The 142,626-nt window shown below is 36.5% G+C and overlaps 15 protein-coding genes and 1 non-coding gene across 19 annotated transcripts in view; 5 read left to right on the forward strand and 11 right to left on the reverse strand.

The window, feature by feature from the left end:
- The first annotated feature begins 16,475 nt into the window (after positions 1-16,475).
- On the forward strand, positions 16,476-16,576 carry LOC125208731 (U6 spliceosomal RNA). Its single transcript, XR_007174211.1, has one exon. It is a non-coding gene; the product is annotated as a U6 spliceosomal RNA (small nuclear RNA).
- A 973-nt stretch (positions 16,577-17,549) lies between these two features.
- Positions 17,550-19,970, reverse strand: LOC125203619 (IRK-interacting protein-like). Its single transcript, XM_048102006.2, has 2 exons — positions 19,538-19,970; positions 17,550-19,061 (listed from the first exon to the last, which is right to left on the reverse strand). Exons 1-2 carry the CDS (start codon positions 19,727-19,729, stop codon positions 17,676-17,678), a joined length of 1,578 nt encoding a protein of 525 aa, XP_047957963.2. The 5' UTR covers positions 19,730-19,970; the 3' UTR covers positions 17,550-17,675.
- A 4,036-nt stretch (positions 19,971-24,006) lies between these two features.
- On the reverse strand, positions 24,007-27,361 carry LOC125203887 (prefoldin subunit 4-like). The gene is made up of 4 exons (XM_048102396.2): positions 27,206-27,361; positions 25,971-26,030; positions 25,718-25,834; positions 24,007-24,505 (listed from the first exon to the last, which is right to left on the reverse strand). Exons 2-4 carry the CDS (start codon positions 25,977-25,979, stop codon positions 24,245-24,247), a joined length of 387 nt encoding a protein of 128 aa, XP_047958353.1. The 5' UTR covers positions 25,980-26,030; positions 27,206-27,361; the 3' UTR covers positions 24,007-24,244.
- Positions 27,362-35,309: 7,948 nt separating this feature from the next.
- LOC125207894 (LOB domain-containing protein 4-like) lies at positions 35,310-37,069 on the forward strand. Its single transcript, XM_048107402.2, has 2 exons — positions 35,310-35,640; positions 36,756-37,069. Exons 1-2 carry the CDS (start codon positions 35,461-35,463, stop codon positions 36,987-36,989), a joined length of 414 nt encoding a protein of 137 aa, XP_047963359.1. The 5' UTR covers positions 35,310-35,460; the 3' UTR covers positions 36,990-37,069.
- A 316-nt stretch (positions 37,070-37,385) lies between these two features.
- Positions 37,386-39,872, reverse strand: LOC125203778 (protein NETWORKED 4A-like). Its single transcript, XM_048102220.2, has 3 exons — positions 39,717-39,872; positions 39,094-39,174; positions 37,386-39,016 (listed from the first exon to the last, which is right to left on the reverse strand). The coding sequence occupies exons 2-3, from the start codon at positions 39,164-39,166 to the stop codon at positions 37,584-37,586; spliced, it is 1,506 nt and encodes a 501-aa protein (XP_047958177.1). The 5' UTR covers positions 39,167-39,174; positions 39,717-39,872; the 3' UTR covers positions 37,386-37,583.
- A 4,763-nt stretch (positions 39,873-44,635) lies between these two features.
- MES17 (methyl esterase 17) lies at positions 44,636-47,813 on the reverse strand. Its single transcript, XM_048104936.2, has 4 exons — positions 47,479-47,813; positions 47,271-47,414; positions 45,329-45,472; positions 44,636-45,133 (listed from the first exon to the last, which is right to left on the reverse strand). Exons 1-4 carry the CDS (start codon positions 47,731-47,733, stop codon positions 44,855-44,857), a joined length of 822 nt encoding a protein of 273 aa, XP_047960893.1. The 5' UTR covers positions 47,734-47,813; the 3' UTR covers positions 44,636-44,854.
- Positions 47,814-53,169: 5,356 nt separating this feature from the next.
- On the reverse strand, positions 53,170-55,101 carry LOC125205802 (plant intracellular Ras-group-related LRR protein 3-like). The gene is made up of 3 exons (XM_048104934.2): positions 54,816-55,101; positions 54,002-54,168; positions 53,170-53,916 (listed from the first exon to the last, which is right to left on the reverse strand). Exons 1-3 carry the CDS (start codon positions 55,050-55,052, stop codon positions 53,301-53,303), a joined length of 1,020 nt encoding a protein of 339 aa, XP_047960891.2. The 5' UTR covers positions 55,053-55,101; the 3' UTR covers positions 53,170-53,300.
- Positions 55,102-57,100: 1,999 nt separating this feature from the next.
- On the reverse strand, positions 57,101-59,584 carry LOC125207729 (uncharacterized). Its single transcript, XM_048107195.2, has 3 exons — positions 58,902-59,584; positions 57,804-58,085; positions 57,101-57,516 (listed from the first exon to the last, which is right to left on the reverse strand). The coding sequence occupies exons 1-3, from the start codon at positions 59,517-59,519 to the stop codon at positions 57,307-57,309; spliced, it is 1,110 nt and encodes a 369-aa protein (XP_047963152.1). The 5' UTR covers positions 59,520-59,584; the 3' UTR covers positions 57,101-57,306.
- A 1,060-nt stretch (positions 59,585-60,644) lies between these two features.
- LOC125207252 (E3 ubiquitin protein ligase RIN2-like) lies at positions 60,645-67,579 on the reverse strand. Of its 2 annotated transcripts, none has more exons than XM_048106516.2 (13): positions 67,457-67,579; positions 66,098-66,522; positions 65,500-65,577; positions 65,124-65,210; positions 64,921-65,042; positions 64,331-64,427; positions 64,141-64,246; positions 62,773-62,930; positions 62,511-62,648; positions 62,360-62,427; positions 62,046-62,273; positions 61,289-61,631; positions 60,645-61,045 (listed from the first exon to the last, which is right to left on the reverse strand). In XM_048106516.2, exons 2-13 carry the CDS (start codon positions 66,338-66,340, stop codon positions 60,989-60,991), a joined length of 1,725 nt encoding a protein of 574 aa, XP_047962473.2. In that variant the 5' UTR covers positions 66,341-66,522; positions 67,457-67,579; the 3' UTR covers positions 60,645-60,988. The 2 variants fall into 2 exon arrangements, with proteins under 2 accessions (XP_047962473.2, XP_047962472.2); XM_048106515.2 differs by lacking the exon at positions 67,457-67,579 and adding an exon at positions 67,292-67,433.
- Positions 67,580-68,721: 1,142 nt separating this feature from the next.
- PXY (Leucine-rich repeat protein kinase family protein) lies at positions 68,722-72,935 on the reverse strand. Its single transcript, XM_048105068.2, has 2 exons — positions 70,150-72,935; positions 68,722-69,265 (listed from the first exon to the last, which is right to left on the reverse strand). Exons 1-2 carry the CDS (start codon positions 72,779-72,781, stop codon positions 68,880-68,882), a joined length of 3,018 nt encoding a protein of 1,005 aa, XP_047961025.2. The 5' UTR covers positions 72,782-72,935; the 3' UTR covers positions 68,722-68,879.
- Positions 72,936-81,763: 8,828 nt separating this feature from the next.
- On the reverse strand, positions 81,764-86,143 carry LOC125203787 (N-terminal nucleophile aminohydrolases (Ntn hydrolases) superfamily protein). The gene is made up of 7 exons (XM_048102233.2): positions 85,955-86,143; positions 85,195-85,363; positions 83,595-83,659; positions 83,095-83,487; positions 82,968-83,026; positions 82,447-82,551; positions 81,764-82,187 (listed from the first exon to the last, which is right to left on the reverse strand). The coding sequence occupies exons 1-7, from the start codon at positions 86,015-86,017 to the stop codon at positions 81,953-81,955; spliced, it is 1,089 nt and encodes a 362-aa protein (XP_047958190.1). The 5' UTR covers positions 86,018-86,143; the 3' UTR covers positions 81,764-81,952.
- Positions 86,144-86,326: 183 nt separating this feature from the next.
- LOC125203353 (splicing factor-like protein 1) lies at positions 86,327-89,942 on the forward strand. Its single transcript, XM_048101678.2, has 2 exons — positions 86,327-88,787; positions 89,630-89,942. The coding sequence occupies exon 1, from the start codon at positions 86,473-86,475 to the stop codon at positions 88,750-88,752; it is 2,280 nt and encodes a 759-aa protein (XP_047957635.2). The 5' UTR covers positions 86,327-86,472; the 3' UTR covers positions 88,753-88,787; positions 89,630-89,942.
- A 2,638-nt stretch (positions 89,943-92,580) lies between these two features.
- Positions 92,581-94,518, forward strand: LOC125204560 (HAD superfamily, subfamily IIIB acid phosphatase). Its single transcript, XM_048103249.2, has 3 exons — positions 92,581-93,063; positions 93,142-93,351; positions 94,205-94,518. Exons 1-3 carry the CDS (start codon positions 92,681-92,683, stop codon positions 94,380-94,382), a joined length of 771 nt encoding a protein of 256 aa, XP_047959206.2. The 5' UTR covers positions 92,581-92,680; the 3' UTR covers positions 94,383-94,518.
- A 24,966-nt stretch (positions 94,519-119,484) lies between these two features.
- Positions 119,485-120,265, reverse strand: LOC125204558 (ethylene-responsive transcription factor ERF106-like). Its single transcript, XM_048103247.2, has one exon. It carries the CDS (start codon positions 120,136-120,138, stop codon positions 119,656-119,658), a length of 483 nt encoding a protein of 160 aa, XP_047959204.1. The 5' UTR covers positions 120,139-120,265; the 3' UTR covers positions 119,485-119,655.
- Positions 120,266-123,273: 3,008 nt separating this feature from the next.
- On the reverse strand, positions 123,274-127,006 carry LOC125208568 (polyadenylate-binding protein 1-like). The gene is made up of 7 exons (XM_048108206.2): positions 126,865-127,006; positions 126,588-126,785; positions 126,403-126,505; positions 125,052-125,122; positions 124,229-124,420; positions 124,037-124,155; positions 123,274-123,687 (listed from the first exon to the last, which is right to left on the reverse strand). Exons 2-7 carry the CDS (start codon positions 126,717-126,719, stop codon positions 123,642-123,644), a joined length of 663 nt encoding a protein of 220 aa, XP_047964163.1. The 5' UTR covers positions 126,720-126,785; positions 126,865-127,006; the 3' UTR covers positions 123,274-123,641.
- Positions 127,007-130,561: 3,555 nt separating this feature from the next.
- SRS2 (P-loop containing nucleoside triphosphate hydrolases superfamily protein) overlaps positions 130,562-142,626 on the forward strand; it is a 13,048-nt gene continuing 983 nt past the window's right edge. Inside the window, exons 1-26 of one of the 3 annotated variants that reach the window (XM_089060021.1) lie at positions 130,562-130,615; positions 130,723-130,897; positions 131,077-131,881; positions 131,957-131,998; positions 132,120-132,283; positions 133,509-133,704; positions 134,026-134,082; positions 134,173-134,278; positions 134,361-134,494; positions 134,593-134,667; positions 134,790-134,915; positions 134,987-135,118; positions 135,226-135,309; positions 136,099-136,212; positions 136,334-136,434; positions 137,371-137,437; positions 137,546-137,596; positions 138,001-138,078; positions 139,539-139,748; positions 139,868-139,906; positions 140,040-140,111; positions 140,456-140,542; positions 140,622-140,678; positions 141,778-141,953; positions 142,029-142,122; positions 142,476-142,532. In XM_089060021.1, coding sequence (XP_088916147.1) covers positions 130,731-130,897; positions 131,077-131,881; positions 131,957-131,998; positions 132,120-132,283; positions 133,509-133,704; positions 134,026-134,082; positions 134,173-134,278; positions 134,361-134,494; positions 134,593-134,667; positions 134,790-134,915; positions 134,987-135,118; positions 135,226-135,309; positions 136,099-136,212; positions 136,334-136,434; positions 137,371-137,437; positions 137,546-137,596; positions 138,001-138,078; positions 139,539-139,748; positions 139,868-139,906; positions 140,040-140,111; positions 140,456-140,542; positions 140,622-140,678; positions 141,778-141,953; positions 142,029-142,122; positions 142,476-142,532 — 3,291 coding nt within the window. In that variant the 5' untranslated portion in view covers positions 130,562-130,615; positions 130,723-130,730. The other 2 variants (XM_048102537.2, XM_048102538.2) reach the window with 2 other exon arrangements.

Raw genomic sequence — 142,626 nt, forward strand, 5'->3', positions numbered from 1 at the left:
TGGATGTGATATCAAAATTACCATACCCTACGAATCAAAAAGAGGTGAGAGGTTTCCTAGGCCATGCATGGTTCTATAGGAGGTTCATAAAGGATTTTGCAAAAATCGCTCAACCACTCACTCGGTTGCTACAAAATGATGTTGAATTCGTATTTGACGAAGGATGCGAGAGGGCGTTCCAGCTGCTTAAGGACAGGTTAGTATCAGCACCAATAATCAGGGCACCAGACTGGAACCATCCTTTCGAGATAATGTGTGATGCAAGTGATTTCGTTGTGGGAGCTGTCTTAGGACAAAAAATTGATGGAAGAAGCTATGTGATCTTCTATGCTTCCAAAACACTAAATCAAGCTCAGAAGAATTATGACACCACGGAGAAGGAAATGTTAGCCATCGTGTATTCCTTTGAAAAATTCCGACCCTACCTTCTTGGGTCAAAGGTTATAGTCTTCACGGATCACGCAGCAATAAAGTACTTACTGGCTAAGAAGGAGTCGAAGCCAAGGTTAATCCGTTGGGTGTTACTTTTACAAGAGTTTGATTGGGAAGTACGAGATAAAAGAGGAACGGAGAATAGGGTAGCAGATCATTTGAGCAGAATCTTCCAAGGAGAAACAGAAGAGGCCATACTCGATGCCTTTCCCGAGGAACATTTGTACCTTTTGGAGAAATTTCCTAGGCCACCTGACTGGGAAGCAGTTTTGGCCTTGACCGGTCTAGGGGAATCGTATAAAGGGAAGCGCACGCTGAATGCTGAACCGTGGTTTGCTGATCTAGCCAACTACTTGGTCACGGGAGAGATGCCAATTTCAGAAGAAGTTTCCCGGGCCCAGAGGATGAAGATTAGAAGCGAATCCAAATTTTATTTTTGGGATGATCCTTACCTGTGGAAAATGTGCTCAGATCAAGTGATTAGGCGCTGCATTCCCGAATGGGAACAAAGAGATGTGTTAAATCATTGCCACGCGTTATCATGTGGAGGCCACTTTGGGCCAAGGAAAACAGCGAGGAAGGTTCTAGACAGCGGATTTTATTGGCCAACATTGAATAAGGATGCTTTCGAGTTTTGCCAGTATTGTGAGAGATGCCGGCAGACAGGGGGAATTTCAAGGAGAGATGAGATGCCTCTGATCCCAGTAATTGTGTGCGAAATTTTTGATGTGTGGGGAATGGACTTTATGGGACCGTTTTCGTCATCCTGTGGGAATACCTACATATTGGTTGCAGTGGATTATGTATCTAAGTGGATAGAAGCTAAGGCCACCACAACTTGCGAATCGAAGGAGGTGGCGAAATTTCTCAAGGATAATATTTTCAATAGGTACGGAGTTCCTAGAGCCATCATCTCAGACCAAGGAACACATTTCTGTAATCGCACCATCGAGGCTTTGATGAAGAAATATGATGTACACCATCGAGTGTCAACTCCTTACCATCCTCAGTCTAACGGCCAGGCAGAGATTTCTAATCGCGAGGTCAAGGCGATATTGGAGAAAACAGTTAATCCGTCAAGGAAGGACTGGAGAAAAAGACTCGGGGACGCATTGTGGGCCTACAGAACTGCTTTTAAAACACCTATTGGAATGTCACCTTACAGACTTGTGTTTGGTAAGATGTGTCACTTACCTGTAGGTATTGAACACAAGGCGTACTGGGCAGTGAAAGAAATGAACATGAAGCCAATAGCTTGCGAAGAAGAGAGAAAGTTGCAGTTGCAAGAGTTGGAGGAACTTCGGCTAGAGTCGTTTGAGTCTGCCATGTGGTACAAAGAAAGAACGAAGTTATGACATGATAAAAACCTCCGGGTCAAGGAACTTCATGTGGGACAGAAGGTGCTCCTTTTTCAGTCTCGGCTTAAGCTCATGCCAGAGAAACTGAAGTCTAAATGGATTGGCCCATACACCATCGTTGACATCCGAGCAAATGGAGCAGTGGAGATCCAGGGAAGTGCTCCAAACTCTGTTCCTTTCCTTGTAAACGGTCATAGAGTGAAAATTTTTAGGGATAATTCCACTACACACACTCCCTATTATTGCCTAAAAGGACAGGGGTAATTTCCGATGAATTCCTGGGTCAAGGGGTAAGTTGATAATTTTGAAAATTCACAACTGAACCAGGGAATCTCGGAAATACAACATGTAAATAGTTAATTGTTCTCTAAAAAAAAAAAAAATTATGTATATATATTTTCGAAGCACCAGACTCCAAGGGGAACCCATATTTTATGCCCTAACCTCGACCCAGGGGTCTGGAACCTTCAATTTTTATTTTGTAGGGCATGGTCGAGGGAATTATCCAGGAGGAGAGTCTGAAGGGAAGGAGTCGAGGAGGGAAAAGATATTTTGAATTTCAAATTCTGGCCGATAATTATGGGAGACGTACGGTTGCTTACATCACGCCTGCAACCGCACCATCCTTTCACCAGAAAAAGCAACCGTCGTCCTTCTCTCTCCATCATTCCTAATTAGACAAAAATTTGTGTTTGCTCTTCCTTCTCTCTTCTTTCACTCTCTCTCTAAAAACGGACGAAACCCTAACAAAAAAATCGCCCAGTTCTTTTCGTTTTTTTTTTTTTTTTTTTCAGATCTACACCGATGGATTCTACCAAAGGCACTGAGTATGACCCAACCTTGTTGGCCGAGTTGACGCAGAAGGTGGGAAGTATAGAGAAAGCAAAGGAGGTGTATGCCCTATTCGCCGCCAGTCTGATGCCGTCTGCGCCGACTATACCGTCACTGAAAATTCTGGCGGATTCGGCTGCGAAACCGGCGAGTCTCTCTGAAGAAGGATCGCGAGTCGCTGAACCACCGCATGCAGAGGCCGTTTCGCAGGAGGCGGAGGAAGAGGAAGCATTACACAAACAGTCGGAAGATGGTGAACCGTCACATGACGAAACCTTGGTGGAGACAGAAGCGAATGAAACGGAGAACCCTAATCTTGAGGGTAGGGAAATGTGTGAGGGGGAAACCCCTATTGCTATTGAAGTTCGTGAGGGGGAAACCCCGATTTCTGTTGAAGTTCGTGAGTGGGAAACCCATGTTTCTGTTGAAATTGCTGAGGGGGAGACCCCTGTGTTTGAGAAGGTTGCTGAGGGGGAAACCCCTAATTTGGAGAGAATCGCTGAGGGGGAAACCCCTATTCTAGGAGATGTCAGGGGGGAGAACCCCATTTATATCGAGGGGGCAACCCCAATGTTGGTTGAAGAGGGGAAAACCCCAGAAAAGCTTTTGGCGGAGTCAGATCTACATTCAACGGTAGTACCGGAGCCCGAGGAAGGGCTGAAACTGATCGTGGACCTGGTTGATGACCAGGAAGAAAGTGCGCCCAAGGTTGATGAGAGGGCAGAAAGGAGGCGCACTAGGAGAAGCCTCCTTGACGAAGTCGACGACTTTATACCTGACGCGACAGAGACAGAGGCGTGCTTGGCCAAGGAGAAGGCAAGAAAAGGAAAGGCGCTGGCGACTACATCTATCCGGTCAAGGAAAGCTCCCTCCGTCCAGGAGGTCGAGGAGACCCTTTCCCCTGTGACCGAGGAACCCTCTGTCGAGGAGCACGACGAGCCCATCCCTGAGCCCAGCTATAACTCTGAGGAGGTTGAAGAAGAGCCGATTCCCGGACGCCCGATAATTTGGCTGACTAAAAGCTTGTTGGAGGAGATGAGACAGTTTGACGACCAGAAGAGGATCGCGGTATACAAGGAGAGATGTAGCGCAGGGAAGATGGCCAAGTCAGGAAAACAGTATAGCTAGAGGGAGCTCAAGATGATTGCATGTGATAAAGAATTCCGCGCCTATATCCAAGCAATAGGGTTTGAGTGGCTGTTGCAGCACAGCCAAGAGAGGGTACCAGTGGATCTAGCAAGGGAGTTTTTTTCCACTTTTCGTTTGAAGAATACCACTGACCTGGACGCGGATTCTATCACATTCAGGCTTTTCAATCAGGAGCACGAGTTGAGCATTAGGGAGTGGTCCCTACGGATGGGGTTGTTCACCAAAGAAGAAGATGAAGAGGGGGCATGGAACGACAGGATGGTGGGGATGCCAAGGAACACGCCTGGTTTCAAAGTACAGACAGCATGGGAACTGGTCACGCACTCTAAATCAGGGGCGTTTAAATCCAGCTACTCCAAAGCTTCCCACATCGAAGACCGGATCCTCCGTTTTGCTCAAACATTTATCAGCTACAATTTGATGGGCAGTGCGAATTCAGCTCTCACTACTACCGATTTGTACTTCACATGGTGCATGGCGGAGGGTGTTAAGGTGCACCTCGGATATTGGATGGCGCAGGCGTGCCATCAGATGACGAGCAACCCGGGGCGTCATATGTACACCTGCCACCTCATCGGCGCTTACCTCCAGAGGAATATAGAAATGAGAATTGCTAAGGCCGCTCCGCTAGTAGTCATGTGCGACCCCCCGGAGGTGTTTAGTGTTGATTATTTCTTCAACAAGGGGTTGCTGCAGACTCAAGGCACCAAAACTCTCTTCTATTCATTGGGAGACAAGGTGAAGGCAGAGCCGGAGGAAGCCGATGAAGCCATGCCAAGTGAAGAGGTTGAGGAGCTGCGCAAGGAAGTCTAGGACGTGAAAAAAGAGATGCAGATGATGAGGAGAGATATGATAAAGGAACTCGGTGGGATAAGGAACGAATTGATGGGAAGTCGGGAGGCAGTGCAGACCCTGAGGGGTAATATTGCTGATTTGGCGGTGAAATGTGCCAAACAGAATGATAGGATGACGGAAGCGGTGGAGCTTTCAATGAAGATGTTGAAGTGGATGCAGCAGACGCTCCCCTTGACTCAGTTGAGGACAACTCCTGGGTCCAGCAGTGAAGTCAGGCAGCCCACTCAGAGCAGTCCCTCCGTCAAGCGACCACAGCAGTCGCTTCAGTTGATCCCCCCGACCATTCCCGTGCAAGTTCCAGCCCCACCAAAATCAAAGTCTATCGTGAGAAAGTCAGTACCTGAAATCCCAGAGCAGAAGGAGGAAGAGCTGGAGCAGCCAGCTAAGAAGAAGGTGAAAGTGACCCGACCCGGAATCCCACCCCAGTCTGGCTCTCGGGGGAGCCAGCCCCAGAAATGATCAATCATCTCTTGACCAAGTAACTTTTATTTGTCGTTCTTTTCATTTTTTTTTTTTTTTTTTATTGTTTACATGTTATATATGTGTTTAACATTTGTTATATCTTCTCCCACTTAGCCCACTACGTGGTCTAAGTGTGAGAAGTTTGTGTTTTCTGTTGTTTTATTTGTTTTCCTATGTTTTCTGTGTTCTTTCTCCCACTTAGCCTATTGCTTGGTCTAAGTGTGAGAAGTTTTATTATTTTGTTTTGCATTGATCTCTCTGTTCCCCCCTTCACGACGATGGCTTAGGGACAAGCTTGATTGAAGTGGGAGGGGGAGAGGAGTCAATGCATTACCCGTGTTACATATTAAGAGTCTGTTAGTCTTAAGTGTTGTCACATGAGCCAGTGGATATAATACGGCATGATTCCCTTAGTGAAAGTAATTGAAGATAGAAGGCATTTCAACTTAGAAGCTTTTTCCTTAAATAAGCCTAGTTAATTTGAATGAAGCGAGGACGACGGAGAATGCCTCTACTTACTTAGTTGTGAAGCCCTACTATATAGTGAGTTATAAACCTCAGATAACTTTGAGCTAACACATGTTTAAGGGCCACCACTGAATGCTTAGGGAAGAAGAGCTATGAAGGAGAAAAAATTGGGAATTGGGTTATGAAGGTATAAGCTGGACGAAGTCCAGGGAAAGGCGTTATAAGCTGGACGAAGTCCAGAAGAAAGGAAAAAATGGAGGAATGAGCTGGACAAAGTCCAGAGAAAAAAAAAAAAAAAAGAGAGAGAAAAAAAAAGAGGAGGAATAAGCTGGACGAAGTCCAGAGGGGGAATGGTCTAAAAACAGGAATGATAATAGCCTAACCCAGGAAGAAGAAACTCTCATAACCCAACGCTTCAGTGGTGTAGCATTAACTTAAGAGAGAGTCGATCCTAACATCCCCGGTGAGGAATGAGTGATCGAGTGAATCTAACAATTGGGTAAGTAGAAAGCTATCTTGACAAGCTGACAGATTGGCTAGGTAAAGGAAGGGAAAGGGCCTATTTGGAGGAGTACAAACTATTGGAATGACCTTAATCTTGTGGGGACAGATGCCTAAAATTGAAACTAGCTCATGTATATGTGTTTTACGTTTTTGTATGATTTTCTTATATTTTCTTAGTTTTTCTTGTGTCTAGGTCTAGGAGTTGGTCAAGAGATAACCTTGCTTGAAATTTGCCTTATTCTTTTTCTTTTCTTGTCTTTATACTTGAGGACAAGTATGGTTTAAGTGTGAGCAGTTTGATAAGGCTAATTTCATGCATCGGTAATGTGCAAAAAAATGTTATAATTTGCTGGGTCTAACACGTTTCCTAAGCCAGGTGTGTGAAGAAAATCGCTACATCAAGGAAGTAATAAAGGAGATGGTCTAGCGAGAGAATGGAACGAAATGAGCAGGATTTACGAGGAAATTGGCGTGATAAAGGAGTCTACAGCTGAGGGCAACAAAGTCATTATCTATACCTCGCTGGGCCCACTAAAACGCCTATAAATAGAGAAGAACATGCAACGCAAGAGACACACAGTTTTTCAGTCTTCTTAGCTCATACATTTTACACACACTTGGGAATGGTTCTGGGGTAATTGTGATCGGGAGGGTACTTTCTGAAAGATTTCGTGTTTGGCGACACCGTCCTAGTGAGGGCGAAGATACAATTACTTTTAATTTCAGTTGTTTTTGCTAATTTCCACCGTCGAACTTCACTTTTGGGAGTCAACCTTGATGTTGATGATGTTTAACTGTTTACCGTTCATGGATCTGCGTTTAGCTGTTTAATTTCAAGTCATTTTGCATAGATCTCTCTGCTGTTAGCTTTCGATCTCTGTTTATTTTGTTGTTAAGGTGTTTGATGTGGAATTTGGTGACAGATCTGTGGTTGTTTAAGTATTCGGAGTCCTTACTTTTTAAATCTGACGTGATGGAGAGTTTCTTCTGTTTGGAGTTCAAGTCGGACGCTTGGATCCGGAGTGGATTTAGCGTCTGAGGTTGGATTTGGCGTGTTGAAAGACAGTAGTTCGATAGATTTGTTCTATATCTTCTTGGTTCATATTTTACTTCGTCTAGGGTATGCAGATCTGTTAAGTTCTTCGGTTATTATGCATAAATTTGATTTCAAATCGGTAGCTCTGTTTCTTTTGCTTGTTCATGCTGTTTTACTTAAAAAGTTTTACGCAATTTGGTTGTAAAAGACGATGTCATTGTCAGTTAGTACGAGAGTTAGTTATTCTGCCAACTTTTCAGTCGTACCTTGCTTTTATTTAGACATGGTCCCCACCGTAGATTTATTTCCTAGGTCTAGCTGTTAGTTAAGATTTTTTTAAAGGTTCCCAAGTCAAGTTAATTTTTATTTTCCTCAACCCAAGAAAATGCGTGGCAGCAGCCAACACCAAAAACACTCCCAAATCCTTGAACATGAGTATTACGCATCCTTCTCTGTGGGATCGATCCCTACTTCCCTATACTAGGTTTAGTGAAGTGGTTGAGGGATTTTGAAAGGAAAAGTGCTTTGTGTGTCCGACGACCGGGATTCCTCGCGACCCACGAGTTCCTAGACTGAGTGATCTAGTGGACTTGCTGGATCTAGGGAACCTGTTATTTTCCTATTTGAACACACAGCATGCATTTAAAGGCTTTTCACGATCCAACTAATGACCGATATAAAGTAGGATCCTCAAATGGCTGGCCGTCTGTTGAAAGTTGGCAACCTGCAACCAAGGGTGTAGAGACAGGTTTTGACTCTTCAAGAGATGCTCGTTGAAGGATATCACGAGCATATTTAGCCTGATTCAAAAAAATACCAGAAGAAGTATAAGTGACTTCAAGACCCAAAAAATAACCAAGTTTTCCAAGGTCAGTGATGGCAAATTCTTGATGAAGGCGAGAGATGAAAGATTTCAAGTCATCATAAGAATTTCCTGTCAGAATTATATCATCAACATAAACCAAGAGATATATTGTGGATGAGCCACGATTATAGATGAACAGTGAGGGATCAGAACGACTACAGAAAAATCCAACATGTACAAGAAAATCACTGAGTCGTTGATACCACGCAAGAGGAGCTTGCTTTAGACCATATATCGCCTTTTTAAGACGACATACATGATTTGGAAATTGAGGATCTATAAAGCCAGGGGGCTGTTCCATATATACTGGCTTGGATAGAACGCCGTTCAGGAAGGCATTTTGGACATCCAATTGATGTAGAGGCCAATTATTGGAAACAGCAATGGATAACACGACTCAATTGTAGAAGCACGAACAACTGGACTGAAAGTATGACAATAATCAAAGCCCGGAAGTTGTGTGAAGCCTTGTGCAACAAGACGAGCTTTATAGCGATCAAGTGAGCCATCCGCCTTTAATTTCGTTTGAAAAACTCATTTGGATCCCACAACATTTACATCTTTTGGACGAGGAATAAGATCCCAACTGTCCTTGAGAGCCATGGCAGAAAGTTCCTGCTTTAGAGCTTCAACCCATTCTTGTCTTTTTAAGGCAGACTTGATTCCACGAGGTGTAATCACCGTCATGAGAGCCTGAAATAAACGAGTACATGCATAATTTGGCACATACTTTGGCTTGATGATACCTGCCCGTGCTCGAGTTTGCATATGATGAGTAGAGGATACTCTTGGTGGAGGAACAGGTGGATTCATCTCAATTGGAGGACCGGGCTCAATGATAGGATCGAGAGCTGACTCATTAACATGTTGATCGTTGATATCGGGCTCTTCTTGGTTGGGCTGTGACTGTGTCTCGTGTGGAATAGCAGGCAACTCATGAGTGTTGATAGTAGGCTCTTCTTGGTTGGTGTGTGACTCTAATCTAGAAAGTAGAGTCGGCTCATCACATAGATTGCAAGAACTTGGTTGAGGAGCCAAATCAGGATTTACATTTGGGAGCTGCAATTTCAATGGACCATCCAATCGCATTGGTTCAGTAAATTCTGAGATAGGAAGAGAGTGAGAGCTGTACTTGTCAGGGGACTTAGAGAATGGAAAAGATGACTCATCAAATTTAGCATGACGAGATATATAGATGCGGAAAGTAGAAGGATCGTAGCACCGAAACCCTTTGTGCGAGCTACTGTAACCCAAAAAAATACAAGCTCTACTCCGTGGCTCTAAAATTTGTTTGTAGTGTAGTCCCTCAGACACGGATAAACCCTACAGCCAAACGGATGAAAGTGTGCAAAGTTTGGAACAGTAGAGAAATAATAACTCAAAAGGTGATTTTCCATCTAACACCTTAGAGGGCAAACGATTTATAACATATACAGCAGTACTAAAGGCTTCCATCCAAAATTTCACAGGAGTAAAGGAATGAAATAACATTGTAAGACCTGTTTCAGTAACGTGCCTATGTTTACGTTCCACTCGTCCATTCTGTGCAGGCGTATATGGAGATGAAAATATATGGTGTATGCCTGACTCCCGGAATAACATCTGCACCTTTTTATTGGTAAACTCTGTGCCCCCATCACTGTGAAAAGTTTTAATATGACTAGACAACTGATTTTCAACAAAAATCTTAAACTGAAGCAGCACGTCATAGAAATCAGATTTTTGTCTCAATGGATATAGCCATGTAAATCTGGAATAATCATCCACAAAAATAACATAATAGCGAAAACCAGATTCAGAGTTAACCGGCGCAGGGCCCCATAAATCACAATGCACAATGTCTAAAATAGAAGACGATCGTTTTTCATCACGAACAAAAGGTAATCGATGACTTTTAGCTTTCTCACAAGCGTCGCAAATCATTGGTTTGGGTAACAAAGCACTAACAGATATGCTCCCAATATTATGTAAAAAAGAAATTACATCAAATGCAACATGACCAAGCCGAGAGTGCCACAGTTCAAAAGATGCTTTAGGCGTATGAGCTGCAACCAGAGCTGACTTTGTGTCATCTAACACGTACAAACCATCCCTACGACTGCCTTGAGCCAGAATGTGTTGATTTTCCCGATGCTGAATTTTGAAGCAATTATCAGTAAAAACCACATCAATAGGTAAATCTGTAGTTAATTTGCTCACTGAAAGCAAGTTTTTAGTGAGTCCGGGAACAACTAACACCTCAGACAGATGAATAAAATTATTCAAATAACAAGTGCGAATATGAGAGATAGGTAATAAGGCACCATTACCGACTACAACTGAATCTGAACCTGTGTATGATGTAGATGAGTGGAGTTGTGCCGGAGTAGGAGTCATGTGCGCTGATGCACCCGTGTCTAAGTACCAATCAGAGATAGGAGGATCAAAGGCAATACTCGATGCGGAGAAAGCCTCAGCAATGTTGGCCACAGGTGTGGCAGTAGCAATCTCACGATTGAATCGATCGGGACAAACGTTGGCATAATGGCCGGTTGTCCTGCATATTTGACAGTGAGCCTGGCACTTTTGGCTAAAACCACCACGACCACTCTTTTTCGGACCTGAACCGCGACCATGAGACATTTGGTTATTAGAATACCGAGAGTATGTGTGTGCGGTGAAAGCAGCTGGGGTCGATATGTTTGGTTCAAGTGTTTGTTGAAACATGTCCCAAGCTTCAGTATTGTTGAGAAGATCAGAAAATGATGGTAATGGGGACATAGCCATTTGAGTTGCTGAGAAGCTAGAGAAGTCAGAGCCAAGTCCTTTCATAAATAGATGGATTTTGTCTGTTTCATCAACGGATCGCCCAATTGCAGATAATTGATCGCAAACGAGTTTGAAATCTCGTCCAAATTCAGAGACCGAGCGACCTCCTTTCTTGATGGACTGAAGTTGTCCTTTTAGACGGAGTTCTCGAGCCTTAGATTGATGACTAAAGGTGTGCTCTAGTGCGAGCCAAACAGCGCGAGCGGTGGTGCAGCCGATCACCACGGACATTGCTTCCTCAGGCAAGGAAGAGAATATGAGACTGACAAGTCTCTGATCATCAACACGCCAAGATTGGTATGCTGGATTTGGTGTTGAGTTTCCGTCAGCGACCACGTCAGTCGGTGGTGCTGGACGTGATCCATCAATAAGGCTAATAAGCCCTTGACCAATGAGAAGTGGGTAGATTTTGGCTTCTCCACAACAAGTAGTTTGTTGATGATAATTTAATAGTGAGCATATGGATCAAAGTACCATATGGCAATGTATCAGAAGAGGGGTTTGAAGAAGTAGCCATGGCTTAAGGCGTATGAACTGAGGGAGAGCAGCAGAGAAGGTAGAGCGAGAAGAGATTTGGATTTTAGTATCCTAGGCTGATACCATGTGAATGTAAATATTGTATTTTGCATTGAGAATATTCATCACACACTTCACAATATATACAAGGATTTCTAAACTAAACTAGGAAGGAGATAAATCAAGGATTGATACAATCCCTTGATAGAAGGCTATTAATAATACAATCAGAGACTTAAATCATTGCATTATTTTATGCTATCAGGTTCTATGACATAGAATCTATAACAAGCAGAATTTTCAGAATAGCCAAGAAACACACAATCTATACCTCTTTGACCTATGGTTTTCATTTTAGGGCCAGTTAGTCTTACCACAGCTCGACAACCCCAAGCTCTGAGATAACTCAGTTTTGGTGGTTTCTTATGCCAAAGTTCATAAGGGGTTATTTTGTTCCTTTTATTAGGAACTCTATTCAACAAATAACAGGCTGTTAACATAGCCTCACCCCAAAATCCTTCACTTAAGCCAGAATAGCACAACATTGAATTAATAATTTCTTTCAACGTTCTATTCTTTCTTTCAGCTATACCATTTTGTTGTGGTGTATATGGAGCAGTCGTCTGATGTATTATACCAGTAGATTCAAAATATGCTGGATCATAATACTCACCTCCCCTATCAGTGCGAAGAACTTTAATCTTCACACCATGATGAAGCTCTACACTTTCTTTAAAGATTTTAAATTTATCAAGAGCTGCATCTTTTGAATGCCATAAATAGACACAGCAAAATCTAGTAGCATCATCAATAAAAGTAACTACATACTTTTTATTACCAAGTGATGGAGTCGAATGAAAATCACACAAATCACTGTGTATAAGTTCTAATACCTTAGTAACTTTATTGACATTCTTATTGAAAGGTTGTCTAGTTATTTTAGTTAACATGCAAGTTTTACACTTTTCATTGTTCAACTCAAATGCTGGTATTAAACTCATTTTCGACATCTCTTTCAATCTTTTGTAATGTACATGTCCAAGTCTAGCATGCCACAATTCTGATTTACTAGCATGATTACTAAAACTAGTAGAAGTCATGCAAACAAAATTATTAACAAAAGAAACATCTAGATTCAACTTAAACATACCACATAGATAACCGAAACCAATAAAATTACCATGCCTTGACAGAATGTATTTGTCACTTTCTAACACTTGTTTATAACCACAATTATTCAACATAATACCAGAAACTAAGTTCTTACGAATACCAGGTACATATACAACGTTATCTAACACTAAGGAATTTCCAAAAGTAAAAACTAGGCTAACATATCCTATTCCTTTGATTGGTTCAGTTGCAACATTGCACATCTTCAAAGAAGATCCATCTTCAATTGGTTTAAAATCCTTGAACTATTGACGATCCTTGCATACATGACATGTTGCACCCGAATCAATCCACAATGAAAGATCATCATCCTGCACATAAAATGCTTCAGAGATTATTGATGCATAATAATTCTGAACAGAATGATCATTAGGTACAGAAAACAACCTGATTGCTTTTCAGGATCCTTGGATCCACTTGAACCAGCCTCGTTTTTCCCTTTTCCTCCACCCTTTCCAGACTTACAATCCTTCTTGAAGTGCCCAGATTTGCCACACTTCCAGCAAGTCAGTTTAGGCTTCTTATTCCCATCCTTACTGTTATTCCCTTGAAACTTCCGTTTTCCTTGAAACTTTCGTTTCTCTTTACCAGCCTTTGAGGATTCACCCTCTTCCACCATGTTCACAGAAGAACCAACCATGTTTCTAGCATTACCAACAGAACCCTTTTACATATCACGTATGGACTGTTCAATTTGGAAATCACTTCCAAGTTCGACCAAGTTCAACTCCTCCTTCTTGTGTTTCAGATTATTTTTAAAATCCTTCCAAAAAGGTGGCAGTTTATCAATAATACTAGAGACAGAAATGGATTCATCCATTTTCATATCATATTGGGAAAACTGTCTCAATATCCTCAATAATTCGTTGTATTGTTCCATGACAGGCCTCGTATCAACCATTTTATAGTTAATAAAGTTACCAACAAGAAATTTTTTGCTAGAGGCATCTTCTGCCATATATTTGGCTTCGAGGGAATCCCACAATTCCTTAGCAGACTCAACATTTTGATACACATCAAATAGAGAATCAGACATACAGTTTAAGATGTGACCACGACATATGTAGTCATCGTTCTCCCACTTCATCCGCCTCCTCGTCTGTTCCAGAGTTTCATTTTCAACAGCCTCGGGCATGGGAGTACTCAGAACGTACACGACCTTGAGATTCGTCAACATGAAATGCATCTTCTTTTGCCAGCGTCTGAAATCCTGTCCAGCAAATTTATCCAACTTCGCGAAACCTTTCGTTCCTTCCTTCACCGTTTCCTTGTTCGACATTTTCAGATTAATTTGATATTTTTAGGGATATTTAGAATATTGAACAAAAAACAAATAATCTGAAAGTCGTGATAAATCACTTTCAGGTCAAATCAATTTCGGTAGTTCTACCAAAATATTTGATCGGATACAATTCAGAGAAATCAGAACTTCTATATGTTGATATTCGAGAAGTGTCTAGAACCAAAAAAATCGATCAGATTTTGAAGAAGATGAACCAGTGCATCTGTAGATGAACCAGTGCATCTGTTGGAGGGAAAAAACTGAAAATAACTAATTTTCAAAAGGTTTCTGAAATTGCAAATTAGTCCTTTGACTTTTAGAAATTACATTTTCGGATGAATTCCTTACACAGCTCGACCCCAGCCAGGGGCTCTGCCCCTTGGACCTCGCTACCCGGGGGCGCTGCCCCCGGACCCCCGTCCATCATAATGAATTCAAATAAGTGTGCACGTTGCACTTCCATACGTATATGTTGTATCATTATAATAATACTGATCAATCAAGTTAACCCAATTACACTAAAATATCCAACAATTATTGGATTGCTTATTTGGCGTAAAAAAGCTTAAATATCCGATCTGTTCACTAAAATCCGACAATGCTTATGGTTTATAGTTTAGGGGTGGCGAAACGGGTTGCGAAACGGGTTATCTGCGGGTACCCGCATCCGATTTTAGCCAAATTTGTTGTTCCAATACCCACCCCGTGATATACCGGGATTATCCGATACCCATGTCGGGTATCCCGTATCCGACCCGAAAAATCCTAATAAAAAATTTGAAAATTATAATAATATTCAATTTTCTCTAATTTATTTTGTTAATATCGATGGTAAACGCTGAATATAAAAATATTCTATAGCTAGTTCCGATGAATTTTCAATTGTATGTTCGTTGGAATATAAAAATATTTTTAAAAAAAATTTAGATTATATTAAGTACTTCCACTGTTCTGCCTTGATAGATGCATTTCATTTTCTTCACTCATTTTAGAAGTATAATAATATAAATACTATTCTCTACATTTATCTCTCTTATTTATTTATTTTTAATTTTTCAAAATGAGTGCGTACATGGCTATTATTATTTAACTATAAACTTTTTTTTCTCCACTTTAACTATTTGAAACACCTCTATTTGAAACACTTTAAATATGCAAGTCAGTGTAGGTGTGTGCAGAGTAGGTCTGCAGGTTGCTGGTACTTTGACCCAAATGCCCTTCAAGGCATTTGGGTATTTTGGTCCGAAAATTGGCTAAAAAAACAAGATACGTGATTATGTTTAAGGTTAAAGACTTTCAGAGATATTTTTTTTTCTGAGGGACCTGCAGTGTCACAACCGGAAAGGTCAGGGACTTTTGATGTAGTTCACTCTAAATCTTAACATGAAGTTCACGTGTGTGTCATGCTTTCGTATCACAATTAGTGGTAATCTAATATATACTCCCTAGAACCATGGAATGATACAACTTTGTATATATATCCAATCCTTTAAATTTTAGAAATGAAGGATTTCAACAAATCTCATTAATCTTAACTAAAGGCAATAAACGATTTTACATCCTAAATATAAATTATTAAACAATAAAATGTAATATAAAATCACTATTTATTCAATCCTATATAACAATGAATACAACCCAATAATATAGATGGAGCGCGGGGTTAGAAGAAATGATAGATGAGCGGCTACTTCTTCTCCAAATCCCTCTTCCTCCAGCATCTTTCTTCCACTCTCTTCTTACTTAATACCTTCTCAGAGCTGCACATTATCTTCATTCTCCACCGACATATCCCCGTCGTGCATGCTGCGGAGGCGGCAAAGGCTCCTGTGGTGGCGCCGACGCCTTCCTCCTCAGTCCTCAGCCATGTGGGTCCCGGTGAGATGGAAAACTAAGAATGCTCTGCAGAGATTTCCGATGCGACAGAGCTCGAATGGAAGAGAGCAAAAAGCAACGTATATTGCTCATCTAAGCAAGCTCACCGATTACGGTAGCGATCACAATCACATTGGAAATTATAAAAGATTTCAAACCTGTTGCTATTCCATGAGAAAGACAAGTGTAGTAGGAAACTCTTCATTTATAGGGTTTGTTTGGTTTGTCATTAGTGTGCCATAATAGTGGGGTGGTAATTACAAGCTAATAAAGTGGGAAGCGGTTATTTAGGTAGTGGAGGAGTATTTATGTAGTGGAGATTTATTTTTATTTTATCAGTTAGATCCACTTAATCACACGTTTAGACTTTAAATTATACAATATATATTTATTTTTTTAAAAAAATTAAATTAAATGGAAATCTTGTAAATTTCTCCAAAACTCCCCTTTTATATATTGTATAGATTAACTAAATCTAAATCTGATAATGTTGTTTAGTTCATTTATTGACTTTGTGACAATTTTTCTCATGTTCTTTATTCTATTTAAAAGTAAGTGTATAACTAAAGTAATAACAAATATTGTTAGTTTTGTTTTGTTAGTAGATGATGATATATGGGTTGATGTTGTATTTTTAAAGCTACAAGTATATGAACTAACTAACAAATTTAACGAATACTATAATATCATCATATATTAAGGTTTGAATACTTAATATTTTTAAAGTTAAACTTCATAATCATCTTTTTTACATCTTTGATAAAAAATATTATAAAAACAAAATTAGATGTAATCAAGATTGAATGGTTCATTCATGATTTATTTGGAAATTTATGTTGATATTAAACTATTACTGTTCGAGTCCATTCGGAGACATCCAAAATATTAGAATGATATAGACAAAATTAACATGTCTCGTGCACAAGATGACATGCATAAATAGAGAAATATATTATTATTATTAGTGATTAATCACCTAATTATATTTAAAAAAACACTAATTATAGAAAGTGAGCCTCTGATGGGTCCGGGCCTAGGCCTGGGCTGGGCTTCGGGTGGTCCTAGGCCTGGGTTTACAAAATGGCCCAATTGGAGCCCATCTCAACTAATGAGCCCAGCCCAGGCCCGCTTCGTTTCACTGGCCCGACCCAATTGACAACTCTAGCCACCCAGTGCATAGGCAAAGGCACTTAATTGTGCGGGAATAATGACAACAACCTTCATTCGTAGAGAGAGAATGTGGTACAATATGTTGTGTCTTACTTCTATTAATATAGTATAAATAGTCATAACGAAAATTGTTGGGAGTTCCAAGGACCCCTATGTCTCCACTTAGGTCCGCCCTTGATTCCATAGATATAAAAATAGATGAGGATAAAGTGGAAGAAGAAGTGGCAATTAAAAATGCCATGTAATCGATTTGGTTCCAATTTTGACCCGCCCGTGGAAAAAAACAACTTCATAAAGTTTATGATTTTTTATACCACTGTTATAATTTATGGGAAATATCAAATTTTGTAAAAAGTTGATGATTTTAGGAATCAAAATCTCTATAAAAATATGCATGACCATTTCAATTATTTTCATTAAACCCGATTAACCCGTTTAAACTCGAAGGCTTAGGGTTAGGTTGCAAGTTTTTAACCCGAAAAAGTTTAAGCCTAATTAACCCACAACTCGAATAAGACTAGCCCGAAATCTGTCGAACTAGCCCGATTGACATCCAAATTGATAAAGTCACTTTATGTTACCCCATATTTTCATCTCACACAAGAAAAATGTTAAAGAAAATAGAAATGGGCGGCTGCGTTTAATTAACTGTGGTTTTCTATAAAAAGGTGAATAATTTGGGGGTCATTAGTCCAAACATAGTTTCCGAGTTAAGTTCTGGTAGAACCATTTCCATTTTACCTTAGTGTTTGAGAAAAACACACATACACAATGAATTCGGTGCTAACATTGCACCTTATATATCCAATCAATACAACAAAAGGGTTAAAAAAAATAGAATGGGAAATGAGTAGTAGCTAAGACACAGATTCATATAAAAATGACAAGAGATTAGGACACAGATTTATATCTGCAGAGAACCTTGCACCTAAGCACTTGATCAAGCACATAAAATCCAGGCATCACCATGATTTTGACTCTACTAGTGCTATTACTAATCCCAGTCCCACCTTGTGATGATCTCTGCCTATCTCCAAATATATCCTCCATATATGCTCCATCAAACCCCATATTCTCCTCCACTCTCAGAATCCTCAAAGGCTGCTCGAACGAAAGCGCCACCAAATGCAGCAACCATATGCATTTCGCAGCCACGAAGAACCCCTGCAACAGCTGCTCCGGCCACGGCCTCGTGCACCCCAGCGTCGCAACAATGCCACTCATCTTATGATCACAGAACCTGCTCAACTCCTCACTATAATACTTGGTCCCCTTCCTCAGCACCTCGTTCCAATCGAGGTCTCTCAACGCAACGAACGACTGAAACTGCGCCTGCCGGTGCTGCTGAGGGTCCAAGTGCTTCGTTGCCCCGTTCCTCCTGAAAACACAGTTCTCAAAGTCCTGGTAGAGACACTGGTTTATGATGGCCTCCAAATGGTACACCACTGCCTTGGAGTGTCTTGAGGCGAGCGACAGCTTGTACGGCTGGAGAAGCGCGTTCAAGCCGACGATCAGAGCCTCATCACTCTCCGCAACCTGCCACAACAGAGCCTTGCAGAACTGCCTCACTGACGACCTGGCTTCAGAAACCATCTGCAAGAATCCCTCCACCATTGCTTCCTCACTCACATTTTCATACATGGACAATCTCTTAGTTTGTCTAAGAGCTTTCCTCAGCTCCTCACAGTACCCCTCCAAATGCTCAAGCTTGCCCTTGAGCTCGCCCAGCGATGACCTCATCTCCGCGGCCTGACACAGCGCTGCATCCCGGCTCTCATTCGCCTCCGCCAGCTCCCTCCTCAGCCTCTCCACCCCAACTCCATCGCTCTTCTTCTTCAGCCTCAGCCACGAGAGCAGGGCGAGCCCTCTGGTCCGCGGCTGTGGGCCGAGGGAGGAGTGTGAGTCGGTCAAGGGGACAATGATGTTCGACTTCCCCCCTCTTCGGGATAGGCCTTGCTCGGGCTCGCTGCTTATAACTGCTGGCTTGCATTTGTTGCAAGAGGAGGAGATCGATGCGATGTCGCCCATGCTGTTTCTCCTTGACTTGGAGTGATGGTGTGGGGATGATCTAACTAGATTTGTTGATGACAAGTGGTGGTGATCGGCAGGGCAGACATGCGTGTTTGCGAGGCCTTTTCTTGAAGATTCATTCGCGCTTGTGTAGTCGGATATGAAGGATTCCTCTGCGTTTCCAACTCCGTCGCACCAGCTCCCGGCGTAGCTTCGACTGTCCATCATGATTTGCTGGTAGCCTGGCAATGGATCATCATCATAACTCTGTCCACATTTTCACCACAGAGTCAATCCCAATGTTTTCTAAATCACTATTTGCATAACTTGCTTCATTTTAAACCATATATATAACTCAGTTTGGTAGCCATATTTCCCGAAATCTATTCTACCAAACAGAAAAATGAAATTATCTGTTCTAAACACCAGCTTAATCATCCAAAACTATTCCGGGTACTAATAATTTAACATAATTTTTAGCTAATAAAGACTAAAATTCTTTATAAATACTATAGGTTGAAATAACTTCATTGATTCACATCTAATTTAGGAGTAGGATTGGAGAAGTTGTAAGTACTACTCCTACTTGTTTATTCAAACTAGAAGGAGAAGGATAATTTGGTAACATTAAACTTGTCCAAGCTTAGAAGAACACAATAATATCAAATATACTAATCCACAAGATAAGATAAATAAAACATTAATGTGAAGGAAAAGAAAAAAGAGGGAAACACAATACATACAGGTGTGAAAACAGGGTAATCTTGAGCAGATAAATGCGAAGCATGGCGCGAAATGGGGGAAGCAGAGGGAATAGCGGCGGCGGCGGGGCTGTGCTGCTGCATTAGAGCAGCATGAAGAGCTCTGAGCTCCGCGGCTTTCGCCATCGCGGCTTTAATACCACTGCCGCTCTCTTCTCTATACACATCCGCCATTAATAACACTCTATCGTCTCATATTATTTGGATTTTATTCACAGGCAACAGGCCAAAACGGAATGAATGCAATCCAACGGCTGGATTTCGTTTGTACACACGATTATTGAGGTATGTCGACGATTTTATCTGTCTGCTCTGAAGCAATAGAGAGAAAAGAAATGAAAACTGAGTGCATGTGAACCCCAATATGCAACAACAGGCCTATTGCTTTTCACTATTTTATCACTGCCCCCCCATAGATTTCTTCTTACTGTGTTTCTTTATCCTTTTTCTCTTTTAAATCCAACAATAATATCTATTTTTATCTTTTTATGTGCACTGGCTAAATCTGTTGTAACATCAATATTTCATTCCTTCTTCAAGGAACTATTTAAAGATGTGGTGTGTTGGTGCACTCTATAATAATTTCTGATAATAATTTATCACCATTATCAAAATAGGTGATCTATTGACTCTCTATTATCGGTATAGTGTTATCTATGCAATGTGTATTATAGTCCTATAAAAAATTATTTAACCGGGATAAGTTTATTTCATTATTTATTAAAGCGGTTGTTGTGATTAGTCCTAGTTTATTAACTTATTCAGATCTATACTAACAATGTGATGGAGGCATAACATGACTAGTCTCTACTTTGATGATTAATTCAGGACATGATTAACATCACAAATGGAATGGACTCTTCTTTTCTTACTATAAAGTGATTATGATATCATATTGTCGATTGGGATTATCATAATTGTTTCCTAAAAATAAGCCATTTTACTTTCTACGATTAATCATGTTTCACACTATGGATTCACTTACTAATTTTTTTTCTGTCATTATGTAATGTCTTGCGATGATATTACAATGATGTATGAATTTGAACTTGGTGAATGCTAACAATCTATCGGAATTGCAAAAAAAAGAAGATAAAATAATTATATTTTGATAAGTAGACACATTTATGAATTAAACCTATGATCTAAGTATGTTGCATATAAATTTCAAGTTTGACTTATCTTTCCCTATGCTATGATATTGCACCGAGGCAGAAATGTACCCATTGCAAAGGGACTATAGTTTCTAATCGATTTGATATACTCCATAAAATAAAGGTCTGGTTTTGGAGGGTAACTTACTCCATATGCTAAAAAATTAAATTAATTACTCTATATGCAAAGTTAGGTAAAAAGAGGGGAGGGTGGAGGGGACAGAAAAGTCCAATTGATTTCGTAATTTCATTTTCCTTCCTGCGCTTCACAACATGGAATTTTTGTTCTCTTTAAATATGGACCCAACCATGGATTCCAATAAATTCTGTATTTATCTGTTGGAAGTATTCGATCCAATAAAATCCCAACTAGTTTTTTATAATTCTTCCGTCCCATATAATTGTTCATTTTGATTCCAATGCGAAATTTAAGAAATATATTAAGAAAAATGGATTTAAAAAGTCAGTGGAATAAGAGTTCCTCTATTATATCATTAGTTTCGTACTAATAAGAGGAATAAGTTAATAGAATATGAAACCTACTTATATTTATAGTAAAAAGTGAAAATAGATAATTAAATGGAGGATGAACGAACATAACATAAGTGAATTGGGGGACAGAGGGAGTAATATTTTATGCGACTATAGGCCTATAACTAAGAAATGAAGCAATCCCGATAATGTTGTAACGAAGAAATAATTCCTTTTAACCTTTATTTGATGCACTCAGACGCATGACTTTTTTCGTGGCATAATAGAGTATGATTTTGAGGTAACATAGACATATGTAAACTTTAAATTAGATGACAATACATAGTATTCATTTGCTAATAAATAGGAGTAAAATTTAGAGAGTGATATATATATTCGTTTTGAGGTAAACTTTAAGGAATGCGCATTATTTATTATCTTTAAGAATGAAATTATATTTATATAGTATTCCGGATAGGATCATAGAGCTTTTGAAGTCATCTATTCAAAAGTTCTTGTTTTATAAAATAAATAAATTATTAATTCAACCACTCCATCTCAAATAAAGCAAACAAAGTTTGTCAACCTCCACATGCAAAAAGTGGTATACCGCTAGCAATTATCTCCTCGAAAAGAATTTTTTATGTAATAATTTATATCATTATGCATTTATGCTAAACTCTCTTTCCCACTTAATATGATATGATTTTGTTTCCATTAATTATAACATATACTCCACTCGGTCCGTAAATAGGAGTCCCGTTTTTCAATTAAAGTCCGTCCGTGAATAGGAATACCGGTTCATTTTTAACATAAATAGTAATATGGTCTCACATTCCATTAACAAATTCCACTTATTGTATCATTTAAAACTAATATATACAAGTGAAACCCATATTTCACTAACTTTTTTTCACTCACTTTTTTTCAACATTTCATAAAACTCGTTCCGCCAAGAAATGAGACTCCTAATGGCGGTCGAATGGAGTATATATGTTTATTACTCCTACTTAGGTGTGGGTCGGTACGGTACAATACCGTGCCGAGAACTTCATACCACATACCTTACTGAAAACTGCAGTATGACAAAATATCATACCGATATCTTACCGAAACCGAATTTTCGGTATACCGCAATCCAGTATACTACGAATTCGGTATGGTTAATTTTTGATACCGTTACCTTACGGTTATTGCGGTATACCGAAGTACGGTACAGTATATCATTATGAAAAAAAAAATCTATTTTATATACAAAATATTTAAAAGTAGGATTTTCAGAGACTTTTTCTTTTTAATTCTATTTTATATATAAATATTAAATATTATACTACTAGTAGTATTTATATAATATTTCAACATATATCAATTTTTCGGTAGGCAGCAGGATTCGGTATACAATAGTGTACTATGGTATAGGAAAATTGATATTTTCGGTATGACAAGTGCGGTATTTCGATATTTTTCTTCACCCCTACTTCTACTTTCGTCCCTCCATTTTTGAAATGACTATACTAAATAGTACTCCCCTTTGTTACTTTTTATTAATGAAGTTCTGTTATTTTTAATAAATGAATTGTACATTTTATTAACTTATTTTGCTCGATTTTATTATAAAACTCGTAAGATATCTATTCATTTATTCATGAGCGTAGAGAACACTAGTAGTATATTAGTTGAAACTTGAAAGTGAGGTTTTGCTACGATGAACTATTTTATTCACTATTTACGGAGTAATGAAAAAAGAACGTTATTTGAAAGTGCAGAAAACTTTTTTAACTTGAAAAGGAACTGCATTGACATTCCACTCCACTTTTATGATAATCGCCTTTTCTTTCACTTTTTTTAAGATGATTTTGACTATATTTCAGCACTTTATAAGGCACTCTTTTTTACCTGTCCCAATATTGTAATCCCTCCGTCCCCCATTAAGAGTCACACTTTTCCATTTCGGTTCGTCCCTAATTAAGAGTCACATTTCATTTTTACCATAAATAGTAAGTAGGTCCCACATTTCACTAGCTCAATTCACTCACATTTTATTATAAAACCAATATAAAAAATGGGTCTCACATTCCACTAACTTTTTCAACAAACTTCTTTACATTTCTTAAAACTCGTGCCCGGTTAAAGAGTGACTCCTAATAGGGGACGGAGAGAGTAATGATTTGGAAACAATAGTAGTAGTAATGTTTATTTCAACTGTAAAAGTCAATAGTGCTATGGTAGTGGTTGGGATTAGGGAACACGAGTTAAGCAAATTAAGGAGCAATTGATAGCTATTGTAGCTCGATATTGGATCCAATAATTCAGTTTTTCTCATTGCCTACTTTTTTTTATCGGCTTACGCCAATTAATTGTTCACGAAACCCTAGTTAGATCAACAAAGAATGTTTACCTAGTACCTTTTCATTAATAAATACTAGATATTATATGCAATATATGTCTCATTTGGCAGTATCGAAAATCATGATAATTAAGATGCTCTGTAATGAGAATAATTCTACCTTTGTTCGTTCTTGAATGTTTGCTTTCACCAACTCCTTTTACAATACACTTGTATGCATTCAGCCGTTGAAAAAATCTTTGTATTTTATTTTGTCCTAATTATCGGATCCAAAACAACTCTATGGACACATTTGGTTTGATTAAATTTAATTTTTTTTATCAATCAAAATTTATTATATGAAACCGAACAGTGCGTACATTAATAAAAATTATGCTATTTCTATAATTATTGGAAGAGAACTCTACGCAATTAGCTGGATTAGATATGAGCAATGACATTTTGTAAACATTTGAATTTAAAAAAAGGACGGTAATATCTAATGTAAATAATAGTAATACCTTTTGTTTGTTCTTGAATGTTAGCTGGATTAGCGACGGCAATGACACTTCATTTCAATTGAAAGTTTGAAACCACTAAACAGTCACTAATGTGAACATCTAATTTCTAACTTATGAGAATGCCGCGAAATTCGAAAAACCAAATGCATAAAAGGAGAGAATTTCAGAGGGACGGGCGAAGTACAAATCACAAGTGCAAGTTCTAGTAGCTTTTGATCTAATCCTCCTCCAGGTTGATAGAATCCTTGAATTTTCCATATAAGATTTTCTTCAACGCAGCCATCTGAGCAATTATTGATTCTTTCTCCTCCTCTAGTTTTACCAAGTTATTGCTAGTCTTCTCTGTCATCTCCTCGATCCTGCTTTCAACTTCCTCTTTTGGCACATGAGCAAATACCTCGCCTATTTGGAACCGAACTATCTCTTCATCTGTGAGGATCAGCTCATTGCCTGCATCCTCGAGGCTTTCGTTTGTTTCCTGCCCATTAGCTTTTTGGTTATAAACACAGAAACAAGTAAAGTGATGTGTAGAGTCGATTACTACTATATTAGATAGAAAAAGATAACAGCAGCTTGCATATACAACAAAGGCAATAACATTCCAACACCACTCATTAAGAATAACAGCTAAGAAGATGATACAAGAAATGAAAAAGAAACCGTGAAAAGAAAACCAGATAAATAGTCCAACAGAGTGACCATTGAACTGCACTTGGTTTGTTGGCATTGAATGGATAGAGGCTGGTCTTAAGCTCATAACGATGAAATGATAAATAGTCTAGCTCTAGCGATGAAATGATGAATGTCTGAGAGCATGTTCTGCTTAAGGTAACCAGATAAACTTTCACTATTTTAGGTTAGCTATAATGCAGTGCTCGAGTATCACAGTTAAAACCAGAGATAGACCTTTTTTAAGTCAAGTAGAAAGAGATATAGGTGATTCCTTTTAGAGCTCAGATCAATTCCTCTTCCAATGGCCAAAAGTTGGGAGTACAACACAAGGACAAATCAAGTACATGGTGAAACCATAACATCTACGAATCAATAATTCTCTAGATATTATTAATCAGGAGTGTGCATGGAGCTTTTGGCTACTAATATCCCATGACTAATCATTTAACCAGCTAGCACAAATCCATGTCCACATAAGCTCAGTTTTAACCTCAATATGATAGTCAAACTACATCACATGGCCCAAATCCATCAATGCTACATTATAACAATGATGCTCCTCTAAAATAGAATCCAAATGCCCTTTATTTTAGCTCCCCTCCCACATGCCATTTCTAAGCAAATAGTGGAAGCAAACAGCACATAAATTCATATTTGCTGCAATGAAGACTAGAGAAATGTAATGTTCTCCTAGAGTACTAAACAAAAATTCGGAAGCCATTTTGCCACCATTCTTTATATTCGGCAAAGGATCTAAAAACGAGTAACTTGCAAAAGGATGCTCATGTGTTTCCCGACAGGCTGAGAACAAATATGTTACATACCCGCTCACTAAAGAGATACGTGGTTCCTTTATCCGAAATTCTAGTAATAAACTGATTCTCTCACTAGCAAACCCTCGAACTCCCGAGCACTCATTATAAATTACTGAATAACTCATAGTTTAAAAAAACGATCAAACTAATTTAAATTCCTAATGCAAAAAATCTGATTGCAAAAGATCAGAACAGTCAAATACCTTAGCAATTTTGACTTCATCTTCCACTTCATGAAGGCGGTTGTTCAATCTCCCAAACTTATTGATATTCTGTTGATCTTCCCACGTCACCTCAGTATCCGACGCCGATGATCCCGCCTTGCTCATAAGAAAAAAAGACAGGATTTAATATACAAATTAGAAATGAAAAAAACAAAAAATAGTAAAATTACTTCTGACAGTAAAAAATTGGATGCAGCATACTTGTATGTTAGTGTGTGCAATTCTTACTCACCTGTTGCATTGTAGGAATAGATGAAGGTTGAGTGCGCAGAAGAAGGCTTTACTGCCCGCGCTGAAGAGAAAGGGAAATAACAAGAATCTACACTTAGATACGAAATGGAGTATTTGGGTAGGGGTGGGAAGGTACAGTTAGTTGTATGCTGAAAATTTGCATACAGTACCATAAATATCGTCTGAATTATGCTTAGATAAGTTAGAGCAACTCCAAGAAAAAGATGAATGAAAAGATAAAAGGCTTTACAAAGATAGAATGCCGATAAAATTTCTCAGTTCATAAACATGTAGGATTAAAGTAGTTTTGAAAAAGATGGTACTGTCCTGCTAATATTCATATATATCCAGTTTTAAATTAGCATCTAAATCAATAAAACTCGAACACAAGTTCACAACTAAGTAAATATCGTTCACATTTCAATAATCACTCTCTAATACAAAAATAATAGAAAAAAAATACAATCATAACCACATAAAACACAATACTCAACATCTCACATCAAGTTTTGCTATGAGTAATGGTATGCTTCTAAGGTACTTAGAATCTGCTCTCTCCCAGAAGGTTTCCATCTTACATCAAGTAATGTAAATCTCATACTATAAAAAAGAAATGTAAATCACATAAGTATAAAAAAGTTATGCAAAAAAGCAAAATTTGATCAACAATATGTGAAAAATTCTCAGTTCATAAACATGTAGAATTAAAGTAGTAGTATTGAACAAGATTTTACTGTTCTGCTAATATTTATATATATACAGTGATTCCAGTTTAAGAAAAGATGTCTTTTCTTAACAAGTTTCTTATGTGAATGAAAGCTCAAAATATAGTCAAAAAATGCAACAATCTCTTAACTTGTCATATCATATCAAACAAACTAAACAAGCAGCTAATATATGGAGTAAGATTTGTGTCAATAGATGAATATAATAGATTGGTGTTCCAAATTTTCAGCTATAGCAGACACATGTAGTTTACAAAATTTGAAGGCAACTTTTAACATTACGAAGAAAAATAAAAGGGAAGAAGGTAATCAAAATATCTACCCTAGAAACAGAAAATCTAAACCAAAAATCAAAGTGTTACATCCAACAATGAGAATAAAGGCATAACTTAGCATTTCAACAAATGCGTAATAAGAATTTCAGTTGAAGCAACAAAAAATCAGTAATTAAATCACTAAAAAAGAAGACAGGAACGGCGGTGAACGGAGGATGTCAAAAATAAAGGTTTACCTGAAGAGGTGAACGGGCGTGAGAGTTGGCTAGCGGCACAAAAGATGGCCGGAGGAGACAGACAGACAGACGAGATGAAGAGGAGGAATTGAGGTAACGGCGTGATTTTCTTCAATAAAACCGATTTACTAGTGTTTTCCTGAATTCTAATATTCGGGTACATCTCCACCTTATACAAATTGAAATTATGAATTCTGATGAGGGATGCCAATAGGGCCGGTCCGTCGGGTTTCGGGTCAATCCTACTCGGGTTGTGGTTCAATCGGGTGCGGGCTAATCGGGTTGCGATTTCTTTTGTTTATAAAAATTCAACCCTAAACCTAAAAGGTCGGGTTTCGGGCTAGCCCATCGGGTTATTCGGGTTGCTACCGACAATATTAACATGCGATCAATCCAATAAATAATGATTAAAATTACTAATATTCATACAATGTAAAACATTTAATTATGATATATTTGAGATACTATATGCTTAAACTCAATCATAAACATTATCAAATACTAATATTTGAGATATTTCGTGGAATTTTAATGCATGTTTTAGAAATTTAAATATTTTCTTAGTGAATTTGAAGTTTTTAATTTATTTATCAATTATTATATTAATAAAAATTCAATATATAATTTTAGAGTAGTGATATAGGACAAGCATCCCTTAAATATATAACTAGAGAATAAATCTCAGCCACACGATCAAGAAAATTAAGGGCTGATATTCAACATATGCTTTTTGAAATTGTCCCAGATTTTACTTCATTATAAGAATGAATTAGTTCACTATAATAAAGCGGGGGCAAAATAGTCATTTACAAAAGTTAGGGTTAAAATCAATTACACTCATTTTGAAAAATGCATCGTTTCGCCATAACCCGCTGCGCTTCTTGTTCTCTACTCTCTTCGCTCAATGGAAACCTAGGTTCCGCCGTTTCCTCTCTCTTCGTTGCTCATTTCAGCCGCTTCTCTCACTTCTTGCTAAGCTTCAACATCTAGTCATCGTTTACGCCAGCGTCGAGGTAGGGATGGGCCATGGGATGTTTGCGGCGAAGGGTCTCGCCGGAGTGGCGTTGGGAGAGAGATCGGTGGGGTGTAGTCATCGTTGTTTTCGGTTGGGATCGTATAACCATTAGCAGTCACTGTCAGCTCTCTCTCTCTCTCTATACTTACTACACTAATTAGATAAAAGTATATATGTTTATGTCTCTATTGCAATTGTGCTTCTAACTATATCTGTATTTGTACTAAAATTGTGAATTACAGGAGTGGAAAAAAATACACATTTACACACACTAATCTTATTCTTATGCATAGTCTTTCTAGAGAGAGATCTGGAGGGATGAAAAGAATCACTATTGGAACTTGATGAAATATATTATGCTTACAATGAAGTATACTGTGTTTATAGTGAATTAGTATTGTGTTATTAGTGAACTAGTATATTGGCATGTGAGTTGACATCTGAGTTATGTATATTGTGTTTATAGTGAAGTATATTGACATGTGAGTATACTATTTTGACATTTGAGTAATTGTGCTTGTATTGAAGTATGTTGTTTTTATAGTGAACTATATTGGCATGTGAGTGTACGGTTTTGCATTTAAGTGATGTATAGTATGCTTATAGTGCATTACATTTTGTTTACAGTGAACTACTCTCTCTGTCCCATTAGAAATGAAACGTTTTCCTTTTTAGGTTGTCCCAATAAAAATGAAACGTTTCCTAAAATGAAAACAACACTCTCTCTACTTTTTCTTCTCTTACTTTACTCTCTTTTCATTTACTCACAAAACACCCCAGCATAAAATCTTGTGCCGGAAACTAAATGTTGCATATTTATTGGGACGGAGGGAGTAGTATAATAACATGTGAGTGTACTGTTTTTTTCCATTTGAGTGAAGTATATTATGATCACAATGAAGTATATTGTGTTTATAGTGAAGTATATACTGATTACAGTGAATTATTTTGGCTTTATATTGAATGTTGATATTAATCTTTTTTTACTTTCTTTAAATGATATGACTTTCTGTTAATCTTTCGAAAGCTACAGATATACATAAAGAAAGACGAAGAGAAGGGTATAGAGCAACTGAAGCAAAGGCTAAGATCAAAGTATTGCAGCGCATTAATGTTGTTGAAGATGAACCATGAGTCATTGACTAACACCATGGCAACATCAATGCATTATGAAGATTGTAGCAAACACATGGACATAGATGTGAAAAATGATTGCAAACTTTATAGAAAGTGATATAGTTAATAACATGTGTCGTTTAGTTCACTCTAAACATATTCGATTCATTCAAATTCAATAGTCAGTTCATAATTTATACTCCCTCCGTCCCAAGGAAGATGATCCATTTCTTGGGCGGCACATGATTTTATGCAAATTTATTTTGTGTGTTGAGAGGAGAGAGTAAAGTAGGAGAGAGGGAATAAAGTAGAGATAAAGGTGTTTCCATTTTAAGTAATGGGTCATTTTAGTTGGGACAAACTAAAAAGGAAAGTGGGTCATCTTCAATGGGACGGATGGAGTATTAATATTCTGTTAAATTCTTTTTTATTTATTTAGTTCATAGCTATGTAGTTTCAGGTGATTTTTACTAGCTTTTTTTTTTAATAATTGAATACGTGTACTGTGAATATGCTTTATAGTGATGTTTCAATACCTTATAGTGATGTTTGAATGCCTTATAGCGTACATACATGTTGATCACAAACACTTCACTCTAACCATGGAATACTTCACTCTAAGCACGTTTTACTTCACTGAAATGAAAAAATAGTGCACTATAAGCATGAATCACAAACACTTCACTCCAAGCATGAAATACTTCACTTTAAGCACGTTTTACTTCACTGAACTGAAAAAATAGTGCACTATAAGCAATGATCACAACACTTCACTCTAAGCATGAAATACTTCACTTTAAGCATGTTTTACTCCACTGAACTGAAAAAGCTGTGCACTATAAGCAAGGATCACAAACACTTCACTCTAAGCATGACATACTTCACTCTAATCACATTTTACTTCACTGAGATGAAAAAATAGTGCACTATAAGCACAGATCACAAACACTTCACTTTAACCATAGAATACTTCACTCTAAGCACGTTTTACTTCACTGAACTCAAAATCAGTGCACTCAAAGCATGAAATACTTCACTTTAAGCATGTTTTACTTCACTGAACTGAAAAAACAATGCACTATAAGCAAGGATCCCAACACTTCACTCAAAGCATGAAATACTTCACTTTAAGCACGTTTTACTTCACTGAACTGAAAAAACAATGCACTATAAGCAAGGATCCCAACACTTCACTCTAAGCATGAAACACTTCACTTTAAGCACGTTTTACTTCACTCAACTGAAAAAACAGTGCACTATAAGCAAGGATAACAAACACTTCACTCTAAGCATGGAATACTTCACTCTAACCATATAATACTTCACTTTATGCACAATTTACGTCACTGAGATGAAACAATAGTGCACCATAAGCACGGATCACAAACACTTCACTCTAACCATGAAATACTTCACTCTAAGCACGTTTTACTTCACTGAAATGAAAAAAATAGTGCACTATAAGCATGGATCACAAACACTTCACTCTAAACATGGAATACTTCACTTTAAGCACGTTTTACTTCACTGAACTGAAAAAACAGTGCACTATAAGCAAGGATCACAACACTTCACTCTAAGTATGAAATACTTCACTTTAAGCACGTTTTACTTCACTGAACTGATAAAACAATGCACTATAAGCAAGGATCCCAACACTTCACTCTAAGTATGAAATACTTCACTTTAAACACATTTTACTTCACTGAACTGAAAAAACAGTGCACTATAAGCAAGGATCACAAACACTTCACTCTAACAATGGAATACTTCACTCTAAGCATGTTTTATTTCACTGAACTGAAAAATCAGTGCACTATAAGCAAGGATCACAAACACTTCACTCTAAGGACATTTTACTTCACTGAGATGAAAAAATATTGCACTATAAGCACCGATCACCAACACTTCACTCTAACTATGGAATATTTCACTTTAAGCCCGTTTTACTTCACTGAAATGAAAAAATAGTGCACTATAAGCATGGATCACAAACACTTCACTCTAAACATGAAATACTTCACTTTAAGCACGTTTTACTTCACTGGACTGAAAAAACAATACACTATAAGCAAGGATCACAAACACTTCACTCTAAACACATTTTACTTCACTGAGATGAAAAAACAGATCACTATAAGCATGCATCACAAACACTTCACTCTAACCATAAAATACTTCACTCTATGCACATTTTACTTCACTAAGATGAAAAAAATGTGCACTATAAGCACGGATCACAAACACTCCACTCTAACCATGGAATACTTCACTTTAAGTATGGAATACTTCACTCTAATCAGTATATTATAATATTCTGATTGGTCCGGACTGGTGGTAAATCCCAAGAAATCGATTCTATTTTACCTCACGGATTTGGCAGTGTCTAGTACGTAGCAATTCCAGCTTCCTCAATGTGATCTAACTATGTTTTAATGCGAACTATCTACGATCATCTTAAAATTATCTTCAGCTTCAGGCTCCGCATCTTCCCAAACGATAATGCCTCAGATCAAAGTAATTTTTTTATGTTTTTGCTATAAAGTCCATTACAGACATAATCGACGAGTGAAAATACAGAATAAGTGTTGGATTGATCGAATGTGATCCTTGATTTCGCGATTGAATTTCCAATTTTTAGTTTCAAACAATTTCCACAATCGACAAGCAAGACGACGCCATACACACGCAGATCTCAAATTGACAACCGAAATATGAAAACTAGGTTAGGTGATTTCAGCCTCGCCTTAAGGTGCATTGACGATTACAAGCTGCGATCGACGCCGCTAGTTGGGCGGAATATTATTTGGAAGCCTACTACGTCACGCCGGAGATGAAGATGAAGCGGTAGGAGGTTGAAGGGGAGCAGGAAGAGATGAGGGCACAGCCGGTGGGCCACATAGATGAGATGACAGGGGGGATGCAGCTGCAAGAGGAGGGCGTTGCCGGAGAGGAGGTTGATTCGTGTTCCTCCATCTCCTTCGTGTAGAGAGAGAGAGAGTATGCATGAATGTGATGTGTATGTCAGAATATGAACAAAGTTGATTTCCCAAATTACCCCCATGCAATTTTTATTCACAGAAAATGAATACTTAATTTAGTCATTAGATTAAGATAATGAGTGGCTGAGATTTATTCTCTAATTATACACTTAAAATTAATTAGACCTTGATCACTACTCTATAATTTTATATATTTAATATAAAATTGAAAGTTATTTTTTCAGTTAAAATTAATCAATAAAGTGTTGAATTAGGAGTAAAAAATATATAGAATAATAAAAATTTTATCGGGTTTTTGGGTCTGGCCCTAATGTGTTGCAGGTTAATCGGGTGCGGGCTAATTGGATTTTGATTTTATCGGATTAAAAATTTCCAATCCTAACCCTATAAATTTAACGGGCTATTCGGACCAGCCCACTGATTATGGGGTACATTGACACCCCTAATTCTAAGAGAACCTCCAATGGCTTTAGGCCAGCCACAGGCTAGCCGCAATAAAAATAATTCAAAAACAACTACATTTACGCAATTAAATTTACGATAGATTACGGAATTAAATTTACGAGACATATACGGAAAAATGCATTCATTTCATTTAAATAAAAAAAAGATACATAGATAACAAAAATACATAATAAAAAAACCGGGCTTCCACACACGAGCCCCGCCTTTCTCTACTCCTCATCGCCGTCGCCGTCGTCGCCGTCCTCACCGCCGTTGCCGCTACCACCCGGGACCTCCACATCGGTGGCATTTGAGCCCGCGTCTGAGCCCCCCATTAGTGCCCTCGTGGCATCCAAATCCATTTGCTTGCTCTCGAGCATCGAGTGAAGAAACCTCTTCTCCGTGGGTTAGTTGCGGCACTCCACTCTTGGAAGACGTTGTACTTCTGTTCCCGCGTTTTTTGACGCGAGAATAAGGTGTACGCGCGTGGGGGGGGTGCCGAGAGGTCCTCCTGGGGCGATAGGGGGAAAGATCCCCTCGCTGCCCGTTGCGCCCGCTTTTGGCCAACCGGGTGAGGGCGACGAGAAAAGGATGGAGGGGTCGAAAACTCCGCAGCATCCGGGGGGAGGTCGTGGGATCCGCCACTGCTGCCGCTGTAATCGCTGGAATAGTTCAGCTTCTGCTTCTTCGGCCACCCAGCTTCGACCCCCGCCCGAAACTTCTCGAAGTTCTTCAGCACCGGATAGCATTCCCAGAAGGTGAACTCCTTATAAATCCCCGGCACGGAGAACTGACTCTCCGCTATCCTCCGGACGTCCTCCTCAGTCTGCCCACTAGTCATCATGTGGAGGGCGTTGGTGTACAACCCCGAAAATTGGCCGACCGCGGCCCTGATGCGTTCCCTCCCCTTCCAGCACCCCTCCCCGCTGTAGTCCTTTCTGTGAGGGTAGTCGTCGCAAACCGACAACCATGCCTTGGCCTGGGCGACGTACTCATCCTCCGTCCACTTCCTCCGCATGGGGTGTCGTCAACAGCCGGCTGCGACGACTCGCCGACCACCTTGCTCTTCCCCTTGGTCTTCTTCTTCTTCGGTGCGGCCCGACCCGCTGGAACGGCAGTGTCCACCTCCCCGATATCGATCCCCAGCTCATGCAATGAGAAACGGTCATCCCCAGTGAACTGCGTCTCCACTGGGGTCGACGTATGAGACGAAGCCGTCTAAAAATCAAGAGAGGGACGATAGACCGTGCCCCCCCCGGTGACCCCTGCATTCCGGGAAGCATACCGGGCTGCATCCCTCTCTGCCATACCAGCATCATCCCCATCATCTGTTGCAGCATCTGCTGTGGCATCTGGGGCATACCTCCCCACCCCGGCGTTGCCTGCCCGCCGCTGGCCTGCCCCCTGCCCGGCATCCCCCCTTGCGCTCCCGCCGTCATCCCCATCAACTGTTGCCAAGGGATGTTAAACCCTTGGCCCATCTGCCCGCCCATCTGCCCGCCTATCTGGCCCCATCCAGACCCCACGGGTACCGTGAGAGTCTGAGTTCCGCTCGTCGCCGGACTGGACTCGTTGTTGTTGTCCATCGCTCGATGTTGCTCATGTACATAAATTTAGAGAGAGAGAAAACTCATTAAAACAAGTGGTGCAAATGAAAATGAAATTAAAATCGTGTATATATAGTTTTTCAAAAAAATTCAAAAAATAAAAAACAAAAAATAGCGCTGGCCGATCGCTCGCCGATCGGCACGCCACAATGGCGGCCAGCGCATCGGTCAGCGCCCACAAATCGGCGTGCGCTCGCCTATTCTCTCGCCGAAAACGCGTTGGTCGATTCCAATGGTTCAGCTAGCCGACCGGCTAGCGACGCGAATCGGCTAGCCGCTATTGGAGATGCTCTAATAAGTACGTGATTAGTAGAGTTCAGATGCCCAAAATAAAATTCGGAAGTTCTCTACAAAATGAACAGAAAGATGCAGCACCACAACCCCCAATATGCAATTTGTTAATACTGTATAAGATTTTCTCTATTAGTTAGTTGAAAATGGGCCCTATAAATTTTTGCTTTTATATATCTTATGGTGAATTATTCGGTCTAGGAATAAATCCATTTGTGATTTAGTGGGGCCCCATTTACTAACAAAGCCAATCTAATACTATCAATTAGCATTAAACTTTAAATTTGGGTTCCAATCGAGAGTCTTGGTCGAGAATTAGACGCCATGGAAAGCAAAAAACATCAACTAGTTCCATCAATAAAATTATGAATTAAATCAAATTGAACTAGTTTGGCTTAACAATCTCCGACCAAACCTTTAATTTTATCGATTTATTAACTGTAGGTGTCCCATGAAAATCCAAACCTGTGTAGTGGTAGGACCAAAGGTAAGATTTCCTACATCTTCTATGAATTAATTAGTCTCCTAAATAAGTCTTCCAATCGCAACCTTTAAATTTCTTCACATCAAATCTTTTTCACACACTTCCTGTTTTCTTCAACGAATGACATATTTGAGGTACGAAAAAGGGGATCAAAAGAAGAAAAACAAATCCCAGCATGTTGAAATAAGTATGAGCCCCAACCGAAATAAAAAGAAATATATTCACTACATATGTTTATAAATATATAAATGTAGGTAGTGAGTTGAACGCGCGCACACACAGACTTAGAGAGAGGAATGAAGGATAGTAGTAAAAGGAGAGGAAGTGCGGCGTCTCCGTGCGCTGCGTGCAAGCTCCTTCGGCGAAGATGTGCCCAAGATTGCGTTTTTGCGCCTTATTTTCCGGCCGACGAGCCACACAAGTTCGCCTGCGTGCATAAGGTCTTTGGTGCTAGCAATATCAACAAAACACTCCAGGTCTCTCTCTCTACTCTCTCCATACATTCTTCTTCTTCTTTTTTATTTTACAAATGCTACTTTGATAGAATGTCATCCAGAGAAAACTATGCTACGTACATCACAACTATTTGATAAATCTATACCTATATAAAAAGTTAAGGAATCTTGTATTAAGAAATATGGTTTACCTATTATAGTACTTCTGTTATAAATTTATTTTAAGAGTAACAGTATAAGATGATATATGGAGTATGTTTTATCTATTACTATTATAAAAGTGTTTATTCTCATAATTTTTATTATAATATTGTACAATATGATCATTTTTACTACATACCTTATGTGAGCTCCTTTTGTAAAAACATTATTGATATTCTATATAACTCGACTAATTAGGATATTGATGTAGTACAAGATAGATTTCATATATATGCATTTGATATGGTAGATGCCATTTACAATATATATCATACTCCCTCCGTTCAATAATACAAATCTTATTTTAAATATCATGTACTTATTTTAATTACGGAGTATATTTTATTACTCCGTATAACACTAAAATGTGGAGTACTACAATATTAGGAGTATGATTTATTACATGAGAGAAATTCTAGCGACGGATGAAGTATTATCTTGAGTCTTGACTAGTGGAGGAGTAGGGTGTAATATTGGTTGTCGACTGATATGAACATATCAAATAACTTTAATTAATGTAGTAAGATATTTCAGTGGGAATATTGATTTTCCTCGTTTTTTTTCCTTTTGATTTTTTTGTGCTAAGTGCCACCTTTACATTATAATTTGATTGGTACAGGGGGAAAAAAGTATATGGTGGAGCATTCCGTTAATGACTTGCACAAATTCACTAAGCCGACACTAACTATATCAACACAGCCCTTCCATACCAATAATTATTAAGTACTAGTACTCAAATATTTATCTAAAATGTACTATACCCCAACACCAATCCATCCTCTGTTCTAAATCAATCCCAAAACAACTTAGGTAATTTACAACAATCAATAATCAATAATAAAACAGCATTACTTAATAGTAGCATACATTAGTATTTAGTACTAATACTGTTTAGATTTGGTTATGTTAAAGTAAAAGAAAAAAGTGAAATGTAGGAATTGGAGGAGCATGAAAGAGGCGACGCAGTGAGGTCGATGGTGTACGAAGCAAAGGCGAGGGTGAGGGATCCTGTATATGGATGCGTGGGGGCAATTTCGTCTTTACAGCAACAGATCGACGACCTGCAGGCTCAGCTGGCCCTTACGCAGGCACAGCTTGTGCACATGCGGATGCACTCACACAATAACCACACTCACCCATTAGCATTCAATGATTCAACTAACTTATAGGTTTATATATACAACATCTCAGTTGACCAAGGGATGCATGATTACCACTATTCACCATATTGTAAATGCTTTATATAATTATCAAGTATAGTTAGTATAACTCTATCTATGTGCTTTTTGAGGTGATTGTCTTTTTTTAGTTAAAACAATGGTAAACACTAGTATTATCTGTTTGATTATTCTAGATGTGGCTTCAAGAGCCAAACACTAAAGTCACAAAATCATAACACCCTTGTTTGATGTCAACTAACATGACAACACTAAACACAAACTAGTTTCTGAAGCTCAAACTCTCTGGTTGTTCAGGTGACTGCAGCTGAGCTGACATCCTATTGTTTTATCTCATTGGGGATGGACTAAGTATATAAAACCAGAAAAGTGAGAAGGCATCAGAAATCGAATAAAATCATAGATGTGCATAAATAAGCTTAACAAACAGAAAAATGCATCAGCTATTTTACACAAGATTATAGTTTCTACTTCACTCTCGACATTGATTCAGAAACATGCTGCAACATAACATGAAAAAGCAATAAGCATATTGCACCACCGGCTCATATAACTATCGGAAAGAACACCCCAAGGAAACAAGAACTACAGCGCCATAGCTGCAGGCTGCCTGCGAATTGCATATTCCTCACACACTTCTTCATATGCGCTTCTGAAATGATCGATTGAAAAGCACAGCTGCCTTATAGCCTCTCTTTTTCCCTCAGCCGTTTCAGAGATCAGTACTGTCTGCATTCCAATCTCCTTCTCTAACTCAACAATTCTTGACTTCTGTTCAGATATTCGCTTGTTAGCAGTATCAGCCTCTGCACGTAGATGCTCTTCTTTGCATTTCAATTCAGCCAGAATGCAGTCCAAACGCTGGATTTGATCATCGCGGGCACTTATATCAGTGTTGAGTTTCTGCAACTTTGCATCGACTCCATCTTTCTCCGCCATCAGAATGCCATAATTTAGGTTCAGCTCATCAAGATTCTTACTCAAAGTGTCCACCACTGAGTTTTTCTTGGTTAGCTCTATCTTCACTGACTCAAGATTATCTTGCAAGCTCTTTTGCAGAGCTTCATGCTTTTCTACAATCTCAATTCTCTCAGCTTCAAGTGATTCACATTGCTTCTGCAGCTCATTGGATCTTCCCTCATGGAAAGTCAGACGTTCAGATAACTCAGAAACGGAGGATTCGAGCTGCCATTTCTCCAGAGCAAAAATCCCTGAAGCATCCTGGAGGTCAGAATTGAGCTTCTGTATCACAAGATCACAATCAGACAGCTTTGCTGTGTGCTTTTTCACACTCTCCTGCAGCTCCTCAACTTGTCCTTTCTCCAACTCAAGTTTGGTTTCCAAATCAACAATCTGGTTTTGGAGCATCAGAGACCTTTTGTTCTCCTTGTCCAAATCAGCCTCCTGCAACTTAAGCTGATTCTCTGCTGACGCAAGTTGAGCTTCCATGCTGCCCATTTTAGCAATGTATGCTTCATTTTTCAGCAACTCGCTCCTCAGTTTGGCAATTTCTCCTTCTGCAGAAAAAAGTTTTTCTTTCGAAGCCTTCAGTTCTTTCTCACAGTCAGAAAGCCTCATCACCATTCCTCCCATTTCTGAAATCTCAGTTCCCCCATTCACAAATTCATGTTTCAGCATTTTGGCAACAGGAGACGAGTTATATGATTCGGAATCAGAATCTGATGACAGCAGTGAAGAATCAGAGCCTTCAACTGGAGTTGTGTCCGAAATTCCACCGCCGGAACTCAAAGATGAATCTGAACCAACAACTTGGGATGCGATGTTTTGCATGCCCAGTTTCTTGTCTGGTGTTAAAAAAGGATGGTTTAATCGGCTACTTATCTTGTAATTCATCATTTCATTGTAGTGGTGAGCAAGCACGTGGTGCCTGTGGGAGATGTCCTTGACACAAGCAATTAATTCAGGCTGCAAGAGCTGATCATCTCCAAGCTTGACCTCAGAAAAATTCGCATGGTTCTCAACCAAAAGTTGCATTTCGTTGACAGCCTGATCCAAACCTAGTATGATATTCAAGGATTCCATTATGTTTAGGAACATGATGAGCATAGATCTGCATACAGAGTTTAGATCTTACCCTTAATATTCTCAGCTAGCCATTCATGATTCTCCACACGAATTGATGATGGTGACTTCACTTCATTCTCCATTTTTTATCCTGCTTTTAAAAACATAAACAGTTGGTAACTGAAAAGCAACAGTTCTAAGAGCACTATCTTCTCTAAATTCATGAATACCAAGAAATTTTAGGAAGCAAGATACTAATAACAATAAGTTTATGAAAAAAAGGTAGCCTATCCATTGAGGATTCAAAAACACATCCGAAGGGGGATAGTATAATAACAACAATAGCTCAGAATATCCTCTCCCACCATTACTCAGCTATTTCAGCCTTCAAACTCAATCATCTTCAGCTAATTCAAATTGCAAAACTCATACACTGTTCAATAACTTCACGATTCATACAACTTTAGTAAATTGAAGTTTACATTAACTCTATTGAATTATGGCATAGATAATTCTTTCTACGAATTACTAATCTAGTTAATAGAACACCACAGCAACAAGATCCTAACACAATATGAAGAAATTCCGAATCAAATGAACAAAATAATTCACAATCGCACAGCAAGTAAGTGCCGTAAGTTGTGCAAAAGGCAGAATTTCACAAACATTCATGAATAGGGTTGAGTCAATTACCGAGGAAACACAGTTGAGTGAAGAAAAGCAGGAGAAAATGGTGTGGCGTCGAAACTCACTTGTAAAATGAATGGAGAAAACCTGAGATTTGAGTAGAATTTTAGGGGGAGGTAAAGGAGGGAAAGAGTTGGAAGTTGAATTGAAGCAAAACAAAAACAAGGAGAAAATGATGAGAGGTAAAATATGAATGGGACACAGCTCACATGGCATCACAAAGTGACAATGACTCCATCCCCCAACGGGCCCATGTTTCCCGCCTTTAACGTTATGGATTTAAAATTTAAAAGCTATCGACAAAAAGTTGTACACCATTCCATTTTTACTTATATCGTCTCTTCTTCTTGTATTTCAATTTGGACAAATGGCCCTCTATTTTCTGAAATTTAGGTATAAAGGACACAATACCATACATCTTCACATATGAAAGATTTGAAACTCTAAAATTAGATTGAATATGACATGACAACAATCCAAAAACTAAGAAACACATGAAAATACCCAAATGTGAACTAATAATTCATTTCCGCAAAGAGAAGTCCATAATTATCCACTAGAATGAAGTCATAAAACTATCACAATTATCAGCTCCTAGCCTCCTACCATGGGCTAAGGGCGGAGCTAGGATTATAAATGAAAGGGGGTAAAATTATATGTGCAAAAAATTTAAGTATTAGAGAATAGACAAATATAAGGAACTTTAAATTTTTTTCAAAATTGGACAATAGAATAGTACTCCCTCCATTCCATAGTAATGGAAGCGTTTCTTTTCGGCACGGAAATTAAGAAAAATTGTGTTAAATGAGTTAAGTAAAGTGAGAATAAAGTGGAAAATGAAAAAGGTAGAGAGATGAAGAGAGAGAAAAGTAAGAGAGTGTAAGAGCATCCTCATCTGTGCTCTTAGACGAAAGTGGACCCGGACCCACTTTTACTCTTTGTCCTTAGCTAAGAGCACAACACCCACATTCGTACTCTTAGCTAAGGAAAAGCTCAAGGATCCCACCATTCTATTATTCAATTTAAATAAAAACATTTCAACAATATTAAAATGCATTAAAATTTTAAAATTATATAATTAAAATCCTAAAAAAATAAAAATTACATAATTAAAATCTTAAAAAATAAAAATACATAATTAAAATCCTAGAAAATAAAAAAACACATAATTAAAATCCTACAAATTAAAAATTACACACGTGGAAGACTAGTCATCTATCCCCAATTGCCTCTTGAGACTCTGGATCATTTGCTCATGTGTTGCAAGTTGATCCGGAGTCGTCTTAGACGTATCATTCAAATAGAGTTGACCCAAGAGGGTCCACAACGTGTTGTTCGGGGGTGGAGGAGGCACAAAGGGAGCGGGGGCGGGGGCGGGGCAGATGGAGTCGAGACGCGACAAGCTGGGTAGCCACATCATCGGAGGCGCCGTCGGATAGGGCTACCGACCTCGACCATTTGCTGGAGGAGCTGGAGGAGGATGCTACTACGCCGCCCTTATACTTCAGATGTAGGCGCCCCTCCTGCCAACAATCGAGGTACTTGAACGCTTTGAACTCCATGCGTTGGTAGGTCGCCAAGGCGGCAGTGATGATGTCGAGCTCGCTCGTGCCGCTCCCCGCCGACCGCTCTTCCTGGAGGTAATACCCCTGGAACTTACCGATTGTCTCGTTGCATCTGAAGAGGCAATTGCGCACCATACTATCATTGCGATAGATGGTTCCCCCCGGCCGGGTTTCATTGTAAAGACGAGTAATGCGCTACCAATACGTTTCTCCGGTTTGGTTCGTGTCAGTCTCCGGATCATCGGACTGCCAAGTAGGCTTTGAACATCGCCATCATCTCACCCGGAGTGTACGGGGTGCAGGTGCCACGAACAGGATGAGTAGGAGTAGGAATAGAAGTAGGAGTATGAGTAGAGCTGCTGCTCCCCCGATCCGGGTTCGGGTGCCCACCCGAATCCGGAGGCATTTTGGTCGTGCACCGGGTAAGGACGGTAGCCACCCGGAGCTTGTGAACCTTGGGTTTGAGGAGGGGCCGTAAATTGCATTTTCGGACTAGGGAATGAGTCGGAGTCGAACCAATCGTGGTTCCAACCGCGATTGCTGAAGGGATGATCGCTGGAGCCGGACATTGTGTAGTGTGGTGGGAATTTAGATGAGAGAATATGAGAAAAAAGATGAGAGAATGTAGATGATAGAATAGATGAGAATGTGATTTTTTTTTTTGTGTTGAAGTGGGGGTATTTATAGATGAAAATGTGAATTTTGGGGAAAAAAATTGAAAAATAAATTAAAAGTGGATAAAAAACGGATATAATTTTTGGGGAAGTGGGAAAATATTTTTTTTTATTTAAAAATATTTTTTAAAATAAATTTCAAATTTAAAAAAAAAAAATTGAATATGCCAACGGCTATGCCGTTGGCCAATAAGAAGACGCCAAGTAGGGCTGGCACGGACGTGCTCTTAGCTAAGAGCAGCGTCGTGCCGCAGGCACGGACGGACAACTCACAGCGGCGGACGAGGTCGTCCTTGCCGCTGGCACGAACGGACGGACAGCGTTTTGAGCACCGTTGCGGATGCTCTAAAGTAGGTGTGGAAAAATGTGTTGACTTTAACTAAAAAGGGAAATGACTTTATTACTACGGAACATACCAAAATGGCAAAATGACTCTATTACTATGGCACGGAGGGAGTACTATAGTTTAAAATATTTGAGGAGGGGCATTTGTCTCACCCTCTTAGAGCATCTCCAATGGCTTTAGGTCAGCCATAGGCCAGCCATAGCCTAGCCAAAAACTCCTCCTGCCACATCATTAGGACAAGAAACCCCTCCTGCCACATCATCAGGACAAGAAATAGGTCAGTCATAGGCCAGCCAAATTATAAAAAATAATAAATTACAATCACGCAAATTACGGAATTAAATTTACGACACATGTACGGGAAAATGCGATAATTTTATTTAAAATTAAAAAAATTACTAAAAAAAATACATAATTTAAAAAAAAATCTATCACCGTGCATAAAATTACATTCACGCAAATACGGTTTACAACACAAATACGGAAAAATGCAATCATTTTATGTAAATTAAAAAAAAAGTACTACGTCCTAAAAAAATTACATAATTAATTAAAATACAAAAAAATTACATAATTAATTAAAATACAAAAAAAATTACGTAATTAATTAAAAGACAAAAAAAATTACATAATTAATTAAAAATCTAAAAAAAAATATTAAAAAAATATAAAAAAACCGCTAGCTGATTTAGAGGCTACAATAGAGGCTAGCCGATTGGCTAGCCGGTCGTGTGAATCGGCGTGTGTTAGCCAATCGGCTAGCCGAAATCGCGCTGGCCGGTCCCAGTGGAGGCTAGCGGATAGGCTAGCCGATCCGCTAGCCGCCATTGGAGATACTCTTATAAGCAGGCTCAGCTCCTGCCATGGATAATATCACCAAAGTTATGGTAAGAGACGGGGATTAGAGTTGCATGACGACGACAACAACAACAACGGGCATGCTGCTTACATGTGACCCAGCCAACCGTGCTAGCATGGGCGGACACACATGTGATTAGGGAGGGGCTTAAGCCCTTCCCAAGTTAATTTTTTTATAATTTTAGTTATTTAACATTATGATTTTATTGGTATTTTATGTAAAATGAAGTGCAAAAGTCCCTATCAAAACAATAAAATATAGGAAATATATTATCTCATACAAAATTAGAATATATAGGCCTTACTATAATAATTTTCTGCGACCGCCCTTGCGTGCTAGGCGCGTGTCTCGACCTTTTTAGGCAAAATTTTATTTGTTTATTTGATAAAAATTTTAATTGTCATTTTTTTCGGACTAGAATTTTTGTGAACGCTAATATAGCCGATTGTACAAAATGTGACAAACCGCAAGACAAAGAAAAAATGCATTAACCACACAAGCAGTGCAACAGATAATGGAAAAACAATGAGAACACTTTGTAAATTTGTACTACACTAAAAAATGTCAAGCACCAACAATCTATGCAAGGTCTCGAGCATCTTTCAAGTTGTTTTTTAGAATTATAGTAGTTTTTCTTTGTTTCAATTATGTAATTTCAACTATTTTAATAAAATAGTATGTATTTTTAAAATTTTCACATATTAATATAATTAGGATTAGGATATATGAATAAATACCACAATTATTATCAAATTAGCATGAAGTCATAAAATTTGAAGACTTATGAATAATGATAAAGGAAATTAAATATAAGGGCGTGATGAAGAAAAAAAAGTTTGTGACTCATAAATAAATGGGTGAAAATCCTCTGCTGCATCTTTGGACCGTAGCCTCTGGTGTTCCTCACAAGAATATAAAATAATTAAATAAATTTAATAAAATAAATCAAATAAATATGTAATTTTATAGGTTCGTGAGTAACAGCAGGGACTGCTGTGCAAAAATGCATAGCTGAGGATCCCCACCCTAAATAAATAGTGTAAACGAAAGAGAATGTGATAAGGAAGGACATCTTGCTGTGGACTTGCTCGTAAGCCAACATTAGTTACATTATATTACTACATTTTTGTCCTTAAATTATATACACTCTTCAAAGTGAAACATTTTTTTTTGCCAGAAGATTGTATGCAAGCTTAATGTGTTAAGTGGTGAGATAATAAAATGGAGATAGTGGTGTTTTCATTTTAAAAATACTATGTAATTTTGAATAGGACATCCCGAAAAAAGAAAAATGTGACATTTTGAGTGGGACGGAAAGCGTATTAGGAGTATATCACTAATGCAAATTGTCTTAAAAAATGGTTAGTTGGTAAGACGTTTCACCTCCAATTAGTAGGGCGAGAGTTTGAATCATCTAATGTGCATAAATGTGAAGATGTTTGAGTTGTAACTCAAAGAAAAAAAAAACATAAACATAAACATCCATAAATAGATAGATAACATTTCACACAAGACTGTTTATTCACACAAGACTGTTTATTCATGTTCAATTAAAACTATCCACAGATTCCAATTGTGCATGGATTTGTTCCCTCCAATTGAACTATTAAAGCATCTCTAGACTTCACATTTTAATAGATATACTAAAAAATAAATATTGTGGTTGTGATGAACATATGGAGTAGTTGTGGTTGCATGAATCAATATCCAAAGGAAACAGCAGCCTTGACTAAGAGGCCAAACAACAAGAAGGGAGCAGAGAAGAAAGGGCTGTGATCACTCTCCAAAACATACACATGTTGAGGCGGCCATTTGCTGATCATGGCCTCTTGTTGCTCTGCTTTTATTACATTATCCTGCGTCGTTTTGATGTAGATTCTCGGCACCTCATCTTCATCCTTCTCAGCTAATGGAAATTTAGCCGTTACTAAGGCCTGAACCGGCCCCGGCCTTAGCAGCATCTCTGCTAAAGTCGCATCCTGAATCCAAATAAATTGAAATAAAACATACTCTTCTTTCATAATGAAAAAGTACTAGTAGTAGTATATTAGAAGCATTTACTTTTTTTAATAATTAAATAAAAAAATTTAAAGGTCGTGTCACTATGGACTCGAATCCAACTTTAGCATTTGGCCTCAAAATTAATCACTCTACCATTAGGCCAACACACATACCTCGTGAGGGGATAGGTTGTAAATGATCTTGCGCTGGAATTCCCTTTTAATAAGTGTTGTCGTTGGAGGATTATCTGCTCCTAATCCAAACCCAATATCATATACTTCATTCAATTCTCCAAATCCTGATAAGTCTGGCACTCCCTGTTATTTATGCACAGCATAAAAATAAAGATTATGCTAATGTGACCATTCCTAATTTCCAAATAAAACATCAATCAACTTTAACAAATTTTAGTACTCCTATAATGCAACTGTGTCTTACATTTTTAATAATCACGCTTATGTTGCCCCATATATTAGTCGATCCTTAAACTTAAAAGTTTAAATTATTCACGTGTCCATTCTTGAAAAGTCCTAAATTATTAAGATTTGGGGGAAAAATTGCAAGCCTACTTTATTTTAGTGAGTCTTTTTCACTATCAACATGACTCAACGATTCTTTGCTTTCCCACTTTTCACAATTCTCAAATTTAGTGGAAATCAATCAACCATTCATCTTTTGATGCTTCCCTGCAATCTTAGAAATTATTACTAGAATTAAATGAAAATAATTATCAAAACAATATGCCCCTGACTTGACATCTGTTTTCATCCAAAGTGGTCCATCAATAAATATAGGAAATAAGTATCCCGAGCTTTGGAGCATTTTTAAAGATTGATATGATCGAAAATTCAGTATAGAAAAAAATACAGTATGAATTAATTAGCTTGGTAATGAGAACCCTTGTTTGAGATAATAAAACTCGTTCCTATCTCATGTATTTTATTGTCTATTCCATGTTAGAATTTGGTGACATTATGTCGAATTCTCGATCATATGCAAAAAATTAAAAAATTCCAAGAAATAAGGATGTAGGATGAGGGCTAAAGGAATAAAGCATTTATGTAATCACATTTATATGATATGAAGGTCGGTCCCATTGAGATTGCTAAAGTTACACAACATGTGCAATGGTTCGAAAGATATGCGATGGATGGATTGGACTCAGACAAAGACCTGAATTTTGTGACAGTTGTCATATCTTTTGAACCATCCAATTTAAACCCAACTTTGAAATAATTTGGTATTCCTTTTCAACTTAATAAAATTGATATGGTAATATCAATCACAACCAAACTTTGACAATAATTCCGATACCAAATTAATAAGCCCAAACTCGGTATGCATCAAAATAGTTTTTTATCCTTTAAAATATGATTGAACGTCGGAAATGTTTCTGAAAAATAATAGTATGATGTTTTACATATAGTATATGTATTTCATACTTACCGGTTCATCTTTAAATAGACAAAAGGATAAAAGTAAAAGAATAGGATAATCCACTTAATCTATTGCGTCTCACAGTAACAAGATTAACTGGAATTGAATTTGTTATTACTACCACTTTGTTCAATTCTCATTTAGTATCATTATTAGTGCCCTTTAAGATCTTACAGAGGAAATAGTAGCATTGAGGAGAAATTAATTTTATTTTCAACAACCCTATCAATTAGTCTATCGAAATGCTAATTAAATACTCTTTACTAAAAAAAAGATACTAGCATAGACTACTAGTACTCCAGATCTATTGAGGCAATAAAATAGTCGAACAATGAAAACTGCATTTCCATGTTATGACGTTGAAGACATTTTTTTAAAACCAACAATCAAGACAATTATATAAGTAAACTTCGTTCTAATATTCATTTCATCCATAGTTAAATATATCATCTTATAAAAAACTAGTACTAGTATCTTCATTCATTTTTAATAAATGAATGATATAGTAATATATAAATGAGAATTACTACTCCATATACTCACTTTTACTTTTATTGGGATATTATATGGTGTAGAGATGGTGGTTTTTTGGCGAGTACTAAAATGCTAGTAGCTGCCAAGCATGCATACATATGGAAATTAAAAGGAGTAAATAAAAAAAATAGTAGGAGTAGTTACGTGTTTAAGATCTTGGTTGGTGAGATAGCCTGATTTCAACATGGTAGCAGCAATGAAAATAGCAAGCCTGATCTTCTTCTTTCCATACCTATGAATAGCATCACTCAAACTCAGCCCCCCTGCACTATGCCCCACCAAAATCACCTGCACCATCAAACATGATCCATGATTGATTTATATGATGACACGTGTGTCAATTGACAAACACCTGTTGGTGGTCGTGCAAGGAGGAGAGGAAATCAAGGAGTGGCTGATTGTAGTCTTCAAACGAAACGACGGCGTTTGGGTCAGTTTGGTCCATGCCGGCGCCTTTCAGGTCAAGGCATGTCACCTTGTATCCACAATTCTCCATAAGGCACTTCATTTTGTACCAACACCACGCGCCGCCGCCGATCCCATGTATCAGCACAAAGTGAGCCGCCGGAGCACCATTACCATTCAACTTCCCCTCCTCTTTCATCATCACTACTTCTCTCTCTCTCTCTCTCTAAAAAATTCACTGTATTAGTATTGTTATTTTTTTGGTTACTATAGTGTGTGTAGACTTGTTGGTACATTTTCATTTATATTGAGTAGTCAGACATGTAATTCTGTATGCATCCTAATTTAACCCATAAAATAAAACCGGCATCCAAAAAATAATATCCACTATTCCCAAATAAACCATTTAGATTCTGTTATTTAGGAATGTGATTATTTTTCAATCTATTTATAATTTATTGTTGTTTCAACTGTTCCAGGATTTCAGCCAGGTCTTCTTGTTTGATGAAAAAATATTTAAAATGGAGTATGATTGATAGTGGCCTCTACCAAACATGACGACCTCAGAGTGCTCCATTAGGGACTCGTTCAATTCTTCAATAAAAGCATTTTTTAGTGTGGCACCAAACATTCATGGTTCAAAATCAATAGACACAAAGTTTAAAATTAATTCGACAGTAGCACGAGAGGTCTGACAACAAAATCAAGATAGAGCGTTAGATAATTACTGTTTTGACATTCAATAATTTTGTCTGACAATTATCTCCTTATCACAATGCTAGAATTATCTGAGTGACCAATATCTAGATGCACGGTCCACAAACATGTTTTTTTATGGGTAGTAAAAAAATAAAAGGTAGATTTTTCTTTTTCCATTAGCCAGCGCAGCAGTGATGCTGGTTGGCCAGCTGTTTTACTCTCTTTCTGAATGCGTTACAGTTACTGCCTACTAAATATATATTGCCCAAATACTTTGAATTTATCATAAATAACAAAAACTTGCCGAATTGTTAGTCTGATGTTTACATATTGTCATATTCTAATGGATCCTGTAATTCAACTATTTTAAGTTATCGACTTAGATTTTTTTAGATCCGCAACTCATGAAAAACAGTGAAACAATAAAAGAAGAAGAAATAGGGGTGATAATTGATAAAGTCATGAGCTGGGCTTTTTTACCATTGCACATTCAAGTTCCAACATAAATTTTCAAATGTGATCAAATTATATCTCCAGATTATCCTAATTTCTCCTTCCAATGCATTTTATTGTATGCGTGTGTGTGCCCCAAAAGTGAACACGTACATTTTATGGTTTCATGTAATCGTTCATGTACTACATCATCGTGAACGCCAATAATCATTCTCTAGTTTTTTATTACTCCTATCAACTATACATGGGTAATTAAGATAAGTTCTACTTTAGTCTGTTATACTATAGTTGGTGGTTCTTTTACATGAAATTTAAAATGATAGTAATAAATTAAGTAAAATAAATAAATAGTTAGAAAAGAATAAAGTAGAAGCATGAATAACGTCAAATGGATTAAACGCATTACATTTCACCAAAAAAAAAAAGAGAAATAATTCAAGAAGGGTAAAAAGGAAATATATGACTCAATTACAGTGGTGAAAGAGAAATGCTAGTAGTAGTATAATTTTGCATTTGTAACAACCTTACTCTTATGCTAGATCGTACTCCTATTCGATTTTATTTTTGAAAATTCCCAATTTTTTAGGCCGGTTCGTTCTTTATCTAAAAGTGCAATATCAAAATTTGAGGAAATTTCAGTTTCGTTCGTCTTTCTACTCTACTCTCCTATTTTGGTAAGTTGATAACTACTTTTGCTAGTTTAGAGAAAAAGGGCATAGCAATTTGAGTGATGCTAAATGGCCATAATGTGGCTAGCCATAAAATTAAAATATTAATAAAAATCTGTACATTTAATGCTGATTTACTTGAAATCAGTTCATCTTAAAAGTACTAATTTTTTTAAGACTAGTATACCCTTGTGCATAAATAGGGAATAGAGTACAATCAATACTAAATACTTTTGAAAATATTAATCATGTATGTGTAACGTTTCTTTTGTGTAATATTTCTTTCCGGTTTTTCTTTTTACTTTTATTTATGTTTTATAGTACAGTATTATTATTAATTTTTAATATATAATTATTTTTAAATTAGAATATAAATATCTTCATGATATTAAAATTCATTATGTATTTATATTCACTTACAAATGAAATAATTTAAACTATATTATATTTAACATTAATAATTAAATAACTTATAAATAAAATAAATGTAGACATTATACTATAAAATTATTTTATACTAAAATTAATTCAAATTTTTTTGAGGAAAGATTGTTCCAATATTAAAAGTATATACTATAAAATTGATGGTTGGAGATTAAATGAAATCTTTAAAATAAATTGGTGAAATTAAATTCGTATTTTAAGTGTAATAAGGGAACACTTAATAAGGAAATACATAATTAACTTTTATTAAAATAAAAATAGTGCAAGTAGTTTGAGACAAGCCAAGAAAAATACTAATAGCATTAGACGGATGTAGTAGTAACTACTCCCTCCGTCCCGCTTAAGATGACACGTTTTCCTTTTTAGTTTGTCCCAACTAAGATGACACATTTCCTTTTTTGGTAACTTTCTCTCTCCAATTAATACACTCAACCACTTTTTCTCACACCTATTAAAATATCCATCTATCTTCATCTCTCTACTTTAATACCTACACCCACCTTCTCTCTCTCTAATTAAACACTTTAACCAATAACTCCTAAAATCCCGTGCCGGCTAAGCAATGTGTCATCTTAGCCGGGACGGAGGGAGTAGTAAATTATACCAAGTGAATTGTCTGGTACAAGTGATACAATAAGCTCTTACAAAGCAATGAATCTTAATTGTTATAAACAAACTCAATAATAAAATATTATATACAACTAAATCTATAATATACTATTGAATATTTACAATTACAAAAATTGAATCAAAGATAAATGGTATTTCCACATGAAAATTAATTAAAGTACTTCCTCTGTTCCAGCTCATGTGATTGATTTTTTTTGTTGTTGTTATTTTGGAAAAATGATAACAAATAGTTAAAGTATAGAGAAAGTAAAGTAAGAAGGAGAATAATGTAGAAGAGGACTTTCCCCTATATTATTCTCTTTCTTACTTTACTTTCTAAAACACGTGCCGAAAATAAGTCAATTACTTAAGCTGGGACGAAGGGAATATAATTTTTAAATTTTTGTTGAATCGATGGCTAGTCTTTGATTGATCTTTAATTCAATTGGAGATCTCAATTAATCTTCCATGCGATTATAACTTTTATATGATCTTGAATTTATTCCTAATTTTTATCTTAGCTTTTAGGTGTGGATTATTGCATATTATTCCATAGTATATTATTGAATTCTAAGGATTGATGATTGAATATTACTACTTGATTTTGGTTATTTTGAAAACTGATAAATTAGTGTAAGAACTGATTAAGATTCAATTTTAGCTTTGATAATAGGGAGCGGAAAAATCTATAATCGTTAACTGGAATCGATAGAATAAGCATAGCTCATTACAATATAACACAATGATGCAAATAGAAAATATGTGCAAATATCTCTATTTATAATACATTGAGACATAGTACAGTTTATAACTCAAGTGGTTTTAAAAATATAATGATCGTTATAATAATTTGAAAACCTAAGTTGTATCATTCACATGATTGTAATAATATTATTAGACTATTCAACTCATTTGGGGGTTCAATTGATACTGATTCAAATGTAAATTTTCAATTTCAATTATTCTTGAATTTAAGAGCAATTTTTTATTAATATCTAAGTCATTTATATAAATAAAAATTTAAAATATATTAAAATATTAAATAATAATAATATACTCTACTAGACTATAATTTTCATACTACTAATTACTAATATACAGACTTAAACACCGTAAACACCTATATAAATACTTAGTAGTAGTATATTAATCCATTAAGATACTATATTTAAATAACAATTGATAAATGATAAAATACGGAATTACACTATTAATATTATACTAAATTAATTTAGAAATTATTTTTATTTTAAATGGTAGTAGTACAATAGAAGTGCCTAAAAATAAATAAAGTTAAGTAAAAGATTAAATTAACTTTATGACTTCCAACTCCAGCCATTCGCCTAAGGCCCATTCCCCCACACGTGAATTCCTAACTCAATAAATTTTGTAAAGTAAAGGGTAATTTTGTAAAAACACATAAACATTAAAGAGACTTATTAATTTATTATTTGTTTCTAATGTATAATGACCAAAATATCCTATTATGGCCAGCCATAATGTGGCCATATAGCTTTATCCTAGCAATGAGTTTTCCTAAATTGATTTCTATTGTGTAAGATATTGGAAACTTTATTGAGGCAATTATTGAGAAAATGGCTATGTTTCAAAAAGTAAGTTCAATTGGAAATGATTGAATTTCCTCGGTAATTGAGCTTTTAAATAATCTATATTTGTTTTTTTATTAAAGATTACCAAAATAAAGAAAATAGGAGGCCAGTGAATATATTCTCAAGGGGTGGGGTTAAATTAGTTTGTGGATGGTGATGGGCGATATGTGCATGTACTATTTCAATGCATTGGAGAAGCAACTTAGGTGATGTGTAGCTATCACATTTCCCTTTTTCAGGAATCCATTACCTCTTGCTCAAACATTGCCGCCTAATTTTATATTTATTTTCTTTGGCCGGCATACGCACCGGTTGAAACATTGAATAATTCACAATCTTTGTTTTTGTCTGCAGCCGGACAATCTTGTTTATCGTTTTGACTTTATACAAAATTTGCAAATAAAGAAGTATGAGGTGGGCTATTAGATGGCCACTCAATTCATCTGCTATACATTATGACTTGTAAAGCATACACTACTAAAAATAAATAACACAGGAATTATTCGGTTAGTAAGTTTATATCTCATGAGAAAATATATACTAATATTTGATTTATGAGATTAAATCACACATCTTAATTGGATAATCATATGATAATGAGTCATAGTCATCCTCTTGCAACTAAAATATCTCACAACTTATCTTAAATAGATAATCATACAATAATGAGTCATGCAACCGAACGACACCTAATATATTCTTAACAAAATAAATAGAGTATAATTTCTGTTTGAAAAGTAATACTAATACTGTAGATGGGTTTTCTTTTGCTGTCTATTGACAACTCAATCTAGAATGACAAATACATGTCAAGAAACAATATTCTGGCTAGTTATTACAAATTCATAATGTCTGTTAAGAAGGTTTTGAAACCCAAATTACAAGCTATCAAAAAATAATCTTCTGTTCAATACAACTTCATAAAGTCTGTTAAGAAGGTTTCAAAACTCAAATACTACAAGCTATGAAAAGACAGTATTCAGTTTATTACAAATTCATAAATTCTGTTATGACTTAAGAAAGTTTAGAAACTGAAATACAAGCTATCAAAAAACAATATTTTGGTTATTACAAATTCATAGATGCTGTTACAAATTCATAATTTGAATGGTGGGACTCTCATATATCAGCTAAAGACCACAAATTTAACAAGAGTTGCATACAATAGGTTACTTATTCAGCATTATTTATCCAACAACTGAGAGAATATACTCATAGTCAATACAAACTTTAACTTCGCATAACCACAAAAAAAGAACCATACATGTATGAAATAATGATGCCACTTACAACTGCTGATCCAAAAATGGATCAGTTCGAGTATTTCCCCCGGAATAAACGTTTTGGAGCATGGATGAGCCCCATTCCATCCATCCCATCTCAGAAGACGCCTCATTTTTTGCAGACAAACTTTGTTCTTTCTCAGCTTCCAAAATATCAAGGCGTCTCTGCACCATGTATTCCTTGATAGCTTGAAGTCCTTTGTTCATTACATCTATTGGAGGAATTACAAGTGGATTTTGATCTAAGTTAAGCTTAGTTAGATATTCAAGCTGATAAATAGTGTCGGGAATGACACGAATTTGGTTGTTGCTAACATCAAGTTCTCTAAGATTCAATAGATCACCAACTGAATCAGGTACCTCAACTAAATCAGTAAAATTGCTGCTCACATTCAAGACCTCAAGTTCTGTCAGTTTACCAATTGCATGAGGTAGACTATGAAGTGAATTGAAATGAGCATCTAAACTTTTCAATGATTTCATTTCACAGAGAGAATTTGGAAAAGCTTTTAGCTTGTTCAAATGGACAGAGAGTTTTTCAAGATTCACCAATCCATAACCGATGTTTTTTGGCAAAAACATCAAGTCATTAAAGCCTGCATCCAGCTCAATCAAAGACCTGTTAATCAAGAAGAAAAAATATCCTAAGATACAATGATGCATTTGAGTGGTATATCTATAATTCATCAGCATTAAATGGTTACCTGCAACCAGCGAGGCTTTCAGGGAGTTTCTTTAATTTATTGCTAGAAACATTCAAAACCTTTAGATTCACCAAGAGTCCAATGGCATCCGGCAAGGTTTCCAAAATATTTGATGACACATTGAGCTCTTCCAATTTTTGTAGTCCTGAAATTGAGTCGGGAATCATCTGAAACAAAGTCATGCATCAGAACTTGAAACACATACAATTCTATCCAGTAAAGGACCTTGAAACCGTTTACAAAACCTATATGCACGAGCTTCATCCACATCAATGACTAATCACTATTTATTTCAAAAATATCATGGAAATAGCATCTCCAAGTGCAATACAAAGAAGCACATTTGTAGACACATTAATACACCATACCATTACCACTCCTCGAGGTTTAAATCATATAGGAGTAATAAAAATAGAGCGTTTGATAGCTAATTTTATACTTAGGTCGAGACAGTAACAGAGGACGAGAGATCTCATAAGAATGATGTCAAAAGTAAAGCAGAGTTGCAATTGATTAATTCATCAAATCCTGCAGGTGAACTTGTTTATACGAGCTACTGACTGTAGGAAGGTAACAATACAACTCATGATCGTAAACCAAGAGAATATAATTTCAAACATAGCACCGATATATATATTTTTAGATTGAAACAAACGTTAATCATAGAAAATCATCAGAATTAGTGAGTCACAGTGAGTAACAAGTTGAGCAGTAGAAATAAAATGGTTGGTTGAAACTTGAAGGTGAGTTCCAATGAATGTGATGAGAAGTGGAATAAGTAATCCGATTGAGATCCGAAGAAAAGGAAAAAAACCTTGAGTTGATTGTGGGAGAGATCGAGAATGAGGAGGGCATGAATCTTGCCAAAGAGCTCAGGGAGAAATTTGAGGTGGCGACCGGAGAGGTCAACTCTTTCGACCACCCTACCAACGTGGAGGGCTTCTCGTAAAACCCTAATAACCTCATCATCCACACTTTCTCCTCCTTCATCTTCACCTTCCACCTGCCCCTTTTCTGCCTCATCAATCAGCTGTATATCCACAAAATCCATCTCAATTCTCGATCAACTCTACTTCTGATTACATTTCATTCTAATTGGGGATTTTACCTTCTTTGTTTCTTATTTTTATATGATTTATTATTATTTAAATTTTGATTAATTCAAAATTGAAATATAAAATTTTAGTACTTTTTCATAATTATCTATACAGTGGAGTCCTCATCACCCTTTAATCGCTAACTACTACTCCTATAATTTAAGAATTAAGATATCTAGTAGTCTATAATTTATTATATGTAATTTAATTTTTTATATTTTAATATTAAAAAGATAAGATTAACTATTTCTCCACATTTAGTATATTAAAAATATCAAAGTAAGTATATTAAAAATATTAACAAAATATACTGAATATATCAACACAATATAATATTAACATTGCAGTATTATATTGACATATTATGTTATCTATATTGATATTAGACTAATTGTTAAAAAATTGAAATTTTCTGATTTATTTTTTAAAATTTTAACATAGGAACATATACACGTAAGATTTCATTGGAATCCTTATAAAATTATCTTCAATTTGATATATATTGCGTGAAAAAATAATTTAAATTGAGATAGTTGTAATCATTCAAAATTTTGAGATTGATACTTATGATTATATGAACTTGTGCCATTAAATGATCTAACTCCTATCATTTAATTGAAATTAGCAATTTAGTAGTGAGTTAATAATATCACATACCTATCTATATATTAGTGAAGATCAAAGTTAATTACAAAACAATTAAATATAATACTATGATAAAATATTAGTACTCCTTCCATATTACTCCTATAAAAAAAAATTCTTAGTCAATTTCTTAAAAAATTGAAACTTTACTAGTAGTATCTTTTGATTTACTATATTTGCATTAAAACTCGTATCGTTCAAAAGTTTTTATTTTTAAGAACCAAAGGAGGTATTATTTTGGAAAAGACTATGTCATTCAATTTTGAGTTTCTTATAAATAATGTCAATTTATTAAATACAATGTGATATTTCAGTGACATGCGTTTCGTTTTTGACCATTGTGGCATAATTGCAAAAACTTGAAAAATGAAAATAATTAGATTAACGAGAAAACAACGAAAAATTATGATAAAATCAAATAAATGTCAAATATCCCTTTTTTATATTGATACTTAGGGGTGAGAATACGGATATCGGGTATTGGATTTACCCATACCCGACCCGATATCCGCCGAATTTGGATACTCAATATCCAATTTTATGGGATTGAGTATTGAAATATAAGATAAATCGGGTATTGGATAAACCGAATGGGTATCGAGTATTACCTAAATATCCAATTTATTATTTAAAGCATATTTTAAATTAGGTTTAGCCATTTTGCATTAAATATAATCTTATACTTTAAAATAAAAGTGATCCATTTTTTTTAGTTTTATACTAGTACAAAATAAATGAAACATTAAAGATATTAGTCGATTTAGATATTTCTATATTTCTATTAATATATAAAATTTAATTTTTTAATTAATTATTAACACATGTAAAGAGTCGGATATTTGGATACCTGATACGTCGGATGTGGATACCCGGGGTGGGTATTGGAGTACCCGAAAATATATCGGGGCGGTTTTGGATAGACATTTTGATGATTTTCGGGTTTGGATACCCGATTTTTTTGGGTCGAGTATCCGTGGATACCCGTATTCCCATATACTGATAATGATACCTTCAATCTTCTAAGGTTAAAAGTCATCGGAACCATATTCGGAAGTAACAATACTATTTTCATTTATACCAAAAATCTACCAATAAAATATCATTATAAAACATCACTTAAAAAATGAAACAATTCGATTTTATAATGACCTCGTTTTCTAGCGCTAAAAAAGATACTTATTCTAATTTCCAGGAAACCATAACATAAACTGGAGTCTGGAGACTGGAGGTGTGTCGTGAAATGCAAAAGGTTGTAATTGCTCAAAACAAAGGGAACATTTTTCATTTGGTAAACAAACCAAAATGAAAAAATAAGACAGCATGCATGTGAATGTGAAGTGTGTATAGGCGATGAACATAAACAGACTTAGTTTGATTCTTTCAATAGATGAAGAAACTCTCATGTTCGAAACACGAAAATAAGTGCTGAAGAACAGGGAAACTGCCTAGCTGAAAGAGCTAGGTGATAGATAGATGGTAGTATTACAGATACAAAGTTACAACATCCGGTCAAAGCTGAACACCAAATTATTACTCCAGATATTTGGAATTGATGCATGATATTCACGAAGCAGTGGACTCCTCCTCATCAAGCATTTCAACCACCTTTGCAACCCCTGCAGCAAGTTCCTTGTTGATCACACTGTCAGGCATATCAAAAGTTCTCCTCACAAACGACGATTTTCCTCCAGGTTGAGGGTCCACAACATCCAGCATTGCTTCCAGCTCGTCCACCATTGATTTTTTTGCACTTCGAACCATCAAATCTGCACCCTGCAAAGAGGATAGACAACAAACATGGAGTATAAAAGATTGCTCCAACAATGAGCTGGATAGAGAACATAGTCACTTCTACGATAAATCCTCAAACACCAGAAATTCAACCAGGTTTGTATTTCATGTGTTGTTATTTCTTATGACTCCCATTGGTTGGCAAAACTATAAGCAAATGAGTGGATATTTTTTCTATTGAGACAACAGGTAACAGTCCATGATTATAAAAGAAAGATAAACTCGGAATTCGACAAGGAAGAATAACAAATATGACAATCTTTTGCTACCTCAATGGCATCGACAGTGAGAAGCAGAACAATGATCTTCTCAGAGAACCTTTGACACTCTTCTGGAGCACGGGAAAGAAGGCGACGATATGAGAAATTGTTGAACAGACCCCTGAGCTCCTTCAACTTGTTCTTAGCAATTGCCAGCTCCCGAAGTGCACGCAGAGCCTGAGACCTACGGATAAGATAAGCTCGGAAACTCATCTGAATTAATGCAGCTGCGTCTAGTGGGGATAACTCTTTAGTCTTTCCCTTTTTCTTCTGTGGCCTCTTAGTGAAAGCCTATTACCATTAGTTAAGAAAACATCAAGACAAATATAAGCTGATTGTCAGTAATACATATAGAAAGATAGCTCAAAAGGAATTCACCAAATGCAATACTGATATCCAAAATCACAAGTACTTCATACTATCAGAACAACCTCCCATAAAGACTAGCATCTCAAGTTAAAATAAACGGACACAATGTGCGGAAATTACAACTAACAAACACATTTCCCTCTGAACCACATTTACATTCTCCTTCTTGGGATGTCTATTATCCTAAAGCACCAATGGGAGACCACTAACTCCTAACCCGCATTTCTGAGAGAGCAACGCACTCACCCTTTCGATGAATCACTTCAAAACAAACTTGTCAAACCACAGCTACAATATTAGGACAGGGTTACACAAACCCACATAATAATCCCCTTTTTCCCTCAAAATCACAACTAGAGCTAAATGCTCACATTGCAATATCCAGGCAAGAGCAGTTTCACTCAGCATGAAGAACTCTAATGGTCAATTTGTTATCTAACACTAACATCTAAGGGTATACACATTTTCTTCAAACCGCATCAGTAAATATTCATAAGATTTTAGCAGTCCCAAGCTTCAGTTCAAAATGCTTCAAGAACGTTTTCATATCATTAATCACATTGAATCCAATGCTTTAGATAACTGTTAGCAATGAACCAAAGTCAAACAAATGGAGTATTTGATATCCAGCTTAATGGTAATCCTAAAAGCAAAAACCTACAATTATACTAACAAAGGCGTTCTATAAACTTGTATAATTTTTGAAATTGATTTAGTAATCATAAAACAAAACAGGACCTGTCTCAAGACAATGGCGCCATGATCAGAGGGCTCTTCAATCTGAATAGGACGAGGATCTGATTTAGCATTCTCCTTCTTCACTTTGTTTTTCTTCGGCTTGCCGCTGGAGACCTCAACGGTGTAAGTCCGCTCGACAGGGCTGCCCTCTCCTTTAATCTGAGCCGTCCATTTGTAGGTTTTCTTCTCATCTTCGCCGCCCTTGATCTCGGTACTCCATTTGTACTTCCTGTGCTTCTCCGCAGTCCCTATCTCAGCCGTCCAAGAGTACTTCTCCTCCAACTCCTTCTTCTTCTTCTTCTCCCTCTGTAGCCGCTCGAATCCCAACTCCAAATCGGAGACGCGGTCGAATAGCGCCTGCAGCTGCAGCTCGCCGAGCCCGACCCGGCGGAAGGGAGCTGTTTCGATCTGGATCAATTCAGTGACGGCGTCGAATTCATCGAAGAAAAAGGGGGGAGAAGTGTGAAATGGAAGCACGTCTTCGGGAATGGGAAATGCAGGGAAGCAAGGAGAAGGAGAGTCGAGGAAGAGAGTCTTTGGAGGGGAAAAGATGGTTTGTTCGATCAAGTAGGAAGGTCTGCGGCGGCCCACGATGTCGAATCGCCGGAATCTGCTCATTTTTCGAGATGGCCGAATACAGCTAGTAAAAAATTCGTACGTCAGAGATGAGCATCAATCATCCTACACTCTATATATGTATATACATAGAAATTAGAAACGGTAAAAAATTTCTTTAACAGCTGTTTCAGTGCAATGTTGCATGAATTGGGTAAATTAGTTGCAAAAAAAGAAATTCCCAATTTATAATGGCTTCTCTAATTTTAGTACAGACGTACGCTATAATGGCTTCCCTAATTTTAGTACACACGTCCCAATTACGCACGCCGTTAATCAAATTTAACAATATTTATGTATGCCTGAAAACAGAAGTTGGGACAAATATAAGAGATTAAAAATTATTTTTACTTTAGTCAATCTTTCAAAATTATGCACCTTTTATTTTAGAAAATTTGGTTAAAGGCAACTCATTCTCTACTAACAATATTTCTTTCTATTTTTCTTATATTACTAATTGTGCAATAAAATTGATATCCTTTCAAAAGTTTTTAGTACTATGAGTATTTTTTACAGATGAATGAAATATTATAAAGGGTCATTCTATATTCACAATACTCTCCATTATTTATTACAGTATTAAAATTTGTGTCACTTCCAAGCAAAACTCATGCTTACTGGATATCATAGTTTCAATGAGTAATCTAAAGCCCAAATAAGCAATTTGAAGCAATTACGACAGAAAAATAACCAGTGTTTATCATTTATCAACCTATCAAACCGTGGCAAAACTCCCATAACATAATAAGGTAATCAAATAATTGATCTACTACACTTTTCTGGCGAGACGTTATTGCACATTTATATGGGTAAACTTAGTACAACTCCCTCCGTCCCAAGACAAGTGAAATGTTTCTTTTAAGCATATGATTGATTAATATTTAAATAGTTAAAGTGGAGAGAGAAAAGTAGATGAGTGAAGAGAGAATAAAATAGTTAGAGAATAAAGTAAGAGAGAAGATTTTTTACCGAAAAGGAAAATGACTCACTTATAGCGAGACATCCAAAAAAGTAATATGTCTCACTTATCTTGGGATGGAGAGAGTACATATAGTTGGAAAGAAAATATAGGCAAGAGTGAACGGAGATATGCTCGGAGATTAAAGAAATGGAGTAACTTTTAAGATATAGACGGAGAAGTTGCACATTTCATGAAATTAACATCAAAGAGGTATATAGTAGAAAGACAACAACATTCCGCAAAAGAAGTAAAATTAACAAAAAATCACAACTACAAAGAGATACACACAGCCCTTTCCTTCTTTCATCCATTCAGTTAGACTGAAATTGGATTTATTCTCCTAACAAAATTAATTATTTGCACGTTTCTCAAGGATGTTTAAGTGTGTTGCTGCTGTACAAAAGGGGGGAGCTTCTACTGCACAAACCTTATAATCATGTGCATTCCGAGCTTCAACCCGCTTCAGCCTGCACTGTTAAAAAATCACTGGAGAAGAGTATCGCCACTTCCATCACATTTGCAAAAGATTATTCACAGTGGTCATCGCAGAATTTGTCAGCTGCAAATCCTGCATGTTTCAGTGGCTAAATCAGATACGTTCCCATAAGAAATACTCCGAGATTCCAGCAGTTTAAGTCGTCTTTAGACTCTTTACAATGCGATAGGAAGGGGAAGTAAAAAAGAGAGAAAAGGATTTAGTGATGATCAGATCTGCAAGCTAGCTAAAGGACTTAATATATATCTAGATAAACAGATAATGGGTTTCTATAATTGTTACAAATAAGCAGAGCATCATTCAGTGTAACTGTACCTGAAAGATTACATCGTCTGGAACATGTGGCAGCACTTCTCTAACTGCTTCGGCCATTGTAATTATGTTTTCTAGGTTGGTGTTGGCAGCAGTAGATGTTGACCTAATATGCAAACCACTAGTGCCTCCAGGATATCTTGTTGAGGCAGCAGGAGGGATAGCTGATCTGGAGGTACTGGTCTGAGATGGGTTTGGAGGAAACAGACTCCACGCAGCATCTTGAAGCGTACTCTGTGCGTATGTTTCTCCAACATCAAGTTGCCTCATTAACATCTGAACACGATTTAATCCAGATGGGCCAGCTCCATCTAACCCCAACCAACTTAAATTAACACCAGTCCTCCTACAAGGGAAAAATGAAAAGAAAAGAATTGCATCATTGCTTCTGAAATTCAGGAAATAAAGAAAGCTAGAAGAATAGCTAAGCACTGGAAGAGAGTAGAGCCCAGAACAAGTAGGTCATATTTTAACAATCAAACAAGAAAGAAGAAAAGAAAAGAGTGCAATCAGACCAAATACATCAATCACTAGTAAAGTCTCATCACCAGTGAACCTTTCACAATCTTGAAGTAAGATGTAACTTAGAAAATTCAGTTCTCACATATAAACATGGGACGGTAAGAGAATTCATCCTAATCAGCAATCACCATAATTATAACCAAGATGCCACTACAAAGAGGTTTCTTTTTTTACTTATATGAAAGAAAGCCCTATCCAAATATCCGTGATCTATTAGAAATCAAGAAGGGATTAAGACCTCCAATCACTCATTTCTACATTCTGTGCCTGGTTGGGAAAGACTCCACGGTGCATGTTATGACCGGGAAGATCTGGCCCATTGAGTGCAGTACTAATCTGATGAGCAAGTTGCTCATCCCTAGACAAATCTGCAGCATTTGGATTCACACTACTTTCAGATCTGCTTGTAAAGAGTGGCTTCCGACAAGTGGGGCATGAGTAGCTCTCATTTAAACATTGATCCAACCTGCGCTGACACATCAATCAAATGATACTTCTCACAGCTACAACAACTGCAAGAAGGTGTCTTCAGAAATTACATATCAAACTTACCAAGATCTCAAACATGCAAGATGGAATAAATGATTACATGACAGCCTCTTAGCTTTTGCCATCGGTTCCTGTGATTATTGGAATACTCGCAGGTTTATATACACTGTGAAACAATTGAAATTTGTAGCCAGAAAATATAAGTGAGCATTACCCTACAAATTGCGCACTCATCATCATATGCTTTGAGCTCTTCAGATGTAGCATCAGGAAGTGCCCCATGAAGGGTTCCCAAAGCCATTCGCAGTTTGACGAACCCTTTTAAACGCTTCACAATAGCACTTAAAAGGGCCTGTAAAGTATGATCAATATTCAAAATAAGTACAAACCAGCAAGGGGAAACCAGAGTTACACATACAATATGACAACATCATAAATGCACTTTAAGACCATAAAAGGGAGACTAGAGAACTTGCACGAATATTTAGGAAAAGGACCACATCTATAAGATGAAATGCCATGCCATGAAGCCACCAAATATATAGGTAGTGAGCAAGAGCCGTTAGCAACGTCATCATGTCAAGGAAAAATCCCAAATTCCGGATAAGCATGCCCTTCCATTCCCCCAATGAACCTAAGAAATCAATAATACCCAAAGAAATACTTCAATAAACCTCGAGGGCTCAAATTATTTCAACTCATTATTAAATATTCATAGTAATGCTAAATGAAAAATACAATTATGGAACTTGGAGTAGCTTTACAGAAAATGTTACGCACTTGATTCATGGACTGGGCATATAGTTTTTTTTTTCTTAGTTGAGTTAGTTATTTCAGTCATGGACTGTGAGCCTGTGAGTCACTGACCAATGCACCTGTCAGCACTGAAACTTATGTTCTTTTACTTTGATGGTATTTTGATGTATAGCAGGTATTGAGTGGCAGCAGAACATGGCTGGTTAGGGATAGTTATGTCCCTTTTGCAGGCACACTCTTGTGTTGTTAGTCTACAGAAATGTTTATAGGAGCAGAGTGTTGAGTATGGAGCGTGAAAGGAAGTGAACTAATCCCCGACGGCGGCAAAAAATTGAGCTGCGGTAGAATTATATTTTAGGCCCATTCCTATCTTGACCAGGATTAGCCAGCGTTCATTATTTTTGCCTTTACAATCTGCTCTTCCATTGTATCTTGTATCCGAAAATTGTATAGTGAAAATTCCTGGATTGTCATCGCCCCCTCACGTAGATACACATCATATCGAACTGGGTAAACAATTTCTTGTGTTTCGTCTTTTATATTCGTTATATGATTTGTGTTTATTTCCCAACACAGACAGTGGTGGAATACTTGTTTCTATCAAAGGTTTGCAGATAGATCTATCCAAGGTGTTGCTATTCTACGTTTGCCAATTCCTACTTCAGTCAAAGGAGTGAGGGGTTTTTTGGGCTCAACTTAGGCATATAAAGTCAGCTCATCTAGAATTTCTATAACTTTGGAGAATGGCGCCTATTGCACTTGGGAAGTAGAGTTATCTCTTCTGAATCCGATTGTATTTTATCATTCATGTTTAGTAATCATTCCTATCTGATTAGTAATAATCAGCTTCATTATCATTTACTATAACAGAAAAACAAAATCACACATTTTCCATCTAAGAGCACCCAATGAATCTCAAACCTGCTAGATTATATTTGATTTTTCTATTTCAGCACATCTATCTGATCTGAATACGATAACAAATAAATATATCACACCGGCCATAATTTCTACTAGATGGAGGTCATTCAAATATGATCACACTTATCCTATCCTGTTTTACAAAAACAAAATTATTAGCAGAATACCTGCTGAAAACATATTGAATATTTCAGATAATCGGAAATTTGATGCATCTCCTGCTGAGTGATGCATCCATATATCAAGCAACTGAAACCCATGGACCACAATGGCCTGTAGAAGGAATTGCCAAACTGTCAGACCCAATTGGTTCACCATATTATGCTTGTTTTAGTCCAACATAAAAGGTAACAATACCTGTAGTGTCTCAAAAGCTATGCTAGAAGGCTCAAAAAATAACAACAAAAATATTGATGAAGTCATTGTACTGTATATTCTCAGACATAGCAATATCCTGCAAAAATAGACCGATGCAAACATTTCAGGTAAAAACATCACAGAAACCGTAAAGTAGCGTAAACATGAAGTTCAAAGGTTTTTAAATATACAGTAACAAAAAATAATCTCAGAAGTCTTCTCCCAATTGTTTAGAATTCAGAATTCCATACAAGCCATGTGGGCAAACAAAATCAGGTATCCTTCACATTGCTATAGCCCTTCACTTAGGTACCGAATGTAGCAAACAACTCATACTGTTTATTTCTTACACATGGGCGAAAGAAATACACAGGATGATAAATGTCTTGGCAAATCTGAGTGGATCATGTGGATTTATTGGAGAGTTTTCAGTATCTGACAGTCATCTATATCTAGAAAAAAAATCACTGAGCAATTATTTTTATGTACTTCAACTCAATATAAAATTCAAAATAATCAACTAGTGCTTGCAAAGAGAGGGAAACCACAGCATATATGATATAATCACACATAAGGTGTGTAGGAAGTACCAGAGCAAGTCAACTGAGAAAACAAGCAACAAAGCAGAATATACACGGAAGTATGTCCACGACGTGACAGAAGGAGAAGCATTCAAGCGTTCAAGTCGATCCCTAGCTAAAGCTTGAAACATCTGCATAATTAGTAAATATTAGATCAGCTGTGCATATGCCATCATGTTAGGCTAATTATCTCGTTTTCTTGTAATGCGTACCTTTAAGAAGCAAAGCATGGCTAGCCAAGTTGACCATAGACCTAATTGAAATATTGTTGGTGGGACTACCAACGGAAGAAAAGTCCCCTGTCAAAAGCTGAATAATCACAACTCTTTTAACAAAACAAGCAAAGCAAATCTTGATGCATGCATCACTAGATCCTCATTGGATAAGTATTTTGCTCATCAGTTCAACAACTTACACACGTGCTTATATAACCCCTTTCCATGAAAATAATAGTAAAAATTGCACCACTTCCCCAACAAAAAGATTGATGATATAACCTCAGGCACTTTATAATCAGATATTTCAAGTTGCATTATATGCATCTATTGCTGCAAGTATACAATGTCATAATTTGAATAAAGATTAAACCTTGTAGATGATGTAATTCACAAGCTTTTCAAGCATTTTTCGGATTTCAGATGTATACAGCTCCGAAAAGAATATTGTCTGCATTAAAAGAAAAAGGAAAGATTATAACTTTTGAGAAGTAAGTCAAGTTTTGCTTGCCAAACAGATATCGTCATGATTGAAACCATCAATCTGAGCAGAGAGATTATGGCCTTCCAAGAAACCCAGATCAATATGCATTAAGTTGGGATAATGTGGCAAGACTACTCAAGTATTCTGTAGAAACATGCTAATAAAACACCACAATATTGATCGTTAACTAAATAATTTGGCAGCTATTCCAATCTAAGCTTAATTTAAGTCACCACGACTGTTACCTTGCACTGAGTCAGAACATACTTAAGAAGTGATAACTACATATCAGTGAATGTTAGCATAATATAATATGAGTAAAAGTAACTAAAATTCTCAGGAGTCAACCCTTTGTCAAATAGATTAATAATGTTAATGATACTACTGCAGAACATCTTCCACAATTTTGGCATAACAAAGAGTAAGATGTTTCCACACAGGAAGCTTAAACATATCAAAGTGAGTTCATAAAGAAGAAGAAACTTACTTTTAGGCCTAAGATTACCAAGATGGTGACATTAAATGCCAAACTGGAAACCAACATAAGGGTCGTGTATGAACCAAATAGATGCTCAAGAGTATGGGTTGCATTTTCTGAATTAATAAGATCATTTGCAATCAAAACATCTGATTGATTCTTTGCAAGTGAGATTTCTGTCCAATACTGAATGCCAACTACGCTCAGAATGGTACAGACAGCAGAAACGAATAAGAAGTTGACACCCATCATAAATATGAGAAGTTGTTCCACCAAATCCAGTATCCAAAATTTTCATGAGAGCAATCTTAGCATTGTCCTTTGCCCGCAAAAACAATCCTGAAATTTCACTGGAGAGAAACAGATACAGCTTTAACTAGTTTCAGAAACACTCCTCAAAATTATCAGGGTTTATACGGCTCCAAAAGTACGTCCTGGAAAAAAAGAAATACCATAAGACAGGATCAGATAAAAATTAAAAAAACATCAGGAAGGCCTACAAAAGTCAAGAATACACAAATGATTTTATTAAAAATCTGTTAATGACAATGCACTTATGAAAAATCGACAAGAACTTATGCCAATTGAAGTAAACAGATTTCTCAACCAATGTCCAGTCTAACTCTTATATCAATGAGAAGACAACCTTCCATACACGCCATCAACTGAGAGACATGCCACATGCATACACAAGTAACACAATATTCAACAGATGCAGTCAATAGATTGGAGTTTTGTCAGCTAGGACTCGGGCACACGTTCTTGCAAATTCTTATTATTTATTAACTTCTTTTGTTGGGAAACCAGATGACCATAAAACAACATACAATTGTGTGGATTTTCCAGTACAAGACACGCCCAACGTCTAACAACTATAAATCAGGAAAAAGGAGCACATCAAGAAACAATTGCTAAAACAAGAGCAGGAAGAATAACACAAATGGGGCACAGCCTTTACTTTTTAACAAATAACAGAAATATGAAGAACAAAATCCACATTCATACAAGCACACAATCGAGGAATTTCGTATGTATGCACTCGCGATTTAACCCTCCTTTTTCTGTCTTTTTTTTGTTTATTACAATTGCTCAAATTTGACGCAATTCGTTCCAAAAAGACATTCGATTCCTATAATTAGAAACCTTTCCAAAATGAGAAACCGACCTAGCCCTACAGATTGAACTGTAAGCTGCGCAATTTACCTCATCAAAAATCAAACTTCAGACCGGAAATCGTTGACTAAATTATAATCATACACGATTAAGGCAAAAGGAAGAAACAAAATGAAATTGTAATGAATCGAGATGCATAAAGAAATATGCGTAGTTAAACTAAACCCAAATTCAACAGAAATTGAATAGTCATACGAATTAGGGACGATGATTTGAAGGCGTCTGATAACAAGCAGAATCTGTGAAATCTATTTTTCTCTTTCTACGTTTTTGCGGGAAGGGAAAATGTCAGTGAATTTCGGATTTTATATCTACCTTTATAAATGTACTCTTAATTCAAGTGTATCGACAAAAGTGACGATTAGTCTTTGGGAATAAATTAAAACCACTATATTAAAAACTAAACATTTGAGAAAATAATATATTGTATTTTTTCATAATGCTGACATTTTATCGTGTTCGATTTCTCACCAGTTTTATTGATTAACATTACCGAAAGAATAAATTTCCACAGTATTAAAAAAAATCACACACATATACGAACAATATTAAAAAATTAATATAATATTGATATTATATTGGAAAAATATCGGCATATTTTTAATTCTAAAATCTGGTTGTTGCAAATTTGGACGATATATTGCTATAATAAGGTGTTCTTTGCTTTGGAACGGATTAGTATGGGCAAAATTCTTAATTAGATCGAAAATATAGTACTATAGGTTTCTAATATAGGAATGTATCTTTTTACAAAAAATGGTGAAAATGCATTCTACGGATCCGTATGCAAATAAACATAAAACATGCATTTACAAATATATGAATAATTTTATTCCAAATTTCTCGAACTAAACATAAACTCACGTCAATATTTAGCGTGGTTGACGATTTTCTGGTATCTCTTGTATTTGTGCAATATATATACCCCAATTGTTTAATGCTACCGGCTTGAAATTTTTTACTATATGGTATAAACATATTGTAAAATGAGGATTTTGAAAATTTTGATTTTAATTTTGAAATTTGAACTAACCTTTTTCAAACTTATTGCACGAATAAATTGGGTGTGTGATGATAACTTTGGAGTGGTAAAATAGTTCAAAGGCCTTGCGAGTATTGTGTGTGAACCAGTTTTTTAACATTGGACGTAAATTTTTCATATGATGAACTAGTTGATTTAATTTGTAAAAGAATTAGAATAAACATGAAGGAGAACGAAACTTTGATAATATGGAGATTGATAAACTCATATACTAGTAGTACTACTATTTTGTAGATTTGGTTAGTTGTTTAAACTTTACTTTACAACCACTATATATAAGTTTATAACACATGAAAATTAATAATTGAGAATGGCAATAATAAGTTGCAAGTCATTATTTATATTAGGCCTAAACTTCGCGATTTGCTCTTTCTTTGCTTGGGTCAAATATTATTTGGGCTTTAATTAAAAGGATTCCTAGAACCATAATATTAGTGGTAACATTTCATTGATGAAATTCAAACACCAGAGAATTTCTTCTTCTATACCATCCCCACAATTCTACTCAAAATGCAAAATAATCTTGCAAAAAATCACAAAACTTTACAAACACACAAATATAAAAATATAATGATTCTAGTACTTGGTCTCCGAAAAATCCAGAACCACATCACCAACACCATTCTCGGGCAGTTTCCGCTTGGGCTTGGCCTCTTGCAACATGGAGACGACATCCCTCATCGAGGGCCGGTCAGCTGGATTGCGGCTAGTGCACAGCAATGCAACCCTAAGCACTAGCGTCATTTCCTCCCTCACAGAAGCACAAGATGCACCAGCATTTTTGTCAAACACATCTTTTACATCACTTTTCATCCTAATCTTTGATTTTATCCAGTCAACTATACAATTCCCATCGCCAAATTCTGATTCAACCGACCTCTTTCCGGTTAATATTTCCATCAGCACCACTCCATAGCTGTAAATATCACTTTTCTCATCCACTTGTAATGTGTAAGCATATTCTGCACACAAAATAAAGATAAATATATAAACAAAACAAATATTGGTGGGTCAAAAGTATAATGAAAAAAGTGAAAAATAAAGGAACAGCACTTACTCCATGCTAAAAGTGGGGTATGCACCGAAACAGTAGCAAATCACGGCGACAAAGAGGTGAATATTAAAGAAATGCTTGCTTCTTACTCTGCTATCACCCTATCTAATTGGTGGTGGGGCGCCTTACCTTATGAGTATTACATTACACCTCTAGGTGTAAGTTTGAATATTAAAGTAATAGAATCATGCCCGTGCCTAATGTGAAAATATATTAATTTATCTCTCTAAAGTTTGATATTGTTCTTTTTTTAAAAACAAAAGCTTGATGTTGTTGCATTCCGAATATAATTATTGAATGAAGTAATGATGAAGAGCATGAGTATTTGTAGACAAGCGCCACTATTCATCTATAGTTAAAAGTCGCATGAAATGACACGCACATTCTCTATCGTCACCCTACACAACGAACTTAACCCATCATGCCTTGACATTATTATAGTATAGATCAAATTCAAACCAATAACAAACTAGCAAAAACCCCACCACCCCATATCACTAAAAAGAGAGAAATAGATATATTCTGCATGTTCACCCTCATTCTCGTCTCTAGTTGCATATGCACATATATATCTCAACCCAGTTGTACAGATAACTGAGCTCAACAGGAGTACTATTAATAAACATATTAGAAGCCTTATGATTGAACAATGATAAATCAAGCCTCTTATTCCAGAAGATTAAACTTGATGCTATTGCTAGATAAATAATCAGATTCAAAATATTCATTGAAACAAACTCATGATAGTTTTATTTTTTTAACACAGAGAGTTGAGTGAGAGAGAGAGCATACCGGGGGCAATATAGCCGTATGATCCAGCAATAACGGACATAGACTCATCGCTCTGAATCAACTTGGCGACGCCGAAATCGGCCACACGCGCCTCCATCTCGGCGTCCAGCAGTATGTTACTAGGCTTCAAGTCACGGTGCACGATGACCGGATCGCAGTCGTGGTGAAGGTAGCATATCCCCTGAGCCACCCCCAAAGCAACCTTGTATCTGGTGAACCAATCCGCCGCCAACGTCTCCTTCCCATGCAGCAGATCGTCGAGGCTCCCATTAGGCATGTATTCATACAGCAGCATCGTGCACTGGTTGTTGGTGCAGCAGCCCAGCAGCCGCACGATGTTCCGATGCCTCACATTCCCCAGCACCTCCACCTCCGCCAGCACCCCGCCTCCGTCCCGCCTCTTCCTCACCGCCTCCTTGTTCTTCACCCACAGCTTCTTCACCGCGATGATCTCCCCTCCCGGCATCTTCGCCTTGTACACCGCCCCCGCCGCCCCCACCCCGATTATCTGGTCGCTCGCCTTCAGGCTCTCCAGAACATTCTCCGCCGTGAAATTCAGCCTCTGGAACGCCGTCAGCTTCCACGGCCCCGCCTCCTGGTTCGACAACCTCTCGCCGTATTTGGCCTGGAAGCATCGCGTGCCGGCGATAAGAATGAACAGGCCTATCCCGAACGCCGCCGCCATGATCCACACGATGGCTCCGGCAGTCTTCTTCGGCTGGTGGCGGGCTGCCTCCCCGTCGCCGGAGGCGACCCCGTCTATCCGGCAAGGTTTGTTTAAAACCTTGCCGCATAGCCCTTCGTTTCCGGCGAAAGAAGAAGCATGGAGACTCGGAAAGACGAACCCTGCGGACGGGATGGGACCGGTGAGGAGGTTGAAGGAGACGTTGAAGGTTTCGAGTGTAGTGCAGTTGTTGAAATTGGAAGGAATGGTGCCGGTGAGGAGATTGTTTGAGAGATCAACATTTGTGATGGAAGGGAGGATTGAGATCTCCCATGGGATGATTCCTGTTAAGGAATTCCCACGCAGATTCAGACTGATGAGCTTCATACAGTGGCTGATATCCCACGGGATGCTGCCGGTGAGATTGTTGCCGTCCAGCTCTATCCTGTAGAAACTCCTGCACCCAACAAAATCAGGGATTTTACCAATCAGTTTGGAGGAACTCGCCAGTAGAATATTCAATCTCGGCGAGTTCCATATGTTGTCAGGGAGCTCAGAATCGAACGAGTTCCCTGATATATCCAAGAACTCCAATTTCGCTGCATCGCCGAGATCTCTCGGTATGGGGCCGGATAATTGATTCTTGCCTAACTCGATGAAACTGAGATTCGGCAAGGATCCAAACCCCACCGGAATCGAGCCGTTGAGGTTGTTGTCGTGAATCCTTACACGCGAGAGCGCGGTGCAGTTTGGTAAAGATGAAGGAATGGCACCAGTAAAGTGGTTAGAGAAGAGCACGAGCCTGAGGAGCTTATTACCGAGGCAGAGATTGGAGGGGATTGGGCCCCACAGGGAATTGGAGGACACGTCGAGGCGCAGTAACTTGGCGTTGGAGCCTAGCTTTTGAGGTAGATTTCCCGTTAGAGAATTGTTCCAGAGATTCAAAATCTCGAGATTCGGAAGCTCACCAATCCCATCTGGAACTCGGCCTGTCAGATTGTTGTTCATTAATGACACAATTTTCAGCGCCAGCAGTGACGAGATTCCGCTCGGGATCTCCCCTGTCAGTTTATTATCCGATAAATCAAGAAGCTGCAGACTCTCCATTTCACCTAAGCTCTCCGGGATTGATCCCGATAGGTGGTTGCCGAAGAGAATCAGAGTGTCGAGCTTCGACAAGCGGCCTATCTCAGGCGGGATGCTGCCGGAGAGATTTGCTGATGCGATACTCAGATAGAGTAAGCTGGAGAGACCTGAAATTTCCGGCGGCAATCCGCCGTCGTACTGGTTGTACCCGATTTCCATGTGCTGGAGTTGAGTGAGTGAGCCTAATTCGATTGGAATTGTGCCTGTGAGTAGATTCCCATGCAAGTGTAAATACTTGAGATTGGGAAACCTGCCATAACTGGCGGGGATTGCGCCGTCGAAATAGCAGCCGCCGAGGTTGAGAGTGTCGAGATTGGGGAGGTGGATGAAGTCTTGGGGGAGAGGGCCGATGAAGTTGTTGCTGTAAGCGCTGAAGTAAGTGAGAGATTTGAGGTTGGAGACACCGGGTGGGAAGGTTGAGTTGAAGAGGTTGTGATTCAAATCGAGCGTCCGAAGATTAGGCAGTTCAAAAATGGGGGTTGGGAGCGGACCATCTAGGGAATTCCTGCTCAAATTCAAGTGATGCAAATGCGACAGATGTCTGATGTCGGGTGACACGGCGCCGGAGAGGTTCCGTCCAGACAAGTCGAGGGCGGTGACTTGGGATGTTTTGTGGTTGCATTGGACGCCGGACCAGGAGCACCAGCTGCCGGTGGAGCCATCCCAGTCGCGGAATGTGTTGTGGGGGTCTTTGAAGGAGGATTTGATGGAGAGGAGAGAGAGGAGTTGGGGAGGAGGAGTGGTGGCGGTGGCGGTGGCGGAGAGGATGATGAAGAAGAAGATGATAATGGTGGTGGTGGTGGTGGGGAGGAGGAGGTCCATGCTGCTAGCTAGAAAATGGTGGATGAATTAGTGATGAGACATGAGCAATGGAGGAGTGAGTGTTGAGAGGAAGTCAAATTTAAGGTGGGGAAGTTTTTGATGGATGGTTTTGCTTTTTCGGAGTGCAAAGGCGCAGGAGGCGTTTCATCATGATTCACTTCACGCCGAGAATGTGTGTGTTTCATGTATTTAACAACAATCCAACCTTAATTCCTCCTTCCAAATACTTCAATACCGTACAAACTGCAATTTTGTCAGTTACTCCATAGTAACTTAAAACTATGAGAAACTTGTGTATATACACACATGATTCATACTAAAACCAACACCAAAGCCTATTCTTGGTTAATTACTTCGCTTTTTTTAAGCCACTCTTTGCTTTTTCTTTAATTCATTCAGTAAATCAACGTAATCAGTCATAGCATAACACGTATACCTCATTTGGTAACTCTCTTTATAAGAATAAAACAATCGATCATTTTAATTAACTAGATACCAAAAAATCACATGATATATATACGTAATTTAATTAGTAGACGGCTGGACCCGCGTATGGTTTTCATTTTTCATTGTTCTCAAATTTGAGTTTCGTACTTAAAGTTTTCTTGAATTTCTCTTGTCTTCTTTTTTTTTCTCTCCCACAACTACTTTTCATTATTCTTTATGCTCCTTTAATTTTGGGCCAGCAACAGTCATTTTGATTATTAATATGGGTACAAATAAGATCAAACCTTTGTCGCGGGATCCGAGAAAGTGATAGTATATCACAATTTCCCCAATGTTATTTTCTCTTTGTATTGTGAGTGCGATGCATATTTGTGTATAATTGTGATACGATAATGTTGCTCGATTGAGAAACCCTGTAATAGTTAATTTAGCAATTAATTAGGTTGAGACTCGGACATCATCCACTACCAATCTTTTACTTTGATTAACTAATTATTATATTTAGAGTTGATTCTTTTATTTGATTTAACTTTTTAAAATTATATGAAAGGTTTTTTTTATTAATATACATGCATGTGTATGCGCGTGTTTAATATGATAAAAATAAAACTATTTTCAATTCTTTAATCATGAAAATCTACTATATATTGATTCATTGCTTTATTATATACATTGATGCAGGTACAATTGACGAAGCTTCAAAAATTATGATATCGAATTGACTTGTAATTTGTACAAGACTGGCAAAATGAGTTTATGAATAAAACTCAACACTATCTGTGATGGATTTTTGCCATCGAAGATCGTTTGAGAGGTAAAAATGCAACTTCATTATTTTTCCAAATTTTCTTTTAGTTTCCGTAATTTTCTTTCGTTTCATTTTCAATCAAGTCAAGTGGAAGGGCTTTCATTATAAAACAACTTGTCTGACTAATTAAATACTAATCCCTCCGTCCGCTATTAGGAGTCTCATTTGTTGATGCATGGGTTTTAAGACATGTTAAGAAACATGGGTATCCGCTATTAGGAGTCTCATTTGTTGATGCATGGGTTTTAAGACATGTTAAGAGCACTCCCAATGGAGTTCCCTTATTTCTCCCTTATTTCTCCCTAACTCCTGCCACATCAGCGCCACATCAGCATCACATTTTATCCCCAGTTTTTAGCCAACCCCTACAATGGTTTCTCCCTTATTTCTCCCTTATTTCTCCCTAACTCAACATTTCATTTTTACATCATCACTAATTTAATTGTTTTATTTTTATATATAATAAAGCTAGCTTATTTAATTTATAAAGATAAATCAAATAAATAGTAATAAAGTTCGTTGTATTAAACACGGGTACACATTACAACGAAGAAAATTAAAAAAAAAAAAAGTACACGAATGGAAATAAAAAATCAAAAAAAAAATTCAAAGAAAAAAAAATTCAAGGGCGGTGGGCGCGGTTTCTATTTGCCCACAATTCTTCGATGATATCGTGTTGTAGTGCTTGATGGGCCTCCTTCTGGTGTATGTCCATGAACGCCTGGAACCGTTCATGTTCGTTGTGCGGTACACCCTGGCGGGCGGACTCGGTTGAGACACCGTGACTCGATGATGCAACACTTGGGTCGTTGGTGACGTCGAGGACGCCTTCGTGTTCATCTTCGATGATCATGTTATGCATGATGATGCACGCATACATGATATCGGCAATATCCCCCTGGTAGAAAAAGCGCGTCGGACCCTTTACCAGTGCAAATCGCGATTGGAGCACCCCAAATGCCCTCTCCACATCCTTGCGCGCAGACTCTTGCGCTCGGGCAAAATACCTTCTTCTATCTCCGAGTGGGCATCTGATCGTCTTCAGAAACACGGGCCATTGCGGATAGATGCCGTCAGCCAGGTAGTACCCCATGTTATGCACATTGCCATTGGCCGTGAATTCGATGGAGGGGCCTAATCCGTTGATCCGCTCGTTGAAAAGGGGCGAGGAATTGAGAACATTTAGGTCGTTGTTCGACCCGGCTATACCAAAATAAGCATGCCAAATCCAAAGCCGTTGGTCGGCAACGGCTTCAAGAATGATGGTGGGATGCGTACCTTTGTAGCCGGTAGTAAACTGGCCTCGCCACGCGGTTGGGCAGTTCTTCCACTGCCAGTGCATACAGTCGATGCTGCCGAGCATCCCCGGAAAGCCGTGGGTCCTCCAGTGCCAATCCAGTAGGAACTGGCAGTCAGCTGCGTCCGGCGAGCGAAGGTAGTGCTCCCCAAATATCTCTCGCACGCCCTGACAGAAATTCTTCAGGCACTCGTTGCCAGTCGTCTCGCCGCATTGCAGATACTCATCGAACATGTCGGCGGACCCTCCATATGCCAACTGCCGGATGGCAACAGTGCATTTCTGTAGGGGCGATAGTCCGGGCTTCCCTGCTGCGTCTCGCTGGAGCCGGAACTCGGGGTAACGCGCGGACAACGCATTAACAATGCGCAGGAAGAGGGAGCGGCGCATTCTGAACCGGCGACGAAATACATCTGCCGGATAACGTGGTTCCTCCGCGAAATAATCGGCGAACAGCCGATCGTGCGCACCAGTGTGGTTGCGAGGGATGTATCGGCGCCGCCGGCGGATTGGCCGTTGGGGGGGTGGCTGCTGCATTCGAGCGATCTCGCTTTGTATGCAGCGGGAGATATAGTTGTTGATTGGGTTGTTGGCGAAACCCGCTACATCCCATCCGGTGGGAGCGGGAGGTACCTCTTCTTCGGAAGAAGAATGTGATATTTCCTCGTCGGACTGAGCACGAGACGATGAATCAGAACTCATTTAATAAAGATGGAGAGAAAAAAGATTGAAAATTTGTGTGAATGAAGTTTGTGGGTGATGAATGGAGGAAGAGGATGAAATATTTATAGGGGTGGGATAAAATAGCCGTTCGGCCAAAAAAAAAAAAAAAAATTTTAAAAATCGCCGATTATCGCCGAGCGTCGCCCACAGTGGCCGGCGATCGCTCGGCGATAATCCGGCGATAAATCGCCACTCGGCGAAGCAACGGTAACATTATCGCCGAATTATCGCCGACTTCGCCACAATGGCCGGCGATAATTCGGCGATAATCGGCGATTTATCGCCGAGAATTCGCCACCTCCATTGGGAGTGCTCTAAGAAACATGGGTAAAGAAAAATTAGTGGAATATGAATTTCACTTGTATATAAGCATTAGTTTTAAATGAAATATGAATGTAATGAGTTAGTGGAATGTGAGACTCTATCATTGTTTATATTAAAAATGAATCGGACTTCCCGAATGGACTAAAATGGAAAAACGAGACTCCTATTTGCGGACAAAGAGGGTATATCTTTAGACATTGTAAAGTTTAAGAATATTTTCTTTTGAATTGGTAAATTTAAGATAATTACATCTTGGTTATATTACTACCTCCATATAAAGGAACAATATAAAATTAGCTATCTAGTTATTTATAGCTGGAGCACATTTATACATACCGGCCAGCTTTATAATCATTGATGTTGTTAGGAGCAATGTTAACTTGGAAGACAGACATAAACATTTAATCATTGTTCATCCATTTCCCATGCTCACAAACTTTAGCCTTATGGTACTTGTTTTCACTAACCAGTGTAGTAAGTTTGATAATAGAATGGATGGATACAAGTATCTTTTATTTTTGATTAATTAATTTTAAATTTATTGATTATCATATTCTTAAATAATACTATGAAATTTGTGTGCAGTCAAAATGAGACACATACTATTCCTCCGCCAAGCATATATACTTCATTTTAATTTAGCATATATAAATTTGAAACAACTATAGGAGTAAGAAATTAGTGAAATGTGAATTTTATCTGAATTTTGTAATAAATTAGTAGGATGTGATTTATCGTAAATGAGATATAATGAATCAATGATGAACAAATCAAAATTAAAAAATTGAACGCATATTATTAGATGGGGGAACTATGCATTTATGTAAGAAGATACTCGAGGAAGTATACGTGTAACGGTGTAAGTAAAAAGGTTTAAGCTTGGCGTGACATTAATATGAATTCATCCTAAGAAATTTTTTCAAACGCAGATCATATGTTTCATTTGTTTGATTTGATTCTTATCGAAATAGTAGGTCGAAATCGAAATCTCGTTATTGATGTCAGATTCTAGATCAGTGTGCCTCCACCAAGACCATCCCCAAAGTTTAAACTTTGTTAAAGATTTGCGGCCAGCAAATAGAGGTTATCATATTTTGTTGGATTACAAATCTATATTAAATGTTTTCTAATTTCAATTTGTTAAAGATTTTTTTGGAATAATCTAATGAAAATTTGTGCAGTCGGGCTTAATCTAAATCGGACAATATCAAACTAATATGCAGTCGACGATCCTAACAAGTAGTGTCAAAGCCGAGGTGGCTTGGGTCGGCCCTGAATTACTCATTTTCGAGTTAGGCCTAGGATGACTCAAGTTCGAGTCAGACCTGTAATGTCTTGATGTGTCAATTACGTTCTCGATGCATGGTCTCAGTGTGACAGGGTGGCTTGGGTCAAACCTGTAATGTCTTGATGTGCCACGCCCTAGATGACCAAGGGATCAGACCTTGAATGATCAATGCTCGAGTTGGGCCCATGATAACTCATGTTCGAGTTGGGCCCATGATGTCTCGATGTATCGACTGCGCTCTGATGTGGTCTCGGTTCGAAGGGAGGTTTGTTGATTTACAAATCCATCCTGAGTGAGACAAATGGAAAGTTATATATTAAATATTGTCCAACTCCAATTAGTTTTCAACCTATCGAGGGTGACCCAAAAATAAATTCGTGCGGCTCAGACAATATCAAACTAATGTGCAGTCGACAGTCCTAACAGACTTGAGACTGGGAGATGGCTCACACTGTGGGGATAAGGTTGGCATGTATATTAACGAGACAGATTGCAGATGTAGTATGAGATCGGGTCAAACTGCATGAATGTGTGTTGCCTTGTCAATAGTGGCGTATTTAGGGCGGAATGAGGCAGCCGATCCTCGGATAGTTCAGAGAACTTAATTGTCCTTTGAAGGGTAGGCGGAAAACACTGTGATTACTAGTAAGTGTAAAAGTACATTTCTCCGTCAATTCATACTTATCTCATTTTGATATTTTGATTTGTCTGTTATTATCATTTCACTTTTATTAAATATAGTAAATATATCCCACATTCCATTAAGTTGTTTCATTCACAATCGTTATAAAATATATAAACATATATGTGGAATCACATTTTATTAATTTTTTCAACACACATTTTATACTTACATAGATTTTTATTTTTATTTCTTATTTAAAAGTAATTTTATCTTCATTCTTCCATAACAAATACTATTCATAGTATGTTTCGATTTTGGTTTATTTATAAAATGAGTATATTTTATTTATATTATTTTCTCAGTAATGAGATAAACTTCGTTCTCCTCTATCCTACCCTACCAAACTTTGCATTAAAGCTTGTCTTAGTATTGGATGGAAGGAGTATATACTTATTCTATTGTAGTACCAAAATTTAACAGTAGTTTTAGAGGCGCACAAAAAGAAACGTCTTATTCTTATCGAGTCACTCTCAACTCTTCTTTTTATTTTATGAGTGTAAATTCGTAGACATAACCTTGGTTTCAAATAAGATTGCGTTTGATCATTGGAATTTTCTTTTTCGAATTGGTTCATCAATAACCAATTAAAAATATTAGTGCTACTTCGTCCCAATGTCCCATAACATTTAAAACAAAATCGATATTCGCTTTAGTTATAAATTTGAATACCATAAATAATTAAAAAAGGAATAGGATTATTCATATTAAAAGTGGGGAAAAGAGAAATGAAGTCCCGACATGGTGATTGGGACTCTTCATATAAGTGTGGCTGCTTTTTTCTAGTAATTCACACTCACTTGCAATTTACTACAAATTTGTGTGTTTGCATTTGCATTCGCATTCGCATTCAGAAGAATGAAGATGATATCGCCTTCTTCCCAAGTTGCTGTCTACCTTTTCTTTCATTATTTTTAATTTGTCGGATTTCTTAGGACAACCTTATTTCTAAATAAGGACTCGTGTTTTTTTTCCCAATCGATGCAAAGTTCATATCGAGGAGTTCTCAATATTCCAATTCGTCAAATCGCGCCTCGCTGATATAATTATTTTACTTTTTTTGTGCATATATTGAATTGAAGGTTTCGTGATCTTTCATTTCAATTATATGCAAATTGCACTATACAAATTGAAATAATATGCATTGTTCACTATTTTTTAATGTTCTACTATCGATTAATTACATTAATTCATAAACGTTTTAAATAGAAAAATTTGGTAACGAATCCATGACGTTTTAGGGGAGTTATAAGTCATTAAGCTCTGAGGGTCAATGGATATTTGTCAATATAGAATATTTGATGACCACGACATATCACCAAAATAATTAATTACTATTTGGGAATATAAATCTAAAGAAGAGGAGCAGTCCAAAATTTATGGGTTGGGATGATGGATAATGATTAGCAGGTAGTTAGTGACTGAATCACAGGTCCATACCCTTTTTGAATTTTAATTATAGTAATCATAAAAGAGGACAATTAGTGGATCCTATGCGGTCTATTTATAATAATCACTCTCTTGAAACCTCTCTCAAGATAAGAAGATTTTAGGAAAATGGCAAAAGCAATTTTCAAAAGGGTCCCGTTTTTATCATTACATGTTAGATCATATCATTTCCTTTTTGTAAATAAAGAAGCTTTAGTTTGCGATGTCGAAATCCCATCATCCACTCTTCCAAGTGTTACATACATTTGTTGAATAAATTGTTTCAATAATTTATAAGGAGCAATATTTCAATAGCCTATTAGTTATCAAAGCTTTTGAGTAATTGATTGAGTAAATATGAAAAGTTGGAGAAATTATAAATTAGGGGGTTAAATAACAAGATATAGTTGAGTACTTGAGTTACCGACGAGGCTTAAATTAAACTGAAATGAAGATGATACAAAATCTTCCGTAGTTAGAGATCTTAAGTTCAAATTTAGTCTACGTGTTATATGAGTATCTATATATACGTGATTCTAAAAAGAATATACTGCAGTAGAGTTGATAATTTAATATTGCTTATAATTAAGACCATGAACAAATAAGGTAGGGTTGATGAGTTTTTTAAAATTTAAGTTAAAAAAAAAGGAAAAGAAAAAATTAGTGCTGAGGATATGATTTTGATTTTTGATGTTAATTCATTCTCTATAACACCAACACACACACATTCATGTTTTTTTATAAGGCCCATAACCAGGAATTCAAATTGAAATTAAAGCAATATGAATATTGTCAGTTATTTATAAATCGCTACAATTAATTAATTAACCAATATCTTTAAAATATCTCCAAAGTTAGTTATTGATGGGCGATGGCACCATTGGATAAAACAAGATTAACAATTTAATACAATGTTGTTTTACCATAAAAGGAAATTAAACAAAAACATGAGTCCTTTATCATCAAAACTCTGCAATTGTTTGAATAATATTAGCATAAGTCTAAGAACGGTAATTCTGATGTCTAAATGGTAAAAAAAGAGGAAAAGAAAAGATGAAAATGAAATAATGTCCACCGCCACAGCAGCCCATAAAAGATAAAGTTGAAAACAAAAAAGCTCATTATGGTGTTTTAGAAGATTGAAGTCTTTTACATTGTATGCGATTTTTTATGATTATGTTTTTCCGTAATAGAAACCTAAAGTCCAAAACTTCAATCATAATCTCCCAAATTCACTCTCAAGCCCTATTATTACCAATGACTTGTGTGGTTTGCCAATTTGGAAGACAACCCATCACTCCAATCACTCATCACTCCTACTTAATTAAATTCACATAATCTTAGTAAAAAAATCTAAATTCCACTGAGGAATTAAATGCTCTTCCAATGTAATTCACCCTAATAACTTGGCATGAGAGGGGTTGTTACTTTTGATATTTTATTTATAAAAAACATCAATGCACATAACAACAACCCCAACGTGAGTGCGCATACAATTTTGTGAGTGGGTAAAATTCAAAATTTCAACTTTTCAATTATATCATCATCACTCTTGCAACTAATTTTTGTTTCACAAAAGTTGGTAAGGAGATTGCTTACAAACTACACAAGGCTGCATGCATTGTCACGCCTCAACAAACATTAAAGAATAAAGTGATCAATTTTGAAAATCAAATAATGAGAAATTTTTTAATTCAGAGGGTTACCCCTATCAAGTTATTGGGCTTTTAATTACAGACCATTCAAAGTGATTTTTTTTTTTCCAAACTATAAATTCGCAATCATAATATAATCCTCTAGCCAACCGGGTTTCAGAATATATTGACATCTCTGGTTATCAACACTAGAAAAAGAATTAAGGATATCTAATCAATCACTACTACCCTATACAAAGTCTTCCTAATAAATTTCAATTTTAACTTAATTAAATGAGTCGAGTGGCTATGAAGCTTGCAAGAATCTAATTTGTCATGAAGTATTACATAGGAAACTAAAAGTGGACTTATATTGAGTCATAAACAGAGACAAACAAGATAATGGTTGAGAAAAGATATTTCAAGCAATAGATAAGTGCAGCATCTCATAACATTCAGAGGCAATCCATCAAAACATATGGAGTATTTCTGAGGTGTGCAGGTGATAAGAAGAAAGTATGAGCCGCGGAAGTGACTGCATCAAGCTGTTGATTTTACTGGGTTTACGGTATAAACCAGCACATCAGCGATGTCAGGGCTCCTCACTGAGTACTGAAATGTCCAACCATGGCATGCACCTGCATGGATGCCATTCTTGTCGACTGCAAAAACGCCTCCGACAAAATGAGGGTATTTCCTTGCAATTCTTGCAATGGCATCTTCAGCAGCAAGCTTAGGTTCCATGCCTAGCCTCATACTCTCCACGACTTGATAGCTACAAGAATAGGGTAAGATGGTTTAGCTAAACCATTGTGAGAGGGTTTACAGGTTTACTCCAGAGCATAAACCTAATATACACAATTTAGAATGTGTGTATCAACTTATGGCATGTTTACCACATGCTTTGATGGATTGAATAATTTTGAGCTTGTTTGATCATGTGGAGTAATTCTTTAAATACCAACTCATATATACCATCAACATAATCTATCCCCAAGCGGAGATGGCAAATAAAGATAGACAGTATACCGTACCAAGGGAGAAAGCGCATCATGATATCACCATCGCCACTTGCCCCACAAGCTCCTACTTCTGTGTCAGCATATGCAGAAGAACCGGCAATAGGTCCATCACCAACCCTACAAGCAAGAAAACATATAGAGCATATAAATCTCCAAGTGTACAGATGGCTCGATAAATAGGACGGACTTGCTAATAGGGACTTTAGGTTTATATTCGCAGTAAAGGTGTAAATGTGCGCTAGAAGTGTGGCAAGACACATGAATACAAAGTTTGATATTAGTTACCAAGATCTAGTCTCATTTCAACATTTTTCATCTCATTTTCAAGAACTTGTGAAATCTTGAATATATCAACCAAATAATTAGTATACCAATGAATGAGTGAAGGCAGGACTATGACAGTGAATGGGTAAAGTAGGACTGCTAAGAAACGTTCATATAGTCATTAGATGATAAAGATGGTGACAACGTCAATGCTAGACTTATCAATAATACTGTAGTTAAAAAATAATGTAAATCAATACTGTTATAACCTGCCAGGGATCTTAAAGGTGGCACCATTCGTTGAGGTACCAACAGCTATAAGTCCTTTCTGCAAAAGCAATATATATCTTAAAGGGGATTCTGTATAGAATTTTCACTAAGAGAACAGCAGCTTACTTTGTCAATAACAGCCATTGCTATTGTATCATGGTTATGGAGACCAAAATGGTTTGGCCTAGATGCATCAAGACCAACCCTCTCATTGTTCGAGAAAAATTTCTCACCCAGGTTCGTGGTACTATTCAGATGATATGGACCACAGTCATTAACTGGCAGCACATTCTTCCGAAAATTTGGCTGGCAACTATTCTTTTTCCAATTAACCCACTTCTCTATAGATTCTTCAGAGCTTAGGTTAGTGGGGCCAGGAAGACCCATAGATATTGCAAATCTTGATGCTTGCTCTCCGACAAGCAAAGTGTGTTCTGTATGCTGCATTACTAATCTAGCAGCTTTGATGCCATCACTGACATACCGCATTGCAGCAACTGCTCCAACCTCCATTGTCACCTATTCATATCTTAGCATATGCAAAGTATAACAAATCAATTAAGCACCTTGTGTGGCTCTGCTCAACAAAAATATTCAGCTATATAAGGAACGTTAAATATTCATACCCCATTCATGACCATCGCATCAATTGTAGTTTCTCCATTCTCATCTGGGCTTCCACCAGGACCAACTGTTCAAAAAATAAGCATTTGTAAAACATTGAGTTGATGATACTATAATATACCATCATAGAATTAATCAAAACTTGTAAAATATTATTTAGTGTGGTCAACTAAATTGCCACCTTGTAAATGCTATTTAGCTACAAAACTGAACAGAAATAATTCTATTTTGATTTCTCCAATAATGACGTTTTTTATCCGCTTAATTAACAACAGAAAAATAGTTCACAAGAATGGAATACGAACATGATACATGGACAAAAGAACGTCCATTTAAAAAAAATCAAGATACGAATACCAGTCAAAGAGAGGTAGCTTTTTGCTGCGGTGGAGGAATCTCCTGCAGTGGCGACGATATATGTAGATTGGATTCAACAGAGAAGTGGGGAAAAGAAGAGGGGAGTCCTGTGATTTTAGTGAGTCTTGTTTGTTTCTGGAGGAGAAGACGGTTGCGGAAGTGGTGGCGGCTGCATCGTGGCAGCAAGTGGTAACTCGAGTTTTTAAGGAGGAGGCTAGGGATTCGGTTCCGGGGAAACTAGAGAGACGGATGAGGGAGAGAAAGTGAGAGAGGGGGAATAAGAATGGAGGAAACCATACCACCTAGGCAAAAGGGCTACAGTGCCACAACGAACAGGCTCAAATTCCGGCCATCAGGGCACAATTATGAAAAACTGCAAAGGTTATGGGTCAAATTGCAAGATTACAATGGGATACATGTAAGAAGTTTGTGCGAGTCTACAGAAGTAGGACTACCCCTTTGCACACCTTGCATTGGATAAGTAAGACACACACACAGAATCTCCATAACTGTTACTTTTATCATCACTTCAGGTAACCAAAAAAGAAAAACCTATTAATGCAGATCACACTCTAATTAGAAATGACAGTCTAATTAATAATGTCTTTCCATGAAATGTAAACCAGTTTTCATGCATAAACAGTGACCAAGTATTACAATTGGACAAACAAGGCTACAAAGAGGTAGTAATGTAGTATTAGAGAGGCATCCACTCATAAAGGTCCTTCTCCACCCTTTTTGAATAATAAATCGAGGAGCAGACAAAATCAATGACAGAGGTGGAAATCCTAGTGATTGGAAAGGAAGACAAACTACAGTTCTGAATCCCCAAGACGTAACGTAAATGAAAGTAAAGCCATCTCTTCTTAACGGCTAAATAGTAATGAAAATCAGGAAAACTCAATACTCAAATATTTGAAGAAAGAACTACGGGAGTGCTTACTTTGAGCCTCGCACAGATTGATAAAATATAGTAGGATTGACTAATTGAACGATAAGATGGTCAAACAAGCTCAAAATTAATGGATTAATTTTATCAATCCATCCTATAGTATCCTATTACTCAAAGTAAATCCACCCCCCCCCCCCCCAGAGTATCAATGAACAAGAATTCCATATCTTTCAAAGTGAAATAGTTTTGCACTTTTGGCAACTGCAAATGTAACCTTCACCATTCTGTGAAATCGATAAATGCAGTTAAATGAAATGGAAAGGAACGTGCATGTGGCATATCCGGATCCTAACCTGTACCATCGCATCTCAGTAGCTCACATGCAGAGCAGCCTTCTACGACTGCATCAATCGCCGAAAGCCCACTCTCTGCAGTCCTCCATGCTGCTCTAACAGCTTCCTTGAAGGGCCATGTGCTCACAACCAAAGGGAATTTCACAGGTCTGACTTCATCTCCAATTGTCTAGTTAAACAAGATGTAACATGGTTTCATCAGAGTCTATGCAAAAAAAGAAATAAACTACACTAATCTTTAATCTAGCTTTCGATAGAAAATCAGGGCAAAATTCTCGTTTTAGGGAAACACATCAATGCTAGTGATGATTAGAGAGAATATAATTTGAACAACCCAATAGCATCGGTTTTAACACTTCCCTTTTATAAAATACAAAAAAGGTTTTCATTCAAGGAACCTTTTTCCTAAAATCACCCAAAACAAGATTATTTTTTTTTCAGAAAATCAGACCCTCTTTTATCTAAGACTTCACTAATGTATTACTTATTTAACTGGACCTTTTCATCTTTCCGACATCTCCCTAATTCCATCTCTCTCACCCCACATCAAATATCATCAGCACCTAAAATCGAATACGAAGAATTTTACACACAAACCACAAAATAGAGACCTGAATTCGTAGAGCCCAGAATACAAGAAAATATCAAGTCTTACAATGAAACACATGGAGTGAAAATAAATAAATAGAGTTACCAAAAGAATTCACACAAGAAACGATGAGAAAGTGATGAGAGAGTGAAGGTGGGAGTGGATAGATACCGAGATGCTGAGAGAAACGAGGAAGAAAAGAGCGACATCTACTTTGTGGGAGTTGCTAGACATCAGCGTTCTTCGTGGTAATTGGTACCGACTGTTATTAAATCGATTGCTTTGGTTTGGTGATTTTGTGCCAAAGTATTGATTCAGTTGCTTACCAAATTATGATCTTGTATCAAATTGGTTACGAATCTTTAATTTGCTAATTTTATAAATAAAAACTCAAATAATATAAAGTAAAGTTTAGTAGTACATATATTGAATTAAATCAAAACTTAATCACGATTTAATAACAGTTGCCTAAGTATCCGTGGATAAGATATACAGTAAATCCCACGATTTGAAGATTAATATAAAAACGTGTTGCTGTAGCAGGCTTCTTTAATTTTACGATTTCCTCCAAAATCCATTCTCGGCCGCCGTCAACTGTTGGAGTTAAACCTAAATTCCTGTACGGCTCTCTTTCCTTTCCATCTCCTACTTTCTGCATCTCATCAATTGCTCTCTCTCCCTCCAATTCAATGGATACTCTTCAATCCAATTACACTGGTTCCCCTTCTCAGCCCCAATCTGAAACCCTCGAAAAAACCCTAGACTCCTCCAACACCGCCGATGCTTCTATGCCCGTCCCCAAGCCTGATTTTCCCAAGCCCCTTTTGTCGGGGAATGGTCTCGCCAACACGCACAGCGGCACTGACAAAGATTTCTCCGGGGGCGAGGAAGAAACCACAAGCCGCAGGCGGAGGCGATCTAGGTGGGACCCGCCCCCGAGCGAGTCCAGCAACGATGGTACCGCTGCCAACGGCGATGGAAATTCTGGAACCGGTGGGAGGAAGCGGAAGTCGAGGTGGGCAGATGACGAGCCGAAGCCGGTGATCCAGCTGCCTGACTTTATGAAGGACTTCGCCGGAGGTATTGAATTTGATCCTGAGATTCAAGCTTTGAATAGTAGGTTGCTTGAGATTAGTCGTAAGTTGCAATCCGGTATGCTCTTGGATGATCGGCCTGAGGGCGCTAGGTCACCCTCCCCGGAACCTATTTATGATAACATGGGAGTGAGGATTAATACTAGGGAATATCGTGCTAGAGAGAAGCTGAATAGGGAGAGGCAAGAGATCATATCGCAGATTATTAAGAAGAATCCTGCCTTTAAGCCCCCGGCGGATTATAGGCCGCCCAAGCTTCACAAGAAGCTATACATACCGATGAAAGAGTACCCTGGTTATAATTTTATTGGATTGATTATTGGTCCAAGAGGAAACACACAGAAGAGGATGGAAAGGGAGACTGGTGCGAAGATTGTTATCCGGGGCAAAGGGTCTGTGAAGGAAGGTAGGCTGCAACAGAAGAGGGATTTGAAGCCTGATCCCGCAGAAAATGAGGATTTGCATGTGCTGGTGGAGGCTGACACTCAGGAGTCTCTTGAGGCTGCTGCTGGTATGGTCGAGAAACTCTTGCAGCCAGTTGACGAGGTTCTTAATGAGCACAAGAGGCAACAGCTTAGGGAGCTTGCTGCACTGAATGGTACTATTAGAGATGAAGAGTATTGTAGGCTGTGTGGGGAGCCTGGTCATCGACAGTATGCATGTCCTTCCCGCACCTCAACTTTTAAGAGTGATGTTTTGTGTAAGATTTGTGGTGATGGTGGGCATCCTACTATTGATTGCCCTGTGAAGAATACTACTGGCAAGAAAATGGATGATGAGTATCAGAACTTCCTGGCAGAACTTGGAGGAACAGTTCCGGAGTCTTCAATCAAGTCGAGCTCTGCAACACTTGCTCTTCCTGGGGGTTCAGGCCTGAATCCTCCTTGGGCAAGTTCTACCAACACTGTGATTAACACCACACAAGCTGCTCTTGGATCACCACTGCTCAAGCCAAAGGAATTTGACGAGACAAACTTATACATTGGTTACTTGCCTCCCACTCTGGAGGATGATGGTTTGATCAGTTTGTTTTCTCCTTTTGGTGAAATTGTGATGGCTAAAGTTATCAAAGACCGTGTGTCTGGTTTGAGCAAGGGTTATGGCTTTGTGAAGTATGCGGATGTTCAGCAGGCAAATAATGCAATTGCAAGCATGAATGGACACAAGTTAGATGGGAGAACAATTGCTGTGCGAGTCGCAGGTAAACCACCTCAGCCCACGGTGCCTCCAGGCCCTCCTGCTCCACCTATGCCAACATATCCTCCTCTGAATCATCCCATTGGTGCCTACCCCTCCCAGCAGTACAATGCTGGTGGTCCAGTTCCACCTGGCATGTATTCTGGGGCACCGGTTCCTTGGGGACCTCCACCACCTCCTTCATATTCCCCTTATCCTCCTCCACCACCAGGATCGACAATGTACCCTCCAGTTCCAGGTCAAGCAGTTCATCAATATGGAGTGCAATACCCTCCGCCTCCAATGCCTCCAGGTTCATCTGGTGTTCAGACTCAGGCTGTTTCTTCCGCTGACTCATCTTCTGGGGAGATGCAGCAAAATTACCCTCCAGGAGTACAATCTCAGAGTAGTGCGTCAGTCCAATCTATTCCAACTTATGCCTATGGCAATTCCGTAACTGCAATGTTACCACCAAATTCCCAGACTCCTTACCCAGCACCTCCATATAGCTATCCACCTCATTATGGTGCTGTTCCACCACCCCCTCCTGCTGCACCCCAGTCCTTTTCAGACCCTTCACAAAGCTTGAGTAATGCTCCGTGGTCCTCAAATCCATCTGTGCCTCCTCCACCTCCTGCTGAGAAAAGTAACCACAGCACGGACTCTGAATATGAGAAGTTCATGGCAGAAATGAAATGATGAGAGGATATTCCAAAGATGGCTTTCAGGATGAGGTAAATATAGTCCTCCTTTATGTTACTCTCTACGATTTACATGTCTTGATATTTGCTGACATATCACTTCATTTATTCATTTTTGGCACGTCTAATATCACACTGTACGGTGTTGCAGCAGAATGTTTAGTTTATATTCAGATATTGGCATAGAAGAGTTCAAATGCATGATTGTAATGTGGAGAATTTTTCTGAGCATCTTTTGGGGGAGTAAGATAAAATGGATGAGGCATGTGTTCAATTGTTTATTAATATATCACTGTAGAATTGCATTAAGCTTTTAATAATTGTTTATGCAATGAATAAGGAAATACTATGTTACAAAGCAGTATTTTTCAAGAACAAATTAGGGTTGATTAGAACAGGCAATCAACTTGTGGCCAAAATACATTTCAGAGTATAAGAAGATCCTGGATGCCATTTATTTTTTAGACATCACATTGATGACCCTGTAGTAATAAAATAACCCTTTAAATTAGATATATTTGCCAAGGTTTATTTCATTTTTGGTTTTGCTTGTTATAAATTTATAATCTGTCATGATCTTGTCCTGATAAAACTATAGCACTAATTTGAAAAGCTCATATACTGTTTGAATTACATATCTGTTCCTCACATAAAATGCTTTGTTAGTCTATGCAGATTGCCATTGTGATACAACTTTCTATGTTTCAGTGGGCAACAGCTCTACCATTTCTTGGAGAATTGGCCTCCTTTGGGCCCATTATTCTCTTTAATTTCTGATCATGCATGCTTTTAATTTTTGTACAATATTATCATTTTCATTGATTTTTAACAGATAATAACACTTGTTTCTTTGTCGCTATGTAATATCTTTACAGGCTGTTTACTGGAGCACTTCTCATCCTGGTTTCTAATGTCTCTTTACTTGTTGGAAGTTTGGGACTCACATAACCTTGATGTACTGTTACATTTGCAGAAAGTTTCCATGAAGCCATTCAACCGTGTTGCAGGATCAATTTGCATATATGTCTGTTGAAATCTCACTTTGTAGGATCATTTCTATTCAGACGGATATATCTGCATTTAGCGTGTCTGACTTTCTTATATTTTCCAAGATTATATGTTTGAACTTGTTGGTATCTCTGCTGACCCTTTTGTCGACTATCTAACAATTTCTTGTGCTCTTCTCTACTTTGTCTTATTCTAACGCCCGCTGATTTGATTTGGTGCACCTTTTGCTTCTTGTTACTACAACTATTTGTAGTGTTTGTAGCTTTATACTTTGAATCCAGGCTGATGCTTGTCTCTACTAATCTAAATCAAGGTGAGGCCCACCTTGGATCATGAGGTCAGATGGTATGGCTAATCTGGAAGTTTCTTTCTGAACATGTCTGATTCCATTTTCTTCTAATTCTTTCTAATGCCTTTTCGTAGTTCATTTATGGCAGGTGGTGTCATTGTGCTGGGATAATCATTCATATGTTCTGTTGGTTCTCGCCTAATGCTTATGTGTTATTGGATTGAGTCTAGTTTTTGCCTTTTTCACCGATAGTAGAAAATTGTTGTAGCATAAATTGTTTGGTTGCTTGAGGATTTGGAATTGAATGGTTGCAGGAAGAAGATAGATGATGCTAAATGAAGTTGTTAGAAGTATTTGGTTAGAGGTTTCAGTTGTGTCTAAATGGAATACAGGTCGTAATTGTATTAAATGATGTTTGTGTTTGTGATATTGACAGCTAAATGATTATACAAGCGTCCCTCGGGTTTTAAAAGTCTGTTCTCTAGTTTTTTGGAATTTCGCTAATAATTGAGTCTAGCGTCTAGCACATAAATACGAGTTACATGTTTAGCCTACTTATGTAAGAGACTTGCATGGTTTGTTTCAATTTGGTCTTATCATACCTAAAGAGACTTGCATGGCTTGCTTTCAAAGTCTAATAATTGATTCTAGTTTATCAGTAATCTTCTGATTGAAATTTCTTTGTGGCGCTTGCAGTTGCAAGATGTGAACTTCAATTTCCCTTAAGATGTGAATCTTTGTTTCTAGGTATAATTTATTTAGTAGTAGTGTATAGCTGAAGCTGTAATGCGCTGTGAACTCGGCCTAAACATGCAGGTTCGTTTACTGTATCTGGATTGAGCACTTGAATGTTTTAATTTCCTAGTAAGATAGTAATGCTTTTCTAGGACTAGAATTGCATATGCCTCGATCTACTGAGGTTGTATCTAGTTGGGAAAACATGTCTTGGTCGTCAATGGCATCGGTATGTTACTTGTTCGCAAGTGTTTTTTTATCACTATTAAATTTACTAGAATAAAATGGACCACAAAGTTTATAGGTCGTTATCCGATGAATTGGGTGACAAAGCATAACATCTTGATTGTGGAGTATAAAATTGACGACTACATTTACTTTGATCGCACGCCATTTTCACAGCAATGAATCTCTTCAAAATTCAAGTCATAAGATTATAAGTAGAAATCCCATTAATTGGAAAATAACAAAGGTTTCCTGTTCACATCAAGGACAGCATTTCAAAACGAATTATCTCATGCTAACTGCTCTTTCTGGAATGATGATGGAGTGTGGAGATTCCCCTGCTTCCAGAGGTCGAAGCTGAGAAGAACTCGAGCGTGGAGTGGTGAGTGAATTTGTCTTGATCTTCTCTCTCCTCTTGGCTCCAATCACTGGGGAAAAAGTTCCTCATTCTTTCCTCCTTGATCAAACATTCATGAAGATTGCTATCTTTTGGATAATGCTAAGTCATTTCCGTCCTTGTCAGCCTCATGAGTAGATCTTGCCAACTAGTCAGCCTCATAAGCCTTCTTGTTTTCTTAGAGCACCTGCTCTGCTCACAACCCTATTTCCTGCAGCGGATCTAGGGTGGGGGGCAGGAGAGGGCGGTCGCCCCCTCCCGGCCGTATGGAGAGCCTAAACTTTCTCTTGAATCTAGCCGAAAATAGCATATCTGCTCCCTTTTTGCAGTGTAGAAATGTACTATTTTCAATAAATGTCATATAAAATGCAGTAGTCCAATAGTTTGGTTGTTGGGTTTTTAACTAAGAGGTTTACGGTTCAACTAAACCCTCAATAAGAACATATGATTTCCCATACGGTTCAACCCTCAAAAAGAATATATGATTTCCCATTCTTTGAATAATACATATCTGCGAGGCTCATTTGCACATTTTATCTTATAAATCATGGTGAATCTACTCCTAAACTAATGCACCGAACTAATAGGAGTACAAAATATTAGTGTTAATGATGAAAAGAAATTCAATGTTGGTTCTTTATGCAAATTAAGATCTCAAGTTGACCGATTTCTCACAATGATTTTGTTTTTTTAATGCAAATCAAGATCTCAAGTGATGAAGCTATAGAGTTTAAATTTAAACAGCAATATTACAATAACTAAAGGTTTGAAGAGGTAGGCGGGGCTCCACCCATTTTTTAGGACCCGATGGGACCACCGACCATCCGCTTTTAGTCAACTCTAAATACTCCATAAAATTTTTATTATACGATAGTCAATATATATACCAAATCTTTATTAAACGCGTTAAGTTACCATTTACACATAATATAAAATACATTAGCACCTAATTTGATTGGATGAAACACGCGTTCACTCAATTTTGTCACTTGTTTTATAATGAGATCCAAAATTAAGTATATTAAATACTTAGAATATCATTAGACAAATATATATCCAAAATATTGAGAATATAAAATAAGATACACTTTCTCCACCCATTGACTACTCCGTTTACTTTGCTCACACGCTTGAGGTCATAAATAAAGTTGAAATCCAGAAAAAAAACAAACAGAGATTTTCTGTTCACGTCAAGAAAAGCATTTCTTCAACAGTTAAAAATCCACAAAATATAAAACCTTGGATCAAAAGGAATAATTCCATTGGTGCGCTATGATTCTATTGAAACAGCTCCTTCTCTTGTCCTTCGCTTTGCCCTTCGCTTTCCCTCAAGACGCTGAGCCATCTCTGATCCTCCAAATCAACCAGCCACAGCTGGATAAACTCGACGCCCAAGCACATTGTACGAGCTGGAGGGTGGCTGTGGAAGCCAACAATCTGAGCCCTTGGAAGACGGTTCCTGAAGAGTGCCGTGATTATGTGATGGAATATATGAGAGGGAGAGGGTACCTCCTCGATCTCCAGAGGGTCGCCGATGAGGCCGTCTTGTATGCCAGAAGTGTTAAGTTGAACGGAGATGGGAAATTCGCCTGGGTTTTTGATGTGGATGAGACTCTGCTTTCGAATCTCCCCTATTATGCTCAACATGGCTACGGGTATGTATCGTTATCAACTCATCATCATCACTTTGTTAAACAATAGTGTGTGATTCTTAATTGTGATTATTGGTGCAGGTCGGAGATATTTGATGGTGGGAAATTTGATGAGTGGGTTGAGATGGGGAGGGCGCCGGCTATAGAGTCTAGTTTGAAGGTGTACGAAGAGGTTTTGAATTTGGGATTTAAGGTCATTTTGTTGACTGGTCGAAGCGAGAGGTATCGGGGTGTTACGGTTGAGAATTTGTTCCAATCTGGATTCCGGGATTGGGGCATGCTCATTCTCAGGTTATTCCTTCCCTTCTATTTCAATGTCTCTGTATTTATGGATTATCTTGTAATTGTGTGAAAATGATTTTGAGCTTGAATTAGATGATTTACCAAATATTTTGATGTTCATGATAAGGATTTCTACAATGTGAGTGAAGCAAGATACCCAAATTGTAGAAGCAATCAAGGGTTTAAGGATATCCCAAGTTTCTGATTAGATAGTCTATACTGTTTTTATCTATCTATGCATAATCCTCTATAGTAAACGCCCTAAAATGCACTCAGCCATTTGCATGATCTGTTGCTTTATGGTTTTGCTGGATTCCTATGGAAGATTTGAGGACTATTAAGAAAACAACAGTTTGGTTTCATGATTTCATCTGCTTAGTTATTTATCTGGTTGATAACGAATCATAACATGTGAGTGTGAGTGGTTCTTATGTAAGATTAATGGCACCATCTGCCTAATCCTAATGCTGGGAATCCCCATGAATCCGCAATGGAAATGCAGATGCATCCTCGTAGATTGATTTACAATCACCAAAGGTACACTTAGGCTGCTATAACATTTGTGGATGCAGTATAATAGTCTCTGAATAGATTACGATTACATGAGGGAGACATAGTCATTGATGTCTTATGTCAGATGACTTAAGTGAGGGAGATATAGTCATTGATATCTTCTGTTAGATGAATTAAGTGAGGGAGACATAGACATCGATATATGCAGTTAGATGATAACTGGTCTTGATTGAATTTATGGAACTTAATTCTTTAAAAAGATCTATCCAAATGGTGATGCTTCAGTGTTTTAAGTTCATGGAACTTAGTTAAAACTTGTGAAAATTTAACAAGTTTTCTTACTACACAGGTCGTCGGAGGATCATGGAAAGACAGCAATGGTGTACAAGTCGGAGAAGAGGAGAGAGGTGGAGCAGGAAGGTTACGAAATAGTGGGAAACTCTGGAGACCAATGGAGTGATTTGTTGGGGTCTTCCATGTCCATACGTTCTTTCAAGCTTCCAAATCCCATGTATTACATTCCTTGATCTATTCTTTTACCATTCAAAAACCTCTATCTGCAACTTGCTTGTAGATCTATTGTTTGTCAAATTTGAATGATGTACAGGAAGATCTGGGAACTAAAACAATAAGTGTTATATATGTTGGTTTGTTTAGCTACTATATATGCGTTAATATTTGAATTGTAAATAGAAGCTTACTTAGAGCGATAATCCAATTAGATTTGATTGAATAAGATTGGATAAGTGCGAGAAATGGCCAATTTCCACTGCCAATCATGATTATATTTGGTTGGTTTTCTCTATTGCTTGATTGTACCAAGTTAATTAGACTCTTTTGCATTTGTTCTGATACCATGCACATCAAATTTTGATTGAACAATTTCTCAAAATAAAATTTTAGTAATCTATTATTACTTCTGCTAATTATTATTAATAGTAATATTTACTACTACTAACCATTCAAACTGAAGGGTAAAATGGAAGAAAGTTTCAATACACAATTTCAAAAAACATGACGCTATCATGCACCAGCATAAAACATCAATGTAATGCCAGAGCAGCTGAACTTCCATAACAGAAATGTTGTGTCATTAAAATCATTAAGCAACTCTAATGCAAAAAAGTAGTAGGAAATTTCTCTTGCCAAAAAATTAGATGCACCAACTGTTGGGGTTTGGTGCCCCTTCACATCGGAAGTCATGCATACACAAATAAATCAGATCTACGGATCTATTTGACCGATTATGGAATTAATTAACTACATGTTAAACAATCAAATTGCAAACAAGAACGCACATTAATTCATGCTTATGAAATTTAAACCCTAATACATGAATTCCTACGGTTTAGAATTACCGATCTGATTCTCCAAAGAATCGTCGATTGCTTGCGCCTTCTCCACATGAAGATCTTCGTACTCGACCACGAATCTTCTAATCTGTATCCCGAACTCAGATAATGACCTTTGGGTTGGCAAAGCTTGTCAAAACCGAAAGGACTTAATTAGAGAAGAAGACAAAAATCAGTTCTCTAGAGAACTGAAAAACACGTCAATCTCAAAGAGAGAACGAATAAAATGAATTAATTAATTTGTCTTCTCCCTAATCTCCTTTATATATAGAGTTATGATGGGCCAGATTAGGGATCCATGGAGGTCGGACTTGGGCGAAACCTGTTGGACTTTTACTAATTAAATTGAGCCCCAATTTAATACAAGTCCAACAGAATATTATAATCAGCCACTATAGTAAAATAATATTGACTGCCTGTCCAATCCCAAATTACGAGTAATCTGGGCTTTACCTCTTTAATTTATTATTTCTCATGTTTAAGATATAAATATTCATTAATTAATTTAAGTCTGTTATTTGAGTTTAATTAATTAATATCTTTTTCCAAGAGTTGTCTAGTTCAAAATCTTTATTTATTATTCTGGAATAAATTCCAACCGGCCGGGTTTCTGAATAATAAAACCTTTTTCGAACACCTCTTGAGGATATTATCAAATTGGACTCACTCAGCACACGATTCATTGCAATAACAATACTAGCACCTCTAGACATTGATCACCACTACCCAAGATATCAGGATTCTTGGATTGCGAAAAATCCGCACCATTTGATAAATCAAAGTAGTGCATAATCAATATCGTATGCTCAATGTTATATCAACAATGATTAAGAAATAACAATCACCGAGACCTCGCTTTTCAGTAAATAGCAAGAAAGACTTATCTCAACTGTTAGATCCTTCAGTGCTATACCACACCAGTGTCGTTTATTTCCTAAGGTAAGGAAACATGCGGACTGACACTGCAACCTTTTACGATAGGTAGCCAAAGCCTATCTAGGTTGTGAAATTCTATTTCTCTTCTACAAAGAACCAACTGTGTCACCTTCTGTGAACGTCGTTCACGACCAGTCTACTATGTAGAAGAATTAGACTTATTTGCTTCTTATACATTTAAATGTTTGAGAAACATCTTATAAATGCACAAGCAAACATCAATGCGTTAAAATTACTTCTTCTCGCCTTGGGTTAAAAGTGGATTGTAGAATTTATTGTATACAAGCAATCATGTCCGTGCATCATGCTCGGAATATGCTTTTCAGTATACCAATCCTAACAATCTCCCACTTATACTCAAAATCATGCTTTCGAATATACCCACTGCCAAAACTCTCCCACTTATACTCTAAGCAGGTCTAGGACCATGATACTGTTAGAGTTTGTATACTAGAAATCACCTTTCGAGTGATTAAATACTGTTAAAACTCTTATTTTATTTTCCAAATGAATAAACAGATTATTTTTGTCATAATGTTGTTATGTTTTACATTTAATGGATGTTTATTGCATATTTAAATGTATAAGTAACTTAACAAAGTCTAAGTCTTTGATTTAGTAGACCGGTTGTGGGCGTCGTCCACTTTAAGGTAACACGGTCAGTTCTAAACAAAGAAAAAAAATAATTTCACAACCTAGATAGGCTTAGACTACCTATCGTGAAAGGTTGCAATGTCAGTCCGATTATTTCTAAGCCTTACTGAAATAAGATGACGTTGGTGTGGTATAGCACTGTATGGATCTAACAGCGAGACAGTCTTTATGCTATCTACTGAAAGGCGAGGTCTTATAAATTATTTCTCAATCAATGTACGTTAGCATTGAGCATACGGTATTGATTATGCACTACTTTGACTTACCAAATGGTGCGGGTTTTTCGCAACCCAATAAACCTGGTATATTGGATAGTGGTGATTAATATCTAGCGGTGCTAGGATTGCTATTATGTTGAATCGTGCGCGAGGTGAGTCTCGTTTGATAACATCCTCAAGAGAAGCTTGAAATAAGGTTTTATTATTCGGAACCTAGCTAGTTGGAGTTTAATTACTCTATGAATAATAAATAAGATTCTCTTGCTGAGTCCTCTCTTGGAATAAATAAGATATTAATTAATTAAGTCCATAGCAGACAATAATTAATTAATGGATGTTTCTATCTTAAGCGCGGGAAATAAATATAAAGTATTGGAAACCCGAAGTACTTGTAATTTCGGATTTGGATGGGGAGTGCAGTATTACTTCTGTAGTGGCTGCTCGTAATATTCCAATTTTAAGCTTATACTCCCTCCGTCCCACTTAAAATGCAACATTTGTGAATCGGCACGGGATTTTATGTAGTGTTGTTTTGTGAGTTGATGAAGAGAGAGTAAAGTAAGAGAGATGAAAAAGTAGAGATAGAGTTGTTTCTATTTTAGGAAACGTTTCATTTTTAATGGGACAGACAAAAAAGGAAAACGTTTCATTTTTAATGGGACAGAGGGAGTATTAAATTGGGTTTAATTTAATTAGTAAAAAGCTAATTGGGGGAGCCCATATCCAAATCCTTCCATAGATCCCTGACTGGGCCCAATATGTGACTTATTATAAATAGGAGAATAAAGGAGACAGAAAATATACTTGTTTTTCTCTCAAAATTTTCGGCCCTCTCTATTCCTAGTAGAGGTCGAATTTTTCTCCTCCGTGGGAAAGGATGTCTGTCTTCTCTATTTAAGTCCTAGTGCGCTGGTGAGATCAGCCCACCCTGATATCAGTTCACAGTACGGGAACCAGTCAGAAGATCCGTGGTTTTGTACTGAAGATCATCACGTGGAGAAGGCGCTAGCTATCTTCGATTCTTTGGAGAATCATCAAGGTATAATGGCTAAACCTTAGAACAACATGTTTTAGGTTTCATTTAATTTAAAGCATGTTATTATTTGAGTTATCAGCATGATGCGTGAGATAATTGCGCGAATAAAATTTGTCTAAATAATCCGCTAAATAGATCTGATTATTATGTAATTGATTTATGCATGCGCTTCCGCTGCCAACCCCTTCAGATACATCGAACTACCAAACTTTTCACCTCATGTGTAAAACATGTTGCCATATAGGCATTTTGTGAAAAATTCTGCCAGGTTGTTCTCTATGATATCTTGGTAACCATAATGTCTCGCTGCGTACTTAATCCTTAATTAATTTCATACTTCCTCTCTATGTGATTGCTTAGCCTTATCAGATTGTATTTCCCTTGAGTTAGACACATGACTAGAGTAACCATAATAAAATATAATACTCATAGGCATACTCGGAATCACGATCAAAGCTATTAGAAAGTTACTGAGATGAACAACTACCTTAGTAGTTTCCGATGAAACCACACTTGTAATTATCGTGATAGAGCCTGTGATGTGTGAAGGAACTGGCAGCGGAAGCGGTGCGACGTATTAACATAATTTAACAATTATTAATCGCACAAATAAATCACATAATAATCAGATCTATTTAGCGGATTATTTAGACAAAATCTATTCGCATAATTCTCACATGTATCATGCTCATAACTTGAATTAATCATGCTTTAAGAATATTGAACCTAAAACATGCTTTTCTACGGAGCAGAAATAATACCTAATTAATTCTCCAAAGAATTGAAGATGGCTAGCAGCTTTTCCACGTGACGCTTTGAATACTAGACCACAAATCTTCTCTCTGGTTCCCGAACTGTACTCTGATATCAGTGTGGGTTGTTCTCACCAGAATACTATGACTCAAATAAAGAAGACAGATGAAATCCTTTTTGGAATAGGAGAATTTTTTTCGAACTCCTCTTGGACAGGGGGCGGGGCGAAAATTTGCAGTATTAAAACTTATGATTTCTGTCTTTTTTATTCTCCTATTTATATTAAGTTCCTTTTGGGCCCAGACAGGGATCTATGGAAGGTTTTGGATATGTGCTCATCCAATTTACTTTTTACTAATTAAATTGAACCCACAATTTAATATAAGCTTAATTGGAATATTACGAGCAGCCACTACAGAAGTAATATTGAACTCTCCCCATCCAAATCCGAAATTATAAGTAATCCGGGTTTCCGTTTAACTTTCATTTCCCGCGCTTAAGATAAAAATGTCCATTAATTAATTAATGTCTGCTATGGACTTAATTAATTAACTTCTTATTAATTCCAAGAGTGGACTTAGCATGAAACGCTTATTTATTATTCATAGAGTAATTAAACTCCAACTAGCTAGGTTCCGAATAATAAAACATTGTTCCGCGCTCCTCTTGAGGACATTATCAAACGAGACTCTCCTCGCGCATGATTCAATATAATAGCAATCCTAGTACCGCTAGATATTAATCACCACTACCCAATATATCAGGTTTATTGGGTTACGAAAAATCCGCACCATTTGATAAGTCAAAGTAATGCATAATCAATACTGTATGCTCAATGCTAACCTACATTGATTAAGAAACAAATATTTATCAAGACCTCGCCTTTCAGTAGATAGCCTAAGGACAATTCTTGCTGTTAGATCCGTTCAGTGCTATACCAAACCAATGTCATCTTATTTCAGTAAGGCTTAGAAATATGCGGACTGACATTGCAACCTTTCTCGATGGATAGTCTAATTCCAACTAGGTTGTGAAATTCATCTTTTTCTTTGTTTAGAACTGACCGTGTTACCTTAAAGTGGACGCCGCCCACAACCGGTTTACTAAAACAAAGACTTAAACTTTGTTAAGTTAACTTATACATTTAAACATGCATGAACATCATTAAATGTAAAACGTAACAACATTATGACAAAAATAATCTGTTTTATTCCTTGGAAAATAAAATAAGAGTTTTACAGTATTCAATCACTCGAAACGTGATTTCTAGTATACAAACTCTAACAATGTGATCACACTCCTTCAGGACTCAGTTTTCAACTCCTAAAGTTAGCACATAGTCAGAGGATGACTCGATCACCGATCAATAATAAAATCGAGTCGATGTAACCTAAAGGACATAACATGGATGTCTGGTAAACTAGAGTATACCATTTAGTCTTCTTCAAGTACTATAGTATATTCTTTACCCAATCCAATGTCTTTGGCCATGGTTAAAATGATATCAAGCTTCTATGTCAACGACAAAGCTAATATCTAACTTAATACACATCCATAGCATACATAAGACTTCCAATTTCGGAACTTGTCTCATTCCTCTTGATCTCATTTAGTGTTGAAAAACACTTGGTTAGAGACAAGATAATTCCATTTAGAGAAGTAAAACATTTTCTTGGAATTTCCAATGCTAAAGTGTCTAAGTATGATGTAGGTGTCAAATTCTTTAAGAAAACTTAACATTCTTTTTTCTAGTAATCTAATGATTTAGATGCTTAGAATGTAACTAGTTTATCTTAAATCCATCATCCTTAAACTGGGTAGACAACCAGGTTCCTACGCTAGATAACCCTCTAAGTTGTTTATCAACTTTTATAGATGTCATCGTCGTAGAGTACCAAGAATACCAAATATAGTGCACTTTCAACTTTTTTGTACTTGTAGCACATAACCATTAAGATGTTCCATGCAGGTGATCTCCTCAAGACTTCTACTACCAAAGAGAACTGTCTTGACAATCATAATGCATACACCCTAATAGGCTACAATAGAAAATATGATACATATCGACTTAGGCAGAATGACAGGCGAGAATATGATTCTCTCTAGGTGTAACCCTTTAGCCATTATTCTAGCCTTTTAAGATCCATGTTTACACTTACAGATCCACAAGCTCCCACTGGTTAAAATAGTCCATTGATAGTATCGCAAGTCTTGCAAACATTCTTGTCTATCTTAAATTATTATTCAGAATCTATCATCTTATCAAGAATGATTATCTGAATGAGTCAATGTGTCCTTGTAGTTACAGGGATTAGATTCAAGTTGATCTAAGTGCATAAGTATCTAATGGTATGACTACTTGGTTAAGATGGAAAATAGATATTCTCATTATCTTGAGAATTATCATGCTTGTTAGGCTTGTAGTTCTTCTCATAATCTTCATCTAAGAATCTAGTATTCGTGTAAACAAATACATTCTAATTTTGAAGAATATAGAACTTATACCATTTCTATCATTTGGGATAACTTTAAAACATACCTCTGTACACAACTCCAGTTACTTGGATACCTTTTCCAAAACATATGTTGGAATAACTCGACACCTTGAGATGTGTTGGACTAGACTAGCCTCTAGTCCACAACTCGTATGTTGTTATGGTAGTTTCTTTAAGGTAAACTCGTTGTTTTCAATGCATATCCCATCAATGATAAGGTATCATTGAGTACAATTGTTCACTTATCGAACTTCGATATCTTCTTATATGACTATCTCATTCTTTAGAAGAATGCTTGGAGTAGTCAACTATGGTTTAACTCCCACTACTGATCTTAACTCGTCGCGCGTCTCCTATGGTGTAGACCATTGAGACTTGCTAGTCTTTCTATGTTGCATCTCTATAAGTATTCTGAATCCCTTGAACCACCAACGGATTCTAACTTATAATGCATCAACCAGACTTACTTGACTTTCAAGCTATTTAACAAGCAAGTTGTTAAAATCACGATAGTCACTTGAGTTAGACAAAAATCAGTTTGAACAATAATTAAGTACTTTCTTGGCCTTATAACTAAGTGCCATAAATACTTTATCATTCATTGTTTAAGAAGTTGAACTGTTGTTCGAAACTCAATCTTGTTGCATTTATATTGTTTAGATACTATGATGTATAATTTGTTTTTCTATGGTACTATGATAGATATTCGAATCACATTTCTTAATAATGTACGCATTATAAAATGACATCGAACATCACTTAATCATAAACAAGTTTAGAAACTGAATATAAATTCATTCTAAACAAGACTGTACCAATAAAACAAAACTCAAACATCAAAACAAAACAATTAAGTAAGCATAAATAAATAGCTCCCACTGCAACAACTGCCCAACTGTATTAAGATCTCTCCTTTAGAAGTTACATTGTTATCTAAGTCATTTTCCTTCTTTAGAAGAGGTCAATCCAACTTACAATGTATCTGCTGTTTGCATTTTCACCAAAATATTTCTTGTATTTCTTGCTTTCAGCAGACATTGATGACAATTCAGCTCTTCCCTATTTCCCTTACTAGTCTTCTGTTCGATTGAACTAAGACATAGGAAAGATACACCTTTAAGGAATTTGTCATCTATCTTGTTATCTTCCTCTATTATTAGTAATAAAGTGAATATCATGTAGAAGGTTTCCAACTTTTAAGTAACAACCTTCATATAATCACTTCCTATTACATTTGGCGATGAACTGAGTGTAGAAACTATTTGAGTAACTGAATCAGAAGATTCCTGAAAACATTCTATCTCTTGTGGATATTCCAATAGAATCTAGAAATCGTCCTTATTGGTATTCCTCTTTCATCAATATAAACCAAGACGTGTCTTACTACTTAAAAGAAAGTAGTTTGACCTTCTATCTCAAAGAACTTGTCAAGTACATGCATGAGATGCATTCTTAAACTTTCTTTATAGAATTTTGTCAAGGAAATAGATTGGTGAATACAAACTTTAAGTTTTCAGCAATGAGAATCTTATCCATTTTATATTTCCAGTCTACATAATTTTGGCCTTCAAGTTTGATTTCTTTAAGGTTCGCAGACATTATTAAGAATTTGGCTGAGAAGAAATAAAACTATTTATTACATACTATGCTTGATACATAATTGCAAACAACCACAAAACAATTTATGTATCTCACAACTTCCAAAAGCAAAATAAGTACGCCTCTAAGGAGGTCATACAAATTCGGATTCCAACAATTTCTTGGTCACAATATCGACGAATAGTCCAGAGACCACTAAGGTGGCATGACCGCCAAATATTGCCTAAGCTTTTACCATAAATATTTGCATATAGGAGTTTCAATTCTGTTTTGATACTCCTTCTAGGGACGGTCGTACGCCACTAACAAAATTCCATAGCTATCTTATAAATATGTTTAAACATATGAACTTGCAATTTCATAGGATTATTGCTCCCACTAGGGTGGGTCACGATAATAGTAGAAACACGCTTCTAGTTTAAACAATTTGCTTAAGAAGTCTAATCTTATGAACTTGCTTTTTCGTAGGATTATTGCTCCCACTGAGGTGGGTCGCGATAATATTAGAAACTGCTTCATATATAGACCAATTTATGGAGACCATATACAACACACTGTTGTAATTATAGTTTAGTCATTTTGAACATGGTTTTTGCATAATTATCACATAAGCAGGTAAGGCAGATAATCCACTTATAACAACTAATCACCAAATAAATAGATAAATCCATTTACTTGTAATAAATCACACTGGATAATTATTTAAATTATTTAATAAATCTAGGGAGATTTAATTAAATAATTAATTCTTATCTTATCCAAAATAAGAATTTCGGATTTGATAAAATTTATCTTGGATAATGGTTATCCAAATTTATTAGGATTTATCTAGATAGAATTGATTCTATCTAAACCCAATTAGGATATTCTAGATTTTATATGAATAAAATCAAATCCTAAAATTCAAGATAAAACTGACCTCGGATTATCATTATCTAAAGATATTCAGGATAGAAACAAATTTATCCAAATCCATAAGATGAAGATAAAATCCAATCATTCCAAGATTTTTAAAAAAATCTTAGATTATTTAGAACAAGAAAATAGAATATATCATATCTATGAGTAGGATTTATTCTAGATAAAATTAATTTTATCAAAATCCAATTAGATAAGGATTATCTTGTATTATCTTTATCCAAATTTATCTAGGATATTATCTAAATAGAAATAAATCTATTTATATCCATAAAATTAGGATAAACTAGAATTAATATTAATCCAACTAGGATTTAACTAGATAGAATTAAATCTATCTTAAATCCAAATGATAATACATTACTGGATTAATAATTATCTAAATCTACTAAGATATATTCTAGATAGATATAAATCTATCAATATGTATAAGATAGAGACAAAATTTAATTATCTAAATCTACTAGGATATTTTCTAAATAGAATTAATTCTATAAATATCCACAAGATAAAGATAAACAATAATGTTTTGGAGACATAATGTCTAAGACATAATGAGGTTAAAGTAGTCATTTTAGATTGTTTTATATTTTTATTTAAATAAATATTTTGTACATATACCATACTACCCTTGTGCATATAAAAACATTTATTTAAATTTAAGAACTACTTGCTTAGGAAAGTTGCGTGCATTTAGGGTTTAACATGATTTAAGCAAATATTCTCTCTAATCATCTCACCATTATCTCCAATCTCTCTAACTAATATCGGCTGCATCATATATTGGATTTAATTTTATACTCCACTATTTTATTTAGGAAGAAGTCCACAATCTCACCATTTTTTTCTAGTTCCAAAATTCCACTTGATTTAATTCTACTAACATGAGTCACGAAGACTTGGAAATACATGCCATAAATTTTTTGAATTATTCATTCTAACTTCAATCACGAATTTGTTTAAAAAATTTAATCTAATATAATAAATTTAAACTTTATTTTAAATAATACATTATACAATTAACTTTTTTAAATTCTAAACTTATAGGTACTTAATAGATTTGATACTCAATCTTAATTATATTATTACAAAACATTATTGAATCTAGAATTTATAATTATAAAATTAATAAATCAATTTAATTGCTTGAGTTCTTATAGCATCAAATAAAGATTCGAAATTTATACATGCTTTATTTTATTAATGGACAAAATGTTAGGGAACAACAATTTAAATTTGTATACTAGAATTAAATTGTTACATGGTGTCAAAATAATGTGTTTTAGAATTTTAGAATTTAGAATTTTAAACATTATTATAGAAAAAAAAGTTGATGTGGGTGACTATTACTATTTCGTTGAACAATGACACTAAGAAATTAAGTATGTATATGCATGCAATCATTTTTATGATTCAGAATTTTAGTAATTATTTAATACTAACAAAATAATTTGACGCAAATGACTATTATCCTTTCATTAGATGATACAAGTAGAAATTAACTATATAACATATGTATACTACTGGAGTACTATTTTCCAATTTAGAATTTTAAACTTTATTATACAAAAAGATAAAAGTTGATGTGAGTGACTATTACTATTTCGTTGAAAAATGACTCTAAGAAATTAAGTATGTATATGATGCAATCATTTTTATGATTCAGAATTTTAGTAATTATTTAATACTAATAAAATAATTTGACGCAGATGACTATTATCCTTTCATTAGATGATACAAGTAGAAATTAAATATATAACATATGCATACTAACTATTATTATTTCGTTGGATGAAAATAATTAAAAATTAAACATATTTATGTACGTATATACTTTTTACCATCTAGAACTTTAATTATTATTTAATAATAAAATAATTGGATGTGACTGAATATTTTTGTTTTGTTGGAGGATAATATTAGGAAATTAAGTATTTCTATATGAGTATTAGATGATTGAATTCAAATGTTTTTATATAATGCAAATTTTGTAGAAAGTCAATTTATGATATGGAGTATCCTTACTAAATTATTGGCTAGCGCTTAGAATCAGAAAATAATGTTAATTGCAAAATTAGTGCATTGATTTGAAATGTTCAAATGTTTACAATACTAGTGAATTAATTTGACAAGTGCATTAGTTTGAAAATAAGGGTATATTAGTCCATATTATAATTTGGCTTATGTCAAATTGACATATGAGTATTATGTCTTGGAGACATTATGTCTCTAAATCATCACTCAAAGATAAACATGGATTTTAACTATCCAAATCAACTTAGATATATTCTAGATAGGATTAAATCTATCTATATCTACAAGATATGGATAAACATAATTAAAATGTATCTTAGTCTATCTAGGATTTATTCACATAGAATTAAATCTATATAAATTAATAAGACAATAAAATTAATAATTATCCAAATTTATCTAGGATTTATCTAGATATAATTAAATATATCTAAATCCATAAAATAAGGATAAAATCCAAATATAATTAATTAATTTATCTAGTCTATCTAGGATTTATTCACATAGAATCAATCAAACTATATAAATTCATAAGACAAAATAATAAAAATTATTTATTATCACCCGAATTTTTCTAGGATTTATCTAGATAGATTTTAAACTATCTAAATATGAATTCCAACTATTCCAAGATTTAATTAAAATTAAATTTTAGATAATCCATTTAAGATATTTCAAATCTTATTCTAAATTATATTTTGAAAAATATTCAAAATTAATTTCGGGGTTTGGGAAATCCTAACTAATTTTGAATGTTGCGTCGCTACACGAGCCTTGGGAAATGCCACCAACGGGCTCCCACTTGAAATTCGCCGCTGAAGGAAGCTGATCAGACCTTCTCATCCGCCTGGGTCAGTTTGCGCAGCCCAAGTCGTGAGATCAGCCAACGAGAGGCTCCCACTGCAGTCCGCAACGCTGTTCACGTCTGCAGCCACTGCAGTCGCAGCTGCTGTGTTGCTGTCCGATCGCCTTCGTCGCTGCTGCGTCGACATTGCTGTTGCGACGTCGTTATCTCTGCAGCTGACTGCGCTGCTATAGCGTCATCGCCGTTGCTACTGCTACGCCGTCGAGACAACCCAGCTTGGGCAGCCTTCTCTCCGGTCGCCGCTGCTGCCGCAACGGACTGCCGCTGCATCTCTCACCGCCGGGAATCACCATTGATCAGCCGTTAAAGGAAACCACCGCCAAATCAATGACAATCTCGTCCCGTGCATATGAAGTGATTCAATTTGGGAATTAATCAAACAATTGTCAGCATAGAGGAATGATTGTTGAAAATTAAAATGCGAAAAATAAAAACATTCATAGCTTTATCGACTACATTGTATTTGGTTTGAATTGTTCTTTGTGATACAATGGACATCTCTATTTATAGGACTAGAGAATTAAAGGCACCTAGGAATAATACAATTGAAACTATAACCCTATAAATGATACCCATTTTTCAATACACTCGGGACTCACATGTTTCTCCTTCCAACATACTTGGGACTCACATGTCCTCTTTCCAACACTCCCCTCAAGTTAAATATCGAATTTTTCGACACTTAACTTGCACGATCTTCATTTTGATAAATAGTTTATACTTGTATTTAGGACTTCTTCATTTTTTATTGACAGTTTATGCTCGTATCATAGAGCTTCTTCAATTCATCATTGATAGTTTATACTCGTATCAAGGAGTTATTTTTTTTTGTTCATTGAAGGTTTAAACTCATTTCAAGGAGCTTCTTTATTTTTCTTCATTGAAAGTTTAGGCTCTTATCAAGAAGCTTGCTTCAATTTTCTATTGACAATTTTAACTCGTGTCATAGAGCTCTTCAATTTTGGTTGGCAGCTTTAACTCATGTCAAGGAGTCATCTTAGATAGTTTTTTTTTTGCTCGTATCCATGAGCTATCTTAAACAGTTTTAGCTCATATCTAAGAGCCATCTTAGACAGTTTTAGCTCGTATCTAGGAGTCTTCTTAGATCTTTGGACTGAATTTAATTGGCAGCCCAAGACTTCATTTTGGAAGACCATTCTTGGCCCATTCCGCTCATATACAATGAGCCATATTCTTTTCCTTTTTTTTTTTTTTTTTTACTTTCTTGAGTCCAACTCTAGCCCATGTTTGAGAGGACAATCAAACAGTGCCTCATTTTCTTTTCTGTTTCCTTCTCGCCAACTCCGACGAGTAATCGCCATACACTTCTGGTTGGCTTCACCCTTTGCACGGAGAGACATCTCGACGAGCTTGTGCTCTCGCCCTCTCGACGTTTCTTCTTCTCATTCTTGCGATGTCGGCTTCTTGTGCCGACCAACTCTTCTCTAGCAGTCGTTTTGGTCTTTCTGTTGCCTCTACCATCAGCAACTCTTCTCGGTCATCTCTATCTTCTCCAGAAATGCCGGTTCCACCACCTGCTTCTCTTTACCACTTCTCTAGAATGAGTTGCTGTGAAGCCGTGATCTCCATCAGCGGTAACTCATCATGTCGGATGCTATTCTCCGACTCAGAGATGAGTTGTTTGGCCTTTGCTGCTATCTTCCCCTCGGTCGGATGCTATTATATACATTCGCAGCCTCTCCCGGCAGTAGCTTCTCCTCTCTCATCAGGGCTGGCCATCTTTTCTCCATCACCGTCACGACATCCTTTGTAACTCCGGTCACCTACTTCTTCATCGGTCGGAGCTTCTCCGGCCATTGTGCGCCCTCCTTCTCCAGCTCTTCACGGCATTCTCTCTCTACACCTGGTCTCCAGCCGTAACACCTTCGTGGGTTGTGAATTCCCATGTGCAATGTCCATTCTATCGTTGACTCTTCTTGGGTGGTCTCGATAACTTCTCCTCCTACGACGGCTTCATTCACAGTGGCAGTGTGGGCGCTGCTATCTCTCCCCCCTCGCCGCACAGACAATGAACTCCTTTGTTTCTTCTCTTTGACTGTGGTTGTGCGATGGATGAACTGCTCCATCAATGACCACCAAACACTCGTGGTTGGGCTTTTACTCTGCGGCCTTTTCGACAGCCTTCGGTTTTTCCATCGGTGGTTATTTTCTCAGTTCGAAGAGGAATAGTTCAGTTATTTTGCTTTTGCTACCCTCGGCTGAACGATTCATCCATTATCCTCTCACGGCTGCACCCTCTTTGCCGGCCTCTTGCGTTTGCTAGCTGCTCCCTCTGCTGAAGCGGCTCTTGTCGGCCTTCTCCAGACATGACATGACAGCTTCATAGTTGTAGCTTTCTCGTGATTCCTACTCTGCTCATCTTTGTCTTCTTCTCAAACATAAATTTGGAGCGGGATTGTTCGATCGGATACTTTCTCTCCCCCTCAGCGGGACAAACCGAGGACTGCTCATCTGTTTTCTTCTCTTGACGGCGGTGGGGTCGCAGCCTGTCTCCTCTGTTTTCTCGGCCTTCGTCTCAAAGGCCACTCTTCTTCTCTCCATTAGCTCCTTTCTTGGCGATGAGATTTCTTCAGAAACACCACACTTCATGGCTTCATGGTTATGTCCAGTTGTCGTTGCCATCGCCTTGGTCTACTACCGGCGTCGTGTTGGCTTCGCCCAACCTCCTCACTGCCATCGCCAATCCTAGACACACTATCATTGTCATCGTGACGCTGTTTCCGTCGAGTTTTGCTATACCATCACTTTGTTGGTGAAACCTGGCTGTTGGGCAAAGTTCCAGCCCCTTGCTAACTGCAGAGCCTCCTCTTCCTTATGATTTATCGAAAGGGCTTTTGGGTTTTTTTTTTTTTTGATATAAAGACAGATCAATCCATGTGATCGAACCTGCTCTGCTACCATGTTGAAAATTAAAATGCGGAAAATGAAAACACTCAGAGCTTTATCGACCACATTGTATTTGGTTTGAATTGTTCTTTGTGATACAATGGACATCTCTATTTATAGGACTAGAGAATTAAAGGCACCTAGGAATAATACAATTGAAACTACAACCCTATAAATGATATCCACTTTTCAATACACTTGGGACTCACATGTTTCTCCTTCCAACATACTTGGGACTCACATGTCCTCTTTCCAACAATGATTACCGATCAATGGATATTGATTAATCAAAACAATATATACAATATTCCCAAAAATCACGCACAAGGAGTCAACGAAACTCGGCTATAATTCGTTCTTAATGTACGAGCTTTGCTTCCATATGATTTATCATATAAACAACGACCATAAAACGAAACACATATGCGATCATACAATTCACAAAACATGAAATTAATCCACATAATCGGAGCAAAAAATTGGCTCTGATACCAATTGTTGGGGTTTGGTGCCCCTTGCACAGCGGAAGTCATGCCTACACAAATAAATCAGATCTATGGATCTATTTGACCGATTATGGGATTAATTAACTACATGTTAAACAATCAAATTGCAAACAAGAACGCACATTAATTCATGCTTAAGAAATTTAAACCCTAATACATGAATTCCTACGGTTTAGAATTACCGATCTGATTCTCCAAAGAATCATCGATTGCTTGCACCTTATCCACATGAAGATCTTCGTACTCGACCACGAATCTTCTAATCTGTATCCCGAACTAAGATAGTGACCTTTGGGTTGGCAAAGCTTGTCAAAAACGAAAGGACTTTATAGAGAAGAAGACAAAATTCAGTTCTCTAAAGAACTGAAAAACACGTCAATCTCAAAGAGAGAACGGATAAAATGAATTAATTAATTTGTCTTCTCCCTAATCTCCTTTATATATAGAGTTATGATGGGCCAGATTAGGGATCCATGGAGGTCGGACTTGGGCCAAACTTGTTGGACTTTTACTAATTAAATTGAGCCACAATTTAATACAAGTCCAACAGAATATTATAATCAGCCACTACAGTAAAATATTATTGACTGCCCGTCCAATTCCAAATTACGAGTAATTTGGGCTTTACCTCTTTAATTTATTATTTCCCGTGTTTAAGATATAAATATCCATTAATTAATTTAAGTATGTTATTTGACTTTAATTAATTAATATCTTTTTCCAAGAGTTGTCTAATTCAAAATCTTTATTTATTATTCTGGAATAAATTCCAACTGGCCGAGTTTCTGAATAATAAAACCTTTTTCGAACACCTCTTGAGGATATTATCAAACTGGACTCACCCAGCACACGATTCATTGCAATAACAATACTTGCACCTCTAGACATTGATCACCACTACCCAAGATATCAGGATTCTTGGATTGCGAAAAATTCGCATAATTTGATAAATCAAAGTAGTGCATAATCAATATCGTATGCTCGATGTTATATCAACAATGATTAAGAAATAACAATCACCGAGACCTCGCCTTTCTGTAAATAGCAAGAAAGACTTATCTCAACTGTTAGATCCTTCAGTACTATACCACACCAGTGTCGTTTATTTTCTAAGGTAAGGAAACATGCGGACTGACACTGCAACCTTTCACGATAGGTAGCCAAAGCCTATCTAGGTTGTGAAATTCTATTTCTCTTCTACAAAGAACCGATTGTGTCACCTTCTGTGAACGTCGTTCACGACCAGTCTACTATGCAGAAGAATTAGACTTATTTGCTTCTTATACATTTAAATGTTTGAGAAACATCTTATAAATGCACAAGCAAACATCAATGCGATAAAATTACTTCTTCTCGCCTTGGGTTAAAAGTGGATTGTAGAATTTATTGTATACAAGCAATTCTATCCGTGCATCTTGCTCGAAATATGCTTTTCAGTATACCAATCCTAACACCAAGAAACTTTGAGTTTCTGGTATAAAAAAACACTTACACAGAGAGATGATAAGATCAAAGCCCGGAGATGCCACGCTGGAAGGGACAATGCATCGTCTCCGTCCTTGTTTAAATATTAAGCTAGGCCTTCTTTTTCTTCTGAGATCGTTCTGTGTTCATATCTTCAGCGTCAAGAAGACCTCGAACACAGCCATCCAGAAAATACTTGAAGCATGGAACAAATAGTGACCTGGTGTCAAAATATTTAATGATTTGATGTCATGATTGAAAAACAATTCAAGTTAATACAGAAGAAGCCTAAAAGAGGGGTTGAAATATTGAATGATTGATTTCTTATCTATCTTGATGTTTGTACCCAAGTCCTTCACGATCTACACAAAAGCCAAAAGAGCCTGTCCAATAGCAAGCTTAAGAATGAGATAATCTAGCAAAGCTATAAGCAGATCAAACGAAGAAAATAAGGGGAAAGTATAGGTATGCATGCAATTGTATATCTTAGGATCACTACAACCAATTAATCCAATTTACACACAAGAATTTGGACTTTTTTAAAAATAATCCCGTTTCAAAATTTACGCACAGGAATATTTTGCAACCAAATATAGAATTTATACTATAATAATCATAACATAAATAATGTTTTTAAATGTGTTTAAAAAATGCTTAATGGAATTAATTATCAGCCCAAATAAATTACTCCACCTGATAAGAACAAACTGTCCAAGCCCAATTACAGCAATGTGTGCTGCTACCACTGGGCCTAGCCGATATTTTCGCGACCGGATAAATACACCTACACACAACTTAAGTCGCTTCATTAACAATGGGTTAAATATTTCATGCACATAATTAACACTTTAAGCAATCTTCGGACATAGTATTACTATTAATTTAGTGGCCCAAGGTGTTAGTTTTAACATCTCAATCCTAATATTTTGAGCCCAAAATATATTTTTTGAGCCCGAGATAATCAGTGTACATATCCTTAGCCAAATGCTCTAGCCAGAGTCCCAGACTCATTCATTTCAGGTACATGTGTCGTATTTCATGTCAGACTGTTCCATATTACTTGAGTTATTTTCTTTGATAATAAAAAAAAATGCATGTACTTTCTCTCATCTCATTCACTCTCTTATTTTACTCTCCTACTATTACTTCTCTCTTATTTTACTCTCCTACTATTACTTCTCAACTCCACTTAACTATGTTAAAACTCCTTTCTTAAATTTTATGCCCCAAAAAATGAGTCAAATAACATGGGAGGGAAGTAGTAGTTTGTTTTAATATCCGAATATCATCCAACCATTATGACAACATTTGATACTCCCTCCGTTCAAGATTTAAAGTCTCATTTGACTCTATACGGAATTTAAAAATGTGAAGAAAAGTTTATGAAAAAAATTAGTAAATATAAGTCTCACTTTTATATGCATAGAATAGAGTTATTAATGGTTTAGAGTTTTGGAGTCAATTTATCCAAAATGAAAAAAAATGACTTTAATTAATCCTGGATGTCATCAAATGAAAAAATGAGATATTATTTTGTGGACAGGGGTAGTATTTTTGTTGGAAAATTTTCCAAACAGTGATATGTATTAGTATGATTGAAGTTTTATCTCTTGACCAAAAAAGTCTGCATTTTATTCCAAAAGGATAAATCAATCAAGTGACTTCACAAAAAAGAGTTACTAGTATTCAGCATAAATAGTTTTATTAGTCCTCCATTCTTCAGAGTGTATTATCCAATATAAACACCACATATTTACCTAGTTAGAAATCGCGTGAACTTGTCATATCCTAATTCGTGGGCAGTGGGCTAGTTTCATTTCATCTTCTTTCTTTGTATAATTCCAAGTAGAAAACAAAATTAATTGACCAAATGATTAAAAAATGTGACGAGCTAAGGGAAAATTGTGGTGGTATGGTGCATGTATTGAGTAAAATATGCATATTGGAATTCCAACAAAATTTTCCATGGATAAAAAAGTGGAGTAATATTAATCTGAAATTGGTGGAAGACTTTCCCATGGCTATTCTATTATAATGGTGTGGAATTTCATAACGCAAGTCACATGGAACTTAAGTGCGCATGTACGTAGCCAATTAGTACATTTGCTAATAATATTCAAATACTACTACTACTTAATTATCACTTGATCAAGACTACGTGAAAAACACATATGAACTTTATTTCCTAGCTTAGTGGCTATAGCGTAACGTGATGGATGATATGGTGTGATTATACTAGTCATAAATATAAATGTGGAACATATTAGGATATTATTCTCAATGTTTCTTGATTTTTTGTCAGTATTCGTCACATTTGATTTTTAAGTAAAGTATATTTGAAAAGTTTAAATTACTTATGTTCTCCAACGACCTTTCTTACCTTGAAATTCACATTTTCTTTGTTTTTGTAGAACATGTGTTTGATTTTTAAGTAGTGGAGTAGTATATATTTGAATAGTTTAAATTCTTCAGCATAGTATTATGCCTAACTAGGTAAATATTCAAAATAGTTTCTCAAAAGACAAATATTTTCTCAAAGTTTACTGTTTCTTGCTTTTGTTCGTACACATGATAGATTTTGGAGGTGCTGTGGTGTGGAATAAATAAGTGATGTATAAATGTGTGCATAAAAAAAAATTCCTTTGAATGCATGTTGCCCTGACTTTATGAATTTGCAATCACTATTACTCCACTTTATCAGTGTGTACCCTCGTAAATTCTCATTTCTTAACAGTATGCAAATTACATTTAAAATGGAGTGTAAATTTATCACTGTGTAATTGTGATAGTCAGACATGATAATGAATGGTTATTTTTTTATTTTGATGAGCTAATTTTGAAAGGATTGACACTTTTGTTGAGGGTACTACTTGTGTGCATGAGCGTCTTGTCTAAGTGTCTGATTTCCTATATCAATTCCGAATTAAATTTTGTTTCCCCACTTTCATATATATAGTTGGAGAGTCCTTTTTTCTTGAGTTGTATCTTGGTATAAAGACATAAACTACCAATTGGTGATAAAAGGAGTGGGTCATGAGACTTATATAGTAGTTTTAGTTTTCTCTTGACATTGATGTGAGATAGTAAAGTTATATGATACTACTATTTTTTAGTTTCAAGGTGAACATTGGAGGGGTTGGATATTTTCCTGATCAGGTGGACCACTGGTCCAAGGCCATTTTTTTCGGTTTCTGTCTAGATATATTGTTGGGTCAGTTAAATTCAACCAAGTGATCACTTGTTATATCTTAGTACATTTATTCATCTCACTCATACATGACACTATTATCTTCTCTAATGATATGAACATTGTCATTTGCTTCCCCTCTGTGTCGCGGCCGTGTGTTGCATTAGCCCCACCGTGATGACACTTGCTCAGCCCCTCCACACCCTTGCATACTGTCTCTTTGTGGATTTGGGAATGTATATATAGAGTAGTGATATACGGCCAGTGTCCATTAAATATATAACTAGAGAACAAATCACAGCCACAAGATCAAGAAAATTAAGGGCTAGTTTTAACACATGTGATTTTCGAATTTGAAGGAGAAATCAGTTCACTCTATCACAAATTTACTTCACTATACAAGGCGGGGTATAATGGACATTTCACAAATAAAATTAGGGTTAACAATTGAAATATTTTCTCATTACGGAATTCAATCTATCCCGCCATCATTCCTCTTCCCGTCTTCTCCTTCTTCACCTATTCTCGAAATTTCGTCGCCGTCTTCCCGTCGCTGCTACGCCGGTCTTGCCGATTTTGCTCCAGCTTTCGGAGTCGATCCCACTCTGCCGCTGTACTCACCAACATGTCAGTTGTCGTCGTCGTATTACTGCCCGGACAGCCCCCACCTCCTTTTGATTTGGTAAGTTCTCAAAATTTTGGTTTTGATTCGCAGTTGACGTTTTGTTGAATTAGGCTATTATTCAGCAAACATTGTTGAGAATCTGGACATAAATAGTTCACTTTGTAGCATGTTTAGTTCACTAATGACTCGTTTTTATTTCACTTTGTAGCATGTTTTGTCATTTCAGTGAAGTATTTTGATCATATAGTGAAGTGAAGTGAGCATATAGTGAAGTATAATTTGCTTTCATATAGTGTATTGTTTTGTCATTTCAGTGAAGTATATTTAGCATATAATGAAGTAAATTGAGCATATAGTGAAGTATAATCTGCTTGCATATAGTGTACTGTGTTGTCATTTTAGTGAAGTATGATGAACATTTTGTGAAGTAAATTAAGCATATAGTGAAGTATATTATGCATATATTGAAGTATTCGATACTTAGAGTGAAGTGTTTGTGATCCATGCTTATTATGCACTATATTTTCATCTCGGTGAAGTATAATGTGCTTAGAGTGAAGTATTTCATGGTTAGAGTGAAATGTTTGTGATGCATGCTTATAGTGATCTATTTTTTTATCTAAGTGAAGTAAAACGTGTTTAAACTGAAGTATTTCATGGTTAGAGTGAAGTGTTTGTAATGCATGGTTATAGTGTTCTGTAGTTTCATATTAGTGAAGTAAAACGAGCTTAAAGTGAAGTATTCCATGGTTAGAGTGAAGTATTTGTGATCCATGCTTATAGTGCACTATTTTTTCATCTCAATTAAGTAAATTTTGCTTAGAGTGAAGTATTTCATGGTTAGAGTGAAGTGTCTGTGATGCATGCTTATAGTGATCTATTTTTTCATTTCAGTGAAGTAAAACGTGCTTAGAGTTAAGTATTCCATGGTTAGAGTGATGTGTTTGTGATGCATGCTTATAGTGCTCTGGCTTTTCGGTCTGCGTCAATCGAACTTTATCTTCTGATTCTTAAGTTGAATTATTTACCGGCAAATCGGATGAGGAATCGTTGAATCTAGGGTTTCTGATCGGAACATGATTAAAGTGAAATATTCTAGTGTTAGAGTGAAGTGTTTGTCACCCATGCTTATAGTGCTTTGTTTTTCCATTTCACTGAAATAAAACATGCTTGGAGTGAAGTATTCTAGTGTTAGAGTGAAGTGTTTGTCATCCATGCTTATAGTGCTTTGTTTTTCCATTTCAGTGAAGTAAAACATACTTAGAGTGAAGCATTCTAGTGTTAGAGTGAAGTGTTTGTGATCCATGCTTATATTGCCCAGTTTTTTTTATTTCAGTGAAGTAAAATGTGCTTAGAGTGAAATATTCCATTGTTAAAGTGAAGTGTTTGTGATCCATGCTTATAATGCTCTATTTTATCATTCCAGTGAAGTAAAACGTGCTTAGAGTGAAGTATTACATGCTTAGAGTGAAGTGTTTGTGTTCATGCTTATATTGCTCTATTTTTTCATTTCAGTGAAGTAAAATGTGCTTATAGTGAAGTATTCCATGGTAAGAGTGAAGTGTTTGTAATACACACTTATATTGCACAATTTTATCATTTCAGCGAAGTAAAATGTGCTTACAGTGAAGTATATTACATTTACATCGAATCGTATAATGCTTACAGTGAATCATATTATACTTACAGTGAAGTATATTTTGTTTATAGTGTGAGTGTTCTGTTTTGCCATTTGAGTGAAGTATATTATGCTTACAATGAATGAAGTATATTGTGTTTATAGTGAAGTATATATTGTTTATAGTGAATTGTTTTGGCTGTATATTTAATTTTATTATTAATCTTTTTTTTTAATTTGTATAAATGATAGGACAATTTGTTAATCTTTCGAAAGCCGCTAAAAAAAGATGAAGAGAAAGATCTAGAGCAACAAAGCAGAGGCTAAGTTGATGATTGAAACCTTGGCGTTTGAAGGCGAAGATGATACCACACTGATATAGTGCTTCATTTAGTCCACTATAAACCCTATTCGGTTCATTTAAATTCAATAGTCAATTCATAACTAACATTGATATTCTGTTTAAATTTTTATCTCTTTAGTTCATAGCTATGTAGTTTCAGTTGATTTTAACTTGTAGCTATTTTGTTATAAATGAAATAGTACTTGTTATTTATCTTACATAAAATATAGTTCACGAATGAACAAACATAAAAGTGAATAAAAGTGAACTAATTCGTACTTACAGTGAGCTAAAATATGTTCGAAGTGAACTAATTCGCACTTATAGTGAACCCCAAAAATAAGTTTGCAATGAAATAAGTATATAGAACGAAAAAAAAAACATATGACATGTTTACTTCACTGTATGGTATGCTTCACAATATGATTCCTTGTAAGCATTATATACATCACTATAAGCATTGTACACTATAATTGTATGTACAGGTAATATACTTCACTATAAATAAATACTAGTTCATTATATGCACAATATACATCACTATATTCTTAATATACTTCACTGAATTAAAAAAATAGTACACTATAAGGCATGCAGAATATACTTCATTGTAAAAATATACTAGTTCATTATATTCACAATATACATCACTATATGATCAATATACATCACTGAAAGCATATACTAGTTCACTATAGGTACAATTTACTCCACTGTAAGCATACACTAGTTCACTATATGCACAATATACTTCACTGTAAGCATATACTAGTTCACTATATGCACAATATACATCACAATATTCACTTCACTATAAGAAATATTCACATCACCATAAGAAATGTTTATTTCACTATAACAAATATTCACTTCAAATGGTGTCAGTTTAAGCCATATATTTATGCACCATTGTACTTCACTATAAGTCTTATTTATTTCACTATAAGAAATATTCACTTCATAATGTCTCAATATACGAGCTAACTGTTATACTTCACTATAAGAAATATTCACTTCATAATGTCTTAGTTACTGATATATGCCATACACTTAGGAACAGTTATACTTCACTGTAAGTGAGATTTACTTCACTATAAGAAATATTCACTTCATACGAAGATGAATCAGATTCGAATTAGGCTTTGTCTAGAATTGGTATCGAGTCCATTTGATCGATTGAAGACATGTGGCCTGTGTGAAATAGCAAATTTGCGGATCGTGAAATTGACAATTGACGATAGAGAAATCAGTTCTTGCGATGAAGAATCGGCAATTGATGATGGAGATTGTTGAACATGAGCGCGAGCTATGTAGATTGTATAATTGGCTAGGGATATCACAACAAATCAATGTGAGTGATGGAGATAGGAAAAATCTCAGCATTAGCGATAAAAATCTATAGAATCTGCGTGAGTATAGCAAATTTGCAGATTCTGAAATCGAAAATTGACGATGGAGTAAATCAGTTCTTGCGATGAAGATTCTTCAATTGGCGATGGAGATTGTTGAGCATGAGTATGTGCAATGGAGATTACAACAAATTAGTCACGGAGCAGGAGGCGACGAGGGCACATGTGTAGAGATATTGCCGGTGCCCGCGAGAGGAGGTGAGCCATACTCCGCGAGAGGCAGACCGCAGGAGGGGGCCACATATAGGGAGGCAGCCGTGAGAGGCAGGCATGCCGGAGGAGGGTGTCACCGAAGAGGAGGTGCAAGTGTGCTCCGCCACCTCCGTCGTGAGAGGAGAGAGTGTGTGTGTTTGTGTGTGTAAGCGTGAATAGTGTGTATGTGAAAATATGAGAACAAAGTTGATTTCCTAAAATACTCCTACGCAATTTTTATTAACTAAATTTTTTTACTTATTTTAGACATTGGATTAAGATAACATGTGGCTGAGATTTATTCTCTAGTTATACACTTAAAAATAGTTAGACTTTGATCACTCCTCTATATATATGTACTCTCTTAAGTGTCATTATTAGTGGCATACACGTACTGAGAATAAGAAAATCATGTTGTACACATTAATTGGCTTCATCAAATTTTTGTACGTGAAAAATTATTTTTTATAGATGAGGACATTTATAATGGGAGAAGCCAATATAATATAAGTCACGAATGATAATTAAATGAAGCTACGTAGAATTTAACTTGGGTGGTCTACATTTAGAACTACTCCACTATTCAAAACAGTATAACTTTCACTATACAAAATATAGTAGTAGCATCTCACACACAAGTATTGTAGTAGTATCTTAGTAATAGTACATAATTTGCCAAATACTAGCAGTTAATTATCTGTTGTTGGTATCCTCTCTCGTCTCCTTTTCCTGCCGGCGTTGGACGGCGGCGACGTTTTCCCGGCTTCAAACGGAAAATTCAAAATAGCCTTTCTGCCCCTCATCTTGAAAGCAGCAGAGTCATATGCCCTTGCCGCATCCACATCGGTGTCATAAGTCCCCAGCCAAACCCGGCTCCCTTTCCTCGTCGGATCCCTTATCTCCGCCGCATACTTCCCCCACGGCCTCCTCCTCACTCCCCTGTACCGCCTCCCCGCACTGTATTCCATTTCGCCTTTCACCGACTCCGGCTCCTCCTTAATTATCTGCAAATCATCCTGGGCAACCGGAGATTTGAGATCCGACCCGGATGAAGGAGACTCGATTTCTGAGAAACAGAGCGTAGTCACGTTGTCGAAGAAGGAGTCCGCGTCTTCGAGGAGGTGCTGCCGGATGAGCTCCAGCATGCGCGATGATGCGTTTGAGGCTGTCATACTCACGCATAGATTTTCTAGTTAGTGATCTGAGAAAATAAGTTTGGGGAGATGAAAGATATAAATATGATGAAGGCCTTGGAATTTTATTCCACACGAAAAAGATAAGTACACAGTGTTTTGGCGAGGATGATGGCTGCATTGTTAAATATCTTACGGAATTTAAATTATAAAAATATTACTTTTCTAAATAATTTGGATTGGCTGGAATTGTATAACGACATGTGCAGCTGTTCGGTGATAAAATGCATCGTTTTCGCAAGTGGGATGTGAATGTGATGATGGATGTATATGACGGCTCCTGCCTAAACTCCGGTTTAAGGAATTTCATTGCTAATGTTTCGTTTTCTATTGTTTTTACCGGACTCATCAATTCTCAATATTTTTATATTTATATTACTGGTCCCACGTTGATATTATTTCTTTTTTCCACATCCTAATTTCTAATAATTGAATTGTCATTAATGTTGAATGATGAGAATGTATCCATTACCAATTTTTATTTCTATTAGACGACGAAAAATTGTGTTAATAACAATTTATATTTGTCTTATTTTAAACTAAATTAATACTAGTATAAAATTATTTTAATTAGTGAACTAATTATTATAACCTTCAAATTCAATTTAAAGTTGAACCATAAATAACAGATTAACAGAAAATTACCAAATGCTTTTAATTGTGAATTTAATTTTTGGTTGATACTAAAAATAATGTAATACTTGGTGCATTTTTTTTTGTTCGATATTCGACAATGAAATCATAACATGGAACTAGTTATTGTTTTCATTATCAATCAATATTGTATCATAAAATAGATGAACATAATTTAGTTGTGAATCGAGAATCGAGTAGGACTGAATAGTAGAATTTGGTGGTGTTCGATTTGCTAGATAAAATAATACCAAGATACTACAATTTAGTAGGGATGTCAGTGCAGCCCACAATTCGTGGGCTGGTCCGAATAGCCTGCCAAATTTATATGGTTAGGGTTGAAAACTTATAGCTCGATAAATATACAACCCGATTAGCCCGCACTCGATTAACCCGCACCCCGTTAGGGCCAGACCCGAAACCCGATGAAATTTCTATTGTTCTATTTATTTGACTTATAATTCGTCACTTCATTGATTATTTTTATAATATACATAACTACAAAAATAACTTTCAATTTTATACTCCTTCCGTCCTAGATAATTTGTCCCATTTTTCCATTTCGGTCCGTCCCACATAATTTGTCGTCATTTCACTTTTTACCATTTTTTGTAGTGGACTCTATATTCCACTAACTCATTTCTACCCACATTCCACTAACCTTTTCAACTCACTTTTCATTACATTTAATTTCTTAAAATCCGTGCCCGATCAAAATGAGATGAATCATCTGGAAAGGAGGGAGTATTAAATATATTAAATTACTATTAATATAATAATAGATAAATGAATTAGAAACTTCAAATTTACTATAAAAAATACATAAATTTCTAAAACATGCTTTAAATTTTCTTGAAATATATTTATACTTCATTTTGCACAAATCTCAAATATTAATATTTGTTCATGTTTATCTTTAAGTTTAAGCATATATCTCAAATTATCAAATTTATCATAATTAAATATTTTTTATTATATAAATATAACTAATTTTCATCATTATTTATTGGATTGATCGCATGTTAATTTTATCGGTAGCAGCTCGATTAACCCGTTGGGCTAGCCCGAAATCCGAGCTTTTAGGGTTAGGGTTGAACTCTTATAACCCGAAAAAAAATCACAACCCGATTGACCCGCACTCGATTGACCCGAAACCCGATGGACTGGCCGATTGACATCCCTGCAATCTAGGATTGAGTTGTGAGATTATTTAGTCACATGGGTTAACTATGACTCATTATTCCATGATTATCTATCTAGCATTGAATTGTGAGATTGAATCTTATGAACAAACACACTAATATTTAATACTCCTTTTAATATTGTTACGTACATAGTTATATTTATCAAGATTTCTAATTAAAGCCTAACATCCCACCCTGTTTTTAATTGGCAGCGCAAAAATTTGGTGTCGAAAGTGCGACCAATCTCGCTTGGAAACAAATTTTAATTTATCAGATTAAATAAGAAGCCAAGTTGTGGTGGATAATCAGTTCGTACCTACTTGTAGTATGGACTCTGGAGGTGACCTCGATATTTTATCACAAGTCTTCACTTAACTAAAGTCATCCCAAACACCCAATTATGGAGTGGGCCTTTTTGAACTAACCACCGGAGAAAGTGGATAGATAAAAATGATGGTCCTACTGGTATAATTCATGTATTCTATAAAAATAAAAATTTTAGATGTATCATAAATTGTAATGTGAAAAGTTGGTAGTATTTAATAGAAGAGATATAGAAAGAAAAATTATTGAAATATATTATTAGTTGAGAATTTGATCCACCGCCTCGTTAGAAATAAAAAATTGTTGAAAATGAATATGAACTAATAGTAGTAGTAATTTTTTTTGGAAAGAGACCGAAATAACAAAAGTAAACGATTTTGTAAGACAAATGGAGTAATATTTATATAAGATTGGACAAATAAAATAATCTTACTTTTTAGTAGTAATTTCTTTTTGTTTAATTTTTGGATCAATTTAAATTTAGGAGGAGTCAGTGAGACAATGACATCGATACCAATCCTGAATTTTTGAATTGTGACCTATTTTGAGAGCTAACTATCCCAATTTATTAGATTCACGCACTCAATTAAGTGAGGTCTTTCGTTCACAATTTGAATATCAAAAGGTTCAATGATAATTGATACTAGTTGATAATCAAGGGTGATAACCTACTTTTTAACATATAAGATTCACGCCAAAAATATATCCAAAGTAAAAGGTGTATAGTATACTCCCCCTTTCTATATTATAAGATGGGATTATACTAGAACGGTGGAACCAAAGTAGAAAAAAGAGGAAAATAACGTACCAAAGCAAACACTCGAACTCGATGGGTTAGGTGTCAATAACACTATGGAGCAAACCTCTACATCCAAGGGTGTTTTTTTGTTTTTCTTTCACCAAAATGAGTAAATCCCAGTTCTGCTCATCTAAGTATATTTTGAGAGAGATTGAAAGAAAGAGTACTCAACTGTTGACATCCAAAATCAAGTTGAAATTGCAAAATGAAATATTCTTCTCGATTTAATAAGAATTTTTCTCTAACAAATGTATGGCAATATGATATCCAACCCAGCTGCACCTAAAAACAAGGTACGTAATCATCTTAGCAATTTGATTTCTTGCTTCTTCTATGTCCTGTATGAGGGGTTGTAATTGAATGCAGCAACTACGGGCACAACATTCCAAACTGAAGATACAACAAGTTTAAATGGCAAAACTAAAATTGGCCTATAAATCAGCATGCCTTCGAATTTGAATGTGATGAGCAAGTAAAATTGGCATATAAATCGGCATGCCTGAAAAGCTTCAGGAAAACCACTTTGAGCTCGGGCAATTACATCAATATGGCCTGTAATACATCGGACGCCTATACCTCGGAACCCTCCTGCACATAAAAATATCAATTCAATTCAAATTATTAATGAAATAAGTAATTCATAATTACTTTAAATTCCAATCAGAAATAAAGTCATAATTTTGGGCCTTTTTTAGCGCAAAGGGTATGAGCGCCGCGCACCCAAGAATTCTCCAAATTTTAGAGTACTATAAAACAAATTTTTAAGCACCAAAAGTTCAAGTCGCTAATTAAGATCCATACTAGGGCAAGCACAAAATATCACTCCATATAAAGGAGTGCTCAAAATATTATTTCAACATGACATATAAAACTTAGCCTAAGACATAATTATATCCTTTGCTTTCTAAGCCACAAAAAGGAGTTCAGTATTTCTTACCCGTAGGTATAAGGAGGGTAGGCATAAGGCGCAGGCATATAAGGCCTTCCAAAATATGGACTTGGGTGTCTCCCTCGGTATTGCTTCATTCCGGGAATATTAGTTCGTTTGGCAGACACCTGTTCAATTCCAAATATATAATCAATTAAAATTATTCATTAAGCTCTGCTACCATACCAAGCAAAAACCAACCTTCAGTTGACGACCATTCAACTCTGTTTCATTGAGCAGTAGAGCATTTTGAACAGCCTCGACTTCCACAAATTCTACGTATGCAAAACCTTTGGGCTGCCCAAACTTATCTGTCAAAATAGTTACCCTATTGACAGTCCCACATGACTGAAAATGTTGTTGTACCTCCTCAGGTGTGCATGAATAGTCAACCTGTATAGGGATAAGAATATGCTCAGCTTTGTTTGCATACATAGAACTGAAGCACAAGTCTTTTCTTGATGCTACAAAGTATGGACATCTGTAACACTATCACTCCCACCTTGGTCAAGTTTTTCCAATGAAGTAACAACTTCTACTAGATTAATGTTGAGCTGATTCATTCAGCATTTTCTTATCTTCTATTACAACTAGCTTGGTCACAATTTAAAGAATTTTAGATACAAAATAATTCTTATCTTATGTAAAAATGAAAAACTTAAACACACAGACACATACACACAAACTAAACTGTCCTTATATATTAAAGAATAATCTATAATAGAATAGTGATGGATAAAGTTATGGAGCAAATTGAAAAATGGAAAGGACAAAATCCATACACTTGCATAATGCATAGTAGAGCATTTCAATTCTGGCATGAGAAATAACAATTAATTTTTTTATAAGCTGATCATGATATATTGCCTTGTAAATTGTGATGACCGAGAATTAGCCATAATTCATTATGATTCATGGTATATTGACCCAGTTACCTATATCGACGTCACAAATAGGAAAACGACAAATTTGTTGCATCGAGAAACATTGATTCTGGACGAAGATACAAGGACAAGAAACTCACATTACCAACATAAATGGAACGAGAATCAACTTCCTCCTTTTCAGCCTCTGTAGCAGATGCGATCGTTGAATCTTCAAACAAGCACCAGAAAAAAATATTGTGAATCATCCTTTTAATGGCATTCAATTATTCAAGTTAATAGTTAGAAACCTTATGGCGGAATGATGGCAAATAAATTCCAATAAAAACAAAGCAAGCAATAACTATGTGTATATAATCTGTGCAAGAACACTTCCTTAATCATCTAAGATTCCGAATTATACTCCTACTAGTTTTTTCACTGTTACTTGGCCCGATAGAATAAATAGAGAACTTTAATAGGAAGGTTAGTTACAGTTACTAGCACCATATTTGATCGCAAGAGAACCTTAAGGATTAATTAAACTGAAATTTCAATTTACTAAATACTACTACTACCTATTATTTAGACAGAGTTCTTTAGATAGATATTTATTGGTAGTCTTGGACTAAGCTTATGTATCAATATGGGCATCATGGAGATATCTTGACTACTTATCCGATATTAAAAATGATGTCTAGATACAAGCCTATTATTCAGATTGATGCCAACTATGCTAATGACATAACTTGAATTTACATATCTTAACTTGTGTTTCGCAAATCTTTGAAACAAAAAATTTAAAATAAAAAATCTAGTGAATCCTGAAATTACAAATATCAAGCATTTGACTAAAATCCAAGTTATCCCCTATCTTCAACATAAGATGCAAAGGATTTGCATATTTCACTTCGTATAGAAATTATCTTCGCCTCATATTTCAGCTTTACCTAATAAAGCCACGTGGGTGAAAATTCCCGACGATTGTTGTTTTAATTGAATTACTATCTAGAGATCTGGCAACAAACAATAACACCCCTCCCCCGTGTTGTGACCTATGAAAAAAGATCAAGTCTCAAATGAATTCCAGACTCCATGATTGTACCTATTGGGCATCTAATACACCAAATACATGACACAATAGAATATACCGATAACCATTATATCCATTTGTGGGCCTTCAAACATCATAGTACAAGCTCTGCAATCTAAACTTTCAAAACAGAATCCATTTACCAATTTCCATATTAGCACCAATTTTATTTGAAGGCACATTCCGTTGCATCCCGATGCACAAGCTCCGCCCTAATTAAGTTTTAATAGTAATTAAAGCCCCATTTAGGATTATTAAACCCTAGTTGGATTTAATTAGGGCTAATGCACCAAACATCCCCATGCCCTGCCCACAAGTTTTTTGCCTTTGAATTGACCCTGTCTCCTCGCACCAATTTTAATTCACCGTTTCTCTCTCCACAAAAACAACAAGTTAACAGATGAGATAAGGAAAGAAACCTTGAGTTGCGCCCATCTCTTTCTCCACTTTTTCTTGCATTTGGCGAAGCGCCCCAGCTTCTTCCTCAATCTCCTGCAATCGTTTTCTCATAGTCTCCAGCTCCTATAGATCAGAGAGCAGGCATCAAGAACACACACACACGTAGATACATAAATCTCGAGACATGCAGAGAAGCAAACAATACCTCTGATTTGGAAACGGCGGCGGCGGCTTCAGCGTCGGTAACTAGGTCAGAATCGGATTCCATGTAGGCTTGTTCGGGCACGTCGCCGCCGTAAACATCATCATCTAGCTTCTGCTGCCCTCGGAACTCCATAGCTCTCTCTTCCTCTCTCTATGGGTGTGTGTCGGTTTCTCCGTCTCAAAAGCAGATGATTTTTACCTGCGATAAATAGTCTTAGAAATAAACAATGAAACTAAACGTGAGATGGATTTTGGTTTAGAAAATCTAGCTTTCTTACTATCTTGTGAGAGGCGATTGTGTTTGGCTGAATAGGGCTTTCGCTTCAAAGTTGCAGATGAACACAAGGCATAAATGACGAAACCGCCTTTTTATCGTATGTCAAATATAAATCAATTTTGAAAAACAATTTTTATGTTTGCTGTCAATATTAATAAATTTTATACGCTTTTTAGTTTGTCGAATGGATTCGTATCATTTAATGACAAATTTTGAATGGAAATTTTTTTTTTTTTTTTGGTACATTAATATTTACAGGGTCAATCAAACAATGAAGATAGACTTCGTTTGATAGAAACAGGGTGTTTTAGTACTACTAATATCTTATAAATTCTGAAAATGTCTGCACAACCAAATTTATAAACTCGAATGAGATGATTATAGTTTTCCTAACTTTGGGTAATGCAGATGTAAAGTATGATTGGAAAAACCTCGAGGTTACAACGTAGAACCAGCTAAAGTTGTTGAGATTGAAGTGAAGGAGTAATCCTTTGATGGGGGCTCATTTTCGCATTTAATTAGGTTTTCATTGCTGTTTTTATTTTTCAGTAGACTATAATGATCTGCGGTTTGTAAGTTTTTTTTATGAAAGACGAGTTATACTATGTTTCATTTGTCACTATAATCACTTTGAAATGTTTCCACAAAGTCGATTGACACCTTATCTAGGGCGTGCTAATGAGTCAATGACCCTAGCGACAGAAGATGTTAAGGAGTGTTCACCCTTTTAGTTTCCCAATTATAATAAACCCAAGAAATGAATTATGTCTAGAAATGGAGTACCATGGCTCGTATATTTAAATCTCTACACCTTTGTTTAGTTAGCTAGTTTTGAGATGAATTATGGGCCAAACAATATCCACTTTTTGGGTTTCATAATTAAGTTTCAATGTGGAAGGAACGAATTAGCTCATTCCAAAATTCAGCATTCGTGAAAGAAGGATGAGGTAGAAAATTAACGGTGTTGGAATTTCAACATATTCTTGGTTGAGTTTTTAATGCAGATAGCAAGTCTCAACCTATTTCAAAGAAATTATCAATTCTCTCTAATTCGCGTGAACAGTGCGGGCTTTACCCTCGAAAATTAATTCGAAGACAACAAACAGTGAGAAATAATCAGATTTAACCCTATTTCCGCCATTTTCAAAGGTGAACACGTCCTTTATGGTGAGAACAACTATGTGAAGAATTAGTAAGAAGTGACGTAATTCCAAGTTTGTGTAAATTATTCTTAATTGAAGATTTTTGGCCAACATATTAACCCATAAGGAAAGGTTCTCATTTTGCTTATTTTACAATGTATGGAGTACTAATTTTTACAGAATGGAACTTTTAACTAATATTCTTTTTATTTGTACTAGAATTTAGGTTAAATGTCGTGACAGTGGATTGATACAAGGTTCTAGCTTTGGGGTTCCAATTATTTGTTAAATCACTGTAACTTTTTTTTCTTGTCGTCGCGGACGATTCGTTGCATGTTAGATATAAATGTTGTTGACAAAGTAAAATCAAGATTACGCGATACCTAAACAAAGCAAGTCAAGAAAAAGTGACGGCTGATGTGAATCAAATTGTAGTCCTTCATTGAATTATGTTAACATACTTTTTAAGGTGAAAAATGGACTCATTTTGATATATTGTATTGGACAAAAGACCAAGGTCTAAGAAAGAGAGGAGAAAGGAAAAAGGTCTGAATCTGATCAGTAATAAGCCCGTTAAGATTAATTTAAAATGCTTCTACAAGTCCACCATTGCATTCACCATCGAAAGAACATCGTGTGGATACCTTGCACGCCTCAATCGAAGCCCAATAGAAGAAGATACGGCTATTTTACGAAGACTGTGCAATACAGTGAAAAACGCACGACCGGGAGTTTAAACGCCCAACATGTGTCGAGAGTCAAAAAAAACCCCGACCAGGTGTTTTCTAAGTCGCAGATCGTGCAACCGGGCAAATGTTACAAGGCCTGTTTTCGAGCCCTAACTGTTTAAATAGCTAGGGCACGAATTCCAAATCATCTTTAGGCGGCTCGAAGCGATTTTTAGAGAGAGAAAGAGACTTTGAGTACATTTTTAGGAATAAGAAGAAGAAGCTTGAGGCTAATTATTCCATAATCTTGCCCGTATGGTAGCATTTACTTGTTCTCTTGTATTGTTGTCCGCTATGAGTTTATAGATTTTAGGGATTACTTCTAGTTTGTTGGGGGAGCTTGTAAACATGAATCCATGACTTTGTTTTGATAGATTTTCATGTTTTGATTCTTATGTTTGTCTTTATTTCAATCCACGTTGGGTTTTTCTTGGAAACTTAATTTGGTAAAGGTCTTAACTTCAATGTCTCTTTAACTTGGAGTAGAGAGCTAACATAGATAAGAAATTCTAGGCTAAAACTGATCAGGGGATAGTCTAGGGGTTTAGGGTTTAGGGTTTAGGGTTGGATCTTATGTGTTGAACGTTTGTAGAAGCCAATACCGAGCTTACTTTGGGACTGTAGGAGTGAGGGGTTGGTGAGTATAGCCTAGAAAACGTGATCATCTTATCCTATGTGTAAAATTCCACGATCAGTGATCAGCAGCGTGAGAGCGTAAAATCAACACAACTCGATAAATAATGGAAAGTAATTAGACTTTAGAAATCATGTGAACAAGCAACCCGAAACAAGCTAGGAGTAGTCTTTCCTCTTTATCGTAATTCCCTTGTATTTTTCTTTCTCGGTATTCGCTCGTCTCTTGATCAAAAACCCCAAAATTAAACTATTTTACTTTTTCTAGTTAGGTTTACTAGTTTTTGCAATTAATCTCCTCCTTGTGGGTTCAACACCTTTTATACTGCATTGCACATCTGCATAAGTAGTATTTTTAGGGAATTATAACTTATTTTGTGTACTTAAATTGCACTTTTAAAATCACAACAAGTTTTTTGCGCCGTTGTCGGGAAGGCGTTATTTGTTAGAACTTTTTGTGTTTTTCTTTTTACTTTTCTTAGTTTTATAGGTAGTTTAGTTTAGTTAAATTTTTAGTTTTTTAGTTTGTTTTTCACAAAGTTCCCGTAATCTGTATTTTTCTTGTGCAAAGATTATATCTTAGACGGAGAACGGAGTTTGTGTCGAAAGCGTGGGATGAGGAATGGAATGAGGGTGTACCTGGGGCTTCTTGGTATAATGGAATGGAACGAGGAGGGAATGGAATGAAGATGGAATGTAGTGTCATTCCATTCCATTCTTGTGCTTGGTAAGCACAAGGAATGCAAAAGGAATGATATTGTTATTCCTTGATTGACACCATTCATATATATGTGGCGATGTGTGTGTATATGTGGTGATAGTGTGTATGTGCATATGTGTTATTGTGCGTGTGTGTGCGCGCATATGCGTGAGTGTGCGTGTGTGTGTTGGTGGTGGGGTGTGTGTGTGTGATTTTTCAATTATTAAAAATTATAAAATTTTAATTTTATTATAAAATTATGATGATATTTAATATAAATATAATATAACATAATATTTATTAATTTTATTAAAATTTAAAACAAGGAGATGGAATGACTATTTTTATGAATGGTGATTCCTAATTTTTTTTTACCAACTAAAGTAATGGAATGGAGGTAGTCCATTCTCCATTCTATTCCACTAAGTAGGTAAGTGCCTTTTGAAAATTATAAATATAAAAACGCATTAACTGCAAATAAAAATTTAGGGCTATCATATGTGGCATACGTATATGCAAACAGAAATTAATGTTCCAAAGGAGGGAAAAGTAAGAATTTTTAAATGTCGACTCCGCCTCTTCACTCTGCAGTAGGATTTTGCTTGTTCATTTGATTTCCTATTTATTTCACAACTATTGATTCTGTGTCTATGAAGATTAAGAGATGAACAACAAAGAGAATGCGGTGGCTGCTCCAACCGGCGGGGAGTTATCAGCGGAGCAGCGCACTCGAATTTCCCAAAATTTCCGAGCCGCCAAGGCGCGCCTCTCTCGCAAACGCCCGTTCTCTGACCTTGCCGCCGCCTCCGATTCTCCATTCAGCATCCAGGCGTGAGTTATTTTCTTTGTCAATTTTTCGATTGTGCTAAATAATTTGAAAAATTTATGTTACCAGCCACATTCTTCTCGACATATAATTATCCAAATTCACTTGTATTGTTCGGATGTACTACTAGTGGATAATTGACTAGAAATGGAGTTTTGACTTGCATAATTTTTGAATTGTACAGGTATGGAGATGAGAGAAAAGCCAAAAGTTTAGCTGTAGCTGATGAGATTAAGAGGCATCCTCTATCCATGATATGTTCTAACATATCAACCCCAATAGCACCGAAGGGTGGCATGTTGTCGAAGAAGAGCGATGGTGCAAGAAATGGGTTATCCTGTGAGATGTTTCTAACTCCTGTTGTCAAAGCTGAACGCTCCCAGAGACTAGCTTCGAGTAATGCATATTCCTCTAAAGCTGGTTTAAATGGTGAAGGTTTTGATGTACAGAAAGTTGGTCATTCTTTGAAGGATGGATCGATTTTAAGCCCGTGCTCTACTCCATTGAGGCAGCCAGATAGATCATATGAATGCAACTCGAGTTCAGAGAGTTGCTTCATAAGAGAACCAGATTTACCTGACAAGGATGTCTCCATCTCCACATCTCATCTACTTGATGATGATTTTGACGAGTCATTTTTTGAACAAATCGATGCTCTGTGCGAACAAAAATTGTCTGATAATCCCGAAAAGGATTCTGCAATGGAGAAACTGGAAGCTGACTTTGTTATCAAGGGCTGCAAGGATGATATATCCACAACAGATGTCAACGTTACAAGTGAGATTTTAAAATCTGAAGAAATTTCCAGTTCGGCCGGTGGGCAATCATCTGGAGTCATAGAATTGGATAAATCAGCAAGTAAACTGACCAATAATATGCCTGAGGAGTATATGACGTATATCCAGTCTCTTAACGATAGGCAGCAGGAAGCAGCATGTAGTGACATCTCAATTCCATTGGTCATTGTTGCTGGACCAGGAAGCGGCAAGGTATACTCGTCCCTGAATTTTGGAAATCTATCTTCTTTACTTTAAAATGATCTCAGTATTTGGTTTCTATATCAGACATCTACTATGGTTGGACGTGTTCTGGTGCTTCTATCTGAGGTAAGCCCATCCTATGATTTATCATCATAGTCATGTTTGTTGTATGCGCTGCTCACTGACTGGCTTAACTGGTCTGCTTGGTTATTGTGCGGGTCCTGGCTGTATCTTCCATTAATTCCAGGGCATCAGTCCATCCAACATTCTGGCAATGACATTCACTACAGCTGCTGCTGCAGAAATGCGTGGGAGGATAGGAGCAATTGCTGGAAAGGGAGCTGCAAAAGAGCTCACTATCAGCACTTTCCATTCATTTTCTTTGCAACTTTGTCGCTTGCATGCGGAGAAGTATGCATTTCCCCACTCATGAAGGATAAGTTTTGGCTTAATATTGTTTTAATATGAATGTGAAGTTTTTTTGGTTGGTCGCACACTATGTGCAAAAGAACTAGGTACTTTAGTTAACAGATGGATAGAAAGTTGGCATTTGGTAATCTGCTTTTCTAATCACATCTCTTTTATTGAATGCGTTCGACCAATTTAATTAGTATTTAATATACTGAGTAGGGTGAGGTCGAGATTGGTGTTAATGCTTATTTAGCATACTAGAACTCTATCAAACGGGTAAACCATCTGATATATTAAAAACACTTTTTATATCTTAGGCATACCATGTTTGGTTTAATGATGCCAGTTCCCTATCATCCCTCTCTATACCAGATTCACTAGGCTTGGCCTTTTGTTATTGTTCGTTATTTTTCTTTCGTTTCCTGGCAATCACAGATCACTGCGAAGATATTAAAATGTACTTTCATGGTTGGCCAGGAAATCACTTCCCAATCATGAGCTTGCCCTTTTCTCAGTTAGGTGCTTTAGTTAAATCAGTACTCTACTTGTTTCATCTGTCCATTTTCCCTCTCTTTGCTTTGTTTTCCTCTTCATTTGCTTCTCATAGTTATTTAAAATACCATTTCACAGAGAGATCCTATAAGCTTTGCCTGTTATTAGGTTTTTCAATCTGATTTGAAAGGTTTCAATCAGACATATCAAATGTATGCATGGCAACTGATAAATTTCTTCGAACAGTTAACCAAGTTCAGTATCCAGTCTTATTTGTTTCAGTCAGCCTATTAGTGAGAAAATACATAACAGATTGAGGTTGAATTATCTGCCACAACCTTTATTTGGCTACCACATCTTCTTGAGTTTAAGATCATCCACATTCTTTGTGAAAACTGAAATTTGATGCCTTAAAATCTTTCAATAATATGTATTTGTCTGCCGTTATGTTCTCTGACTTACAAATGCTAGAAGTTTTATGGACACCTGTTAAAATTGTTGGACTTATTCCATAAGATGCATGACTATGGTCAAATTTTGGATTAATAAAAAATTGGACATTGTATATACTACTAAAGCGTGACAAGCTTGAATTTTGTTCAATTTTATTGAATTTAATCGGAACTCTGAAGTTCCCTCATCTTCAGTTTCTAAGCTGTTTGATGGTATTTAAAGCTTAAATTTTTTTAATGAAAATATGTCTACTGGAATAACACATGATATTATCCAATAGGTTAGGTCGAACCCCTGAGTTTCTAATATATGGGCATGGACAACAGAGAAAAGCTATCATAGAAGCTGTCCGCTTGTTGGAGGACGAGAAGAGAAGGGACAATCCCGAGCTTTGCAAGCTTACTGAGTTGTCTGATATTAATTCTCCAAAAAATTTTAAGGACAAGTCAAAGAAATGGCTCAAGTTTGTAACTCAGGTTATGCGTCTGGACTGTCTGTTACCTTTTTAAAATTTTCATTATACATTTTATGAACAATAGTTTACTCAATCTTATTGATTATTAATGTAGTAGACTGGTAGTATGAGAATTAAATTTATCTTAGACCACCACAAAATCCTTCTAGTCACAGAAAATAGAACATACTCCTATATGAGTGAGGAATTCAGTGCAATTTCATAAATGTCATGAACATAGACGAGTCCATGATTATTGTAGGTCGTAACAGCCGTTAAGGGTAATGTGCTTAGATACAGCCTCATGATCAAATAATTTTTCTTCACCCACTTTATATATCAGGCCAAAGCCGCTGGAAGATCACCTGAAGATTTTCATAAAATTGGTGATGAGACTGGAGTAAGCATCCTTGAAACAGTTTTTGCGGTTAATATGTACCTTTGTTTTGCCTTTGAACCCAGCATTCTATGTATTTTCTATCTACTCCAGGCAACTATTCTTCGGAATTATGAGGACATTCTAAAATCTTGTAATGCACTAGATTATCATGATTTTATCAGCTGTTCTGTGAAGCTGTTCACTGACTTTCCAGAAGGTTTGCACCACCCAACCATAGAAAATTGGAGCATGTTCTGATTTATTGACTTTTATTGACTGATATTTGCTTTTGACTGAAGTACTCGTGGAATGTCAAGAAACATGGAAAGCGATTGTGATTGATGAGTTTCAGGACACAAGTGCTATGCAATATAGCTTGCTTCGAATTCTTGGATCCCACAAACGTATAACAATTGTTGGTGATGAAGACCAGGTGTGTACATCCCTCCAGTTTGAAACTAGAAATCATTTTCTAAGATTCTCCCTCTAACCTTGTCAAAGACATTTTAACTAATCAACCTATCTCTATAGTCAATTTTCAGTTTCAACGGTGCTGATGTATATGGTTTTGATTCATTTAGAAAAGATTTTCCAATTTACAAAGAGGTAAGTTTAATATCAAACTTTCCTGGTTCCCTAGTATCCAACCTATTCATTCATTAATAAGATAATAGTACAAATTTTGAATTTTCAGGTGCCATTAAACTATTATCTAATCATTTTTGTAGGTAAGATTAAATAAAAATTATAGGTCCACACGATGTATCGTGGAAGCTGCATCATGTCTTATTAGAAATAATATAAAACGGTGCAATTCAAATGAAGTTCAAACAGCAAATTCCTCTGGATCAAAGGCAAGCCAGCATCCTTAAAAGACACTCAGTCTTGCCCTTTCATATAGTACTAATTTAGATGGGTTGAACAGATAACTATTAAGGAGTGTTGCAATGAAGAGGCACAGTGTGCTTTTGTGGTTGACAAAATATTGGAAGCTGGATCAGATGGTTCATCTGCTAAATGCTCCTATGGTAATATTGCTGTTCTCTACCGGAGGCAGGTTAAGTTACTTTCTTTGATGCTTTAATTTGTAATAAAGAGCAGTGTCTGGCACAAGTTAAAGTTTTCCAGCCTTTATAAAATTTACTCGTCCACTCTCATGTGCAGGTGACAGGGAAAATATTCCAAACTGCATTTCGCAATAGAAAAATTCCATTTAACGTCCACGGCGTAGCTTTTTATCGCAAAAAGGTAGCAATATTTATGATTTACTGTCAAATTCTGTTACATTCCTTGTTTGTTTCCTGAATTTCATTTACGTGGAAAACAAAGGCTATATACTGGAGTTCCAAGGATTTGCCAACCTTAAGTTAATCATCTATGGTCTTGGAGATAAATTCATAAATCAAAACTAAAGAAATCTGCCAGCTGTCGATTGCATCACCCCATTTTACTACAGGATTATCTGTTTGGTTATGTAAAGCAGTAAAGTAAAGACATATAGGAGAGCAGAACATATTGTTTTGTTCACACCAGGAGTGTCTCCTATATATATAGGAAGTAGAAATCTAGCTGTACTACTTGGTTAAATCTATTCGTAAAATAGCAATAGATTAATAAGAAAAAAGAAAACCTATATACAAATGTTCTACTATATTCCCACGCAAGCTGGATCATAATATATTTATCATGTCCTGTTTGATACAAATTTTTGAGAAGCGACGGGCTGGTGAAGATACAGCATATGGTGCGATGAAAAAGTGAAAGGAGTATTATAGTACGACTCATTGTGTACTTGCGAATAAAATGACAGAAAACCTCAATGTGATAAGTCCTCTCATATAACACCGAGTTATTTGCAATGTAGATTGGTTTTTTTGTTATCAAAATGCATACATAAAGGTTCATCGATAGCGAAGCCCAATTCCTCAAGCAAACTCTCCTTGTTTGTATCATATCATGCTCATGATATGGTCTCATGGTGGTGGCATGCTTCTCTCATTCTTCTGTTTAATTATGCAAGTTTTGTCATATAACTAGGTAATCCGGGCCATTATTGCCATGTTGAGTACTGCATTTCCTGGCTGTGATGATGGACCATGTCGTCGAGCATTTAAGGCCTTACTTCCTTTCGATAAGGAGGAGAAAAAAAAGGTATCTCTTTCTCAATTTGTTTCACTGTACGTATCACTTATCAGTGCCATCTTTCAAATTCTAGGATCTATGTTTAGTGACAAGTCCAATTCTAATATTTACCTGTCCCTCTTTCCTTCAGGTAATTGAACACGTTGACAAGATTTCAGCAAGAAGGAAATGCAGTTTTACTTCAGTAGCACGTGAAATATTTAGATCAAAAATATCGGGAACATTTAAGAGGTATGTCTTATAAGTCTTTCTCATGATCTTTTACAATGTAAATACTTCTGTCAGCACATTTTAATATTTATAGTTTAGATTAAGAGGTACAAGACTACAAGAAAGTAGCAATCCACACTTACTATCTTAACTCTTTCTCATGAAAACAGACTTTCTACAATGAAAAATGTTGTTTTGCACATGCTTATGTTTGTCCTTTAGATTTAGAGGTGCAATCCAGAATAATCCTTGACTTGTTTAACTTAGGATGGAAATGAGGGTACAATGGATAATGATGAGGAGGGTGATTTGATGGCTTGTAGTATACTCCCTCCGTCCCCGAATACTTGACACGGTTTGACCCGGCACGGGTTTTAAGAAATGTAATGGAAAGTGTGTTGAAAAAGTTGGTGGGATGTGGGTCCTACTTTTAAAGTATTAGTTTTATAATAAATGTGAGTAGGAATGAGTTAGTGGAATATGGGGTCCACTACCAAAAATGGAAAAAGTGAACTGTGTCAAGTATTCGGGGACGGACCGAAATGGCAAACTGTGTCAAGTATTCGGGGACGGAGGGAGTATTTTATATTGATAAAATAAATATTGTAAATAAATTAAGCGTATTTTGGACATGTACATATCACATTCGTATTTCATTTGCTTTCCCCGGCTTGTTAGATAAGAATTATTTAGTATCTTATATTTCATTGTTTATGCATTATCTCACAGAAAGTGCGTGAGAAAAAGCCTTCTAAGTATAATTCCTTTGTTTCCTAACTATGAAATCCATTGTTTTACAAAAGCAAGTATGGATGCCGCATTCTGCAGATTTTTTGAATCACTTTTACTAGCTCTAAATACAAGTTAGTTTAAATGCGTATATCTTTTGGTTGATTCATAAAGTATGTAAAGTCAGTATAAATGTTAATTTATTTCAATTCTGCTAATTGACCTCAGGAGTCAACTCACACAAGGGCGTAAGGTGTTGGACACTTTGGACATGATATCAAAGCTTGTTTTAAGGGTAAGTCAACTTCATGAGTTTGACTAGCCTATTTTGATGTGCAAACCATGATTTTCTCCATATTTTCTTTCGATTGTGTCTTATCATTCGCTACGTCTGTGCTTGCAGGAACAGTCAATTTCTGCTGTTATCACTTTTGTAGCAAACATGATACCTCAGGTTGGTTTTGTTGCATGCAGAAATGAAATGATAAGTAGCTATACATTTCTTTGTTTTTGGTATATACGTTCTGTTGTTTAACATTTTTTTGGCCTCAAGCACCAAAAGTCAATGAATCACTAAGTTACTGTACTTGCTCTTTTGTTGTGCTGTTTTTTGTTCTAATATGTGGATGACTTAGAACTTGTAACCTTGAGAATACTTGTATAACTTTGTTCTACAATGTCAGATTTTTGTTCTTTGTTTATTATTACTATTATCTTGAAAATGCTAAACATACAGGGGCTTCCAGATGTTTGTGCATTAAGCATTATCTGAATGACAATAACCTTTTGAATGCACAAATGATTCTCTTACTATACTGTCTCAGCGACACGTGTTCATTTCTATCATTGCTTTTGTAGAAATACCTTCTTGAACAGCGAGCAGTGTGTGATGTTGATGGAGGCAAGTTGCTGAATGAAGATAATGATGTTCGACCGGTGAGCACAAACATTTTCTTCTTAGTAATTTTAGGGTCAATTATAATGTATAGTCTAAACTCAACCAAATTTTAATTTATAGCCTCAACTTCAATTTTTTTTGTATAGCCTGTACTTTGAAAAATTGAATAATTATGGTCAGCAACAACAACGTCAAGTTTGCAGCTAAGTTTTGATAAGATTCGTTCGACTGATGTCTGAGCTTTGTCACAAATCCGACTGAAACAAATTTTTCTATGAACTGTCGGAAATTAGCTGGGAACTTGACACTTTTTTGTTGTTGGCCATAATTAAACAATTTATCAAAACTCAGACTATAAAAAATAAACTGAAGTTGAGGCTATAAATCAAAATTCTCTATAAGTTTGGGCTATGAACTATAAAAATCCATTAATCCCTACTTACAATTTGTTGTGATCCAATTTTGCCAATAAAATTTTGGCATAATAGAACATAATCCTTGAGGTTCACCTATATTTTGAAAAAATTCTTATCTTTATTATGGTTTACCTTTCACAACATGCATTTCCAATAACACATGAAAAGATTCTAACTTCATAGATAGAAGCGGTAAGAGAACTTTGTTAATAGGTTAACTGAATATCAATCATCCATTTCATCAACCAGCATACTATACGATCCATAATATTTTATTGTCTTTTAGACAACAGTATCTATATATGTATTATTTATATGCACTCATAATATATATGCAAATGTATATGCAATTACAAATGCATACATAGGAAATGATTCAAAGTCCTATTATGAGAACTGTGAACTGCTGTAACTGGCATGTTCAGTGCTGTAAATTGTACATGTTATGCAATAAATTGACTTCACGTTATATATCGGGCTTCACGATTTTTGCTGAGTACGCAAAGTTAATGTATAGTACAGCACGTCAACTATTGCACTAAATGTGTAAGTTACTGCATTATTCACAATTATCACTGCATACATAAATGAGATGTACATTTGGTGAGAGGATGAACAATGCTTGGTGGTTTCTTTTTCATTGTTGCAACTTATACTATTTGTATTTTACCCTGTATATGAATAAGTTGCATCAATAATTTTATATTATCACATCTTGGATCTTTTACTGTGAATGTTTTGTTTAATATTTCCCTGATACAATTCTTAAGTAGAAGTAATTATTTAGGTGTTATTTGAATTGGGCATTACATTTTAGATATTTTGAGCTTCTTATATTAAATCAACCAACAGGTGCGATCTATAAGATACAAATATTAAGTACATTATCCATAACTCTTGATGACATTTGAGTGTTTTTGTATTATCTAAAAACTGTTAAGCCTCACAAGCAGTTTGGTACTTATTGCTAAGTATTTCATGGGCTAATAATCTTGCAGCAACATGGAGAACTTATTGGTTGAAGCGTAGAGCATATCAATTTGTAGGTAAAGAAATGTAATCAGTTTTTCCTGTGGGTGCAGGTGTTACAGTATCTTCTAGATGATGTGTCCTTGTTTTTGACAACAATACACAATGCTGAAGAATTGGGTAACTGTAGTGCCACACAGGGGAAAGGTTGCATGAGCACACTAAAAGCTTTTCTTGACTATATCTCTGGTCGGGAGAGTGAAAATTTTCAATCAAGAAAGCATGATAATGAAGACTCTGTAACCCTAACTACAATCCATCAGGTTCTACTGCATTATATTTTAGTATTGTCCTTCTATATGATGCTTTCTCATGCTCAGCCTTCCAACTAACCCATTACTTTCTGTTTTATCGTTTCTTCATTTTGTATTTTCAATTGCAGTCAAAAGGTTTGGAGTGGGACACAGTTTTTATTGTAAAGGTACCAATTGAGATTTTATCTCAAGTTTCTTCTCATGCTGTATAGTCATAATGAAAATAGTTTTCAGAAAGCTGCTAACCATAATTAATTATGTCATATTTATTGCTTATGGTCCTCCTGTTTGGTTACTCAGGCAAATGAGGCTGAGATTCCCTTGTTGCATGAGTATAATGGAATTCTAAATGAGAATGATGTCTCGGTTGAGGTAAAATTCTAATTTAAATGTCAAAACCTTTCACATTTTGTAAAAAGCTTTATTGCATGAAATAGAACACCATTTACCAAAATTTGCAATTTAACATTTTAATATTTCACAATTACAACATCGTCGACCTTTTCATTTTTTTTACAACATGTACCACTATATAATGTTGTTCTGCCAATGAAACATGTGGATGTTGTAATTACTAAAAATAAAAAAGTGGTGTTGTAATTGCAATTTTTTACAAACCATGCTACAGTGGCATTTCTGGTAAAATCATGTCATTGTATGCAATTAACCACCTTTTAAGATTATCTTATTCAATATGAGCTGCTTCACTTTTTTAGGAAGAAAGGCGCTTGTTATATGTAGCAATGACTCGGGCGCGCAAAAATCTTATCCTACTCTATGTCATCATGGATTCTAATTGGCAGGTGGAGTCAACAAAGAGCTTTTGAGATCTCTTCTACTTGTTTATGGCCTTAGTTTATGAATCAAATCATTTATTCTCAGGTCATTCAGCCATCACGATTCCTTAGAGAAATTCCACGCCACCTGCTACAGAACCAGGTCTAACTTTACTTTCAATTATCAAGCGTGTTGGCACTTTATTGTATATCTACAAGTTAGACTGTTTTCAACTCGTTGTGCTGTTTCTTTATCTTCAATAGTTGATGAGGAAAACTATTTATGGTCCCTGTAAGTAAAGATGGTTAAATTGTGAAAATAGCATGCAGATATAAAACAACACCATCTAACCTTTGGACTTGAATTTGTTTTATGGTAAGTACTAAGGGATGTTAACCATTCATTCTATGAAATTAGTACTGACATACAGGAAACAATCATAGAAGTCAAAATCTAGGGATAGCATACCTTTTAGAAGTGCATTTACAAATCCTTGGTAGTGTTTTTATATGTTTTGAAGACAGATGTAAAACATGCTACAAAATCACTCCAAGCATAGCATATGCACAAACCTTAGTTGGTTTCTGTTTGATACTAGTGCAGTAGTGCTATACTACATGTTTCTTTCAGTGTTCAGTCTCATTTTGTGATAGCTGTCATTTACCTTGTGTACCTTTTCCACCCTCTTCTTGTTGTGGAACCTGCATCAACATTCATTGGGATAATGTATGGCAAATGTTCAATGCTTTATTATAGTCATGACAAGCATATGATTGCACAAATAGGGTAACAATAGAATGAATAATGGAAGTTGTTGTTGACTCCTTTCTCCTTGTATAAAAACTTCTAAGTGAGACTAGAGGTGTCAAAATGGTGTACATCTCATAACAACATTTGTCTTGTAAAGCCTATTTTGTGTTTTTGACTTTTTATGTGATCATGTTTGCGTACTTCCAGTTTTAGTTCATTTACTTATGACAGGCCTGTTTAAAACATGTACTCTCAAAATTCTGGTGGAATTCAAAGGTCAAGATTAGTGTAAAACATTCCTTGACTTTTCCGTCTACATATATGAAGTTAAACATTGCTCTTTTCGTAGTAAATATATTCCCATTAATTCTCATCCTCTTCATGAAGCGCTAAGCCTACTGAACTTGCCATTCAATTTTCACTAGATTTTGTGGACCTCTTATTTAGTGAAAATGTATTGCTAGATCACTTATATACCAACAAGACCTATCATCAATTTTCTTTCATGTAGGAAGAGCCACTTTCCGTGAGTTCAGAGATGATTCAGTGCCCAACTGAGCAAGGAGCTGCGCAGACAGAAACCCCCGACAACAATACAAAACACCGTTCTGTTGACAATTTATTGAATGAAATATGCAATGAGACTACTGCTCTGCAACAAAGTGATAATAGTAACTTTTTAAAAAGGTATTCTCTGAATGCATACCTGCAGCTGCGACATGGTAGTTCTCCTGGATATTTAGCACGTCTTTAATCCTATAGGTTTAGTCCAGAGAACCGAGCTGCTGTTTCTCATTTATTCCATCAGTGGGCGAAGAAGCCTGCGTTTCATGATCCCAAGAGATTACTCACCAAGGTAAAAGGCTCTTGACCCCTTAAAACGATCCATTTTTAATTTTTAATTACAAATTCGGCTATTTCTTTGTGTTGCATTGGGTGAATATTGTGAGAATTGGCATTGGACTGATAATTTTCTAGAAACTGAGCTGCAGTTTTCCCCAGAAGAAAATGGCATACAGTGAACTGTACTTCTACCTTTTCTTCTGTATGAAAATTGCAATTTACAAATAGTTATGTTTTAACATCTATAACTTCATCATGAAATCTTCATTTGTGTTGCTTTTCACGAGCAGTTCAATTTACTAGTTCACTAAATGAATTACTATGTTTAATATTAAGGTACTCAATATCTAATTCATGCTGATACAGGTTTCTTTTGTCATTGATGAACGCCTGCGAACAAAAAAATGTGCAAACAAGGTTGTGGTAATGGGAGTCTTCAGTCTTAATATTTCACTGTTTTAAAGTTGTTTCTTGAACTTTAGTCCCCATTGCATTTTCCAAGCAAGCCCCGTTATTC

The sequence above is a fragment of the Salvia hispanica genome, chromosome 6 (assembly GCF_029641045.1).
Source record: "Salvia hispanica isolate PSC_SH4W2 chromosome 6, Shi_PSC_v1, whole genome shotgun sequence".
In the NCBI taxonomy this organism is placed as follows: domain Eukaryota; kingdom Viridiplantae; phylum Streptophyta; class Magnoliopsida; order Lamiales; family Lamiaceae; genus Salvia; species Salvia hispanica.

Bases quoted from the DNA above. Each gene is read 5' to 3' on its own strand.
- LOC125203619 (XM_048102006.2), bottom strand. From the start codon at position 19,729: ATGGCGGATGTGTATAGAGAAGAGAGCGGCAGTGGTATTAAAGCCGCG. The intron at 19,062-19,537 runs GTATGTATTGTG...AAATGTGGACAG, and splicing joins ATTACCCTGTTTTCACACCT to AGTTATGATGATGATCCATT.
- LOC125203887 (XM_048102396.2), bottom strand. The intron at 24,506-25,717 runs GTATTTGACTGT...GCTAATGGGCAG, and splicing joins ATGAAGTCAAAATTGCTAAG to GAAACAAACGAAAGCCTCGA.
- LOC125207894 (XM_048107402.2), top strand. From the start codon at position 35,461: ATGAAGGATAGTAGTAAAAGGAGAGGAAGTGCGGCGTCTCCGTGCGCT. The intron at 35,641-36,755 runs GTCTCTCTCTCT...AGTGAAATGTAG, and splicing joins ATATCAACAAAACACTCCAG to GAATTGGAGGAGCATGAAAG.
- LOC125203778 (XM_048102220.2), bottom strand. From the start codon at position 39,166: ATGGAGAATGAAGTGAAGTCACCATCATCAATTCGTGTGGAGAATCAT. The intron at 39,017-39,093 runs GTAAGATCTAAA...ATATCATACTAG, and splicing joins GCTAGCTGAGAATATTAAGG to GTTTGGATCAGGCTGTCAAC.
- MES17 (XM_048104936.2), bottom strand. From the start codon at position 47,733: ATGATGAAAGAGGAGGGGAAGTTGAATGGTAATGGTGCTCCGGCGGCT. The intron at 47,415-47,478 runs GTGTTTGTCAAT...TTGATGGTGCAG, and splicing joins CCTTGCACGACCACCAACAG to GTGATTTTGGTGGGGCATAG. The intron at 45,473-47,270 runs GTAACTACTCCT...CATAAATAACAG, and splicing joins CCAACCAAGATCTTAAACAC to GGAGTGCCAGACTTATCAGG.
- LOC125205802 (XM_048104934.2), bottom strand. From the start codon at position 55,052: ATGGATTTTGTGGATATACAGCTGATTGATGAGGCAGAAAAGGGGCAG. The intron at 54,169-54,815 runs GTTTTTTTCCTT...ACTTTGTTTCAG, and splicing joins TCTCCCACAATCAACTCAAG to ATGATTCCCGACTCAATTTC. The intron at 53,917-54,001 runs GTAACCATTTAA...CTTGATTAACAG, and splicing joins GAAAGCCTCGCTGGTTGCAG to GTCTTTGATTGAGCTGGATG.
- LOC125207729 (XM_048107195.2), bottom strand. From the start codon at position 59,519: ATGAGCAGATTCCGGCGATTCGACATCGTGGGCCGCCGCAGACCTTCC. The intron at 58,086-58,901 runs GTCCTGTTTTGT...TAATGGTAATAG, and splicing joins GCGCCATTGTCTTGAGACAG to GCTTTCACTAAGAGGCCACA. The intron at 57,517-57,803 runs GTAGCAAAAGAT...TCCTCTTTGCAG, and splicing joins TCACTGTCGATGCCATTGAG to GGTGCAGATTTGATGGTTCG.
- LOC125207252 (XM_048106516.2), bottom strand. From the start codon at position 66,340: ATGATGGGTGTCAACTTCTTATTCGTTTCTGCTGTCTGTACCATTCTG. The intron at 65,211-65,499 runs GTTTAATCTTTA...AGCTTTTGACAG, and splicing joins TGAATTACATCATCTACAAG to GGGACTTTTCTTCCGTTGGT. The intron at 65,043-65,123 runs GTACGCATTACA...CTAATTATGCAG, and splicing joins CCATGCTTTGCTTCTTAAAG to ATGTTTCAAGCTTTAGCTAG.
- PXY (XM_048105068.2), bottom strand. From the start codon at position 72,781: ATGGACCTCCTCCTCCCCACCACCACCACCACCATTATCATCTTCTTC. The intron at 69,266-70,149 runs GTATGCTCTCTC...TTTTGTGTGCAG, and splicing joins ATACGGCTATATTGCCCCCG to AATATGCTTACACATTACAA.
- LOC125203787 (XM_048102233.2), bottom strand. From the start codon at position 86,017: ATGTCTAGCAACTCCCACAAAGTAGATGTCGCTCTTTTCTTCCTCGTT. The intron at 83,660-85,194 runs GTTAGGATCCGG...TTTTTTGAACAG, and splicing joins ACTGAGATGCGATGGTACAG to TTGGTCCTGGTGGAAGCCCA. The intron at 83,488-83,594 runs GTATGAATATTT...AGATATGAATAG, and splicing joins ATGCGATGGTCATGAATGGG to GTGACAATGGAGGTTGGAGC.
- LOC125203353 (XM_048101678.2), top strand. From the start codon at position 86,473: ATGGATACTCTTCAATCCAATTACACTGGTTCCCCTTCTCAGCCCCAA.
- LOC125204560 (XM_048103249.2), top strand. From the start codon at position 92,681: ATGATTCTATTGAAACAGCTCCTTCTCTTGTCCTTCGCTTTGCCCTTC. The intron at 93,064-93,141 runs GTATGTATCGTT...TTATTGGTGCAG, and splicing joins TATGCTCAACATGGCTACGG to GTCGGAGATATTTGATGGTG. The intron at 93,352-94,204 runs GTTATTCCTTCC...CTTACTACACAG, and splicing joins TGGGGCATGCTCATTCTCAG to GTCGTCGGAGGATCATGGAA.
- LOC125204558 (XM_048103247.2), bottom strand. From the start codon at position 120,138: ATGACAGCCTCAAACGCATCATCGCGCATGCTGGAGCTCATCCGGCAG.
- LOC125208568 (XM_048108206.2), bottom strand. From the start codon at position 126,719: ATGGAGTTCCGAGGGCAGCAGAAGCTAGATGATGATGTTTACGGCGGC. The intron at 126,506-126,587 runs GTATTGTTTGCT...TCTGATCTATAG, and splicing joins CCGCCGTTTCCAAATCAGAG to GAGCTGGAGACTATGAGAAA. The intron at 125,123-126,402 runs GTTTCTTTCCTT...GCTTGTTTGAAG, and splicing joins AGAGATGGGCGCAACTCAAG to ATTCAACGATCGCATCTGCT.